Source organism: Hevea brasiliensis, chromosome 10 (genome assembly GCF_030052815.1).
Source record: "Hevea brasiliensis isolate MT/VB/25A 57/8 chromosome 10, ASM3005281v1, whole genome shotgun sequence".
Lineage (NCBI taxonomy): Eukaryota > Viridiplantae > Streptophyta > Magnoliopsida > Malpighiales > Euphorbiaceae > Hevea > Hevea brasiliensis.
In genome coordinates, this window is record NC_079502.1 from 1391771 (window position 1) to 1494415 (window position 102645).

At 34.1% G+C, this 102645-nt stretch overlaps 10 protein-coding genes and 1 long non-coding RNA gene across 30 annotated transcripts; 6 read left to right on the forward strand and 5 right to left on the reverse strand.

Annotated features, from left to right (window-relative positions):
* Positions 1–2465: 2465 nt before the first annotated feature.
* Positions 2466–8222, reverse strand: LOC110639129 (disease resistance protein RUN1-like). The gene is made up of 5 exons (XM_058128832.1): positions 7556–8222; positions 4898–5999; positions 4537–4815; positions 3465–4460; positions 2466–3377 (listed from the first exon to the last, which is right to left on the reverse strand). The coding sequence occupies exons 1-5, from the start codon at positions 8023–8025 to the stop codon at positions 2766–2768; spliced, it is 3459 nt and encodes a 1152-aa protein (XP_057984815.1). The 5' UTR covers positions 8026–8222; the 3' UTR covers positions 2466–2765.
* A 3583-nt stretch (positions 8223–11805) lies between these two features.
* Positions 11806–14797, reverse strand: LOC110639085 (60S ribosomal protein L38). Its single transcript, XM_021789905.2, has 3 exons — positions 14734–14797; positions 13082–13265; positions 11806–12581 (listed from the first exon to the last, which is right to left on the reverse strand). Exons 1-3 carry the CDS (start codon positions 14734–14736, stop codon positions 12559–12561), a joined length of 210 nt encoding a protein of 69 aa, XP_021645597.1. The 5' UTR covers positions 14737–14797; the 3' UTR covers positions 11806–12558.
* A 951-nt stretch (positions 14798–15748) lies between these two features.
* Positions 15749–16503, reverse strand: LOC131169637 (agamous-like MADS-box protein AGL103). Its single transcript, XM_058128843.1, has one exon. It carries the CDS (start codon positions 16378–16380, stop codon positions 15832–15834), a length of 549 nt encoding a protein of 182 aa, XP_057984826.1. The 5' UTR covers positions 16381–16503; the 3' UTR covers positions 15749–15831.
* A 1198-nt stretch (positions 16504–17701) lies between these two features.
* LOC110639084 (endoribonuclease Dicer homolog 2) lies at positions 17702–32434 on the forward strand. 11 transcript variants are annotated; one of them, XM_058128833.1, is made up of 23 exons: positions 17702–17868; positions 18105–18180; positions 18382–18559; positions 19248–19361; positions 20298–20432; positions 21513–21597; positions 21700–21764; positions 23360–23500; positions 23592–23720; positions 23814–23943; positions 24046–24145; positions 24995–25190; positions 25285–25445; positions 25614–25832; positions 25965–26191; positions 26341–26612; positions 26731–27158; positions 27269–27372; positions 28244–28440; positions 29638–29847; positions 30638–31048; positions 31259–31537; positions 31838–32434. In XM_058128833.1, exons 2-23 carry the CDS (start codon positions 18110–18112, stop codon positions 32183–32185), a joined length of 4200 nt encoding a protein of 1399 aa, XP_057984816.1. In that variant the 5' UTR covers positions 17702–17868; positions 18105–18109; the 3' UTR covers positions 32186–32434. The 11 variants fall into 11 exon arrangements, with proteins under 11 accessions (XP_057984816.1, XP_057984818.1, XP_057984820.1 ...); XM_058128835.1 differs by having other exon boundaries at positions 24094–24145; XM_058128834.1 differs by having other exon boundaries at positions 17804–17960.
* Positions 32435–41068: 8634 nt separating this feature from the next.
* On the forward strand, positions 41069–44316 carry LOC131169638 (uncharacterized). Of its 2 annotated transcripts, none has more exons than XR_009140524.1 (2): positions 41069–42116; positions 43792–44316. It is a non-coding gene; the product is annotated as an uncharacterized LOC131169638 (long non-coding RNA). The 2 variants fall into 2 exon arrangements; XR_009140522.1 differs by having other exon boundaries at positions 41069–42112.
* Positions 44317–45304: 988 nt separating this feature from the next.
* LOC110639133 (uncharacterized) lies at positions 45305–51213 on the reverse strand. 5 transcript variants are annotated; one of them, XM_021789958.2, is made up of 12 exons: positions 51029–51212; positions 50884–50939; positions 50766–50799; positions 49418–49516; positions 49183–49331; positions 48161–48199; positions 47844–47936; positions 47524–47622; positions 46664–46771; positions 46321–46404; positions 45702–45767; positions 45305–45534 (listed from the first exon to the last, which is right to left on the reverse strand). In XM_021789958.2, exons 1-12 carry the CDS (start codon positions 51105–51107, stop codon positions 45451–45453), a joined length of 990 nt encoding a protein of 329 aa, XP_021645650.2. In that variant the 5' UTR covers positions 51108–51212; the 3' UTR covers positions 45305–45450. The 5 variants fall into 5 exon arrangements, with proteins under 5 accessions (XP_021645650.2, XP_021645652.2, XP_057984827.1 ...); XM_021789960.2 differs by having other exon boundaries at positions 46673–46771; positions 51029–51209; XM_058128844.1 differs by lacking the exon at positions 50884–50939 and having other exon boundaries at positions 51029–51149.
* Positions 51214–51755: 542 nt separating this feature from the next.
* LOC110639118 (uncharacterized) lies at positions 51756–56278 on the forward strand. 3 transcript variants are annotated; one of them, XM_058128846.1, is made up of 6 exons: positions 51756–52149; positions 52970–53164; positions 53673–53789; positions 53954–54103; positions 54965–55019; positions 55954–56278. In XM_058128846.1, the coding sequence occupies exons 1-6, from the start codon at positions 51973–51975 to the stop codon at positions 56067–56069; spliced, it is 810 nt and encodes a 269-aa protein (XP_057984829.1). In that variant the 5' UTR covers positions 51756–51972; the 3' UTR covers positions 56070–56278. The 3 variants fall into 3 exon arrangements, with proteins under 3 accessions (XP_057984829.1, XP_021645637.2, XP_057984830.1); XM_021789945.2 differs by having other exon boundaries at positions 51773–52149; positions 54965–55023; XM_058128847.1 differs by having other exon boundaries at positions 52013–52149; positions 52942–53164; positions 54965–55023.
* Positions 56279–56817: 539 nt separating this feature from the next.
* LOC110639145 (acyl carrier protein 2, mitochondrial) lies at positions 56818–59715 on the forward strand. The gene is made up of 2 exons (XM_021789974.2): positions 56818–57134; positions 59235–59715. Exons 1-2 carry the CDS (start codon positions 56919–56921, stop codon positions 59409–59411), a joined length of 393 nt encoding a protein of 130 aa, XP_021645666.1. The 5' UTR covers positions 56818–56918; the 3' UTR covers positions 59412–59715.
* Positions 59716–61736: 2021 nt separating this feature from the next.
* Positions 61737–66349, forward strand: LOC110639135 (calreticulin-3). Its single transcript, XM_021789963.2, has 14 exons — positions 61737–62048; positions 62597–62704; positions 63024–63216; positions 63639–63897; positions 64011–64067; positions 64161–64208; positions 64425–64511; positions 64590–64647; positions 64783–64850; positions 64957–65049; positions 65186–65242; positions 65329–65424; positions 65557–65586; positions 66160–66349. The coding sequence occupies exons 1-14, from the start codon at positions 61937–61939 to the stop codon at positions 66169–66171; spliced, it is 1278 nt and encodes a 425-aa protein (XP_021645655.2). The 5' UTR covers positions 61737–61936; the 3' UTR covers positions 66172–66349.
* Positions 66350–66775: 426 nt separating this feature from the next.
* On the reverse strand, positions 66776–71367 carry LOC110639134 (uncharacterized). Its single transcript, XM_021789962.2, has 8 exons — positions 70960–71367; positions 70765–70827; positions 70582–70677; positions 70141–70188; positions 68960–69031; positions 68293–68351; positions 67236–67323; positions 66776–67149 (listed from the first exon to the last, which is right to left on the reverse strand). Exons 1-8 carry the CDS (start codon positions 71278–71280, stop codon positions 67000–67002), a joined length of 897 nt encoding a protein of 298 aa, XP_021645654.2. The 5' UTR covers positions 71281–71367; the 3' UTR covers positions 66776–66999.
* A 1272-nt stretch (positions 71368–72639) lies between these two features.
* On the forward strand, positions 72640–79632 carry LOC110639112 (uncharacterized). 3 transcript variants are annotated; one of them, XR_002491843.2, is made up of 13 exons: positions 72640–72959; positions 73674–73726; positions 73934–74102; positions 74191–74254; positions 74748–74827; positions 74968–75121; positions 75553–75614; positions 75786–75848; positions 76520–76578; positions 76893–76974; positions 77354–77408; positions 78320–78366; positions 78476–78573. XR_002491843.2 is itself a non-coding variant. In XM_021789937.2 (13 exons), the coding sequence occupies exons 1-13, from the start codon at positions 72813–72815 to the stop codon at positions 79338–79340; spliced, it is 1245 nt and encodes a 414-aa protein (XP_021645629.2). In that variant the 5' UTR covers positions 72642–72812; the 3' UTR covers positions 79341–79632. The 3 variants fall into 3 exon arrangements, 2 of the variants coding, with proteins under 2 accessions (XP_021645629.2, XP_021645628.2); XM_021789937.2 differs by lacking the exon at positions 77354–77408 and adding an exon at positions 79322–79632 and having other exon boundaries at positions 72642–72959; positions 78476–78721; XM_021789936.2 differs by lacking the exon at positions 77354–77408 and adding an exon at positions 79319–79632 and having other exon boundaries at positions 72643–72959; positions 78476–78721.
* Positions 79633–102645: the final 23013 nt, after the last annotated feature.

Here is a 102645-nt window from a genome sequence, read left to right on the forward strand (position 1 = left end):
CTCCTGAACTTCTCTAATATTTGCAAGAAAGCAACTACCTTCAAATTGAGAAGAGAGGTGTGCATAGATAGCTCTAGCAATTGTTGTCTTCCCTATACCACCCATACCACAAATCCCCACAAAATAAGCATCATCCAACTGCCCTTCAACTAAATTCAAATTCATTTCCTTGAGAGTGAACTCATTCCAACAAAATTCTTAGCTTCAATTGAGAATCTTTAACTTGATTTTCTCCAATTTTTCAGTACTTCTAACAATTTCTTCAATAAGTTCTGACTCATGCGTGTAAAGTAACAAATACTTCCATGGTTCACACAAAGACATGACAATATACAATTTGGTACAACAGAAATAGCACTTTAGATGTAATTATAGTTTCTGGATGACAAATTGACTATTCCATATTTTAATTAGCATTTAGCACATCAAGTTGAATTACCATATATTGCCACCAATTAATTTTCACTCCATTTTTTTCACCTACCCTTTAGGTCTAGGAAAAATAAATCCAAGAAAATTGACATGAATGGTGAGAGAAAATAATGGCATCCAAGCAGATTTAAGTAATTTTAAATCTATTTAACTGAATTTACAAGAACAATTAGTCATTATTAAAATAAACAAAAAATTCATGTAAAAAATGGAAGTTTTCTGACCTGTCTTGCAAAGCCCATCCACTGAGATTGGCCAGTTAGGTGGCTGCAATTCTCCACTGTCGCGCCTTCCTAGCGTTTCGTTTGAAAAATTGTTAATGCTTAGCAAATGATTCTCCAAATCTCCCACTCTGTTTTCACACCTCAGGAGGATCCACGCCTTACCCTATGTTTGGGAGATTTTGAAGGTAAGGAATGGATTTTTAAAGTATTGAGCGCGTTTGGAGGAAAGTTTTTTTTAAAGGAGGTAAGGTTGTTAGAGAAAACCTCCAAAAATTTCACCTTTTTAATTCACTAAATTGATGGGTTAGGGAGGTTAGAGAACTGGCAACACTAATTGTCCCTCGGTTTTCATGGATTGAAAGATCTCCACGAGTTGATGCAAGAAGATAATTTCCTGAGAAAATATCAATTGAAATTTTCGATTCTTGTATGACATTAATGAGTTCTTCAGAAAGGGTTTTCCCTTTCTCAAGTTCTTGATCATCCTTGAAGGTGGTAACTCCTTTCTGAGATAATGCAGCAAAAAGACAGATGGTAAAATTCTTGCAGGTGTCTTCCACTCTGAAGTGATTGTGTTGTTTTAAATATTAGCCTATATAAGTTTCAGCTCATATATTTTTACTTTCATTTTATATTTTTCTGATGTGTGATAGTCTATGAGATAAAAAAGTGTCCGTTGCTTTTCCTCTCTCTACCCTTGTACAGAGAGCTTTTCCCATGTTTTTGAGGGTTTTGTTTGGGAGCTTCGTCGTCCAAGCGTCTCCTTTGCCTTCCCTCCTTTCTTGACAGTGGGTTAGCGCTCTTCAGTGTTGGATGGGCTTTATATAGATCTTTTGGGTAGGTTTTTAGCAATCGTAGCTTAAAGTGAAGAGCTTTCTTCTTCGTACTGCTTAGTTGTCGCTTTGCATGATAATTTTATTTTGATACGCTGATTTTGTTTTGATGTGTTTGAAGAGGAAGGTTCTTGAGGTCGGTTCATAATTGTTCAGTGAGCTGATGACCTATTGGCCAAATCGGCCAACAAATCTACTTTTTCCCTCCTTCCTTGGCTGCTTGGCTTCTAAGTTTGTGCTTCATCTGCATTTTTTATTAAAGAAGATGAATCTTGAGGGTTAATACTAGTCAATCTCTATGGCTACCCCTCCGATTATATGAAAATGAGAAGCCATGTATGCTCTCTTTCTTCTTCTGCTATTATCCCCTTAAGCCTCTGTGTGCTTAGCTTCCATGGTCTCAGTGCTTGATGGTGCTGGTTTGAATTTAAGTTTTGCTACCTGGTTTCTTAGGGTGTTTTTGTGCCTTTGGTTTCTATGGGAAGGCTTTGTAACCGTGTGTGGCCCTGGCGATGAGCTTCACTTTGCTGCGATCTCCCTACCAGTATCTCTCCTCGTCTTGCCTCGTTGGTTCTGTCGGGTTTTAGATTTGGGCACCTAACCCGCCCCGGCTAGAGTTTATGTTAATGGGTTTGGAATTAGTTTTCTTAGACTCTCTCGTTAAATCATGGGTTTGGTCCAGTAGAAGTTTTTAATCGTATTGTGGCCACGGTTCTAATTATATCAGTTTATTAACGACTAAAATTCATAATTCAAATCAGATTCTAATAAAGTACTAAGCACATAATATATTAATACGAATTTATATAATTGATCGAGTTGATTATCTATCAAAGTTATTAAATAATTTAATTTTATAACTCAACTATTTATATTTTGAATTTTTATTTTATATTTACTCAATGTGAATAAGGATTCCCAACAAAGAGCAATGCAAAAAGCCATTACAACAAGAAAACATGGAAGACAAGAGGAAGAAACGAGAAATTCTTAATTAAAGAATTAAAAAAGGAAAAGAAAGAAATTAAAAAAAAAAAAGGAAAGTCTAGGTTGGTGATGGAGGGAGAGAGACATCAGTTACAGAGGCCAATTAAACTACACTTCAAAAGCTCAAGACTGAAATCACAAGTACAGTTCACGTTTGTCATTGCACAGTATTTCCAAGAAACAAATATGCAATAAACTAAACAACTCACAATTACAGAATGAAACAATAAACATCAAAACAGAAAAGAACTTGGAAGTCCCTTTTTGGCCATGAGTTTCAGTTCATGACTTAGTAGTCAGGATCCATAGGCATTCTCTGTCTCTTGGCAGTGAGATTGCCACTTTCATTGGGTTCCCCTCCACTGCCACAACCATAGTCGTCACGGCTTCTCTTACTCTTCTCAATTTTATCATTACAGGGGAGCCCTAAATTCTGAAAAGGATTGCTGCAGGTTACTAAATCATCAAGATCTCGACCATATATTGCGCGGAACCCGCAATACTTCACCCTCAGTTGGTCTGAGGAAAATGTAACCTTAAGGTGATTACAGGCTTCCCATAAATCTAGACAAGTCAAGGAGCTTCGTGGCATGTAATTGAACCAAAGTTGATTTGATGTAACAATCATATCCTCAGAGATTTCAACAGTAGAGTGACCCAGAAACAAATCTTGATTTGGAGCAATGCGTGCGTGCAAATCACAGAAAATGGTAGAAGAATCTGGCAGAGGCTCATGGAATCCGAACTCTATACAAAATGCAAATCCCATCCATTTGGTAGCCCACCAATATGGAGGCAAATGCATTTCTAATGAAGAACTTGGGGACTGATAGTTGAACCAACCTGGAATTTCAGTTCCAGCTAAACACATGGATATGTGAGAGCTTGGACTAAAGAGTCCCTGCATTGGAAAAAGTATTTATCACGTCTCTATAGAGAAAACAATAATATCTATGGTGAACATATGTGCAAAGAGATAGAGATAGACCTGAGAGCTGTGCCTTAACAAGTAGTGCAGATAACTTGTCAGCCTTGCAAATGCTGTCAAGTTTTTACTTTGAACCTCGAACAATCTCAAGCAATTTACCAGAGTCAATGATGAAGGTTTGGTAGTGTTTGCTCCAAATGGATTTGGGATGGTTTCTTGTGCTGTTAATCCATCCACACTTAGATATAAAATGCTTGATGAAAGATCTGGCAATAACCGAAGCCTCTTGCAATCCACAGCAGCACAAAGATTTTCAAGTTCAAATTGTTTGCTGATGCTTCTGGGTAGCAAACTTTCCAAGGCAGTGCAACCATCCATACTGAGATATAAAATGCTTGATGGAATATTTGGAAATGCTTGAAGCTTCTTGCAATTAGCAAACCGAAAATCTTCGAGTTTCGAAAGTCTACTAATGCTTGAAGGGATGCTAACAAAATCATTTCCGCTTAGATTGAGTGTTCTCAATGATGGGAAGCAGCTCAGATCACTAGGAAGTACTCCTTCTACTAGATTGCAGTAACTTAAATCTAATGACCTCAATAATCGTAACACTGACAAAGAAGGCAATATCGTGACCAATGGATTTGGATTTGGATTTTGATTCTTCCATGGCAACAACCTTGAAGGGAGAAAAAAATCCCACAATTTAGTTGATGGACCTTGACTTGTACTAATCCCACCTGCATAAAGCTTCTCCAAGCTTGTCATATCACCCAACCTTTCTGGCAGCTTCTCAAGTTTTGAGCATCCATGCAAATTAAGAAACTTAAGGGACTTCAAATCACATACGCTATTCGGAAGCCTTGCAAGGCTTTTGCAACCCTTCAAGTTCAATAAAACAAGCCTTTTTAGACCTCCAATGGACTGGTGAACCTCCAATAATCTTGTGCAACCTTCAAGATTCAACTTTTCAAGGTTTGGAGCCTCCTTGAAGTCTATAGTCTTGATTAAGTTAATAGAGTAACTTAGATCAATGAACTTCAACATCTTTAATGGCTGCAAAAATGTATAAAATAAAATCAAAATGGTTGAAGCTCTGAAAAGTAACACCATTAAAGACCAAGTTACTTACTTTGATAATTCCCTTCCACAATTGTTCCATGTTACTACAGCGCATATGGAGCTCAACAAGATCATCAGGCTGGAAAGTAGATGGAAGATATTTGAAAGGATATCCATCCCATTCAAGGTATCTTAATTTATTTGAAAGATACTCAAGGCCGTGGGAAAGGTGCAAATTTCGAAGTTTGAGCAATCTTAGCCTTTTCATCTTTGTGAAGGCTTTAGCACTCAATTGCTCATCTTCTTGATTGCATGAGTCTAGGACTATGCCTTCAATCTGTTCTGTTCCCTGAAAATTGAAGTTAACAATGTGAATACTAAGAAACTACATATGAAAATTGCATTGTAGGCCATAAGAATTAAGTCATTACCTTATCCTTTGATAGAACACGTTTAACATCCTTATAAAACCATAATCTACTTCTTTTTCCTGGTTCTTCAGGCGATTGTTGACGAACAATTTCTCGACCCATTGCTTTAAGTAAATCATGCATCCATATTCTCTCTTTTGAAATGGTTATGAGAGATTTGTTGATGAGATCTCTTATTCCAATATCCGGATAGAATCCACAACTTTCTAATACTTTCATCACATGATCTTTATCCTCTCCATTGAAAAAGCAAGCAATATCTAGGAATATTTTCTTCTCAATCTCCTCTAACCCATCAAAGCTTATACGAAGCTTACCCAAGATTTCTTGATTAGGAACTTCTTTCAATCTACCCAATGCACTTCTCCACTCGTTTACAGATTTACAAAACAAAAAAGAACCAAGAACATCAAGAGCTAATGGAAGGCCATTACAATAATTTACAAAGTGATTAGATAGCTCCACATAATCACCTGCAGGATTATCATTTTTAAAGGCTTTCAAACAAAAGAGATGAAGAGCTTCATCATCATTTAATTCCTCAACCCTATAGATTTTATCTACTCCATGGCATTTCAATAAATGCTCATCTCTACTTGTTATAATTATCCTACTTCCCTTCCCAAACCAATCGTGCATACCAGCTAATAATTTTAACTGCTCCAATTGACTGACATCATCAAGAACTATAAGAACCTTTTTCCTGTGTAACCTATTTCTGACCTCATTGGTTCCGCTGTAAGCATCCCAAATATTAATGCTTCTATCCATTAGAATTTCACTAAGAAGTTGTTTTTGTAAAGGAATTAAACCATGCTTCTCGTCAACTTCTCTAACATTTGCAAGGAAGCTACTACCTTCAAATTGAGAAGATAGTTCCTCATAGACAACCCAAGCAATGGTTGTTTTTCCAATACCACCCATCCCACATATCCCTATAAAATAAACATCTTCCATTTGCCCCATGTCTAAATACATGCTCATATCCACCAAACGTGAACTCATCCCTACAAAATTCTTGGCTGCACTTGCTACCAAACTCGATTTTCTCAATTTGCCTAGCACATCTTTAACTATTTCTTCAATAAGCTCTGACTCATGCCTGTAAAGCAAAAGTTATTGGAAATAAATATCACACAATTACCGGACTGATGACATGTCAAATAGTAATATTTTTCTTTTGATACATCTAATATATGTTCAACTTTATATAAGAACGAGTCTAGCTAATAGCCCTTATATAAAGTATTTATATCAAAATTTATGTAAAATAAATTAAAGTATGCACATAATTGAAATAGTGAGTGCACAAATCTTGGTATAAATATTTGATTTAAAGGTTACTAAACTTATTCTTATGTAAGATTGAGTTTATAATTGATGCACCATTTTCAAGTGTATCTAATATAAGCTCAACTATTTACGAATGTGATCTATTTATATAGTTTTTTCACCAGAATTTAGATTTAAATTTGATATTCCAATCCTAAAGATGACTAAAATATCATTGAACTAAATTACTAAAACTCATCATACAATATTTTATTATGATTCATACCATCAAAGTAAATTTTGAATAATTTTAACGATCCTAATATATTATTATATTTAGATATAGAGACATATTCAGTAAGCATCCCAAAGTCATCGTAATATTAGACAATTGCCTAAAAGGATATCACTTGAGTAGTTAATTACTAATTCAATATGACACGTTCTTTGAAAATATGATTTAAGTTATAGCCAACTTTTATTGAAACTTGCAAATGATAATAATAAAAATAAAACTCAGTACAATCTTCCCAAGATTGCATTTTTTTTTTTTCAATTGTAGTTTAAAATTAGTAACTTAGTATATGTTGACAATTTGGATTGAAGCAGTTTTGCCTTGGCTTGAGCTCAATCTAGCTTAGCTTCAAAAATCAAACCCTATTTCTCTAATTAATCAATAAATTAAGTCCAAATATCTAAGTAAATAAAAATGTTCGTACATTATCAACTAGGTGAGCCTTCAGGATATATTAATCAAAGTCTAAACATCAAGAGATTAAGAATTTCAAGCTATGTTTAATCTTGTGTAACAAATTAAAGGGTCTTAGTCAAATTGAGAAAATTGAACAAATTTTCACTCATTTTTTTTTTTTTTTCATTAGGTGAAATAGGTAGATGGTGATTGGATGATATCTCTAAATCCGTTAATTGAGAAAAGTCTAGTTGTAATAATACATAGCTTTTGGTTCTGGTGGTACTGAAAATGATGGGCAGTTGACAATGAGAAAAGGTAGCAATGTGTTGAGTCTTATCGTAATAACGATGGAAGAAAATAGTGATGGTGGTGTTGGTGGTAGTAAGGTAATTATTGTGATTATGACGGTGGTGTAAAAGGTGATAGGGAGCTAGCCAAAAGGAAAAAGGCTATTTAGGCGAGTGATAGGCCCAATTTAGGCGAAAGTTGAAGACGTCTATCTTTTCAACCAAACCCAATATAGAATAATTTTGAAGGCACAAAATAATCTGAAAGAGACTGGTTGCTGATCAACCCAAAGCAACTAGAAGCCTTTACAGCTTCTTCTATAAATCAAAGATTATATATCCAAATTTAAAAAGAAAAAAAAAATTTAAGTTATGCAAGAAAAATCAAGAGTTTCATATTTATACCTGTCCTGTAAATCCCAACCAGAGAGATTGGCCATTTCAGTCATTGCAATTCTCCATTTTTGAAGCTTCTGCAAGTTGTTGAAATTTTGTTCATGTTGAGCAAATGATTTTCCATATTCTCCTGTTTGTTTTCTCACTTCAGTTGGATTCACATGGTAGAAAACAGGCATAACCATTTGTCCCTTGGTTTTCATGCACTCGAAAATCTGTGCAAGCTCATCCAAGCACCACGAGGAAGAAGCATATCTTCTTGAAAAAATAACGATAGAAATTTTAGAATCTTGAATTGCTTTAAGGAGTTCTTGAGAAATGATTTTCCCTCTCTCAAGTTCTGGATCATCCTTGAAGGTGATAATCCCTTTCTGACATAAACCAGCATAGAGATGGCTAGTAAAATTTTTTCGAGTATCTTCCCCTCTGAAACTGAGGAAGACATCATATTTGCAGGAAGAGGCAGCAACGGAAGCCATAAATGATCGAGAGGAGCAGCTAGTAGCTATCAGGATGTAAATATTTAATCTCTGACGCTCTATGTAAGACAGACACTGATCGACTACCGACTAATGAACAAAGCAAAGGAAGTGAAGCAGTAGTAGTAGTGTATTAATGAGTGGTTGTAATGATGGTGTGCATGAGATTTATATATACAAGTTGAGATATCCTAACGAACGCGTCTAGCAAGAAAATGTAATGGGCACGCAGAGAAATACTATGTACTTGGTCTCAGATGAACAGTGTTGTCCTGGCGGTCCAAGTCTGATTTTCTGGAGGACTTCTATTTTAGCATCCGTCTCTCTTTTGTACTTGAGACAAGACTCTCATACTATTCTAAAATTAGATAACTTGAAAGCAAAAAATATATATTATTTTTATATGTAAAGCTATGTTTTTCCAATTTCGTTTGGAAATTACATAGCTATGTTTTCCAATTTCAAGTGTTGTCTAACTTCACATTTGAATGGTTTTAGCCTTCACATTTGAACAATAGACTAGACAGACTTTCTATGTTCAAAGAGTAAAGATTGTGGCAACTAAGGTTAATTAATAATTATAATCGTACTCTAGTTGGCATTGATTCTATCCTGTTTAGAAATGCAAGGCAACATCATAATGAATTGCCTTACCCTCACATTGAATTTGTTACTTTCAATGAGATTTTGGATTTACTAGTTTTTGGTCCCTTGGTTTTAGTTTTAGTTTTTGAAGAGAAACCAACAAAATCAATAGTAAAATGTTGTTATTGATGAAATTAAAATTATTTTTTTTTTTTCATAATGAATAATTATATATTATTTTTTAAAAAAAAATTATATAATATAGTATAACCTGATTTGATCCGGTAACTAAAAATATATCATTCATTTAAGGTACTTATACTTGAATTTTTACCCTTCTGCTTTTCGATCCCATTTAAAATATAAACATATTATACTATATAAAATAATAAAAAAATAAAAAGAATTAATATTTGACATATTATGATGAAATAAAAGAAATAGGTGACATGAGTATACGATATAGTAGTGGCGTGATCCATCAAGCAACGAGTCTTGGTCTCCAATTAACCTTACCCTAGTCTACATGGGTAGTGATCACGTGATATAGTGTATAGGTATTTGATTTATTGTGGTTGGCCATATTAATCCAAATAATTAGGTTAAACCACTCTATTATTTAATTACTACTCTTAATTAATTAAATACACATTAAGTTAGTTTTTGTTTTTGCCTATGGCCTTATTAGCTCCATGTGAACATACATTTTGAGGATTCGAATTAAATCAAGATGGATGGTTGGAAATTAATATTGATAAGGTAGTTGTTCCTAGTTAATTGAGAAACTTAATTAGGTTTTAATAAAAACAAAATAATAATAATGATAATTTTAGTTATTGCTAGCTAGTTGCAGTTAATTAATTATATATAGGCTTGTTAGGGTGGGTCAGAAAGTGGAAAGCTTGAAAAATGGAGGCATTTAGTCGTATTTTGAGGAGACCCATTTGATAAATCAATTAACGCGTTAGGAAAAATATTCTTTTGAAGATTTCATAGGTTTTCAGATTCAATTATTTGGTTCTGGGCCACGGCTGCTGTACGTCACCTACCCACTCAATCATATATATATATATTAAATAAATTTCATTATATAATTTATACTTTAGATTTCCTCCATCTTTTATTTTCATATAGTTTTGGCATCTGAAAAATTATTTTATCAATCGAAATAATTATATTGAATTATTTTTCATATAATTTAAAACGCATAATTCATATTATACTGACTTTATTATTATCTATTTTTTATATCCTTTTCTTATTTTATGAAAAATTATTGTGTTTATCTTTTTTTTTTTTTTTAAGCAATGTTTAGTTTTGGTTGCCTTCAAATATAAGAAAATTACTTTTTTTTTTTTTTTTTCAAACTTTGTGAGAGTGGGCGTGCATTTTGAGACATTTTAGACCCATGCAAGAAAAATATCAAACCATGCAAGAAACTCTCCCCTCTAAGTAGTGGTAGCTTCTAGACCTTGCCTTCAAACAGACCCAAACGGAGCTTGACCATACCCAGCTCGCCTAGATACTTGAGTTTCTGCATGTCTCCCTCACCAAGAAACTCCACCAAAATCAGCAAAAAAAGACCAAGCCAATACTATTTACACACCAAATCCGAATGGGAGGGACATGGTCCTTATTGGCGCAAAATAAAGAGCCCTCCCAGCCCAAAGGGCAAAGGAAGCAATCAAAAACTGCTCGGCTTACATGGGAAAAATCAAACCCATCAAAACTTTGAGAGAAACTTCTCTCTCTAGAAACCTCTCAATAATTTTTTTTTATATCATGTATCTTTTCTGTTTTTGTATACAACCCAAGGCTCCCAGTTTTTGGTTTTTATGATTTTTTTTTTCTCAAAGATCAAGGATAGTTCATTAAAAAAGACCTAATCCAGTTCATAGGTCGGCCTAACAGAGGATATAATACAAATTGAGACTCAAAAATTTAGCCCAACAACCAGTAGCCTATTCTACCCATCCCAAAACAGAGCCCAATCCCACGTAAAACCTTAGGCAGCAAAAGCAAATTATGCATCCAACACATCTACAACCTCCACCTCTCCTCATGAAAAATAAACACTAATAAAAAAATAGGATTTTCTTAGGAGAAAAACAAAGCAAGCATAGCCTGGTGCAAGCAAAGGGAGTAAGATCTCGCAAGGGTAAGCTGCTAGAACCCCTTCGAAAAAACTAAGGGACCATCGAATTAGCGCTAAAGATGGTAAAGGACAACGATGGTAGGGTCTTTTGAGTCGGCCATTTAGTTAGATCCCACAAGCTACCACCACCAAAAGAGATTAAACATCACGCCATAGAAGAAAAGAAGCTCACACTGACTCCAATTGCCCCCCATAGTCATCATGCAAGACATGCAACCGAAAAAAGGATGAAAAAACAAAGAAAATAGGCAGCCCAAACCCACAACACCAAAATGCCCAACCCACAAAAAAATCCATTTACACGTACCCAATAATGCAGAGAGTGAACCCAATATCGAACAGCAAGAAAGTCAACCTTCCCCTGTTCAGAGAGGCAGGCCAATGAAGTGACAGACACTATGGGCTAAACCCTAAAACAGAACCAAGAAAAAATGAAAATCAAAACTTGTACATTGCTTGGAGTTTTTTTTAAATAAATTTGTTTATTCTTAAATTGTTGTTTTTATTTAGATTCAACAGAAACGTTGAAAGTTAATTAATAACTCTAGACGTAGGGTACAACAATTCAAGATTCGAGGACTAAAATGTACTCTTTTAGTTCAATTCTAATCTAGTTTTAGTTTGAATTTTAACTGTTTAGCTCAAGAATAGTTTTAATTAATTTAAATTTCAACGATTTCAATCTCATTTAAGCTATGAATGAGATGAATTTCAAAAAAGGAGTATGGCCTGCTTGGGCACCGTTTGATTTACAAATTTTTATAGATACATAAAATTTATATAATTAACAAACATTTTTCATTTTATTATTATTATTTTTAAATTCTTCTTGCTCTTATATGAAGGACCTTTTTATACACTTTAATAAATAATATAAAAAATATTAATAATCTTAACAAAAGATTTAATGATTAATACCTAAATATTTTAAATGCTATATATGTTTTCGTATCTTAATAAAGGGTTCAGATGTGTCATATGCTAATGAAATCAAGCATCCATGTCCATATATTTAGGTAACTGGCTGGAATACGGAGTCATATCAAGGAATCACATACCCTACAGAAAGAGGCTACCAATAATTTCTACGAAAAAAAGAAGAACAATAATTTCCCACAATCTTTGAATTCTCCAACACCACAAATCTAAAAGCTCATGATCATAAGTTACTTAGGTAAAGGTCTCAAGTCTCCACAAGTATACAAATATATGACTGACAAAATCAAAACAATGCAACTCAACTCAACTAAGCCTTTATCCCAAAAATTTATTGGGGTCGACCACATAGATTCTCTTTCTCCACTGTAAACGATTTGGGTTAAATCCTCGGAAATGTGTAATGCTTCTAAGTCATGTTGTAATACTCTCCCCTAAGTCAGTTTAAGTCTACCATTTCTTTTCTTTTATCCTCTAACCCAATGTGCTCTACTTATTTAACTGGAGCCTCCGTATGTCTATACTTCACATGACCAAACCACCTCAATATCCCTTTTCTCAACTTATCCTCAATTGGCACTACTCATACATTTTTTCTAATACTCTAATTACAGACTTTATCTAGTCTAGTATGGCCACTAATCCAACTTAACATTCTTATCTCCGCAACTCTCATCTTAGACATATATGACTCTTTCATTGCCCAACACTCACTACCATATAATATGACCGGTCATATGGCTGTACGGTAAAATCAAAACAATGTTTTTCAAAAATCATAAGAAAAAAAAACCCAACCTAGAAAGGCGTAAAATTAGATCCTTAATTCTCATAAGGCCAAAACTCTGTTTCCTTCTTCACAGGTCTTGCACACTCAAACCTACAAGCAAAAGATATGAACGGATGATTAGACATAACCTAAAACATGTTTTAGGGACCAAAAATTCAACCCTTCCTATTGTCCAGAGATCTCAGAAAGTGAGAGAAAAGCAAAAGGAGAGCAAAGTTCTAAGCCCAAACAATCTATTGCATTGAACAAAGAGAAAATAAAATTTAAGCAAATCTATTTTTTGAGCATGTGGATTAAACTCATACATGTACAAGAAGTCTATTTGCACGGAACAAACTTGATCACAAAATAATGATATCAAGATCACAGTACATTATACAACTAGCTAGTAGCTACTGAACTACCAACTCAACTCAACTAAACCTTTATTCCAAAAATTTGAGGTTGGCTATATGGATTCTCTTTCTCCATTCTAAAAGATTTTGGATTAAATCCTCGAAATGTGTAATGCTTCTAGGTCATGTTGTACTACTGAACTACCAAAAGAAGAAAAAAAAAAAGAAAAGAATAGAAGGGGTAAACGTTCATACCAAGGGGAAGAGATTGTTTCAACTTGTCAGCCTTCTCAGAGTCAAACACACAAAGTGTATAAAGGTACTTGGAGCAGCAAACCTTGAACTTCACCACATCTTTGCTTCGCTTGATCTTGACAGAACGGGCATCCTTCCTTCTTGCTGTAAGAAGGAAATCCTTGATTTCATGGATTTGCTTCGGCTGTTGATGAGAAAGCAAGGCATAATCACAAACTACTAGGGAATTTTGATTATTGGGTACTACAAAAGTTTGATAAGATGTTGGATAAAAGAAAATGCATATGATTACAAAAAGAAACTATCAATATATGGTAAAAAAGAAAAGCATTTATTTAGCAAGTAGCAACCACTCAGAGATATCATGGTATATTACATAACCAAGACAAGCCATGTTTCCCCAAACAAAATGTAGGCTCTATTTGAAGGCTATCCAATTTCCTTAAAAATAAAATAAAGTCCAGCATTTGGCTTACTCAGTTACTACAAGCAACTGCATTTAGGCCTCATCAGCTTTCTAACTATAATTATAAAATTAACAGCTTGTTTAGATGAACAGATTCCAAATGCTGAAGCAACTGAAATGTAGCTCTCCAACAAGAAAGATGATTTGGCTGAATAAAAAAAACTAAGCTCAGCAGACCATATCCTGAAGCACATTGTTAAAGTCATTTTGTTCTAACCCTAGTCACAACAAAGTAACTTGATTACATGTCAACTACTTGCATTGAGAAAACGTCAAAGTATCCAAACTCCACAACATCAAAATGTATCAAGCTGTCCACTGAGTCAAATTTCCAAAATTACTTAAAATGACATTTACAAATTCCCCTTCCAGAAATTTTAATAAAGTTTTCATATTCCCATCAACTTTTCAAGTTAAAAAGAATCGAAAACACACCAAATGCTGAAAACTCCTAATGGGTGTAAATTATTCATATTGTGTTTGAATTATGCTCAACTATGTTAAATTTTGAGAGAGTGTTAGTCAAGTAACGATTAATTCATTATTAATATGGGTTTACATAAATTATTAAGTTGCTTTACACATTTGATTAGTTGCAACCCAACAACTTATATTTACCCATTCAATCTTATATTTCAATCTTATATTTTTCCAATGTGGGATAACATTCCTAACAAACCATGACTTCCATCACCAATTGCTGTCATTAAAACTATAAAGTCTAGCTTAACTAAAAACAACCACAAGAGATAGCTCTACCAATGGTAGCCATTGAAATTCACAATTCAAGTTCACCAACAGAAAGACCAAATTAAAAATTAAAAAAAAAAAAAAAAACCTACCCACCAATACACATTCCAAATACCAGCAAATGAAAGTAAAAGCAAAGTAATCAAACGCGATTAGATGACAAGTTCATCACTGTTTTGTATTCAATAAAGAGAAAAATTAGCATAAAGCTCCTGTCAATGCAGCCTTATCTACTTCAAACACCTAAACTAAGAAAATATGAAGATCTCTGCGTATTTTTGCACCAAGGAAGCAAACAGATCCTATTATGAACATAAAATGGAAAAATCCTCCGATTTTTTAATTCCTTTTTCAAGTTATCAAATTTCTTCCCAAGCAAAAAGAGAAATCAGATAAAACAGAGATGAAATGAAGCACAGAGGCCAATGGAAATTACCATTTTCTTCCTTCCTCTCGTCTAAAGGAGCTCAGTTTGTGAAGCGGCAACCAGAATCGTTCCTTTGAGCTGCTACGTGCATAAAGCGTTTATATGCACGTGATTAAAAGTTCCAATCCCTATTTTTCATCTCATATTTCCGAAAATGCCCCCTCTTTTTTTGAAAAAAAAAAATTGTTGGTTTGGGTCGTTGCCCTTGGCACAGCTGATTATGGAGTAATGTCTCGTCTCCTTCCTACTCTCAAAAGGCTACATTTGAAAGGCCCAAAAGACTGCCACGCTTTGATTTTAGTCCGATTTTTAAATTGAACTAACATCTTCGATTCATGAAATTAACGGTTTAAAATTGTATAATAGAGGATACTGATTTAATTTTGGTTCGGTTGGAATCAACTCAACTATAATTTTTTTTTAAATTTTTTTAAAAATAAAAAATGTCAAGTTGATTTATAATCGATCAATTCGACTGGATAAAAGAGAAATAATTTTAATTCGGTTTATTTCTATAAAATTCATTCCATTTAAATATTAAATTAAGTCAAGTTAATTTTAATTTGACTCTAAATCAAATCAAATTGCATCATAATCTATTATTATAAGATAAATCTTAATTATAATTTTTTTTATTGTAATTAAATTGATCAAGATTATGGTACATTTGCAAATTGCAAATCAAAGGTTACATTTAATCTTTAAAACATTATGTATTCAATGAAAAATAACTTATATATGAAAATATTTTTTAATATTAAATTAATAATATGTATTTATTATATATGTATAAATATTTTCACGTTTTAATAAAATTATTAAAGACTATAAAATCCTCTCTTTAAAATAAAGTAAAATTTTTAATTATTTTAATAAAAAATATTTTCTGTTAAATTATTTATTCAGTTTTTCATATGCTAGAAAATACAAACATGCATATATATTATGAAACTTTAATTCTCAATTTCTTGAGGAACTTTAATTATCTACGTGCCAAAATATAAGACATAATTAAAAGAAAAAATTACAAGAATGATAATAAAAATTAAAGAAAAAGAAAAGGTTTAAGGAAACAACTTGATCAATTTGTTGTTCTTGTCAACATATCTAAAGTTGCAAAAACTCTAAGGTTTCTTGGTTGGATTTTCTTGCTAAAATCCTAAAATCATCGTTATCATCTTCTGTATTACTATTAGAATCAGGATAGGAATTAGACTTATCTACCTGCAATATTCTTTCCTCCAAAATCTCTTCCTTCTCCTCCAACACCGTCAAAATATCCATTAAAGATTCCTCAGGTAAGTTATCAAGCCTTGTGTCCCATGTTTCAAACACTTTCTTCTTCTTCTTCTCCTTCTTTTCTTTCCTGTTCTCGTTCTTGATCACCACAGAAGCTTGATTGTTGTTCTCTGCGTCCAAAAACCCTACTGCAGGCTGCAGGTTTATGTTTTCTTCACGTGTATATTTCATGAGAATATCATCAACCTCCTTCTTATCTTCGGGCCATGTATCGATCTTCCCATCTGGTTGATAACAGATTAGGCAAACTGGAACACCGCACAGGGAGGAGAGCTCTTCTGCTTTCTTCTTCAATGTTTCCTTTCTCTTCCTGAAGATGGCTTTGCGAGGAGTCAACGGCCCGTTGTTCCGATTCATGGTGTATTTTCTTTTCTTGTTAGTTTTTTCAGAAAGAGAAATTTGTTTATTTATTCTATGATGGAAGAGGCTTTCCTTATAGTGGTAGGATTAGGAAATCTTTCCCCTTAGTCGATTTATATTATAGGTGTTTTCATGGTTATTTAATCCTATACAAAGTATAATTCTTTTTATTACAAAAAATAAAGTAATTTTGCATAAATTTATAACTTATTTATAGAATTTTTATAAATATTTATAAAAAAATAATTCAATTTAATTTCCATATAATTATATTATTTTTAGTATATTTTTCTTTTTAAAATAAACTTATTTTAAATTAAAAATAATTGAATTCATTCCCTTATTAAGTTTTTAAATATAATATTTGGTAAAAAAATTAATTAAATTAAATTATTATAAAATTATAATTTTCAAAATATGAGAGAAAAAACATATATTGTGGAAGCACCAGATAATTTCTTATCTTTTAGGAGAATTTATAAGAGCAATGGAATTTTTTTTTATTTGGGAAATATCAAGTATTAAAATTTCAATAAAATTAGTAAATCATATCCATCTGGGATGTTTCAATATTTTAATTATAAATAAAGAAATATATCATTGCCGGAAGTGGACATTTTTATAGAAAAAAAAAAGAGAAAATTTATGAGAGTATTTAATAATTAGAAGTATTTTTTTTTCCTAAAATTTAATAAATTCTGATTAATTATATTACGTTGGAACTTTAATTTCTGAATAAATATTTACAAATTTTTGAGATTTGTGAAGTTTTAATATAATAGAACGTCTCCTATCCACTCACGTTTACTACACTTATTTTATATAGAATGAACATTGTAAATTTCTCTGGCTTAGTTCCAAATCTTGGGTTCCTTTCTTGCTATTTTTAGCGGAAAATGGAAATTCAAAATATTAATAACATTATGCAGCATATATATATATATATATATAATATTTTTTGAAAAATAAAATTTAATTTTATTGTTGAAATTATGATTGAAAAAATTATTTTTTAAATATATTAATTAAAAATATTAAAAAATAATTTAATATTAAATTTAATAAATTTTAATTATAAAATTAAAATAATAAAATAAAATTTTAAATTATTTATTAATAATATTTAAAATACAATTTTTATTAAAAAAATAATTAAAACTTTTTAAATTCAATGCTTTTTTTTTTTTTTTTCCCTTAGGGGGCTGCAGAGATAGCAAACACGCTATCAGCCTGCAACTTTTCCAATTTCCTATAAACATTTATTTTTTATTTTTTAAATACATTCCACAAATGAAATATTTTCAAATTCAATGCTTTTCACACTCTTTCTATGTCATTTCCTCTCCCTTCTCATCAAAGCTCCTTCCTTGCAAAGTTTAATACTCATCCAACTTTTTCACTGTTGCTTCCTTGCTAAGTTGAACATCCTATGTACCTTTTCTCTTTTTATCCCTCATTAAATGAACTCATCACAATCATAAACAAGTAAGGACATCACTTTCTTCGCTGATCACTGATCACTAAAATTTGAAGTTTCAAGCTCTCTGTTCATCCCTTTTTTTTTTTTTGAATACTTGGTGGGTTTATGTTTTGCAATTCTTGATTCTTTTTCTGCTTGTGAATATCAATTTGTGTTTTCCTGGATGGAGAGAGACTGGTTTTACTTTTCCTACAGTAGGTTGTTTAAGTTTTCACTAATGCCGAGTCCATTGATCATTCAGCTTCTATGGAACCTGTCTACATGGACACAGATGATACCCAGAAACTTGCTGCTGAACCTCTACCATTTGCTAGGAGGTAAATTCTTTTTTTTTGGCTTACTTTTTTTCTCCATTGTTAGCAAGCAAAGGAGAAAAAGAAAGGATTTTTTCCACTCTCTGACTACCTACTGTTAGTGTTTGCAGGTTGTTCATTCATTAATTTCCTATCTTTTTATTCGATCATAATTTTATATATTGTTTTGCGCTTTAAATATTTTGGGTTGTGGTTTATTTGCAGCTATCAACTAGAGGCACTGGAGAAGGCATTAAAGCAGAACACAGTACTGCTCTTGGAGACTGGTTCTGGCAAGACTCTGGTTGCTATCATGCTTCTGCGCAGTTATGCCCATCTTCTTCGCAAACCTTCACCTTTCATTGCTGTCTTCTTGGTTCCTCAAGTTGTTCTGGTCCATCAAGTATGGCGAATCTCACTCTTCTCCTCTCTCTCTCTCTTCCACATGCATAATTGTCTGTGTTTATGAAAAATCTATACACCATTTATGCTTAACAATAAAATTGTGTTTCAGAAGGGTAGATGTGGGTGTTGGAAATGAACATGATTTCACGTCCGTTGTATTCAAATTTAATAATTTGTAACATTAGAATGATGGTTCGAAGATGTGAGGTTGGTAGATCAGGTGTTGAAGATGAGAATTTTCCAACTTCTTGGGGCTCTATACAACTTGATCGATCTAATATTAAGTTTTGAAAATGTTAGATATTGGTGCTCAGGTTAATTTTGGAAAAAGCTGTTTATTTTTAACAATTTGTCGAGATTTGTGAAATTCTCTGACATGAAAGTACAATACATGGTCTACAGTTTTTTTTTTTTGGTTACCGAAGGAGAACTTGTACAAATATTTTATATTGGTATGTAATATGGAAGTAAAAAAAAAGAGTTAAAAGTTACGAAATTTTACGCCAATAATTAAAAATATAACTAGCAAGTTAAAAAAAAAAAAGAACTTTTTCCTGTGTGAATACTATGCCAATGTTGGAAGTTGGAGTTGTTAGACAAGATTATTGATTATTGAAACTAAATTTTAAACAAGAATTTATTTTCGGTTTAATCAATTTTCTTCTTCTGTGTTTCATAATTACTAGCAAGCTGAAGCTGTGGAATCGCACACTGACTTGATTGTGGGTAAGTATTGCGGAGAAATGGGAGTTGACTTCAGGGATGCTGCTTCTTGGAAGCAACGTTTACAAAAACATGAGGTAGTGTTTTTCTAGATTATATTAAACCAAATAATTTAGGGACCAATGTGAGCATTTGACTCAGGAACTTGAACCATTGATTCTGTCCATTTGCATTGGAATTTCTATTTTCGTTTTTTAATGATTTGCATCGGATATTTCCCATAGATGTCCAGTCTAGCAAATTTCACACTCTAGATTACAGTGCTAGACATGCGAGGGTGTGTTGTCTCACATCGGCTAGGTAGTATTTGGGTTTTGAGAGAAAATGTTTCATATTTGACTTGGGCAATCGTCCTCCCACAAATTTTCTTTTGATGGAGTTACGCCTAGTCTATTTTGCAATAGATCTCTTTCAATGTCTTGGTACTAAAGTCTCATATTCCATCCAAAATTTTTGTCAATTTAGGCTACTGTTTGTGTACATCTGAAATCATAATTGTCAAAACCAGTTTTAAGAAAACAGAGTAGCCAAAATATTCTCCAGTTTTCTTAGTTATTGATTGGTTTTCTGATGATTCTTATTGATGATGGGAGGTAGTTCTGGGCGTGGGTTATGCATAATCTTGATGCAGTTTCTTTTCCTGCTTCTACATGGATATTATATTTCAATTCCTTCTATGTGACTATGCTCCAATTATTTCTCATGTGTACTTTGGGCCATTAAAACATGGAAAAATATTCATTATTCATTCAGCAAAGCAAGACTTATAGGCTATATTAAGACTAAGAGTTCTAGACGTCTAGTCCTACTTTTATGGTATCTAGTTACACCTCTACTTCAAGAAATTGTGATGGTTGCTGTATCAGATCGCTATGTGTCCATTTCTATTTGGGCAAGTTTTTCGTGCTTGAATGATGGTACTTCTTGTCTTGACTGCAACTTGTGTAATTTGTAATGTTGCCTTTGAGTGGTGTATGCCAGGAGCAACAATATTTTATTCAATACATTTTCAGGTGCTTGTGATGACACCACAAATTTTGCTTGATGGCTTGAGGCATTCCTTTATCAAACTAGACTTGATAAAGGTTTTGATATTTGATGAATGCCATCACGCAAGTGGAAAACACCCTTATGCTTGTATTTTGACAGTGAGCTCTCTCTCGCACTCTCTCTCTCTCTCTCTCTCTCTCTCTGTATGTTTGTGCGTGCATGCACGTGCACATGTGTTTTTAATTTGTTATCAATCGATGATTTGTGATTAACTGATAAATTCTTCATGATATGAAATTTTTTCCCACAATCTCCCCTGTGGAGACATTCATTACTGTTCTTGACAACTCACCTACTTCAGTAGGGATTTGAGCTTGAATTTTCTTTCCGTTACATTATATAAAATAAGATTGTTCTTTAACATGATTCTTCTGCATTTTTAATTCAAGTTGGAACAAAGTGAAGTGCTTGTTGCATAGCTTTAATGTATCCAAGATAAGGAAACTTGTAGCAGCATATGATCTTGTTAGCTGTTGTCATTTGTATGATTAGAGTATCAAACCGGGATACATTAACCTAATTATGAGCAGTTATGTTGGATATATGGTGTAGTCAAGCTTTGTAGGCATTGATCTGTTCATTTTATTTTCCCTGGCTGATCTGGGAGCTGCTTCTTTTTGTCCCTTTTCCTTTTTCTATTATGACAAGGTTGTCATTTTGATGTGGATTAACAATCAAGGACCTTGTAATGATATATATGTATATTTTAATCAAACATTGTTAAAATCTTATGAAAAGGTTTTACAAAGGAAAGAAAAATGAATAGAGGTATCAGGGTTTGTTAACGTTATGCAAATTTATTCATTGTTATGAGTATCTGAATTCATGCTCTTTACGGTTTCTTATAAGCAAAATCAAAGTCGATTTTTAGCGTGAAAGTAAAGAAATTTAAAAGAAATTCTGACTATGCATGTATAAATGTCACACTAGGGTATAGTAGGAATTGATATATTTCTGGTTTCACAATATCATCTAAATAGATTTGTATTTGTGAAATGCCATTACATGGTTGCCCGTTAAAAAGTGGAACTTTTTAATCAACCAAAGTCACCAATGCTTTTTACTTTGAGCCATCATTTGTGTGGTTGAAGATTGATGTTTCCTTCTTAGATAGAAACAACTTTGTTGTTGCTTGTTTGTGAAACTTATATCTAGCTACATTTGATTTGCATTTACAGGAATTCTATCACCGTCAGTTAAGCTTTGGCAATTGTAATCTTCCAAGGATATTTGGAATGACAGCTTCTCCGATTAAATCGAAGGGTTTGCTTTTGCTACATATAACATTTTGATGTTGTTCACATTTTGCACCGCCTATCAATGTATGTCAGTTGTTAATTTTGACCTCTTTGTTTCTTCATCAAGGTGCAAAATCAGAACCAACGTATTGGCCAAAGATTACAGAGCTTGAGAATATGATGCACTCAAAGGTTTATCTTTCTTTCTCTTGGATTCCCCCCAATAAATACATTTGTATTGCCTCAATACTATTGATTTCTTTGTGTTAATGATTTATATATGGACTGATACTAATGGATTCATTGTCAATAAGATGGTCTATTCAAGAGGAATCTGTATGCTCCTCTTGTCAATAACATGTCCCTTCCCTGTTTTTCTTTCTAACTATAATACATCCTGCATTAAATTTTGAGCATTTAGTAAATTTATGGTGATGAAAATTTCAAGGTCTAAGTGAATAGTTATATTTTGCTTTGCAATCCTTTTCATAAGAAAATTATCCTGAGCATGGTCATCAAAACAATTTATTAGCTTGTTGGGGATCCACATGTAAATTTTAATATATATGCAATGATTTACTCTTCTCAGTATTTTTGATATTCTGTGTCCCTTTTTTCATGTTTTATATCTAGTTGGCCTCGATTCTCGCATCAGATAAATGATGAAAACTTTTAATAGTGTTTCCTATCACAGGAAATGGGAAGATTTTCTAGGGGTTAAAAATCTGAGAAATGATCTGCTTCTCCATGAGTTGTCCATTATTGTTATTTTTAATTTATTTTGGTGCTGAAAATATTTGTTTTAATTTCTAGATAATTATTTGGATTCTCAGCTCTGTAAAGTCTAATTCCTATTCCAATGGATTGATTACATGGTTCTTTTTAATATTACTCAGTGTCCATTCTGGGCACAACTATATTATTATTGGTTCTTAAGCAAGCCTTCATTACTTGGGCCTTTGCTTTTTATTTTTCTCATATTTAGTAATTAGCATATATTATTATAACACTTTTTTCCAATGCATCTGTGTATTGTATGAATGACCAAACTATATAAGCTGATGTTTTGCCATATACTCAATTACTAGAAACACCAACCTATTATACTTGTATTTCTTTGTTATTTTATTCCCCTTGTGTTGCCTTATCTGTCTTTCCATTTTCTCTTGTTGTTTTGGTTTGACCTCTACAGTTTTAGATGACACCATATGGCACATTTCGATATGCATTTAACCATTGCCAAACTTCCTTTCTTTCACTTGAAATTATGAGAATGTGTATCCTGGGTACTTCTTGTTCTCTGTATCATCTTATTCATACAGTACTCATAGCTTTCTAAACCGGCTGATTTCAAGTAGTTTGATGATGCTTTCTCAAATGTAAAGGCACTGTCTGAAAATTTTAAAGTCTCTGCTATAATGGTTGTGAGCTAGGTTAGTGAAAGCAGCATCTTGAACTTGGAAAATCTTGTTTACAGTATCATTTGGTTGCGTTTGGAGGGAAAGTTTGCAGCTAACCCTGTGGCCTAATTATTGGACCCAAGAAATAGAAACAGTTTTGCCTTTATTTTTATGGTATTTTTGAGGTGCATTAAATTTGAAGAAAATTAATTCCCTCCCCTTGATTTCAATACTGAAAAATTTTATAAACCAGTTCTTTACATAGCCAAAAATCCTTGTCTTGACCATTATGTTCCATATGACACTGTAACACATGGACATTTTTTTAATGATTTGTTTTGGGTTAATCAATAAATAATTTTTTCTGTTATTTATTATGTATTGAAGGTGTATACCTGTGTTAGTGAATCTGTGCTCGCCAAGTTTATACCATTTTCAACTCCAAAGTTTAAATTTTATGAGCACACGGGCGTCCCAAATGCTGTACATGTGAGTTTAGCTGAAAAATTGAAGATTTTGAAAGCAAAGGTGTGCTTCTTTTTGTTATTCAGATGCAATGACATATTATTATATTGGTTGATTCATCAAATGGATTGACAATAGGTGTATTACTTTCTAGTATGAGTGCCACTTGAAGCAATCGGATCTCATTGATTCGGCGGTGGAATCTACAAGCAAGAAAATATCAAAAATGCATTCTACGTTGATGTATTGTTTGGATGAACTTGGTGTTTGGCCGGCTTTTAAGGTTTTGTTTAGTGTGTAGAGTACAATTCTCAATTGTCATGACTGCAATTTTATCAGGATAATTGGCATAATTTAATTTATATTTCTCTAACAGGCTGCAGAGGTCTTATCGTGCCCTAAAAGCAACTTTCTTTCACGGGGTAAATCGGATGCATTTGGCGAGAATATTGTTAAAGAGTTCAATTTGGAAGCCTCACAGACATTTGATAATTGCATTAGAACTGGTATTTCTATTTTAACTTAGTGACAGAATTAGTGGAGATCCGGAGAGTCAAATTAGTGATTATTCTTACAGATTTCATTTCCTTCTGCTATTGAACATCTAGGTCCAAAATGGTCTATTGGTGTTAATGCTAAGGATGATGTAGATGCAGGGCTTTTAACTACAAAAATCTTTTGCCTCGTTGATTCACTTCTTGAATACAGGTTGGTGTGTATGCACATTCATTTACCTTTGTCAAATATATTTAATGTTTTTTTTTTTTTTTGGATATCTCTTACTTGTGCAGATCAATGAAGTTTTTCATTGTCAGTTCTTTGAAGTCCATAGATATGTTCTAATATGTGTCAAAATTTTATCTAGTAGACTAATACTGTCAAATTTTATAGCTTATATGAGTTCAAATAAACCACTTAGAAGAAGATGAAAAACAAATGGAAAATAAGAATTGATTCATGCCGAAAAGCAGTGGGATATGCTCAACAATTTCTTGTCTTGTCTCAAGTTGGGATCAATTCTGATAGCTTGTCAGTTTCTCTAGATCCCTTTTCTATAGTAATCTCAAGGAAATTTTTGTAAAGATTAAGTTAATGGCATTTATTTATGTGCTTCATTAAATTCATTCTGAAATTCATTTGAACTAAACAAACTATGAAAGAGAAGTCAAAATTTTTAGCAGCTGCTTTTTTAAATTTTTCTTAGTGATGTGTCAATCAGTCCACCTTAAGCATATGGCATGGTAAAGGAGTGCCATCTATGTTTTATTTATCACAAATCAAAGATGCAAGTTTAATTCTTATTCTTTTACCATGAGCTTATATGATGGTGTGCCTTTTTCTATTGATGTAATTGGTCTCAAGTCTTCCAAACTTCATTTTTGTGAGACAAGTTTACCTGAAAAATGAGCATTTTGTATTTATATGGTTCATTGCAAATAGTTGCCACTGGTGGTCCAAAATGTTGCAAATAATTGAAATTCCAATTCAGATTTTTTTGTTTTTGTTCCAATTATAAATCATTTTGTCCCAATGGGTTACGTATATATTTAAACACAGAGATTTAAACGACATACGATGTATAGTGTTTGTGGAAAGGGTCATCACAGCCATTGTACTTCAATCTCTTCTGAGTGAGCTGCTTCCAAGATATAATGGCTGGAAGAGTAAATATATTGCAGGAAATGGCTCAGGGTTGCAAACCCAGACACAGAAAGTACATAAAGAAACTGTGGAAGAATTTCGTAAAGGCAAGGTATATCATATGTCCTTTAACATCCGCAATAGATGTTCATTAAATTTCTTGTGTTTGTGGGAAGAAAAAGACAGTACTGTCTGTGTTGGAACAGGTGAATATAATTGTTGCGACATCAATTCTGGAGGAAGGTTTAGATGTTCAAAGCTGCAACTTGGTAGTTAGATTTGATCCTTCAGCTACCATTAGCAGTTTCATACAGTCACGAGGTCGTGCTAGGATGCATAATTCAGACTATTTGTTAATGGTGAAGAGGTTAATATCTATTGGCATTCTTTTCAAATACTATCTTAGTCAAGCACTGCAAATTATAAAGCTCTAGATTCTTCATTTTTCTTGTTAAGTACATTTACTTGATATCACTTAAAAAATTGTTGCTGTGATCTATATTTAATCCTTTAATCTTTTCTGATTAATTTTTAGAGGGGATCTTTCTACATGTTCTCGTCTAGAGAACTATCTTTCTAGTGGAGATATAATGAGAAAGGAGTCCTTACGCCATGCTTTTGTTCCTTGTTCACCTCCTAAGAGTGAATTATACGATGATGATTTTTATTGTGTTGAAAGCACTGAAGCAATTGTGACTCTGGCCTCTAGTGTCAGTTTGATAAACATCTATTGCTTTTGTCTCCCTTCTGATCGGTTAGTCATTGGTGCTCTTACTGTTACTGCTGCTAAGCTCTTCATTAATAATTAAATTTAGCTGTAGTCTTAACTTTATTTTCTACATTTGTTTAACCTACTCAATTACAAATGTATTCATGTTTACTGTAGGTATTTTAAACCTGCACCAAGGTGTGTTATAGATGAGGAGAGGGAGATTTGCACATTGCTTCTACCAAAGAGCTGTCCCATAGAGACTATCTGTGTACAAGGAAACATTAAAACTTTGAAGCAGAAGGCTTGCCTTGAAGCATGCAAGCAACTTCACAAGATTGGTGCATTAACTGATAATCTTGTTCCTGATTGTGTGGAGGAAGAAGCTGTTGTTAAAGAAGTTGGTAATTGTTTTATTTAGCATTTGTTTTGTCCCTTATAATTTCAAAATATATTTATATTGCACCTGTGTTCCCTTAGTTCTCTTGCGATTGATTGTTATCGTACGAGGAATTGCTATATGTTAATATGTTTATGATTGTTAATTGTGCAGGGAATGTTCCTTATGATGATGAACAACCTATGTACTACCCACCTGAGCTAGTCAGCCAAGGTTCAAAGGAGTCAAAAGGAACGTACTACTTCTACTTAATTGAATTAAACCAGAATTTTGATTCTGACATTCCTGTACATAATATTATACTTCTCATGCGGAGTGAGCTGGAATCAAATATCTTAAGTCTGGATTTTGACTTTGAACTTGATAGAGGACGATTAACTGTGAAATTAAAGTATATTGGAGAAATTGATCTTACTCCAGAGATGGTATGCTAGTTTTCTTCTTTTTGGTCAGAGGGGTATAATATCTAATTGTAAAATAAAGTAATTAGTTCTTTTTTCTGGCTTGATTATTATTATTTTTTTTTTTGGTTTATGTTGCCAGGTCCTTATATGTAGGAAGTTTTTGATTGCTCTTTTCAAAGTTCTTGTGGATCGTAATTTAAATGAATTAGAGGAGATTTTAAATGGATTGCAGCTGAGTAATGATCCCGAGATTGATTATTTACTTCTTCCATCCATGGGCTCATGTCAGAAACCTTCCATTGACTGGAATTCCATTATCTCTATACTGTTCTCACATGAAAATGCATGGAAGTATCATGTGAATTCTCCTCTGAAGGACTGTACACGTACTATGTGGACAAAAAATGGTCAGGTATGCAAATGCATGCTACAGAATTCTTTGGTCTACACACCACATAATGGAGAAGTCTATTGCATTGAAGGCATATCTGATCATTTGGATGGAAGGTCACTTTTGAAGTTGAAGAATGGAGATTACACAAGTTATAAGGAGTATTACAAAGATAAGTAAGTATTATTTATTTACCTTTGACATTTTCCCCCCTTTTCTGGGTTTTTGTTTCAATATTAATTAAATTCTATTATATTTGTTTGCCCAATCTAACATGAAATTTCAGGTATGACATCGAACTGCTATTTGATCAAGAATTACTTCTTAGAGGACGGCATATTTTTCCCTTGCATTATTACCTTCTTAGATGCAGACAACACAAGGGAAAAGGTCATATAATTTCATTTTCTCACTTACCTCATTAATGCAAAACAAACCTCTATCTGAAATTAAAATTATCTACAATTGAGCACATCTCATTCACTTCCATGGGCTCAAGATTTTCTCATTTATCTGCAATCATGCGCTTCTTAGTTCTCATTCACTTGTCATTCATTTTAAGTTGGTAGAGTGTCATTCTTTTTTGTAAACTTCAGTGTTTTCTTCTTAGAAAAATCAGGAGAACAAGTAAATTCCTTCTCTTTTCTTTATTATCTATTTTTCTCTTGTTATTGGTTTTCCTTGATGTTTTTGAGCTAACTATTGCCTTTCCTGAAATAGTAGCTGGATGACCTGCAACATTATTGCACTGCCTTAGATCTGTTAGTTGTTGGTCTTGCTATTGATTTTTTCTTGGAAACAAACCTGTGGTTACTGCTGGTTATATTCTGTTTGGTATTCTACTTGTGGAGCTGCAAGCAGGCCCTTAAATTTGCTTTTTGGTAGGAAATTTAAAATTTAAGGATTTGAACTTGACTTTCAAATCTATTCAAAATAAGAAAAGTTTTAGTTGAAAATTGCATAAATGAATTTTTTGACTGATAAAGAATATGAACAGAAACATTTGTAGTCTCTAGTCCAAATTTCAGTGTTTGAAATAAACCTTGTTTTTAAGTATTTCAAATTCTCCCTGAAACAAGGTTTTATCTGCATTTGTTGGTCTAAAGAAATAAAAATCAATGCCCTGTAAACTTTGCTCAAGCAATTTACCCAAAAGCAACCACAATTCAAGTCCTATTTTATTAGCTGTGCTGAATAACTAAATTGTTTTTATTAATTGTATTTTAATTTTTGGTTTTTTTTTTGTTTTCTGTTCCTGCAGATTCACAAAATGCATATGTTGAGTTGCCCCCTGAACTTTGTTGCATTAAAATGTCACCTATATCCATAAGTACTTTCTATTCTTTTACATTTGTTCCATCAATCATGCATCGAATTGAGTCTTTGCTCATTGCTGTCAACTTGAAGAAGATGCATTTGGATCACTGCACACAAAATGTCGTTATTCCAACCATCAAGGTACTCATTCTGCTTCACCAGATTTGATTTAAGCCTTAATCCCTACCCATTAAGTCCTTCAGTGCTGTTATACTCTATAGCAATACTATGAACCTATTTTTATTATTTAGGCTGAATGCATTAATTAAACTCCTGACATTTATCAAAAAAGCTGTGTGGCACCCTCCCTCAACTTTAAAAATGTATTGTTTCACACCTGAATTTTCGTAATTTAATAAATTTAAGAAGATTTAAATTGAATACGTAAATTAACCTTTAACCTTTACCAAAAAAGCCTAATGGTACCCTCAACTAGTCCAATTTCTCCTTAAATTTTGATGGTGACTAGGATTGCAAGGTTCACTAAATTCCACTTTATAAAGTTAAAGTGCGAGATAAGACATTTTCAAAGGGCAGGGTGCCACAATGCTTTTTAGATAAAGGTTAGGGTTAAAACATACTTTCGGCCTATTATTTATGGAAAGAGACGCACATTGAGAATTTCATTTTTGTGCTATATTTCCACATTCCATAATCTTTTAATTGGAAACTCATCAATGAATGAGAAGTTTTTGTGATATGCAAACAAGTATGAAAGTTATCCTATTACTGGACTAATGATGCCAGTGTGGTCAAGGTGGATTATTGTGTTCTCTTAGTTGGCTATGTGTGTGGCACTTTCATTAAAGATAGTCACTGAAGATTTCTATTCCAGTGATAATCAGGCATCCTGTTTAAGTAGAGACTGATCAACAGCACATAAGAGTTGCTTACAGCCCGCATCAGAAGTTTAAAGTGCCATTTGTATGCAGACACTTATAGCTTTGAATAATTGGTTTCAATTCTATCATTTAGTCGTGAATGTTATATCCTGTTTTTTATTTTATTCTAGTGTATATAATAGTTGCAAGCAAATATGTGGATGTGTTGTTCTGGCCAGAACCGTAATTCTTTAACATTCACTTAAATCATCGTGTATTTTTTTGTATATTAAGTTATTCCCTAAATGTATTGGTTCTTTTTTTTTTCTTTTGTCCTCTAATATTCAAATGATAATCTGCCGCTTAGTTTTTATTTTTGATTTGATCAGATGTTAGACAATCAGGTCTGGTAGATTTCAACACTTGTTTTCCTCTCTTTTTTTTTTTTTCCATCTCTAATGTGTGTCTTGTTTGAAATATTTGTTTTGACTTATGATAACCCAATTTTATATGGTAGGTTTTGGAAGCAATTACCACAAAAAAGTGCCAAGAGAAATTTCATTTGGAATCACTAGAGACTCTTGGGGATTCTTTTCTTAAATATGCTGCTAGTCAGCTGCTATTCAAAACATACCAAAAACATCATGAGGGCTTCCTCAGCATTAAGAAGGACAAACTTATTAGTAATGACACACTTTGCAAATTAGGATGTGACTGCAAACTGCCGGTAATCTTTTCTTTTAAATATTCATTAAAAGATTTTTATATTTCCATCCTTATTAATTTAATATTATTCTTATGATTCCTGTATGCTTAATTATGTTCATCATTGGCCTTTACATGTATTCTTCTTCTTTCAAAATAGTTTGCATTGTTTTTATTTTTTTTTATTTTCTTATTTTTAGTTTGTTGTTGACTAGATTGATTACTTTCATTTTACATTTTTTTCTTTGTGATTGGTACCATTATTTCTTGTGAAGAAAATTATTAATTGCATGGAACAGGGGTTTTGCATGATTCCATGGGTTGTGCTTCTTTCTTTGAATGGGCTAGTTTTCTATCTTTGAGGCTCTCTCCCATATGTTTTCTCTTTTATTTTCTTTATTTATTTTTCAGCCATTAAATGTTGATTTTGAAAATGGCTAATAGCTTCAACTTGCATAATCCATGTGTAAATTGTACATTTTTGGAATGCTTAAATGATCAACAAACTGGAAAAAATACACAAAAATATTGAATTTTCTTATTCCTATAAATAACTAGAAAATACTATTCAATAAGAAAAAAAAAAGGTTCATTCAATCTATCATTCTCATTTGAATCTTCTGAGAATTCACTTGAGCTATTATTTGAACTTTCGTTTTTAGCCGAGTGTTTTCTTTATGGTGCTAGCAGCCTAACGTAACTATCAAAACTTAATGAATTTATTGAAATGCCTTTAATAGACATAATCTAGCATTATTTTGCAATATATAAGCAATTCAAAACTCTGCATTGCTTATCCTTCTCAATTGCAGGGATTCATCCGCAATGAGTCTTTTGATCCAAAAAACTGGATGGTTCCTGGTGATGCTTCTGGAAATTATTCATTACGGGAGGATTTTATCTCCAATGCAAGGAGTCTATACATAACAAGAAGAAGAAAATTAAAGAAAAAGAAAGTTGCTGATGTTGTTGAGGCACTTGTTGGTGCTTACCTCAGTGCAGGTGGTGAAATTGCTGCCTTATTATTTCTGAATTGGATTGGTATAAAGGTAGATTTTTTTAATACACCGTATGAGCCACAATTCCAAGTGAAACCAGAGGACCACATTGAGATCCGCCACTTAGAGTCTCTATTGAACTACTCTTTTAGGGATCCTTCTCTGTTATTGGAAGCACTTACTCATGGTTCTTACATGCTTCCTGAGATTCCAAGATGTTATCAGGTATTTTTATTGCAATTATGTTCACATTTCTGCTATTTATATTGTGTATAGAATCTAATATTATATCTTTTCTCATTGTATAAACTGATGATATAAATGGTAATTGTAGCAATTTCTCTTTCCATTTATGCATTTAATTTTGTAGATGTTAGTGAGTTCTTAATGAAGTTGATCTTAACTTCAATTACAATGTCTTTAATGGCTACCTAGCGGCTGGAATTTCTTGGAGATGCAGTGTTAGATTACCTTATCACAGAGTATTTGTATGGCAAGTATCCTGAGATATCGCCAGGACTATTAACTGAAATGAGATCTGCTTCAGTGAACAATGACTGCTATGCAAGATCTGCAGTTAGGGAAGGACTGCATAAGCATATTCTCTACACATCTCAAAAGCTTGACAAGGATATTGGCTTTGCAGTCAAATGTTGTGAGAATTATTCTTCAGAATCAACTTTTGGATGGGAATCTGAGATATCTTTTCCCAAGGTCAGTTGATAGTGTTACTGCTTTTAGTATAATAGTGGTTGCTTCAAGCTAGTTTAGCTATATTTGTCTTCTTGGAATTGCACTATGCTCTGTCAGTGTTTTTAATTCTCCTTTATGTTTAGGGTTCTGCTTATCAAGGTCATAAATTTTATTTCGTTCTAAATTTTGCATCATATTCTTGAATTATTGTTTCCATTAGTTTTTCTAGAATTAGTTGGATTTCATCATATGACTCCATTCTTTTCGTTAATAAACTTTGTTAAGGGTAGCTTATAAATGGTTATTCCTATGTTGTGACAGGTTCTTGGAGATGTGATGGAGTCTTTGGCAGGAGCTATTTTTGTTGATTCTGGATACAACAAAGATGTGGTCTTTAGGAGCATAAGGCCACTTTTGGAGCCTTTGGTTACTTTGGAGACACTTAGATTAAATCCTACGAAAGAGCTTAACGAATTATGTCAAATAAAACATTTTAAAAAGAAAAACCCCTTTGTTCCTCTCAACAATGGCATGTCTTCTGTCACTGTTGAGGTTAAAGCTAATGGGGTAAAATTTAAACACACATCTACAGCTGCAAACAAGAAGACAGCTGAAAAATTAGCTTCTAAAGAGGTTTTGAGGGTCTTGAAGGAAAAATTTAACATCTAGAGAAAATCAGATTGGTGTGCAATTAAAAGCTAGTATCAACTTTCTGATGTTAGCAGAGTCGCTTATCAGCTTAAGCAGCAGCCATTGGTGTTGCTGTCAAGACTGGGGCTATAAGAGTTAAAATTCTGCCATAATGTACTGTATTAGATGCTGCATCTTGGTTCCTTAAAAAATTCAAAATGTAATGTGACCTTTTCTTTTTCTTATTTACCATTAATGGTATTAATGTTAATATGAATCCATTTATCCCCTTTCTTTTTAGCTGAAAATTTCATTTATCATTAATGTCTTTGATAATTTCTCTTTCAATAATGGAAAAGGAAAAAAAAGCATGTTAGAAATAAATTAAATCGTTATAGATTACATAATTAAATAATATGTGTATCTAGAAATACGCTTGTATCCATGATTTCCTATGAACAATGAAGAATGAAAGTGAAAGGGTAGGTTCACAACTTTTAATATCCACAGCATTCAAATTCTATATGAATTATATCTAATGTTAAATGGGGTTATCAGAATATATATAAGGCTAAGAGTTGGGGCATCTTCCTTAGTGGGCTTATGGACAATCTGATTCATTATAGGCTTGTCCAATCACATGACCCAATTCATTTAGATATTGCCAATTGCTAAACTTATTATTTGATATTATTATTTAATCTGTCAATGAGTTTAACAATTGATTAATATTAATTCATATCCAGATACAATTAGAGAATCTAATAATCTCCCATTTGGATAGCAGTAATCAATTTATTAAACTAAAAGTATAGATTAATAAAATACAAAACAATATCCAATAACAAGCAATTTAACCTATAAAATTCAGTTAATGTAATGGTAAACAATATAACATTGAATACGATAAGGAAAACAATATTAATCTAATAATAAGTAAACAATTTAACCTATAAAATCCAGTTAATGTAATGGCAAACAAAATAACATTGAATCCGATAAGGAAAATAATATTATATATATGTGCCAATAAAATCTTAAAAATAAAAACTGAATTTAAATGGAATATGTGACAAGATATGTTCAAAAAACAATGGTCTAAGTATTCCATACAAACGCTAACTCAAATGTAACATAAAACAGACTCTCACTAAACCAAAGCATCATCAAAAGTTTTCATTACACCCACATGCGCAACATGCTTCTGAAAAACACTAATGGGCAAAGCTTTGGTTAACGGATTCGCAATCATTCGGTCCATAGTAATATGTTCAATCCGAGTCTGTGATTTACGAATCTTCTATCGAACAAACAGGAATTTGACATCAAAATGTTTAGTTCGACTAGAATTCCTGTGATTTTGAGAGAAGCAAACAGTAAGAGCCTTGTCGCAATAAATGGTCAAGGGCCTTGAGATGCTTTCAACAACAAGCACACCAGAAATCAATTTCTTTAACCAAACAGCTTGACAAGTGGCCTCATAACAAGCAACATACTCTGCTTCCACAGTGGAGGTAGCGGTAAGTGTTTATTTGGCACTTTTCCAAGAAATAGCTCCTCCAGACATCATGAAGATGTAAACAGAGGTAGATTTTTTATCATCTACACAGCCTGCAAAGTCAGAATCAGAGTACCCAATGACTTCCAGATTGCTAGATCTTTTATAAGTCAACATATAATTCTTAGTACCCTACAAATATTTCATAACTTTCTTTGCAGCTTTCTAGTGACTCCATCTAGGATTACTTAAGCATCTACCAAGGACACTAATAGCAAATGCTATATCAGAACGAGTGCATGCTTGAGCATACATCAAGCTCCCAATTGCAGAACTATATGGAATCTTTTCCATTTCAGTCCTTTCCTTGTCATCCTGAGGACACTGAGCTTTAGAGAGTTTCTCACCTGAAAGAACAGGTGCAATAGAAGATGAGCAAGTGTGCATGTTAAATCTTTTAAGAACTCGATCAATATAAGTTCCTTGAGACAAACCTAATATGCCTCGAGACCTATTATGGTGAATCTGAATACCCATAACATATGTGGCCTCACCAAGATCTTTCATGTCAAAGTGACTATAAAGCATGTATTTTGTCTCGTTTAAGCGATTGATGCTATTACTGGCAAGAAGAATGTTATCAACATACAATACTAGAATAATGAAATGGCTCCCACTCACCTTCTGAAAGATGCATTGATCTGAAGCATTCTCCTCAAAACTAAGAGAAGTCAAAACTTGATCAAACTTCAGATACCATTGTCTAGAAGCCTGTTTTAACCTGTAAATGGATCTTTTCAACTTGCACACTAAGTGTTTTTTACCAGCTTCTATGAAACCGTTAGGTTGAACCATGTACACATCTTCATACAAGTCTCCATTTAAGAAAGCTGTTTTAACATCCATCTGATGGAGTTCTAAGTCATAATGAGTAGTTAAAGCCATAACCACACAAAAGGCATCTTTAGTGGACACTCGGAAAAATGTTTCTGTATAATCTGTACCTTCCCTCTAATTATAACCTTTTGCTACTAGTCTGGCCTTGTACCTTTCTACTTCACCTTTGACTCCACGTTTGGTCTTAAAGACCCATTTACAACCTACAGCTTTACAACCATCTGGTAATTCAACAAAATCCCAGACTTGATTGTGATACATAGAAGATAGTTCATTCTGCATGGCTCTCATCCATTCTGAAGAATTAGGTCCACATATAGCCTCCTAATAAGAAATAGGATCAGAAATATCAGCGCCTTCAAACTCGTGTTCCTGTAAATAGACCATATAATCATTTGATATTGCAGGTCTATGAATCCTTTGAGATTTTCTCAAAGGTGCAACTTCACTAACTGTATCAGGCCCCTCAACATCTACAATTGGTGGTTCTAAATTGACATCAACAGGATTTTGAACTTCATCATTACTCTCAGGAGAATTAAAATCTACTGAGGAAGGCAGCAAAGGAACAAGAAAAATAATAGTCTCATCTCTAAGATTGACAACACGAGGTATTTGACTCCCACTATCCATTTCATCCTCAAAATAAATAGCACAATCTGATTCAATCACTTTAGTAGAATGAGTTGGACAGTAAAATCTACTACCTCTAGAACTTGTACAACATCTAATAAAGAAACCACTAACAGATTTAGCATCTAGCTTTCTGATCTGAGGGTTATATGGCCTCACCTAGGGGTGGCCACAGTCCGATTTGGAACCAGAACCAAACCGGTTAGGTCAAAACTAGACCGAAACCGGTCAAAACTGAAACTGGCTTCGAACCGGACCGAAACTATCTTTCTATGGTTTGGTTCAGGTTCATATTTTTTAGAAACCGTGAACTGGTGGTTCCAAACCAGATTGAACCTACGGTTTCAAACCAGACCAAACTAGCGATTTAAATACAAAAAAATTCAATAAATACATCACTCCACTCCTAATTCATATATATATATGTGTGTGTGTGTGTGTGTGTGTGGTTCTGAACCGGATTGAACCTACGGTTTCGAACCAAACGAAACTAGCGATTTAAATATAAAAAAATTCAATAAATACATCACTCCACTTCTAATTATATATATATATATATATATATATATATATATATATATATATATATATATATATATATATATATATAATTCTCTATATAATTATTCTTTACACTCTCTTTAATTCTAAATACTCTTTCAATTTCTCTCAAATTTTCTAAATAATTATTTTCTACACTCCTTTTAATTCTCAGTACTTTCACAATTTTCCTACTTTATTATTTTATATGATCACTAAAATTTTTAATACTATCTCAATTACTCTGTTATTATTTTATGTCTTCAATAAAATTTTCAATACCCTCTATTTTGATTTTTTTTTTCTTTTATATTTTTTTAATTATCAATTATCATATAATTTTTTTAAAAAAGGCAAGTAATACTCAACTCAACTAAACTTTTGTTCCAAAAATTTATTGGGATCGGCTATATGGATTCTCTTTCTCCACTCTAAACGATTTTGGGTTAAATCTTCGGAAATGTGTAATGCTTCTAGGTCATGTTGTACTATTCTCCTCCAAGTCTACCTTTTTTTTTCTATCCTCTAACCCAATGTGCTCTACTTGTCTAACTGGAACTTTCCTATATCTACGGTTCACATGACCAAACCACCTCAATCTCCCTTCTCTCAGCTTATAAATAAAAATTTTGATTCCTCTAAATTCTAAAGGGATACATAGGTAAAATTAAGTTCATGCACCTTTTTCTATTTTTTTTTTAAATTAAGTTTATCTCTACTTTTTTAATAAGTTCAACTCTTTGCTTATTAAATTTTTCTTAAAAATAAGTTATGTTTATTCTTTTTTTTTTCTTATTTTATTTTGATTGAAAGATTTCTAAGAAAAATTAAAATATTTTTATAAATATAACTTAAATTCTAAATCAATAAAAGTTTTCTCTAATTTTTTCCTTTAAGTCACTCTTAAACCGCCCCTAAACCGCTTCCAAACCGTCCTTCAAACCGTCTTGAATCACTATTTTTGAATCGCTCTTTAAACCGGGGCTCGGGTGAACCGGCGGTTCAGGAACCGTCTTCCAAACCATCCCATGATGGTTTGGTTTAGGTTCATGATTTCATTGAATCTGAACTAGCAGTTCAGGAATCGTAACCGACGGTTCCTGAACCATGGTCACCCCTAGCCTCACCTCTGCCTTACAACCCCATATATGAAAATATTTCAAACTGGGCTTCTTACCAAATATTAACTCATAGGGAGTCTTAGGCATTGATTTACTAGGAACTTGATTAAGAATGTACACAATAGTTTTCAAAGCATCACACCATAAAAATTATGGTAAAGAAGAATGACTAAGCATACATCTCACCATGTCCATCAAAGTACGATTTCGCCTCTCTGTAACTCCGTTTTGTTATGGAGTCCTAGGCATGGTGTACTATACCTCAATCCCATATTCTTGTAAATACAAAGCAAAAGTACCAGGATTTCTACCTGTCTCAGTATACCTGCCATAATACTCACCACCCCTATTTGACGTCACACATTTAATCTTTTTCCCAGTTTTCAGTTCAACTGCAGCCTTAAATGCTTTAAAGGCATCCAAGGAACTAGACTTCTCATAATGAAGATCAATCCAACCATATCTAGAATAGTCATCAATAAAAGTGATGTAGTATTTAAAACCTCCCATAGCAACAGGAGAAATGGGCCCACAGATATCTATATGAATCAAATTCAACATATCTTCACTCCTAATTGCCCCTTTGTTTCTAGCTCTAGCAGGAAATTTTCCCTTAATGCAATCGACACATGTATTAAAGTAAGAGAAATCCAGACTATGCAAAGCATCTTGTTTAACCATCCTTACTAATCTTTCCCTAGAAATGTGACCCAAACGTCTGTGCCATAACATTAAAGAGTTCTCATTAACTCTTTGACATTTGTGCCCAATAACAACATTAATAGGAACATCAATAGATTAAAAAGGAACTAAATTTAAATCCAACATGTATAAACCATTGCATAAAACAGCGAAACTAACAATATCATATTTAAAATAAATAACAATTTTCCCATTGCCCTGAAGAAACACATGACCACACTTATCTAAAATAGAACTGGAAATTAAATTTCTCCTTGACGAAGGAACATAAACAGTACCATTTAATTCCAACACATGTCCAGAAGATAAATTCAAAGAAACAGTCCCTATGAGTTCTACTACTGCAACTCCATTTACTCCTAAAACAGTCTTCTTCTTTTCACTTGGCTTCTTCGCAACCCCTGCAAGGAATTTAAAACATGAATGGTAGCACCAGAATCCAACCACCAAGAATTTGAAGGAACATTAACAACATTTGATTCAAAGCATACTAGAACTAGAGGGGCAAGTTCTAGACTATTACCTTCCTTCTCATGCTTCTTCTTAAGCTTAAAATAGTCCTCTAACTTATGGCCAAGCTTCTTGCAATAGTTGCACTTGCCTTTGTAGGGCTTCTTCTTAACTATTAAATTATGATCATGCTTACCACCACTCTTGTTCTCAAATTTAGCTTTAGGTTTCTTGTCCTTCTGAAATTTCTCATTAGTCTTGCTACTAGACCCTTTAAAAATATAATTAACAAAAGGAGTATTCCCTTTCCTCATGGATGCACACAATGGCTATCAACTGATCAACTGTCCACTCTCCTTGTTTGGAGTTGTAAGAAGTCTTGAGAATTTTGAATTGGGGTGGAAGAGATTCAAGAATGCACCAGACCAGAAGACTTTCTCCCAAATCAAGATCAAAAGACTTGAGCTTGTTGAAATAACTTGTAAGTGTCATGATGTGTTCCTATACACCACTGACACCATCATATTGGGTGTGCTCCAGCAAAGAAAGATAATGACTCTTTTGAGCCTTATCAAACTTTTTAAACTTTTTAGCAACAGCCTACTGAAATTCCTTAGTAGTGTCCTTATCAGGAGTACCTTGTCTTATGGACTTATCTATAGTATACTTCATCACCATTAAGCAAACCTTATTAGAATTTTGCCACTTTTCATGATAAGACTTTTTAGCAATAGTGGATTCATCAGTAAGTTCAGCATATGCATCAACCCTTAAGGCTAAATCTAGTTGGGCTATTACTAGGTACATGCTCAGAGACTCTTTCCAGTCATGAAAATTGGAGCCATTCAAAGTTTTCACAGCAGATAATTACATAAAAACAGCAGCTGGAATTAAAACAATAGAGGGAACATGAATAATATATATAACATAATCACAAAACTAAAGTTTCCTTTCAGATCCAGTTAAGTAAGCAATTATGAACAAAACTGTTATTTATTATAATCCCGCCTAAGAGTCCCGAATTACAATAAAATCAAGAAAACTCATTGAACTCATCAAATATATATATATAAACTAACATCTTTAATACTTTTTATACCGATAGGGTATTAAAAAAATATTAAAGACAATTAACAAATAACATTACAACCAAAATAATTTTTTATAGTAATAGTGTTATACCGATGGATATATCTACTATTAATATAATCCAAATAACTCTTGAAATCCATGGAACAAATTTTTAAATAAATTAACAAAATAATTTATGACTAGTCTCACGATAGGTGAGCTTATAATCATAAAAGTGTTTACATAATCAGAATTTTCACGAACACTATATTATAAGCATAGTAATAATGTTACTACTCATGAATATATTCTCAATATGCCTGAATATAATTAGTTTAAAAAAACCAATAACTATTAATAAACATATAATATTACCACAATTAATAAACACATAACCGAACAGAATTGTAAATATTTTGTACTCTTAACTTTTTTTAAATTAATTACATGTGACAGTATATAGATTTCATATGGGCTACGAAATTCAATCATATTCAATAATAATCACTATACGAATATATTATATACTATTTCGAAAACCAACCTATAGCTATGTGGATTTTGAAATTCAATATATATATATATATATATATATATATATATATATATATATATATATATATAACATGAAATTGATTTCGGCATATACACCCATGAAATTGATTTTGGTATATATATATATACACACACAACAATATATATACCATGAAATTAAATTTAATATTTATTTGTCAATACTAATATTCAAATATATAACAACGAAATTAACTAAAAAAATATATATAATCCCTAATAATATTCTGATACCAATTATTAAAAATAAATTAAATCTTTATAGATTACATGATTACAGAATATATATATATGAAAATATGTTTGTATCCATGCTTTTCTATGAACAATGAAGAACAGAAACGAAAGATAGATTCACAATTCTCAAAGCATACTTAAATGAATTAATCTAATGAGTTACATTACTTTGGAAATAAATCATGTTATATTATTATTAGATATTTTAAGTGATAAATCAATGAAAAAAAAAATGAGCAACTTATTTAATAAAATTTGGGAGCTTATTCATGTATTTTAATTTTAATTAGTATAGATAGAACATTAATCAATTATCTATTAATCAATTAACAAAAGAGTATGAATTCTTAACTCAATTAGCCCTTCTTTCTGGGTCGGTCCAGACTTAACCTAGTGGCCAAGATATTGTCCACCCAGCCTTTTTAAAGAGAGAGAGGTGACTAATGCCACAAAAGTTATTTTTTTTTTTTTTGGTCAGAGGTCACGGCTTCGAGCCTCCCACCCCCACAACAAACACGGCTTTGAGCCTCCCACCTCCACAACAGAATGTACCTCTGACAAAAAAAAAAAAACTAATTTCTGTGGCATTAGTCACTTCTCTCTCTCTCTTTAATAAGCCTGAGGTCTGACACGGCTTCAAGCCTCCCACCCCCACAACACCTCCACAACAAAATGTACCTCTGACAAAAAAAAAAAAAAAAACTAACTTTTGTGGAATTAGTCACCTCTCTCTCTTTAATAAAGCTGAGGCCTGAGGCTTTATATGACATGGCGTTTTGGCATATATACAGGTAATACAGCCTAATGAGGCAGTGACTCCCAATGGAAAGCTGCAAAATAGAAAGAACAGAGAAAGCAAGCTCCTGTAGAGCCATGAAGGGCCCAGTGTACCTTTTGTTCGCATAGCATTAAACCATTGTTTTTTCTCCTCCAAACTCCATCGTACTCACCTTTAAATTTATTTCCACCTCTTCTCTCTTCTCTCTTACCTTCTTCTGGTAGATAAATTTCATGCCAGTTTCATCTTACTCTCTCTTTAAAGTTTTGTATGAGTTTATCTACTGCGCGCTGAATATTAATGGGATTTTGCTTAATGTAGTGTTGGTGCTCTGTGTGCGAAAGTGAGAGAGAGAGAGAGAGAGAGAGAGAGAAGAAGAAGAGGAGAGGGGGTGGTGGAGGGGGTGTTGATTTTTCAAATTTTTTGCATTTTATGTAGTTATGCTAAATAGTGATAGGTTTCCTATGATTTGTTCATATTGTTGAATAATTTTTGCTGTGGTTTTACTCACGACCAATTCATTTATTGGCATTATGTTCTGGATTTGATGCAGTTGTTTATGCGGCACCTGAGAGCCTGTTGAATGTTGGGGTTGACATGGGGACAAGGGAATGGGTAATGCAAGGTGTGTCCTCAGCCCTGACCATTTTAATCCGATCTCATTTTAGCTTGAGCTTGGAGTTTGAGGTAATCCTTAATGTTTTGGTCTGGGGATAATTTTGGCGGTTTTGAAAGCAAAAGGCTTCATTCAACAAGCCAAAATAAAAAAAGGCTAATTTTTTTTATGAAATAACGTTAGTTCTTTTATTTTACTTTTCTCATATGAATGAAACCCATATATAACCAAGTATGCTTTATCATTACTGTCCTTTCTTAATCATTAGGAGCAAACATTTTATCAAACGGAGCCTGAATTTGTAATATGTGCTTATAAAATATATTTGCATAGATACTGCTTAGCACCGCAGAGCAGCTGAGTTAATAAACTGGTGTGCTTCTGGTGTTGCTGTCTTGGTTTGGAATCCCTGGATTGACCTGTTACCTACAATATATATGTGCCTTGAAATTGTGGATGTTTCTTATGATTGTTATTCATTGTTGTCCCGACTATCTGGAACAAACCGACTCTTCGCAAGGGCAAGCCAGCAAGGCTTTGTGTTGCGCACACTTGACACTTTCTGATACAATTTCAGCATCCACCCTGGAATGCCATTGGGACTTTTATCTAATAAAACTTGCTAGTTGCCCCTTCTGTAATTTGTATTCAATGTCTGTTTTACTGGCAGATTTCTATAGCTTAAGGAGGGTTGTTGAAGCAGCCTCAGAGCGTGTTGAAGAGATTAGAACTTCGGCTGGCATCAGCAATTAGAACAAGAACTTGCAGATTTAGAATTGAAAGCAGCTAAGAGCTCCTTTTGGGATGACCGTGGTAGAGCTCAAGACTCTCAAGTCATATGCATTCATGTGTAAGTATGTACTCTATACATGCTTTCATGATCTAAATTCTAAAGTAAAGCTTGAACATGATTCCTTAAAAAAATGTTTTATTGTGATAATGACATTTTGTTGTTGAAGAAAAGAAGTAAAGATTTTATTTGTTTTATTAAAAAGGATATCTGAACATATAGTATTATTCTACATAAATTAGGTAAGTTAGAAACATGAGTGGACAGCCAAATTTGAGATTCGGGTCCAGTGAACATTTTAGACCTTTTATCACTTGCTGATACTTATGATCAATATGAGAATAGTTTAGCTTTTTCTTTCTTTTAAATACAAACATATATATATTGCAATTCATTCCTTCATTTATTAAATTTTTGTCTGCCCACAAAAGGAAATTATACAAGGCATCAACAAAAATCACTAAACTTTCAATGGAGCCCCTGCTATATACTGGTTCCATATTAACATTATTGCAAACTCCCACATGACACAAACAGAGAGTCCATTTGTTATCGGGAAAGACTTGCCTACTCTTAAGAGTATTACATCAAATTAATCCATATATTTATTTCTTAAATTTATAATGAATTATATCTAAATTTTTTTTATAATGTACAGTGGAAAATTAGTGGGTGAGAGAGTGGAGAGAGAAACAAAAATTAATCTCATACCAAATCTTTCAAACTATATAAATACTTGCCATTATTACAATTTTATCCTATCTATAGAGAAAATCTATAGTTGGCTATAAGTCAAAATCAAATAAGAAGTGGTTAGAAATTTTGTGATAAATCTAACACAACAACAACATTTAAAAATTATCAATTAAAATATCCTCGATTCTTGTTTTTCCTCTCTCTTCTCTCCTCCTCCCTCCTTTCATCCTTTTATTTTCTCTTTGGATTTGAAACAGATCCTGTGTATATCATTATTGATAGATTTGAGTGTGTGTTATATTTCTCTCCTCTTATAAAGTTATTAAGGAGTTTTTGTGTGAATTTATGGGTGATTTATTTTGGTTTTTTTAGATAAAAATGTTCTACGATATGCATTCTTTCTTTTAACAAGAAATCTAAAATCGAAGTTATTCTATAGGGCTTATAAAAAAGACCATTGAATCAAATAGTAGAGTGCGCCCGCTTGTTGGTCAACCAACATACTCTGTCAACAATATTGGATTTTTTAATATTTTTTTATTATTTTTTATATAAGTGGTTAATTTTATTTATACAAAAATATAATATATAATCTATACATATTGAAAGTCCACCTACTCAATAATAATAATAATAATAATAATAATAATAATAATAATAATAATAATAATAATAATAAGAGGTCTACTTATATATTGATTCAATTAATTTCGACTGAAATTTGAAATCAAAATTTAATAATGTTTTAAGTTATTTAATACCACCAAGCTAAAGGCTATTGATTGAAAATACATTTATTATCTCCTTCAGTTTGAAGCTGTATATGCAAGATAGGTGGGCATAGCAAATCTACTAAACCCATTAAACTTGCTGGCAGGAGAGGTTGTATAGGCACCCATGTTATAGAACACCAGCAAATCACCAACTTTTAGCTCAGTCAACGTGCACTTATTCACTACAAGGTCAAATGAATCACAAGTAGGTCCAAATATAGTCGATGAAGTAACCACTGAATCTGCATAATTACTATCTTCATTTTGCAGCAGTAACGGCTTGAAAATCATAGAGGAACGATCATACACTGCAAGGTTAAATGACCCATAAATCCCATCATCAATCCAGTACTGAATTTCCTCCTCTTATCACTCGTTTCCCTATCACATTTGTCACCATGGTGAATGCAGTTTCAGCAAAGTGATAAGAAATAAAAATATGTGGAGGTGGGTATGGTACGACGCTGATGTGCGTGTATATAAGCTGCTAATTGTTTTGGCCCCAGCTTCAACTGCTTGCATGAAGGTATTTGTTTATGAATCAGAGAAAATTGAAGAATTATAAGCTGCTACAGATGAAGCTATTTGTTTAATTACAAGTTGATATATATATTATAAATTATAAATCATAAAGTGAATTATGATTTGGGCTGCTAATCTTGATGAGTTGATATATTACCAAATCAAGAAATATAAAAATGTGTAGACGAGCTGTATATTGGATTTTGCGTTTCAGAATGTGATCAATATGGAATTTCAGAAACTTCCTATGCAATATTATATCCTCTCTCTTTCTATGTGTTTTTATAGAACCAACATAAAATCAACTCATGGCTCGTTATGTGATTCAATGTTGCAAGTTGACGTTATAAAATAATTTTAGGTGCATGCACCAATAACTTTTCAATTATTATATTTTCAAAATCAAGCAATGTATATATTTCTGTCGTTTGGCAAAACCTACAATTTAATCATTTTGTCTAATTTTTTTATTTAATTTATCATTAATTATAGTAAAAATAATCAAATACCATTAAAAATAATCAAAATACCCTTAACTCTGTATATTTTCTAACTTAAATAATTTAGTAATTAAAATCTTATATTATAAAACAAAAGTTTAAATCAAGAGCCTATTTTTTGTTTATAAAATTTAAATTAAGGAACTATTTTGTTTATAATACAAAACTTTTAAGAATTAAATCGTTTAAGTTAAAAATATATATATACATATATATATATATATATATATATATATATATATATATATATATATATATATATATATACATATAATTAAGAGTATTTTGGCAACTTTTGCTATAATTATTAAACGAAAAATTAAATTAAGGGAGTAAGTTATAACTTTTACTAAATCTTAAATACTAAATTATTTGGTTTTGAAAACACATGGATTAAATTGTAGATTTTGCTAAAACTTATGGATTAAATTGTAATTTACCCTTAAACTTATATTCATTAATTGATTTTTTTTTTTTAATTGAATGAATTCAATGTTTTGATTCCTCTATGTTACCCATGATGTTTAAGCCTTTTAAAGATGATATAATAACACGATATCTGAATTATTTCTAAGAAGAAAGATATGAATTAAAAATAAAAATAAAACCTCTGTATAAACATGATTATTTCCCAAGATGAAACCATGTGTCTGTAATAAGAAAATAGTTAGTCATGATTCATGTCCATCCTACTTGTTGAGGTGATTATTAGTGACCCACTTATCTCCAAAACAGAAAAATGATAATAATTAGTAATAAAATAAGGAGAAATATGTTAGCTGATTGATTGAATCGGACTAAAATTAATCCATTTGGGTTCAAAGTTTGAAGGAACCAAAATCAGAACTATAAAAGATTCCTCTCGATTTAGGTTTTCATCCAATTCGATTATAACCTGATGAGAAATTCAGGCCTTTTTGTTTCCAAACAATAAGCTCCATGAGTATGTGTTGCCTTTCTGTGCAGCTACTTCAACTCGCTTTCCTCCAATCTGACTCGGTCAATCATAAATTTGACTCAATTAGACATGCAACTAATTAAAAATGATAAGCACTTAATATCACAAAAATGGATCAAAGTGAGATGCCGCAATTGAAAATTGGAGAAAAATGGGCCACAAGCATACAGAAAATGTTTCATGGATTCGTTAGAGGATACCTTATCCATGAGCCAGTAGCCAATGGTTGGCATGTATTGCACTAGATACATCACAGTAAGTACTGGCTGAAAGAAATATCAAAATATTAAGATTTGCACAAACTAGAATATGCTAGAAAAATAAACTAGATAATATAAAAACTTGCAGCATTTTATGATAAAAGCAAAGAAAAGTTTCCATATGCATGGATTTCAACCAGTGTAATGGCAAAAATATATGAGAACAGTATGCAAAGCCAGATTATGAAGCCAATCCAAAAATTTTTGTTTTCTTTTGAAGAAGTCTGCAATTTAAGGAGAGAATAATTAACACAATAATTTAATTATGATACCAACTTTGGACTCCACATATTGATATGCAACAGGGATGACATTACGGTAAGGGTGATTTAGAAAGTAGATACAAATTGAACATTGCCTTTTCACTGTGGAAAGGAGGAACACTTCATAATGGAGGAAATACAATTCATTAGGAATCTATCACCAAGATGAATTTGCACAATAACATACTGTACCATGTTTAATGATCATAGCATGCCTTCTGTGTAATTGAAGTACGTGAATTAATTATAAAAACAAGTACAAGGAATATAGCAGAAGCTATTCTAATGGCAAATACCTGATGTGATATCCAAGCCTCCTTTAAACCATGGGTGGCTGCAATAATTGTCAATTCTGCACACCTTTCTGACGACACATGATTCTGCAAACACGATACCATTCAGTTAAAAACAAACAGGCAGAACTAAGTAATCAATCATTACTAAAGATGTGAAACTGGATGAAATACGTTCTGAAAGAAAGAAAGATAGTGGCTTCCAATCCGCTTTGTTCTTCATAATTGCACAACACTTCGCAATTATACAACATTTGGTTTGTCCAAAACAGAGTGCAAGAATATAAGTTGCAAGTTAAAGCCAATTTTAATCATATAATTAAAGGTTTTTTAATCATATAATTACACGTTTCACCTCAGAACCCTTCCTTGCTGAGATTGTAGCTCCATAGCCATGTGATGTTTCTATTGGCCCAGGACAAACAATGGTTACCTTAATCCCTTTTTGGCAGAGCTGCGATAATACAAGATTAAAAAGGCTGTAAGAACCAGACACAAAGAACACAATCATGACAAGATTTATCATGGGACGAAGTATTATATTCTTGAGTATTGTCTTCATGCGTAGAATATTAATTCTGTATCAGTGAATACTAACATAACTCAGCAACACAGTCAATACTAAAAAGCGGTAGCCCACAACACAGTCAATCGCACATTAGTCATCATGTAGTTTAGTTAATTAATTTATTTATTTTTCATTTCACTTGAGGTTTGCACGAAAGGATTAGCAATACTCTCAAATAGTTTTGTTTTGACTGTTATAAAAAGGCAGTCTACTTCACTAATGAGACGATCATTAACTGACAAAAGTTAGATAACCAACAGTACTTCTATAACCCATGGATACTACCTAAAAACAACAAAATGCATTAAAGCACAGAAAGGTTAAGATTTGACCACGTAAAAGTTAATGATTTACCAATCTTAGGGCAAATGAGAAACCATCAATTATCATTAGCCTGCCATTCCAGACAAGAACAAATGACAAAGAAAGTCTTTTACCTCAGTGATGTATTAACTAATAGAATTTCAATCTTTGTCATTCTTATAGCATTTTGTCAAGGATCTTTACCCAAAATCCAACCATTCTAAGCTAGCCAAATGGCTATATTTAAGTTGTAAGTTAGATATTGCTACAATGCAAGAAAAGAACAATGCAACACTTCGCGAAACTTTTGCTCAAGATAGAAATTATGAACATACCTCAGAATGCAAGGAATGAAAATACCCATTTAGAGCGAATTTAGAAGCAGAGTATACAGCCTGTCCTGGAGCAGGTACCTTGCCAGCAGCACTGCTCATCTGCCCATAAGATATAACTGATCTCATGTGAATGTCAATAAATAGTAATGCACTAATAGACTGTGTAACAGCCTGGTTATACTTTAAAGGCAAAGATTATCCATGCAATAGATTTTATCTCAAGATCCATCAATAAGTTGCCATAGTTTACACATCCAACTGCACAAAGTTTTGGTGCATACTCAAAGCAGATACTAGTAAAGATATTGTTGATCACATACCACAACAAAATGGCCTGTCCCTTGCTTCAGCATGAAAGGTGCCAGTAGCCGTGTAAGAGATATTGTCCCCAGAACATTAATGTTGAATGTAGCCTATTTCAAAAACAAAAGTACATTTGTAAGTTTAGATCAAAAGAAATAGGACCAGGCAGTACATTGTCAATCCTTGCATAAATATATCCTGTTGACTAGACTTAACTTGTGACTTCTGCAGGCGGTGCACAGCTAAATGATTAATGGGTAAAAGTGCTATTTTAGAAATAATAATTGCAGTATATCTAATCATCAGATGCCTAGGTATTTCAATCATATGGTACCTTGAGACTGTCCTCAGTTACATCCAGAGCTGTTGTTTTCTGCTCAAAAGAAAAAAGGTGGGTCAACAGGAAGTAATTATCTGCTCAAAATATAAACCATAGAATGCTAGCAAGGTACATTTATGCATAAAAGACAAAGCATGAATAATGTCACTGTAACCTGGGAGTAACTGCTGAATATTCAATTTATAGCCAAGAATGCATGCACCACCTTTTTTCATCACTTGACTTTTTGGACAAATATTTGATCATTCATGTCAAGCTATTGATTTGCATTTGCATAAGAATGGACTAGCATGAAAACAATTACATCCAAATATAATATATTTGATCATTTAAAAATCAATTCAACCTCACCAGCAAACATGGAAGTCGAACTTAGAATAACATTTCTAGGAACCTTAAAAGGAATTGTACTTTGTAACATATACTCCATAACCTAGCAACTAATCTACATTTTGTATGCATTAAAAGATAAAATAGAGTCATTGATAATACCATGTTGGCATCAAAATCACATATTTCATTCAATGGTAAATCATTTAAAAAGGAAAAACTTTCTGTTTCCCTTTGCAACATGGAGAACTGCATATTGATTGCCAATGCTAGTGACCAAAGATCCTCACATCTTAACATGAGCACCAAAATAAAAATGTGTGACTTATGCAATCAGGAAAGACATAATGCTACTTCATTCATGGTAAAAGTAGGCTAAAGAACAGAAGGTTCAGATAAAATCCATTTTTCTATCACGGGTTTACCCCATACTGTACAGTCCTTTTCAAATTGATATTTACTTGTCTATAATAGCCAATATCCTCTTTTCTAATCTGTTCTACTACCATGTAATTCACTCACCTTTCCCCAACAAACAAACATACAATTGTATGGCTTCTTTGAGATCTTTCAAGACCTCATGAAACATTATTGGTTTGTTTTACACTTCCACAAATAACATATTTAACGAGTCAAATGCATCAACAGTGATATCTCAAAATCCCAAATTAGAAATATCTGCTTACAGGGCGCTCATAGGCTGCATTATGGATCATATAATCAACACCAGCTCCTGAGAAAAAGGACTCTGCTTTTTCCACTGCCTCTCTAAGAGAATCTTCGCCAGATGCCAAATCCAAAGGTAAAATCTTCACTTCATCAGGTGCATACTTGCCTGTGGATATGCCAACCACATGTCAAGAATAGGAAAGAATCAATAAGGAATGAAGGCTTCCTGCAGCATCAGATGAATGGATACACCTGTAAGTTGCTTCTTAACTCGCTCCAATGCAGCTTCATCCCGAGCAGAAAGAATAAGTTTGGCACCTAAACTTGCCAATTGTTTAGCAAGACTCTCACCTGAAATTTACCATCAAAGGGAAAAAAAAAAAAAAAGAGATTAAAAGAACATAAAGGACTGAATAATGAGCTTCATAAGCATAGCTTGGAACAGATATCCTTAATATGGCCACAATTATCTTCCAGTTATAAAGACAAAAGGAAAAATACACCATTATGCAGTTTAATTGCAATGTTTAAGGTATACTAAATTAGATTCCAAATTCCAATACAATCACCACTTTCAAAAAAAAAAAAAAAAGGTTTCAATACAATCACCTATCAACAATGAAATAAAGTTCATCCAGCATTTCCATTGGACAGCATCCTCTGGACTGATGAATTTGCCACCCCAATATCAAAAGAATAATGCCTATATTGCAGTAAAAAAATTAAATCCCTTCCTCCACTTGAAAGACAACGCTTTCCCGAGAATCAAGAAACAGAATTTTACACTATGTTTGGATAAATTTTGGGAGAGGAAGGAAAATAAAAGAAGGAAAATATTTTTTATTTTCCCTCCTTTATTTTCTCTCCTTGTGTTTGGATGTGTAGAAAATAAAAAAGGAAAAGTAAAAGTTAACACAAAAAATAAAGGGAAGATAGTACAAATCTAACTTTTTTTGCTTTGATTTCTCATTTTCTCTCCAAATCATTTTCTCTCCAATTTGGAGAGAAAATAACTAGAGGAAAATAAAATTTATTTTCCTTCCCTCCCTTATTTTCCCTCTCTTATCCAAACAAGGGAAAGTGTTTTTCAAAGTTATTTTCCTCTAGTTATTTTCTTTCCTCCCCTTTTCAACCTATCCAAACATGGTGTTAAGCGCTGGCATTCCAGCGATAATAAAATTTCTCTGAATTATGAAAGCAATTGAAAGGTCCCAAGCCGATTCATTGTTAACACCAATGGATTTTAGATAGGACAAACTGCATACCCAACTACAACAATGCCATATATTTTAAAGAAAAAGGATAATTATTCGAACCAATAGTCCTTGTCCAGTGATAATAATGACCGCAGTGATGAAATGATGGCAAATGATAATGGCATCTAAAACTAGCTGCAACACAGTCTTGAATTACCAAGCATAAATGCACTTCTAGATACATGTTATACACACTAAAACCCAGAAATTTCTTTCTATACTAATAGCACTTGACCAGGTAAATTGATATCAGGATTTATCATACAAAAAAACAATATTAAACTCAGTAAACATCGATTAAAATTATACGAAAATTCTAAACAAAAATGAAACTAAGTTAGTACCAATTCCACGGCTAGCTCCAGTAATCCAAACAACCTGAAATTAAATTTTTTTTAAAAAAAAATAGAAGTTTAAACATCAATTAAACAATGTTTCACATGTATTGAAAATTCAAGATACTTTATCCTCGATTTCTTCCCGCTTTACATGCCTCTTGGACATCAACGTGAAGTCCCCTAAAATTTACACAAAATTTCATAAAAAGGAAGGAAGATAAAGAAAAAGCAGATACAGAGTAGATAAAAGCTGGGCATTGAAGAAGTACCATCGCCAGTGAGGAGGAAGAAGAAGAAGAGCAAAGGAATAAGGAGGAGAGAGACAGAAATGAGGAGCAGCACCAGCATCGGAGCCTGAGCCTTTAGTTCAGTTACCGTTAGCTACCGGTAAATTTTGCCTTTTATAGCTGTTTCCTGGAGCTGGGAGCTTATGCGCTCTGTGTTCATCCTATGTCCGTTCTTGTGCCACGTCATCGCCAACCAAATTTGGCTATAGGATTTTTTATTTTATGGTTAAATTATAGATGCATTATACATTTGAATTATAAATTTTTCTTATTTTTAATTTAAATAATATAGAATCCCTAATATTTTTTTTCCGATAGAATCCCTAATAGTTAGTAGTCAGCATTTAGATTATTTATATTGATGTATTATTTATTAAATTAATAAAATTATATATTTCATGAATTTTAAATTATTAAGTATTAATATATGTAATTTTTATATGTTGCTTAAATTAAATATTAAAAAATTTTATATTATTAAGCTTGTTATAATAATAAAAAGGGGAAAAGCAACAACAATATCATCCTTGCATTTTGCGAAAGCAACTATCCTTTTTCCTTCTTTTTTGTTTTTATATATATTTTTTTCCCTCGGTGGTTTTGATGGCCAAATCTTGACTTAGGATAAAGAGATTAACCTAATCTTGTGGGTAAAAACAATGTTATAAATTTTTTTTTTTTCAAAGAAATCAAATATATAAAACAATAAATTTTATTTATATTTTATTTTTCACCATCAAATTAGATAAATTATCAAAATAAATTTTAATTTGGAAAACCAAAAGTACTCAAAAACTCCTTTGTTATTGTTCTCTCTAGCTCTCTCTGTTTTTTTAAAGCAAAAGGAGGGTTTGAAAAGGGGGAAAAAAGGCTGTGCAGAAAGGAAATTAGCTTTGGTAGATTGGGCAAGAAAATTTTTCTGAGAAATGGGCACAAACTTTGTTAGTATGAGGGTTTTGTTAACCACTGCATCTGCATCCACTACCTCTCTTTTTTATTCTTCCTCCTTAGATTTTCCCCCCAAATCCCTTAAAATAGGAAATCCAATTCTCAACCATACACGTCCTGCTGCTGGAAAAAGGAGGAACCCATCTCTCTACACGGTAGCTCTCTTTCTCTGCAAATGTTCTCTATCAACTTTATATGTTCTGTAATTGAGTTTGGCTGTTGTGTCTTTGTCGACAAGTGATTTTAGATGCAAAATTGTGTAAATTTTGTTGCTTTGAATTGGATTTTGCTCTTTAGTCAGTGCTTAGTGCCAGCACTGATTTAATTGATGTTTATCAGTGGATAGAGCTAGCGGTGTTGTAATTGATGTTTATTAGGGCTGCCCCTTGTGAAAACAAGTGTTTATATTGTGTAGCAGCCCAATAAGAAATTTAGACCTCTTGTTCATTTTGTTATGTTGTTCCATTTCTACCACTTTTGTCAGATTTCATAAATTTTCCAACTTTTAGGTCATACTGTCATATGAGTTTAGCTTGTTTGTGCTTTTTTTTCTTTTTTGCATTCATTGGATTTGTTTGAAAATAAAGAAACCATCAGGAGAAATATTGTTAGAAGTTCTTGGTCTACTAAATCAGTTACTGTCCTTCTAAACATATATACCTATTGACGCTTTCAATTCTTGTATTCATATTTCAAGCAATTCCAGTTTTTCACATTATTTTTCTGTTGATGCATACAAGTCCTGTGATGTAAGGCTTTTCTGAGTTGTGTTGATGTCTTTGTTCTTCTGTTTCTTTTCTAGCGGGATGAACAAGCCAACACAAGCTTTATAGACACTTGGTAGCTGTTAAAGTGTATAATTTTAAGGGTTAAAAAAAAAAAAATATTAGGACTAGCCTCAAAGCTTATGTGTGTTCAGTTGGTTTTCACTAATGATTTACTACCAGGTCCTCTGTTTTCATGTACTGGCAATAGTGGCTTTGTGGACATATGAGAAGAGATCAAGAAGTAGATTATTTCAAAGCGGAAGATGAGAATATGGTGTCCATGTTTGGCCCCAGTGAAGATACTGGCACCAAAATTCCAACGCAAGCACAATCTATTGTGGAAGGTTCAAACACAGTTGTGGTGTCAGAATATAAGCCTGTTCCTGATGTAGACTATCTACAGGTGCGTAATCTTTCCATTTCAAGCTTGTGTTTCACTTTTTCTATTGTTCATTTTACAAAAGTGAACCCAAATTGATCAACTCTTTTTTTCTGTCAATTCAATCTCTCCATTGCTTTGATATTTTGGTTTTGGCTCTGGAAAAATTTAACCACTAAAAACAATAATGCTGCTTGGATGTTACCACTGGAATGATCATATGACATCAAATGTCTAATGTTAGCATATTATTGGAGATGATAATTTTTTTTCCCTCTTCTTACTTGAGTTTTTAGAAAAAAAAATCAGATTGTTAGTTCATTTTTTTGTGACTTCTTCTAGGGGTGTTGCATCCCAAATAAATAATTTTTTTGAGCTATATTATGTGAGTGGTGATTTGATTGCATATTAAGTCACAACTTTCAAGTTCCAATTACTTCCAACATACTTCTTCTTCCTTTCATTTGTCTAATTCTTTGTCTTTGAATCTGTTTTCAACATTAAGTTTTACATGCGTGCTTACTTTTGGCAGGAGTTATTGGCCATTCAACAACAAGGGCCTAGAAACATTGGCTTTTTTGGAACACGGAATATGGGATTCCTACATCAAGAACTCATTGAGATCCTTAGTTATGCTCTGGTTATAACAGTGAGATGCATTAACTTCAATCCTGTATATTTTAATTTTCCATATGGCCTATGGGTACTTGTTGAGCAACTACTAGTTTACTCAATCTGAGCCTTAACTTATAAATATGTTTGATATTTTTAATTCTCATATTCCTAACATCTCTACCTAAATTATGGTTGCAGAAAAATCACATTTTTACATCAGGTGCATCAGGGACTAATGCTGCCGTTATCAGAGGTGCTTTAAGAGCAGAAAAACCTGAGCTGCTTACAGTAATCTTACCTCAAAGTTTGAAAAAGCAACCACCTGAGAGCCAGGAGTTATTGGCAAAAGTAAGAGTTTAATTATGACGTTCTTTCTTGTCATACTTTGCCAGTTTGCTTGTTCTTATGATTATTTCACCTTTGGAGGCGTTCTACTTTTTTTGTACTATGCTTCTATCTTTTATGGGAAGGAAGTTAAAGTTTATAACCTGGATTTATGTATCACCTAATTCTGCTTGGCTGAAATAAATTCTTGTTGGAGAGGATTCTGAATTGTAGCCTTGAGCTTTACTTTCATTTAAGTATTTTGATGACGTGCTTACAGAAGTTCTGGCTTGTCTCATAAGTTTTTGGGTGAAATCAAATGTCTAAATATTTGTTTTATCTCAGTCTTCTATGATTATGAATTTTTAGTTAGAACTGATATTTGGTTTCTGTTGTGAAAGTCCCAATTTCTTTATGGAGCTAATGCGTGTGGGTGGTATGGCTAGTCAAAAGAAAGATTTCTGTTCCACACAACGGTGATACAACCTTTAATTCATTCTCGCAAACTACAACACGAGCTTATGCAGTGAGAAACTCTTGTAGCCAGCCTGTTTGATATACAACTTTCTAAAATTATTTTCTGTTAAGATGATCATGCAATCATGGGGCTTAGTTGTGGCCAAAGGTTTTATGATGGATGCTTCAAGCAAGCAACTTTTATTTTTGTAATTGGGGATATAAATATGTTTAATATATTATTATGCATACATTTGAACTTGTTGATTATGTGAATTTAATGGAGTCACATGGGAAGATGATATTGAGCATTGAAAGCCAAGGTGCCAAGAAAATTCCAGATCAATATAGCAAAAATCCAGTTCTGAAGGCAACTTGTGGCATTATATAATTTTTTTTTTTTTTTTTTTTGTGATTTTGGATTTGCAGGTACAGAATGTAATAGAGAAGCCTTATAATGATCATCTACCACTCATTGAAGCCAGTAGGTTTGTGCTAACATTTTTATTCTTTCTGGTATGTATATAATCTTCAGTTTTGTTGTCCCTACCGATGTGATTAGCCTGTCGAAATAGAAAATTGTCATAAGTTTTCAGAGCCAGACTGAGCATTTCCTCTTGATCTTGGTAAAATGTTGAAGTTGCTTTTGTAGCATTGAATGACAAAATCTAGCACTTATTTAGTTTCTATATTAGTAGAAGAATAGCCACGTTTTCAGTGAGAAAGTATTTCCACTAACTTCCTCTTTTTCCGTGCACACTATGAGTCTAGACTCTAATTTGTTGTTGTTTTTGTTTTTTTTTTTTTGAAACCATAATTTGTTTTTATTATAAGCCCCTTAAGAATTTAAAGGAAAAAAAAGGCACCTGAGTATGTGACTTCTTGGCTTGAGATTGAAGCCTAGAGTTCTTTGGTGAAAATTATGGCAGTTGCTGTATTAATGTTAATTCACAGATTCAGGGATTTGTCAATCAATACAGTATATTTCTCAAAACTTGATGAAGCTTGCGAGTGAGTCTGATTTTTAATCAATCTCAGTTGGAGCTGTTAATGAGTGTGAGATTAACTTAGTTTACTTTTCTAAATTGGTTTATTCAAAACACATTGCAAATATCTAAGTAAAAAATGCAAGCTGATGCAAGTAGGATATTTTAATTGAAGTGTAAAACAAAATTGATTCAACTGACTTAAAAACTCATTCGAAATGTAAGCTTTAGTTCCACTTGCATACCAGGGAGTGAGATTTGGTATCATGGTTACTAGCTGTAAGTCCATCAATCCAAACTCCCAACAGTTGAATTTTGCATTAGTGGGAATTTATGTAAGCTTTAGTTGCGGTAAAGTTCTTCATCATTCTTCATGTAGTTCAACAAACCTGAACATCCCTGATGGTTTTTTCTTTTTTGACAAATTTGCAGGCTGTGTAATATGGACATCATTTCACATGTACAGCAAGTTATTTGCTTTGCCTTCCATGATAGCAAGTTGCTCATGGAAACTTGTCAAGAAGCGAAAAACCTCCGGAAAATTGTGACTCTCTTTTACCTGGACTGAAGCAATCAGTTTATTTGTGTATATGATGATTAGAGAGAGAGGGACAAACAGATTTTGCTTATTCTTTTGTTTGTAAATTATAAGATGAATTGGGATAAGTTGCTTTGCATAGCAAATTGCAACAGTGGTAAAGGGAGCCAATTTGCTCCACTTCATTGGAGAGATTAACAAATAGGTTCTTATTCACAATTTTTAGCAGAAGATCAGAGAATGTGCAAATCAATTATTCACATTCAATAATGTCTTCATTAATGTGATGCCTTTGGCAATATTCTAGTTTTTTTTTTTTGGAGAAGTTTGAATCTGTGTATTTCAAGAAACACCTGAAATTGTTCTAATGTGGGCAAGTCACTAAGGCCTCTGGGGTCTAGTGTAATATGTACATTTTTGCACTTATTTTTCCTAAAATTTATTGTTTTTGGGTTCATTTGGTTTTGGTTGGATTCAAACTTGAGACACTGGAGGATTCTAGTATCACTGAAACTCATATAAAACTACTATGAATTATACTTTGGCTGCTGAGAATTTAAAATAAAAATAAATTTTAATTTTATAAAATTATATTTTAGCTTCTGATTTTTTATTTATAAAATATTTTAATATTCAAAATTTTTATATTTATCAAAGGAAAATGACAAAATTGTAATGTTAGCAGTTGTAGTTAAGCTTAACTCTTTTTTTTTTAATAGAAACGACGACGTTTTAATGGCCACTAGGATATTTATCTTTTTTTTCTTTTCTCCCACTTCATCGCAAGTGAGAGAGCTCTGGAACTTTCTCCTCTCAACATTCAACAATCGCATACAGAGGCAGCTAGGGAAGCACTGAAATGGCGGCGAGAGGAGCTTTGCTAAAGTACCTGAGAGTGAACGTGCAGACGGTACCTCAAAATCCTAGACCCAATACCGGCCTCTTCTCCCTTTCTTTCAATGCAATACTGCGCCATTTCTCTGAGGAGGTGAGGGGTTCCTTCCTCGATAAATCCGAGGTCACAGATCGTGTCATAAGTGTCGTCAAGAACTTTCAGAAGGTGGATCCTTCCAAGGTAATACATTGCTTAATTATATAAATACTGATCCTTATGGATTTTACCTTGTTTGATAATCGAAAAACAATGGATAAGAACTTTTTTTAATTGCTAAATTAACTTTGTGGAGACAAAATCGTTAAAACCACAAAATTCGAATTTTAATTTGTTTCCCAGAAGAAAGTTTATTTATTTATTTGCAAATATGATTTATTTTTCTTGGATTATTAGTGTGTTCTTTTGCATAGTGTAGGGGAATTTGTTATTTGGTCTGTTTGATCATTGGAATATCAAAGTCAGAATAGGTACTGATAGCTTTCAATTATTAGTGAAATAAAAGGATTTTCAGAGTCTTTTGAGGGGAAAAAGGGCCACTTTGGCTTGTTTGGGTTTTCTGGATTGTTATTTTTAAGTTTGGAAGCTACCTGGGTACATTATGCTCATCGACAATGGCTTGTTTTTTCTTCTTTTTTGCTGCTGCGATTCAATCAATGTGCACCAATTGATTGAGATTTTCCAAGTTAATGTTTTAGCTATCGGTTCATATCTGTTGTTGTTGTTGATGTTTTTCTTCTTACTGTTTTGCTGATGTTTTGAGTTCCTTTCTGTAAGAAATTTATGGCTTATTTCTAGATTGACAATAAGGAACACAATAATGTGTAAGAGAACTGTAATATAGTGGAAATTGAGTAAACTTCATAAAGTTTTGAGAATTTCTGTTTTATTGTTAAGATTAGGAATTCTGCATTAGATGAACATATTATAAAACCAAACTAAAGGTCTTGTATTTGAACTGAGCACAGCTATGCTTTGTATATATAGATTGGTAATTGGTTAAGTGACATTGTGATTCATTAAATGGTAGTATTTGGATGGCAATTTGCTTTCCTTATGGCTTTCTCACGTTACACATTGCTTTATTTAAACATTTTAAGCTAGCGGGACCTATTGTGATGCTGATTGGAAACCATCTTCTTACTGCTGTCAGATTTGGTTTCAAGGAATTTTTTTTCTATTTTTTATGAGATAGTGATGTCTCTAATGGCGTTTTCCTTTAGATTAGCAGCTTACTGAGAAACTGTGTATCCAAAGCAGTTTTTTTGGTAGATGTGGGAATTTAATATCTAGAGAATTTAAGAGCTAATTAAATACATTGGGTAAACCATAAATGAATAGCTTCACTGTGATATTTATGGTTCTCTTACTTGTTTGACTTCCTTCATCCCAAGAGTAGTTGTCTGCATGACCTGCATCTGATATCCTTAGTGTTCCAAAAGATAGGGAATGTCACCTTATAGGATGAGAGTGGAACAGACAAATGAAATGATTATATGTGGACTATTTGTCTGTGTTGTGTAAATTGATTTGTTGAAACAATAGAAGCATTATAATATATCCTCATTCTTTTTGGAGTGTGTATGTGTTTTTGTACTTCAAATAGAAATTTGGGTCATGTGCTGGATATTGATGTAAAAGCTTTATTTTCAGATAATTAATCCTCAATTATGTGATAATAAATTTGATGCGGATTTAAAATTTTCAGTTAGTTGTTAATGAGAAATATTTCAGAAAAAATAAAGGAAGAAATATATATATATATATATCCTGTACCCCACACCTGCCTAAAAAAATAGAAAAGATAAAAAGGGAATGCAAGAGTGAGTCGGATTAGTGGTTGTCCTCTCATTCTCAATTGCATTGGTGACTTAGAATGGAAGCTATGATTCCTTATTGTGGTCACCAGTTTCCCGTTTATGCTTGGAATTCTTTACCAAAATGTCCCTGACGTGGGATTTAGATCAAACTGTATTTTTGACACCATCACTGCTAGATTGTGCAATGATTGCGAGTGACAACTTTGATCGATAAAGATTTGGGTCGAAGAGCAAATTCTTGTAGCGTGCATTCACAATTGAAATGCTGTTTTTAGAATGGAAGTAACATAATCCATTAATGTGTCCAGATTTCAATCCAAAACGTGGTGTAAGCCAGCTATTCTTGCTTTTTACTCTTTGGTGTTTTCCTTGCGAATCTTTTGAAAGTTTGTGTGTTTGTGTCTGTTTGTATGGAATTGCTTTTATTACTGTCTACTGATAGAACTATGCATTTCCTTTTCAGGTCACACCAAATGCCCATTTTCATAATGATCTTGGGTTAGATAGTTTGGACACCGTGGAAGTAGTGATGGCCCTTGAAGAAGAGTTTGGGTTTGAGATCCCAGATAATGAAGCAGATAAGATAAATTCCATCAATCTTGCTGTTGACTTTATAGCTTCACACCCTCAGGCGAAATAGGGAAAACCACAAAGTCCAACGTGTTATTTTGTTCTTTTCAGTGAGGAATTAGAAACATTAGTGAAATTCTCGTACCTTGGTCCCTCTTTTTCTTTTGAACAAAATGTTTTATGATACCTTTGATTTGTCCATTCCTGAATCTGTTTGAAGAGGATTGTTTTCGATATTTATAACTGAAATGCTGCTCTTCCAGTTGAAGGGAATTGTAATGGTGCAATGGGCAGAACTACTGGTTGACACTAGTTGTTCATTGCTTATATAAATTTTCTTTCAATAAAAATTCCGTAGGTCATTTCCTGGGAGATATGATTCGTGTGGAAATCATAATGTGCGTATGAACTGCAACTACAATTAGGCAATATATTACTTTGGAATTAGAGGGAGAATTAACAACGACAAATGACAACTCACTGCAACATAAGGTTTGCTTTTTAGCTAAATTTTGGTTCTTTATAGAAGAAAGTTGCATTAGAAATTATTTTCACCGCTGAATGCTGCTATTCTTTTGCCTTGAGTTTAGATGTTCTTTTTGTCCAGTTTCTTGATCAATTCTTTCTTTAACTAAGTTCAGGAATTTTTTGTTCTTCTGTATTTAGTAATCCAGATTGTATATTTTGTTTTGAATGAACTCATGATTTTCTTCTTTTTGATATGAAATATCAAATTTCATTAAACATGGGAGAACTGCAAGGATCTAAACAAGATAAAGATGGAGTTTTTGCATGAAGTCTTAAAGATTACTATCTAATAGGAGTATATTCCAAGAAATGTAAACTTCAACTCCCATATCTGAAGTTTTCCATCAAATGTTGAATGAAATCATTAAGAACAGAAATTTTCCATCACGTGATGTGGGGGAAGAGCATGAAATGGGATTTTGAATTTGCATTTTTCACGCCATAACAGCCCGAAAAAGTGTGAATACAACTCCGTTGAGAAAATTTGAACCAAAGTCAGCAAAAATCTCAGCAAGAGGTAATAATTTGCGGATGTTAGTAGTTGTTGTGCGAATGAAATCGCTAGATTTTTGGAATAAAATTTTTAAAGAGAACGTAGTGGAGTTTATAGACCTAGCTTGCCAATGGGTTGTTTCAGACACGGCTCAGTTCTGGGTCAAAATCGACTATACAGATAAGAATTTTAAATTGGATAGTAAAGTTTTGGGTTCGACTTGATTTTAGTTAAATCAATCCATTAAATATTTTTGCAAAAAATAAATTCAAGAAAAAATACTGGTTCAAATTAAAATTGGACAGAAATTGTTCAATCTAGTCCATTCGGTTCAAAAAGGGAAAGAAGTGATTTCAATCATATTTGATCTGGCAAATCGTTAATCTGTTTCAATGTTTGATTTAATCAAATTAATTTCGATCCGATTTTAAATCCAATGCCAACCAAGCGGAATCTAGCGGTCATTTAATTATACTATTCCTTTTCATTACAAGGGCTAACTATGTTCTCTGCTTTCTGAAACTTGATTGGCTGATACACGTCAGACAATTTTCATTGGCTAATTGGTGGGTCCCAAAAGCTTCTGATTGGCCAACTTACTCCTTAATACATCACTGGACCTCCCACTTGTGCATTCGTAGCCTTGCCTTGAAGACTTGGAGACGACTTTGACAATGTAAAGGAAAATGAGGGTGGACTCAACCAAGAACTGACCTTAAGTCTCCTTGAGAAACTACCCTTGTTTTTTAACGAAATCACATCAATGCTCATTGCCCTTACAAGGGGTTGGCCTCTGATAAATTCTACTGAGATTGTTGCTTTTTGGAAATGTGCTTCAATTTTCTTGACATTTTTTGAAACACATATTAGCTTTTCCACCATACAGTAAAATGCAAGAAATGTCTTGGAAGGATCCCTCTAATGGTATTATTGTTTTCTTTAAATTATTTTTTAAAAAATTATCAATATATAATTATAATTATGTCACTAAAACTATAATAATTTTAAGTATCATTTATGAATTCTTTTATAACTTATTGCTGGTAACTGATTATCACATCATTGAATTAAATAAGTTTGAATATATATGAATAATAGAATAATAATATTAATAAGAAGAGAATAATTTAAATGATAAAAAAATTTCAATAATTAATAAATTACTAAAATTATAGTCACTAGTCAACAAAAAAATGTTCAAGCCACAAAATGAGTACAATTGGACATTGCAACGTCCAACTGAGTTCTCATTTGCCAAGAGCATAAAAAAAAATGTCTGAAATTTATCATAAAATAACTATAATCTCATCCAAGCAAAACCAATAGCGACCCATGACAATTCCCACTAGCACCAGAAGATCCACCCCGCTTGAAACGGCAAGCAATTGGTCCAAGGTCAATGAAACAAATAATTAATGGCAATGGCAATGGCAATGTGGCACAAAATGTAATTAAACTGCAAAACCCAGGTCAACTATGTATCAAGCTTTCTATATCTACTGTCAGAAGCTTTCTATAACTAGTCAGTAGCTTTAGCTTCAATCTCGCAATTTAGAGAACTGCCATTTCTTGAAATGGCACAACTTGCTTCAGCTAGGCTTCTTACTACACTTGAGCCTTTTTTATTTTTGTTTCTTTTTATTCAGTTTTCGGTTGCTGAAATCATTTTTGAAGAAAAATTTGATGGTAAATTTTCTTCTTCTCTCTCTCTTTGCCTTTGCTCTTGTATATAGTTGTTAGCTTCCTTTCTTGTTTTGGCACTGTACTTCAAATATTTCATGTTTTGTTTGGTTGTTGAGAAAATGAGAGAAAGCGGACAAAAAGAAGAAAAGAGCAGGAATTTGAGATACCCATTTTGTTATAGCGTTGATGCAAGTAATGATTTTCGCTGAAATGCTTCTTTTGCTGTCGGTAATGCTCAAGAAAGGAGGAACATGTTTATGGTTAAGAAATTATCAAAAATGAAAATTAATTTTTTTTTTTTTTTTTTTTTTTTTTTTTTTTTTTTAAGGTGAAAATTCTTGGGTTGACTTCAACTGAAATGATTCTTGCTTTTTTTATTGCTTTATAGGCATCAAGCTCTGATAGAACTAGAACTATGTGTCTGCCATATACTTCTGTAGTATCAATCTTGTAATTGTTTTTTGTGAAAGGCTAGAAATATTGGCTTTTCTAGGATTTAGCTGAAATTTCACTATCCTTTCTGATATATTCTGTTTTCTTGGTGGAAAAAGATGGGTGGCAAAGCCGTTGGGTTAAATCCGATTGGAAAAGAAGTGAAGGCAAGGCTGGCTCCTTCAAACACACAGCTGGGAAATGGTCTGGAGATCCAGATGATAAAGGTATGCTCTCTGTCTAATTTTAGTTGTTGATTGGATTCCAAAGCAAAGATGTTCATTTCTATGAATCGTTTTATAAACTGCATACCTATTGCCAATTTTTGTATGGGTACAACACTATTAGACCAAAAAGAAAGTTAATGGCAATGTGACTCGTGCTCAACTTGGACCTTTCATGAGATTTGTGCTTTATCACAATGTTCAATTGTTCAATCCTCTTACTTTTTGAAAAAAAAAAATAATGTAAACACTGTATTACTGTAGTGGTGACTTCCACTGAGTTACAAGCAGAAGTTTAACTCTTGATTTGGATGTTTTGTAGGTATTCAGACGACTGGTGATGCCAAACACTATGCAATATCTGCTAAGATTCCAGAGTTCAGTAATAAGAACAGAACACTGGTCCTCCAATATTCAATAAGGTTTGAGCAAGATATTGAGTGTGGTGGTGGTTACATAAAGCTTCTCTCTGGGTTTGTAAATCAGAAGAAATTCGGGGGAGACACCCCATATAGGTTTGTCTTTTATACTCACATTTCATATTAGCACGATTATATTTGTGAATGACTAAGTTACAAAGGTTTCAAAACCCAAGTAATTAATGTTCATCAACAATGCCCTATCATAACAAGTTCCATGAAACATTAAAGTTTAAATAATAATAAAAGCACTGCAATTTCAGTTCCTGCAAGATGCTACTTGAGGCGGGTTCCTTCAAGATATGCACATAAGCCTATTGTATATTTGAATGACACATTTTACTTTCCCATATATATTTTGGTCTATATTTCTGAAACAGTCATGATGAGCATATCAATTGCCTTCTGTAGTTGCTTCTTTGGGGATAACTGCTAAAGCACTTATTTTCCAATTTTTTCCCTTGCCTATTTGTTTCACTAGCATAGGCATTGTATTGATATCAATTTTTTTTCTACAGTTTAATGTTCGGACCAGATTTATGTGGCACACAAACAAAGAAGTTGCATGTCATACTCTCATACCAAGGCCAAAATTATCCCTTAAAGAAGGAATTGGAATGTGAAACGGACAAATTGACTCATTTCTACACATTTGTTCTAAGGCCTGATGCAAGTTATAGCATCCTGATTGATGGCCGAGAAAGGGATTCTGGAAGCATGTATGTGGATTGGGATATTCTTCCTCCACGAAAAATTAGAGATGTCAACGCCAAAAAGGTTTCATTTTAAGCTTTGAGCAGCTCAATAAATGTCTGGCTTTAGATTGCCTTAATGACTAGAATCTGGCAATTTTGGGTTGTCCTTATCCATGTTGTTTCCATATTTCGCAGCCTAAGGACTGGGATGATAGGGAGTACATTGATGATCCTAATGCCGTCAAACCTGAGGTATCAAACCATGTATATTCTTCTTATTAATGATCCATTTCATATGTAGCTATAGTGCGTAATAAAGCACACACTCACATTTTAATATTGCAGGGATATGATAAAATTCCAAAAGAAATTCCTGATCCAAGTGCTAAAGAGGTTGGTTGATTTACTTGTAGTTTTTACTTTTTGATGAAAGCCAATTGTCTGAATGCTGCCTGGCTCTTTGATGTTCATGCAAACATTTAGCTGATTTATGAGCCAGTTGTGTCCTCCAGAAGCTGCTTTGCTTACTTTCGTTTTTGCTCTGATGAATATGCAAAACACAATAAAATAAGAAAAGCTAATACACTTCATTTTCTTTACCCTGATTAGCCTGATGATTGGGATGATGAAGAAAATGGTATATGGAAACCACCAATGGTACCAAATCCAGCATATAAAGGACCATGGAGGCCCAAGGTATTTTATTAATTAAACCTTAAACCTTTTTGCTTATTTTAGTTTTTTCATTGGTGTAAATTTTTATGATACTGGCAGAGAATCAAGAACCCGAATTACAAGGGAAAATGGAAGATTCCTTATATTGATAATCCAGGTATTCTTGTGTACATTTGATTTATATTTGTACTGCCATTTCCAAATAGATAGTAATTAAAATTTTTGATCTTAAAATATTAATAATACAGAGCTAATCCCCTTTCTTTTTTCATATTTCCCTTATCACCTGCAGAGTTTGAAGATGATCCTGATCTTTATGTGCTTAAGCCAATAAAATACGTGGGAATTGAAGTTTGGCAGGTAGAAATTATCAAATATGCTGATTTGAACGTGCCCTGATCTATATGTTCAAACCAGTGATTTTATTTCTAATAAGAGCCATGTCTGATCATGTGTTCCAATGCAGGTGAAGTCTGGGTCAGTTTTTGACAATGTTTTGATATGCGATGATCCAGAATATGCAAAAGAAGTGGTCCAGGAAGTATTTGCCAATAGGGAGGTGTGTCCTCCTGTCTGAATTCTAATTTCTTATGCTGGTGGATGCTAGCTTCATAAAATCATATTTTAGTTACTTTACAGATGTGTTTTGTCATATGATGTGGTTGCTAATTCAAATTTATATTTTGAAATTTCAGATTGAAAAAGAAGCATTTGAGGAAGCAGAAAAAATCCGAAAAGCTAGAGAGGAAGAGGTTAGTTTGTGTCATCTGTTATTTTGCTAGTGAGCTTTTGATTTCATCAATGATTTCTAAGTACCTTTGAGTGCTTGCATTTACAGGAAGCTCAAAGGGCTAGAGAAGAAGGTGAAAGGAGGAGAAGAGAAAGAGGATATGATCGTCGCTACCGAGATAGATATAGAGACAAATACAGAAGGGTTTGTAACTCATATGCCTGAATCTTATTCCATTTATGTACTCCATATATTTGGTGTATTTTTCACCTTACTATCCCAATCCCTAGTTCTGAACATGGATACAAATTCTGATTTGGATGTCTTGTTTTGCAGCATCACCGTGATGACATGGACGATTATCATGTAAGATTCAACCTTGCCGTTTCCTATCTCTTTTAAAACCCTTTTAATGGTGGTTGGATTTTTTTAACTTCTGCTGACACTTCTGAGCTTATTTCTTAAAAAATATTTGAAAAGAAGAAATGTTTCTTACTCCTGTTTGGAATGATTCTTGTGTTAAAATTCAATTTAATTCAAATGATTTACTAATAAAATTCATATGTTCGGAGTAAACTTAACTAAATGAATTGAATTCTTGCAAAATTATTCTATTTTTATTATGGATTCAATTTTTTTACAGAAGTAATCTTAAACTTTTCCAAACATTAGAATTGGTTAAATAGAATTCTTTTATTTTTAGACTTTCTAAATACATGTACACCATTTATTTCACGCATATTCTCTCCGGGTTGATCATTCAATTATTTTCACATGCTTCTGAATCTTTCTTCATCAAAATTTCTCTGTTTTTATCTATATTGACCTTAAATCTGTAGGGTGGAGTATAGACATAGAACATATGATCTTTTATTTTATCAGTTACTGTTAAGCACCTATTTAACAAAATACTTTTGTTTTTCATAATCTGGTATTCAGGATGAGCTGTGAAGTGTTTTGCATCTTCATTCTTCTCTCCAGCAGCCGCTACCAGTGCCTGAATATGAGATCAGCCGCAAATGCCTTGCAATGATGCTTTTTGTTTTCTTGTTTGTTGTAGAATTTTCAGCTGTCAGTGTACTAGAAGAACAATATATTCAGGAAATAATATATCTGCTCTTTTTTCAAATATATATATATATATATATATATATAATATATGCGCTCTTATTGTGCATCAACTTGGTGTTTGTTTAACTTTATTTTGTCTATGGATAATCATATAACACTACTGAGGTGTTGGATTTTCTTTGCTGGGATAGACAGGACATTTCTCGGTGTTGTTTTTCTTGGGCTCTCTACCTCCCTTGCATCCAAAAGAAAATATAATACCATTCCTTTCACATATAAAACGGTAAGAAATAAAAGTATTTTTAGTAGAGCATAAAAAAAATTATAAAGATTTTTAATCAAAATCTTTCTAATCCATGATTTGGTGAATTGTGAAATCAAGGGTTTTCAAGATTTTAAGACACCTTCATGTTTACATTTCTTTTGGTTGAAAGGACAAAAATCCACTGCAAACTTGCATTTGCAATTTTGTATGCAAAAGAGGTTCGAATTAACCACAAAATTTGAGAATTCTGCCAATCAAGAAATTTTCAGGGTTGTACCATACTAGTATTTGTTCCTACAGAAATATCCAATCAGTTGCTAGAAAATTTACAACACTTCGTTGCAGTTCAATTGCTCAGCATGATCGAACAAAATAAATCTAAATTCCAATCGTCTATGGTTTGTAGAAGAAACACATTCAGGACATATTCTTAAATAAACCGATTATCTTCTTCTCACAGCAGGACTAGGCCCTCGCTGGACTGCTGCTCCCTGCTGGGCACCTGCCTGGCCTGTGGCTTGCTCCTCGGGCATATTCATCGCTTGGGTTATGGCATTCATCACTATGAGTCCAAGAGGAATCAAGTACATCCACTGTGATGAAAAAAAGTTGAATGAGCATCCAAAGGTAATTTTTATCTCTTCATCATGTATGTGGGTGGGAATAAATGAATACTTACATATTTAGCCCAAAAAGACCTTTCAGGTGGTTTTACAGCTTCACCCTCTCCATTTTCTCCAAGTTGTTCCTCAGCAAATACTGGAGTTCTGCAAAAGGTGTACGTAAATAGATTTAACAAAGTGCGTCTTTATACAACTATAAGCAACAATTTTAGACCAAAACCAAAAGGTAAGGCATTTGCACATTGCAAGTGTGGAGGAACCTCATTAAAGCCTTAAAAGGGTCTTTTTTTTTTTTTTCCACTAGATCTTTGAAATAAAATTATATACTCCCCCCATCCCATAAAGAGAGGCTTACTTCGATTTTCATATGGTTTAAGAAAATATAATTAAAACAATAAATTTTATTTAGTCTTTTCTTAATAGATCCTCTATTCATATTGCTCTATTAAAAATTAAATAATTCATATTGCTAAATTATTCTTGGAATTAATAAATTTTATTTTTTCAATGCATATTTAAATAGAGGCATATTAGTAAATAATAAAATAAATAAATAAATAAGCAACTTGATGCAGATCCGTATCCTAATCCTAGGGATTTTAGGAGACCACAAACTTATTTTGGGAGACCACAAACTTATAAAAATAGGAATTTGTAGGGAATTTTGATTGTGTATTCCTAATTGGATTAGGATTCCTAATTAGATTAGAATTCTTCACTCCTAAATAGATTGGGATCCTTAATTCCCAGTTAGGTATTTAGGGTTATACAAATACTATATATAAGCCTAGTTTTTTTTCATAATTTCTTAGTTTTTGTTAGGACATTTATTTGAGATTAATATAATTTGAGAATGAGTTCTCTTTTCAAGGATTGGTCCTTGATTTATTCTTTATTCTTGTTACTATTCTACATCATTACTATTTTAAAATAGAAAGTGGCCTATAATTTGAGACTGATAAAAAAGGAAAGCAAATCAATCTTTATTGGATGGTGGGAGTAAAATTTATGAGTGAAAAATGTAAAAAATCAAAGGACAGAAAGACATGCGCCAATGTCATGGAAAGAGTTAGAGAAGAATGAATGATGAAAATTGAAAATTAATTAATTTACCTTGGTGCCTGCTCACTGTTCTTCAGAACTGTATGGGAGTTGAATGACCACTTGGCAGGCTAAAACAGAAAAGATAGAAAAATGCCAATAAGAGTTAGCTTACGCAATAATGTCCTTTAGTCCTCTAAAAGTTAGTCCTATAAAAGCCGAGCTTTGTCTGTAAAGTTGTTTAAAGAAGAAGTTTCTTTTCAGGACAAAATAACATCGAAATATGATCCCTTATGATTAGAAGACTTTTCAACCAACAATGCTTAGCACAAAATGAGTCAATCAAGTTTGAGAAGCTAAGAGGGAATAATTAAAGATGTCTCGAACTATGAGGAACGACAAGCTTTAGGTACTTGGATGGGACACTTGTATTTTATGAGCTGAAGTGCAAAATCTCAAACAAGCACCAAGTGTACCAGATATTTAAATAGTTGTAACATAAAAATGGGAATTAGAAACTCTATAGATGATTCAAGGGAGAGAAAAAGAAAGGGGAAAAAAAAAAAAGAAAAAAAGTTCCACTGCAATTTTTTATTCTCCTAGTCCTCAACATATATTTATAGTTTATCTCAATTATCAAAATTCAAAGGCATTCAATATATGTGAGCAATCTAGATCTTATGCTTAGCTTCTTGTCAAAGAATTCCAAGAGAAAAAAGAAAGGAAAATCCCAGCTTACAAGTTTCATTTGCCGAGGGTAGGGGCATGCTCCAGGGGCACCATAGTTGACAGCCAAGATATTAACACCTTCCTGCAAAAATTAAATTAAATTAAATTAAACTAGCCTCATAATTGAAATCTCACTAAAGCAAATATAAGGTGATATGGAGGCAGAGTGCATTCAACTATGCGGTTATGCCACCAAAGGAAATTGCATTTCAGTTGAGAAACAGCAAATAGCAAAACAGAGTAAACACTATATGCATGTAAAAGAAATCATCTCAATAAAAAATTTGTAGAAAAATAAATTTCATAGAACTCCCCTTCTAGTTTCAAATAGTGTCAGTCAGTCTGCCAATGTACAGTAGCATAACCCAAAGCTCCATCTGTCTGTGCATACGTAGCTACTCATCTAATTTATTTATTTTTTCCCCTTCCTTCTAAACTAGATTAAAGGTCCTCTGTAATTTCATCAAGGCATAGAGAATATTAGTCATGGTTAATCATTAACCCCTTTTAGAAGGTTACAGAAGGCATCATACACATATAGCAATTAAGTTCCACAAGGGCACACAAAAATGGGAAAACTGACATATTAGAATAAGCAGTGTGAATAACACATCTAACATGTAAATTTCATTCCCTTTCCTTTTTCTCCCTTTTCCCTCGAATGACTAAGCAACAAAATATATTCAAGCCTTTCACAAAGCCAAAGATCAAGAATTAAATATCTGTTGGTAATAAAATATTTTTTCACATGAATATCAAAGTCCAGAGATACACATACATACTGTGAGTTATAACAATCCACCATGCCATTTCCAGATGTGACTTTTTTTATGAATCACCAAAATCAATAATGCACTTGATATTGTAATATCATCCACTAGGACAATTGCAGCCATTTCCAGCCACATATAACAGATAAAGACACATAAAAAAAAGCACCCCAACAACACCCAAGTTATGCATATAAGAAAATCTATGACTATTGCAAATCAAATAGATCATGAAGATATAACCATCTCCAATGTGGTCACTCTGATTCTTAAGTCATAACACTTTCATGTCGCCTGTGTGAGAATAAACAACATAACTAACGCCCAAAGATGATGCAATTTCCAACAGACTTAGGCCACATTAACAATTAACACAAATAAAACAAGCAAGAATTCACGGATTATAAGAGTTGAAAATTACCATGTGTATAACAAAATGCTCATCCAAACCCTCCCTTGGAAGACATCTCTGCAGTGAAAGAACAAGGATGATTAATACTGAATGAAATTGGAAATTAAATCAAAGAGAATAGTTACAACAATGATGACACTTAGACACATTAACTAGTGTATGTACGGTACAAGTTTGGTAACATATACATAGACAAATATTGTCATGCCACGTCCATGCTCCCCAATTGTCCAAAATAAATCCCATTACCTTGCAGGTAAATTAAGAATGTGATTTTAAATTTGATATGATTGATATGCATTTTAAATAAATTGTGGATTTACTAAACACATTTATTGAGGAAGAGAATTCACAAAGATGGCTCTAATGGTTCAAGATCACAAAAATCTGCCAGAAATAAAAGAATAAAAGCTTTTGAAGATGTAATAATTTGGATGAGAGGCAACTTACAGCTTTCACAGATGAGACAACGTAATCCCTTCCAGGGGGACTCAAAACATTAGATGGCAATCTTATCCTATAGAACTCATCGCCAATAAGCAGTTTCTACAAAAAATAAAAATAAACATTCCAAAGCATTGAAGAACAACTTGCTCAGTACCAAAGCAAGAAACAGAATTTCAAGAAATTTACCTCAAAATTCTCCTTTTCCGCTTGTGTAAACGCATTTCTCGAAAACCTCAGCTTCGTGAGTGTCTGCTACGAATAAATCATCAAGCAGCTTAATTCCAAATCTCAAAAAGAATAAAATGAAGCATCATAAACATTGACAAAACGACGATATTGAACAAAAACGACAACAAAGAAGAGATAGGGAGACAACAATACCTGGCCGCCATGACTCCAAGTTTTGAGGCGAGCAGAGAAGGTGCCGGCGGGAACAAAATCCGAGTCACCGAATGCGTGTTCGAGGGAAAATTGGATCTTAGAATCCGAATCGGAATCCGAAAACTTCCGTCGGGTAGTAGTGGTAGGAGTTGGGGATGATCTGATGTATGCAGGATCAGAGGAGCGTTGGTGAGGCTGAGGAGGCGCTCCTTCGAGGCCGAATTCTCCATCATCTACAAGAAGCTCATCTGATTGGAAAGCGTGAAAAGATGAAGTTAAGAGAAAAACAGAGAACATGAAACTGAGAAATCGCGTCTTCATCTTCACTGTGTGTGGTTTCCGAGTTCAGCGAGAGAGAGCTTTGGAGCTGGTTTTGACTCTTTGCTTGATGATGCTGGGCTGGTGGCGGTGGTGGTGGGTTTTGTGAAGTTGGAATGTTTGAGTTGGGCCTATGAATTTGCGATTTCTCGACAAAATTTACCCAATAATAAAATTCATTTTTCTTAAAATTATTTTAAGATATTTTTTTATTATAAAGAAGAAATTAAAATTTATTTGAGTCTAAGCCTTCAAGAATATCATATTTCAACCCTTGATTTCTTTTTTATTAAATTTAAAATGCGCAAGCTCTAAATTCGGATAATAATTAAATTTATTTATAATAAATTGTATTTATTGTAAACTTGAAGATATATAAAAATAATCTAATAATATTTAAATTAAATATATATAATAAAATTCATATAAAATAAGTAAAATATATTTTGATTCAAACATTTAATATAAAAATTGTTAAATTTATTTATATATATGATCAAACTTTTAATAACTATACCCTTTGTGATAGAAAAATAAAAATTTCTCATTTTTCATTACATTTGCTAGCAATTTATTAATTATTTTGAGAATAATAAATTAACAAAAATACTCATAATTATAAATAAATTTTGTTTATTTTCTTTTGATAAAATAATTAATTTAAATTATTATTATAATTTATTTTGAATAAAATGCAAATTATTATAAAATTAATTTCATTATACATATTCCAATTAATTTTTTATAAAATTTAATATAAATATTTAATTTAATAATTATTAAATTTCATATATATATATATATAATAAAAAGGTATTTCTATAGGAAAATATAGTGTGACATTCTTTTTTATAATTAATAAAAAATTTAAAATATTATATTATTTTATATATTAAAATTAAAAAAATTACAAATTAAAATTATAATTTTCATATAATATGTTTTTTTTATAATAATTATTATGTAATTAATAAATATTAAACTATATAACATTTTTTATTATATGTAATTACAAATTAATTAATAATTATCTTATTATTATTATAATAAATAGTCATTATTATAAAATAATTAATAATATATTAACATATATTAATTATATATATTTATGTCGATATTATATATAAATAAATGTTAATTATTTTTATTATAAAATTTTTATTAAAAAATTTAAAAAATAAAAGTAATATAAAATAATTAATTAAAAATTTAAAACATTGAATTAATTTTATATATTAAAATTAAAAAATATAAAAAAAATTATTAATAGTTAGTCCATTAGGGCAGGTAACCAGCAAATTACATAATCATATCATAATATCAACAATACTAAATAAGTATATATAAGCCATATGTTTAATATGAAAGCATATAAACACGGGCTAACAGTGTCATCTAGCTAAGTCACCAAGGGTTTTTTAGTTTTTGTCCCCAAAAAAAACCTTGGAATAAAACCCTTGGTGAAGAGTAGGGGTGTGTGTGTGCTGTTGAAGAGTTAGAGCTCGGGAAGCTAGAGAAATCGGGAGGCAGGAGAGATGGACGCGATGAGGAAACAGCTGGATGTGCTCATGGGAGCGAATCGAAACGGTGACGTCAGGGAAGTGAATCGCAAGTACTACGACCGTGATGTGTGTCGCATGTACTTGGTTGGCCTTTGCCCCCACGAACTCTTCCAATTAACGGTACTTCAGTTTCATCAATTGTCCCAATGATTCTTGTTTATTTACATATATATATTATTTTTATTGAAACCCTAGTGCCACAGTATGATCAATTTGCTGTAGAGAAGGATGGTGGGTGTTTGTTTGATGAGAAAACGGAGCAATGCAATGGGTTATGCTCGGAATTTGTTTGATATTGCTCTTTTTAAGCCCACTTTTCTGGGCAACCAAACAGAGAGCTAGTGAGTTTTTGAAATTCTAGTTAGAGATTCCTGGATGGGATCGAACTAGGTAGAGTTGCATGTCTGCATAATGGCATAAGTATATGCTGAACCAAACTAAACGTCAGTCAGAAAGTAACTCAAGTGTCTCAGTTTGAAAGGATATATTGAATACTGTTGTTAAAAATTTATGTAACTTTCTACACGCGGTTAGTGCAAATTTTCCTTCCGAGACTGCAAATTTTCCCCCCTTGGCATTTGCATGATGAGTTATTATTCAAAATTAAGTTGAGTTTTTTTTTTTTTTTTTTTTTTTTTAAACTTTAGGGAGAGAGTTCAGAAATTTCTAGAGAGAGGACTGTCAGATTTAATTGAAGTGATATTTTGCTCTATGCTTGAAGTACATAAGCGGTGCTGATTGTTGTTATTTTAATAATTACGATGGTTCTGATTTTTTATTCTGAGTATGCTTTTTTTTTTTTTTAATTTTATTTTTGTTGTGTTTTGGTTTCAGAAAATGGATATGGGGCCGTGTCCTAAGGTCCATTCACTACAGCTGAGGAAAGAGTATCCTTTATTAGCTTTGTGTTATTTTTTATACTCTCTCTCTCTCTTTTCACATGTGTGTGTGAGAGCACACATGCATGCTCTGTTTCTCTACGTTCAATTATGATCAATTTAAAAGACCAATGCCCATCTGGAGCAAATTTCATCCAATGGTTTGTTGCGGTAGTTTATACCTTCCTTTTTATGTGGTTCTTTAACTTTACATAGATATGGAGAGGCAAGGGCAAAAGGTATTGATAACTATGACAGAGAGTTGGAGGATGTTATAGATCGGCTCATTGTTGAGTGTGATAAAAAAATCAGCAGAGCTCTTAAGCGACTTGAGGCTGAGGATGCAAAGGCTGCTATTGCAATATCAGTCTCTGAGGTTACGCAGGTGATTTTAGAGCTTTCAGTGTATGTTTGAATTTTTAAATGTTTGATAATTTTATTTAATTGGAAAGAATTCTTTCTTGAAATTGCAGAATCCAGAGATAATTGAGTTATCAAAGCAGATCAAGGAGAAGTTGAAAGAAGCTGATAAATATGGTAAGAAATACAGGAAGTAGTTTATGACTCAGTATTGATGAAATGTTTTTCTGTAATTTTTTAAAATTGTTACTGTGGTCTAAACTGTAAATAAATAATGATTGTAACAATTCTGTAAAACTCGGAATGTAGTCAAGTTTTACATGAAAGAGGTTTGAGTTTGTGGAAATCAGGGTTTTGAACGCATTACTTGTTTGGGAGGCTCATCTTTTTGGGAATTGATTGATGAATGCTGAAATAAACTAAATGATATGAAAGTGGGAAAATATGACCTATTCTTTAGAATATTATGTGCTATCTGATATACAGGCAATTATACAATAATAGTCTTTCTTGTAATATTCTTATACATTTGCATTTGGGTGGTTTCAAGTCATTTGAATGTCTAATGATGCTCAAAGGTTTCTTGCCATTAAGTTACTGTGATTCTAGTAAATCTAAGTGGTTTGTAAGGTGCTTGTATTAGTAGATAAATGCTGGTATAATTTTGCAGATCTTGAAGGCAAGACAGATTTTAAGATTCAAGCTATGGAAGAGGTGGAAAAACTTAGAAGTGAAAGAGCAGAGAAGCAGGTATGAAGGGGCTTCATTAGGCTTGGAATTTGTGGCAAATTACTGAATTTTTTTTCTTTTTGGTGTTGTTTGTATATTTACATTTTTTACCTTTCACAAAAATTCTGTGATATTAAATAATGTGCAATTATTTCTGACAGTCTGCACTACTTTTGGAAGCCTTCAACAAAGATAGGGCGTCTTTGCCTCAACCCTTGCCAAACCCACCTCCATTGGCACCCTTGCCTATGCCTGCTCCAGATCCTCGTACCCAAGAAATGATAAATGAGAAGCTGAAGAAGGCGGAGGATCTTGGTAAGGGACTGCTTGCACATACTTGTTAGATTAAGATGTTAAACTAGAACTTTCTTGTGCGCTCTGTACAATTGTACTATACGCTTAGTTTTCTCTTGGCACAGTTGTAATATACTGTTAGTTTTCTGTTGGCCAGTTATATGTTTATGCAGAAAGAATTGATTTGTGAATTATATTTGTCCATGTTATTAGAGATACATGGCCAGGGATATGGATTGCAAAAGGTTACATAATATTTGTGATAGATTGATTTGTGTCAATTATGGAATCTTTATTGGACTTCAGGACATTAAGCTTTTAATATTTTTCGTTCTTCTGTATCTTGTAGATTTGCATGATCTATGCTTTATGTTTTACCTAGTTCTACTTCTACAATTTTTGTTTCTAGTATTTGTTTTTGTGTAGTTCTCAAGGCCCTGTGCATGCTTCAGGTGAGCAAGGAATGGTAGATGAGGCTCAAAAAGCTTTGGAAGAGGCTGAGGCACTTAAGAAGGTTTCTGATTCTTAAGATCTTGTCTTACAATGATTTTGATTTCGTTCTTTGTTTTTCTGCTTTTATTTTCTTCCTCTGTTTGCTTTTTGTTGCCCAACCCCTTCCCTTTCTATTTCCCCCAAAGTTGGTTTATTTACAACTTATTTAATAGTTCTACTTAATTTTCTTCAGCTTCCTGCGAGGCAAGAACCTGCACTGGATTCCTCCAAGTACACTGCTGCTGATGTCCGCATTGTGAGTCTATTTTCTTGTTATTTTAGTTGGTTCTTTGTGATATTATTAAAAAACAAAAAATCTCAGATTGAAATTATTTAAAAAGATCAAGTGCTTCCAAGGAATCACATCTTATTGTACATGCATCACACCACAAAGCAATTCTCCCAATTTTTTTTTAATAACCAGTGTGCTATAGGAAAACAAGTACTTTACACATTAAAATATTCTTCACTCAAAATAATCAGACTATTTTAGCCTTCTCAAAATAGTCAAAATAATTTGACTATTTCACTCAAAAGCTATCAGAAGTTTCATGCAAGATACACTTCTGTCACTTCTAAATGGAAATATGCTTCTATTTAGGAGTACCAGCATCATCAATTTGAGCATTAATATGATCTTAGACATTTTTTATTTCTTCTTCTCAATCATTTACATGTTGATTCTATAGATGAGAGGATCACATTTGTAGATCTATGGTAGCATTCTAGGGCTGAATTTAAAGGAAATTAAGAATACGTAATTATAATTCTTGAGTCATAATTAAATATTTATGTGCTTCAAGTTCAACATTCTATTGTGTGGTTGAAATAGAGATGGCCAGTCACAGTCACTCATTTCCAGTCTTTCCTCCTATATGCTTAATTTATATGGACTACCCATCCTTATTGTTGTTAATGCTTTTTCAGACTGATCAGAAATTGCGTGTTTGTGACATTTGTGGAGCTTTTTTGAGCGTTTACGACAGGTATAATTTGATCTTCTCTCTCCAAATATGTACAGTCTTTTAAGCTTACCCGAGGGAAACAAATGAATTTGTATTTAGGGTTTCAAGGTTCGGCTTTTGACCCTACTATTATACCTCCTTGTTACCAGCAGGCTTTTGGGCCCAGTTTTACGAGGATAACTTTTGCAGCTAAAGAATGTGCGTCTTTTTCTGTTTTATATGCTTGCAGATCATAATATAGTTAGAAAATTATGGGGCAACTTACCATACACATACTTATCTGTAATATTTTTTGGAGTCCACCAAAGCATTTTGATTTTTATTTCTATTTTCAGTGATCGGCGTTTAGCAGACCATTTTGGAGGGAAGCTCCATCTAGGCTATATGCAAATCCGTGAGAAACTTACAGAGCTTCAGGTATGGAAGCACATCAAGTTGCTTTATCATATATTTTTAGCTGATTCATTTTCTAACTTAGGCTGGTGTCAGAAAATGTTTTAGTCTGGATTGCAGAAACAAGCAACATAGTACATTCTAAACATGCTCAAAATTCATCATATCTTTGTTTGATTCCACATTGTCCATCAGTTAATAAATGATTTTATATATATATATATATATATATATATATATATATATATATATATATATATATATATATATATATATATATATATATTTTTTTTTAAGGAAATAACTCAAATTGATGGATTATGCTAAGTGGGATAATTCTATTGTTTTACCTATCCTGTCTTTGGGATGTCCTTAAGTTGGTCTTCTGGATATGTTGGTTCAGGTGCTGGTATAATGTTTCACATTCTTCTATAGAGATTCTGAGTTAGTATGCATCTGTGAGTTTTTCTTACCCCGGAGAAGAATAATTTATTAATTTCCCCCCTTTTAGATGTGATAGATGTTAGACTTTGAAACACCAATAAATCTTTGTAATGTCTTCTGCATATTGGTGACACTAACCATGCATCGTATCTAGTCTGATAACTGTCAATTATTGTAATACTAAAAAGGACTTCTGCTTCCAGTTGTGCTTGGGTTGGGGAGGATCATCTAGTATATGCAGTCTAATTTGTGTGGGATTAGAAATAATTAAGGGTCTGTCCAAATCATACTGTTAAAATACAAGTTGCCTTACTTTAAGGTTGAGTTGGTTTCCTTTAAGGTTGTGTTGTAGTCAAAAGAATGCCATGAATATATTTTGTTGAATTAATTCTAGACCTTGGCTGGCAATATCGATCTGTTATTGGCATTTGAAATTTCTTCTAGATGTCTGATTCTTCTAGATGTCTGATTCTACAAGTCTTGCACAATTTAGTGGCTAAGTTGGAAAAATATAGCAAATTGAGAATGTATAGAAGACTACTGAAAGTCCTATTTAACTTAACTCCTCTTGGTGTATTTTAAGGGAAATTGCTTTTTAAAGCACCAGTAAGTTTCCATTTGTCAAGATTTATAATTGTTGCGCATGCATGTGTATAATTGTTGCATGCACGTCTTATTGTTGAGAAAGGGGGTGTGTTTGGGTGCTGTATAGAGGTATTTGCAGTGGTGTTGAGCTGCTTTGCTTTTAAACAAGGCGGTAAATTCTATTAGGTTAAATGAAGTGGAGCTTGCTAATGATGCATCTTTTGTAAAACTTATTCTGATTGCCTTTTATGAATTCTACTGTTCATCTCAACTGGAGTGATACTTCATATCATTTGAAGAATGGCCTTCAGTATTTCTTTCTTTATAATAAATTTGTCAGGAAGAGAGAAACAAGCTCCGCAGAGGTGATCGATATGATGATCGAAGGTATTATTATTTGAGTTTATTCTCTTTTAACCATCCAGTACATGAGGGCTTGGATTTGTACCTTTCTTATATTTTCTATACCCACCCTCACTATTTAGTATTATTATAGATCAAAAGAGGGAAGTAGAGACCGTGACAGAGAATCAAGCAAGGATAGAGATCGAGTAGATAGCCGTGACCGGGAGAGGGATTATGATCGTAGGAGCAGAGATCACGACAGGCATTATGATCGAGATCGTGGATATGAACGGGAGCGTGATAGAGATTCAGATCGCTCCCGTAGTTATGATTCAAGAAGTCGCCATAGGTCACGCTCTCGGTCTAGAGAACAGTCCAGGGATAATGATCGTCACAGGTATTATTTCACCCTTGTACTTACTGCTCATTAGTCTTTCAACTATTTTTAGCACTGGCCTTACTTTATTTTAATTTCTAACTTTTGTCTGCGTATGACCAAGGATGTTTTTATGTTTATAAATATGTGAATAATCACATTGAAGTTTTAGACTTTTAGCCAATTGTGACGCATGAAATTGTTATGCATTTGTGTTGTGAAGTTAGAACATGACATTTATTTATTTATTTGGTTTTTTGGACAATGTTAATTAAATATACATTTGTCTCCTATAAAATAGATGAGTGGCATTTTATCAAGTGAAGCTCAAGTTTGTTCCTAAAGCCCTTTTATTTCCCTGCATCTCAGAAGTCAGAACCTTTCTTATGCTGTTGTTTCTACTAAATTTGTTAGCATTTTTTAAATCATGATGGTAATTAAGAATATTATACACTACAAATGAACAGGTTTTAATCATCCAATTAAAAATGGTAGTTTGTCGTAACATTATTGATATAATTTATTCTGCGGTCTATGTTGCTTAGTTTTCAAGTGTAGTTTTGAAGAATTGTTCATTTTTCTAACGCATTACTAACCTTTATATTATTTATTCATCAGCAGGCGCTATGATCGGTACTAGGACCTTGGTCCGTTGATGAGTATTTTGGTATGAAAGTTTGGGTTTTTTAATGTAGGTGAATGAAATGAACTTGTGGAGTAAATTGATGACTTCATGTATTTCTCTTCTAATATCTGTAGTGGAGTTTGATAGTGTGTGCTGTTTTGCTGGGCTTACTGACTGCTGCATGGATTTTCTCGACTTGTATGTTGAAGGGGTAGCTTTACAGTATTTTGTCTAATTTTCGCTTTCAGTTAATCCTCAAACTCAGCTCAATTTTACATTTAATCTAAATTGATTTCCTTATTCAGAATGGTTGTGTTGGTGGGTTTGCAGCTCAGTAATTAATTTGAATGGATGACCGGACTGCAGTTGAGTACGTTTTATTTTTTGCATTTTGCTTTCCAAAAGAAGATGAAAGATGAGGTTTAAATTACAATTAGATCCCTATACTTTGTCATGATAACAACCGAATCCTTATATTTTGAAACCGAATTAAAATGCCTTTATATTTTAATTCAGTCAATAATTTTTATTTTATTTTTTCACTTCATGGTTGATAATGTATTTAAGAGTAATTAAAATAAATTAATTTTTAAATAATCGTAGAAAGATGAACTCGTATTTGCCTTTTTTTCTGTATGGGATAAGATTGAAAAAGAAAAAAAAAAGGTGTTTTGGCAAATTAAATTAACTGTGGTATTTAAAGATTTTAGTAGACGTCCAAGAATTTTATCTAATAATTATTGCCCACAAATAGTACTAAAATTGTAATATTATTATTATTAAGTATATCACTGGTGTAATTGAAATGGTGTTCTGAAATTGAAAAGTAATGAAATTAAAGGATTCATACCTGTACGTGACGATGAAGAGTCAATTTCGCCTCATCATCATCTACATATATTTCCATAGGTTGACACGATAAAACTTAATAAACAAAATAATATTTACTTTCGTTAATTTCTTTATTTCTTTTTTTTTTTTTAATTTGTGATTGAATAATTGATGTCTTTCTTATTTGGTTTAATGACTAATTAAATCATAATTTAAAAAAAAAAAACATATGATTACATCTCACAATAATAGAAGAGTTTTAACTGATTAATTAGCATATCAATGTTTACATACCTATTCAACTTGGCCTCTATCATCTGCATAAATTTTCATAGGCTGGAAGAATGAAACATCATAAAGAAAAATAATATTTATTAAATAAAGTAAATAATCTTTCACAGTTTTTATTTCAAATATTAATTATATTTAATATTAAATTATAACTTATATTTAAAATTAACATTTACACAAATATATTTATTAGTGAAATATTTTATATTATGATACAACCTACACTCTTTATATAGTTAATGCAATTTATTCTTAGAAAGTTGAGAATTATCTTTCCTAATTCTTTACTGACAAGGGTTTATTCTTTTTCTCCATTTCTTTTTTTTTTTTTAATTTGACTACAAATAAAAATGATTGAAAACTATATGTTTGAATTTCAAGATTATGGTATGTGTTTTTCAGAAACAATGGAGATTTTATGAGTGCCCTAGATGGAGATCTAAAATGAAGAAGAAGAAGAAGAAGAAGAAGAAGGGGTGGGCAATTATGCTCCTTCTTCATAATTGCTTTCGTTATTGTTTAAGGTAGATATTTTTCTGTGAAAATTAATATTTACAGAAGCAACAGAGTAACAAAACTTCATTTATACCAGAAAAGTGAACCAGCTGGCCCCAATCTTGAAAAGCTCCATTGGCATGAAAAATCTTTGGCTTTTTAATTAATTCAAAGACAATAAAGGAATATTATTAATCAGAGTAGTTCTTCACATATGGATTCGAATTAAAACCTGGACAAGCAATAAAAATTACAGCACCAGAACTCTGGACAAGCAACAAATATGGATTCTTGACTTCTATTTTTGCAATATGTATGCATCAAGCCCATATTTAGTCTTTATTACATATTATTAAAATTATTTATTAAAAAATTTTAAATATAATATAATTAATTAATTATTATAATTTTAAAATAATGAAATATTTTCTAAATATCTTTTCAATCACATCAAAATAAATATATATTTTTTTTAAATTAATTTAACTTTCTTATTACAATCTCAAATAAAATTTCATTCATTAACTGCAATATTATATATGCCTATACACATAGTGTCGTATATTATTTTACAACTATGATCATTGGGATATTTATGTAACTCTCATTTAAATAATATTTATTAAATAAATAAATAATATTCATTGAGATATCTCTCATATTTTGCTCTCAAATCTTTTTATTTGATTTGCTCTCTTTTTACTATTTTTATTTAAGATTTATTAGTATTTAAAAAAATTCGTTGAATCCTAAAGAATAGTGGCTTATGTTAGAATTATATCATCATTCTTTGAACTAATATTTTGATTAATATTTTAATTATCGATCATTTTATTATCATTAGTTTTTAATAAAATTATTTTTCAATTTTAGTTAAATCTCTATATTTTTTTTGCAGAAATTGTCTTTCAACTACATTTTTTTGTAGCAAAAAAATGTCAAACATAAATCACAAATATAATTATATTAAAAATTTAACAACTCATAAACATGATTAAAATATTAAAGTTATGGTATCAAAATTATAGAAATTGTCTTTCAAAAAATAGTGTGTATTTTTTAAATTTATTAAATAAATAAAGAATGATATTTATTATGTATGCATATATTGTATATTTATTTAAACTTTAAAAATTTAATTTTTATGAAATTTATGTATTTTATATTATAAATTAATAAAAAAATTAAACACACACTGTCACGACCCAACCTATGGGCCGGACCGGCACTAGGACCTGGGCCAGCCTAAAGCCCCCGAGGCCCGTAGTAAGCCTTAACTATTCATTAACCCAACTCTAAGGCCCATTTGGGCCCAATTTCAAGAAAACAAACGGACAGAGTCCGGCCATAAAATGGACTTTCCAACGGGAAGTTTTTGACTCACGACTGTAAACACAATAAATACTCAATTGGGGAGCTCAGCTCACCCTCCACATACTCATCAACATAAAATAAATGGGAGCTCAGCTCCCTCATCCAATCCATCAACATGCATAACATATTTAAGTTTACAGGTCCAACATGATAAAAATATTACAGACCAAATTCAAATAAATACTGCTAACACATGCGGAAATTCTAGGAGTAATTAAAATTACACAATATTGATAAACAACCTGCGAGGTAGAAAAGCGAGTTAACCTGAACAAAATATCCTCCGTGGCTGTAAAAATTTTTGAGCAGGAGTGGCGTTCGACTCGGAGAGTAAAATATCAATCTTAACAATAATCTCTATAACTGTCTAGTACTAATGCAACCTGTGGAGTGAAATGCAACATACACAATATTTTCACATCATAACATCAAAAAGGTAATTTGGAGCACTCACGCACCCTGTAACATCATTCATAATATATGGGAGCTGATCCCCTATACAGCTCTCTTAAATCCAACCTGGTGCCAGCGAAGAACTCATTTCGGACTTACTCTTAAAGACCAAATCGGGGTCCGAGCGAAGAACTCAAGCCGTGTCTACCCCGTAGGACCGGGTCCCAGCGAAGAACTCAATCCGTGTCTACCCGTCCTATCCATAGTCCACACCACATCACTCGCACGCCAACGCACGCTGCTGCTCCAAATTACCACAACAACACTCATGGCACATTATGATTATCAATGCAACATAATTCGTGCCTAGTGTTTAACTACATAAATATATGCATATAAGTGATGCATGGGCATCTTTGAACATATAATAATATCGAAATTACAGTTAAAATTAATATTTTACTCACGGACTTGACGACAAATTCTTGTGGCGGTGGGCGGAGGAAGAAGGTCATCGCTCACGACAATTACATTACATCTATTTAATAAATTTGACTCAATACAACAAATAAAAATATCAAGTACGTCTAAGTCGTAGAAAATCCAGTGAGTCTCCCCTATACCTAGGACCTACCCGACCTGCAAAAGGGCTAAAAACGCACTTCTATATTCACAATCCATATATCAACAGTTCAATCATATCACACAGCCCCTCCTGGGCCCATCAAATCAGTCATCAATCACAATACGCAAAATTTCAATTTAGTCCTTATTATTGATCATTTTTGCAAAAACTGCCCAAACAAGCTCTAAAAATTATAAAACTTTGCCCCGCGGTCCTTAGCAATATTACTAAGCTATTGCAAAAAGAATCGTAATTTTCTAAGCTACCACGAATATTTTATGGATTTTTAATCCTATTTAAGCACTAGAAAATTACGTAAAAACAAGGTTCGGGTTTACCTTTGCCGATTCCGACTTCGGGAACGCGCTCGGGACGTCTGACAATGGGGGGCTAGCCAAAACCTCGGCCCAATTCGGAGACTTTTCCGGTAACGGGTCTGTCTGGCCCGAAATTTGCAGACCCGGTCAACTGTCGAATTTCCGCGAATCGAGGATACCTACACGAAGCCCATAACACGGGGGTTAGTACATAAATTTTTCAGAATTTTCTAAGCTCATTTAGTGCTCGAAAATACACTGCAAAGTTCCGTGGGACCCACCGAAAAACGGTGTCGGAAAAATTCGAAATTTATGTCGTTGCGAAGCTCTCGACGAATGGAGCGTGCTGGTGGCCTCGGTTTTCTCGTGGGATTCACGGTTTTCGAGAAATCTAGCCCAAAAGTCGAAATGGGCTAAAATCTTCCCGAGCTAAAATCGGACAATCCGCTCGATGGATTTCGGCGTTCTTGGTGTCTATGGAAAGCTCTCGCCGAGTAGATGGTTTTGGACACAAGACCCGGTCCAATCGGTGACCGGATCGGCCGGATTTGGCCGAGGAAGCTGAAGCGGCGCGGCGCGCGCAGGGGACTTTCGCGCGGCGTTTTCCGGCCGGATTGCAGGCGGCCTGGGGCAGTGGGAGGCGGCGCCGGAGGAGGGCAGGGAGGAGGCTGGCCGCAGGGAGGAGGAGAGAGAAAGAGAGAGAGAAGGGGAGAGGCGTCGCGCGGAGGAAGAGGAAGAAAAAGAAGAGACCGGTCCGATTCGGCCGGTCCGATCCGTCCGATTCGATTCGGCGGTTCGATTCGAATACAAAATTTTGAATTTTTACTCTACCTCGGGACCAACGAGGTCCAAAATTCCTAAAAAATTTCAAAACTCGAGAAAAATACGTAGACTCCAAATATATTTTTAGTTTTGCCACGTGGTCTTTAAATTAATTTTTAAAAATCATCAAAGTTTATATTTTCGGAAAATCGAACCCGATTTTTAAAATCCGAAAAATCTCAAAAAAATTCCTAAAATTCAAATAAAATTAAAATACCAAAAATACTCATAAATAATAAAATTTGGGGTGTTACATTCTTCCCCCCTTACAGAAAATTCGTCCTCGAATTTTTACACAAGGCAGAATAAAGTACATGATTATACATTGAACAAGTAAGGGTACTTGCTACGCATGTCCCGCTCTGACTCCCAGGTGCACTCTTCCACTGACTGACTCCTCCACAAAACCTTAACCATAGGGATCTGTTTGGATCTTAGCTGTCTTACTTGGTAGTCCACTATGGCTACAGGTTGCTCCTCAAATGTCAAATTCTCCTTTAGCTCTATCACATCCGGCTGCAGTACATGAGAAGGATCGGGAATGTATTTCCTGAGCATGGAGATGTGAAACACGGGATGAACGTGAGAAAGGTTGGGTGGTAGCTCCAACCGGTAGGCAACGGCTCCAACTCTATCAGTAACCTCAAAAGGTCCGATATACCGAGGTGCCAACTTGCCCTTCTTTCCGAATCTCATGACTCCCTTCATTGGAGATACCTTCAGGAATACATAGTCGCCCACTGCAAACTCCACATCCCTCCGTCTGGGGTCTGCATAACTCTTCTGTCTACTGAAAGCTGTCCTCAGTCGTTCCCTGATTAAAGGAACTACCTCTGAAGTGTACTGCACTAGGTCTACATCATGCACCTTCGCTTCCCCCATTTCCGTCCAACACAGAGGAGACCTACACTTTCTTCCATATAGTGCCTCATAGGGTGCCATCCCTATCTTTGGAGTGATAAGCTGTTGTTATAGGAAAACTCCACCAAAGCTAGTCTCATCCCATTGACCTCCAAAATCCAAGACACTCATGCGAAGCATGTCTTCGATGTTTGGATTGTCCTTTCACCATCCATGCATGCGAGGGTGGAAAGGCATCTTGAAGTTCAATTGTGTGCCAAGTGCCTCCTGCAACTTTCTCCAAAACCGAGAAGTGAACTGGGGCCCTCTGTCAGATATTATGGAAGCCGGAACTCCATGCAATCTGACTATTTCTCGAATGTAGAGCCGGGCATACTGTGCCACAGAGTATGTAGTCTTCACAGGTAAGAAGTGAGCTGATTTGGTCAAGCGGTCTACAATTACCCATATCGAATCATATCCTCGCGTGGTACGAGGCAACCCAGTCACAAAATCCATAGTGATCATTTCCCACTTCCATTCTGGGATAGGGAGCTCTTGCAGCTTCCCTGACGGTCTCTGGTGTTCAAACTTCACCTTCTGACAAGTCAAGCACTTGGACACAAAGTCTGCGATGTCTCTCTTCATGCCATTCCACCAATAGCTATCTTTCACATCATGGTACATCTTGGTGGAACCTGGATGGACACTGTAAAGTGTGTAGTGTGCCTCTTGCATGATTTCATTTCTGAGATTGTCCACATCGGGCACACATATCCTAGAACCTTGCACTAGGGCGCCATCATTGGCAAACCCAAACTCACCACCTTCACCTTGCTGTACTCTTTCTATGATCTTCATCAATTGTTGGTCTCTGTGCTGGGAAACTCTAACTCTATCCCTCAAGTCTGGCCTCACTGAAAAGTGAGCCAACAATACCCCCTCATCTGAAAGATCTAGGATTAAACCTTGATCCATCAACTCATGTACCTCCTGAATCAATGGTCTATTCTCTACTGAAATGTGCGCCAAACTGCCAGAAGATTTTCTGCTCAAGGCATCTGCTACAACATTGGCCTTCCCAGGGTGGTACTGGATGGTGCAATCATAGTCTTTCAGAAGCTCCATCCATCTCCTCTGTCTCAAGTTTAAGTCCCTCTGTTGGAAGATGTACTTTAAACTCTTGTGGTCGGTGTATATCTCGCACACTTCGCCATACAGGTAGTGTCTCCAGATTTTTAGTGCAAAGATTACAGTAGCCATTTCCAAATCATGGGTGGGGTAGTTACGCTCATGCCTCTTCACCGCCTTGAAGCATAAGCCACTACCTTTCCATTCTGCATCAAGACACACCCTAGGCCAACTCGAGGCGTCACAATACACGGTGTATCCTTCACCACTCACGGGTAGTGTCAACACGAGGCAGTGGTTAGACACTCCTTAAGCTTTTGGAAACTCTCCTCACAGTCATCTGTCCAAATGAATGGAACATTCTTCCTGGTCAACTTAGTTAGGGGAGCCGCTATCCTGGAGAAATCTTGTACAAAACGCCTATAGTAACCAGCTAAACCCAGAAAACTTCGCACCTCAGTGACTGTTGTAGGCCTAAGCCAATCAGTTACAGCTTCAATTTTCTTGGGATCCACTTGAATGCCATCACTAGAAACCACGTGTCCCAAGAATGAGATGCTTTCTAGCCAAAATTCACATTTCGAAAATTTGGCGTATAGCTGGTGCTCCCTCAAAGTCTGCAACACCATCCTCAAGTGCCACACGTGTTCTTCCTCGGTCCGAGAGTATACCAGAATGTCATCTATGAATACGATGACAAAACGGTCCAAAAATGGCTTGAACACCCTGTTCATCAAGTCCATGAAGGCTGCTGGTGCATTAGTGAGTCCAAAAGACATCACCAAGAACTCATAATGACCATATCTTGTCCTGAAAGCCGTTTTGGACACGTCCTCATTCCTGATTCTCAATTGATGGTAGCCTGACCGCAGGTCTATCTTGGAAAAGAATCTAGCTCCTTGGAGCTGATCAAACAAATCATCGATCCGAGGAAGTGGATACTTGTTCTTCACAGTCACCCTGTTCAGCTGTCTGTAGTCGATACACAACCTCAATGACCCATCCTTCTTTCTTACAAATAGAACAGGAGCACCCCAGGGTGATGTGCTCGGACGTATGAAACCTTTGTCCAAAAGCTCCTGTAGTTGCTCCTTCAGCTCTTTCAATTCTGCTGGTGCCATCCTGTAAGGTGGCATGGATATGGGGTTTGTACCCGGAATAACATCAATGCAGAACTCTATTCCCCTTTCTGGTGGCAACCCTGGGAGCTCTTCAGGGAAGACATCCATAAATTCTCTAACAACAGGAACATTTTCCATGCTGACACCTTCTACAGATGTATCTCTCACCAATGCCAAATACCCTTGGCATCCATGCCTCAACATTTTTCTAGCACTAATTGCTGACACCAAATTATATGGAGCCACGCTCCTGTCACCATCAAAGCTAAACTCTTCCACACCAGGTATGTGGAAGTATACCTTTTTGTTCCTGCAGTCTAAGGTGGCATAATGAGTTGCCAACCAGTCCATCCCCAGGATTACATGAAATCCATTCTTGGTAGGAACCAAGTCTGCTGGGAGGATCTTTCCATCCACTACCACTGGGCTACCCGGAAAAACCATATCTACATCTATGTTGTCACTAAGTGGGGTAGCTACTGACAAAGGGCACTCTAAAGTTGTGGGGTTTCTACCCAACCTCATGGCAAACACAGGGGAGACAAATGAGTGCGTAGCACCCGGATCTATCAAAACACGAGCCTCATAAGAACAGACCAGAAGAATACCTGCCACAACTGCATTGGAAGCCTGAGCATCCTGGTGGGTCAGGGTGAAAACCCGAGCTTGTCCCCTACCCTGAGTGGCGTAACCACGTCGACTTCTACCTCCTGATCTGCCTCCAAATCCACGTCCCCCTTGTCCTCGGCCCTGTTGGCCACTGAACTGACTGCCTGCCATGTTGGAAGCACCCGGATACAATTGTCGAGGAACATTTGCAACAGAACCCTGTGACCCCATCTGTGGCTCACTGAAAACGGGGCAGTCTCTAGCAAAGTGGCCCGGTTGGCCACACCTGAAGCATACTCCTGACCCCATCAAACAAGGTCCTGAATGTCCTCTTCCACACTGTGCACACGGTGCCAAAGAGGATCCTGAACCAGAGCAGGCGCCTTGCCACTGAGCTGTTACCACTGCTTTGGATCCGTGCCACAGTGCAGAACCCTCGGGATTTGTGTCTAAAACCACTCCTCTTATTTACCTTCTTCCTCTCTGTAAGTAGTTTGGCCACCACTATCCATAGTACCCGTGTGGGGAACACAGAAGAACCCTCTGCTCTGTTTTCTTTGCTCTTCATTTGTCATCCACAGGATAGCTAATCTCAATCATGCAGCTCGATCCACCACCACATCAAAAGCGATCGGACATCATGGCAGTTCGCATACCTCTGTCAAGCCCCTTTAGGAATCTTTTCACAATCATCTTTTCTGTAGCTATTGCTGTAGGGGCATATCTGCTCAATTCCGAAGTGCAGAGCATATTCATCTCTGGACACGCCATTCGTCTTAAGGCCTCAAAGGCCCACTGCTTCTGATCTCTGAAGCTTTCTGGCACAAACCGATTGATAAAAAGTTCCACAAACTGAGCCCATGTCAAACCCTCCATCCGGGGTAACACGTAGTCATTCATCCATTGTCTAGGCATGGGCCCCATGACGTGCTGCATACACTCTATCAATCTTCTATCGATCCAATCAGTGCATTCTGCTGCACATGCAGGAATCCAAAAACTGATATGCATCGTCTGACACATCATAGGTACCAGGCACCAACTTCTTGAAATTTATGATCTGTTTGTAAGATTCCTCTCTTGGTGCGGTGGACTGCTGCTGCTGTGGAGGATGGACCATATACTGAGCCATCATGTCGATGGTTCTCTGCAGACCAGCTAGAGTAGCTGCCATGGGGTCCATGGGACCCTGTGCCATAAAGGACTGTTCCTGTACTGGGGTTGGCTGCTCCTCTACTTGAGCAGCTCTAGGCCTCCTACCCCGCCTCCTCGGGGCAGGCGCCTCATCCTATGCAGACACCTCGTCGGGCACATTTGGTTACAGTGCGATGGCGGCTCTCCACCTTCTCGCATTTTCTGAAATTCAGCACATTAGCCCACAAAATTCAAAAGCGCACATTATACGCTCTATAGACTCATATTTATACATAACATATGGAGCGAGAACTAGAAGCAAAGATGACAATGCAAGGCGAATGTGGACCCTATATTTCCGCATGTGACTCCTATTAGACTCTTCCCAACACTTTAGACAACATTCCCTAAGAATGGAGCCTAAGCTCGATACCACATTTGTCACGACCCAACCTATGGGACCGCCACTAGGACACAGGCGGCCTAAAGCCCCGAGGCCCGTAGTAAGCCTTAACTATTCATTAACCCAACTCTAAGGCCCATTTGGGCCCAATTTCAAGAAAACAAGCGGACAGTCCGGCCATAAAATGGACTTTCCAACGGGAGTTTTGACTCACCCGACCTGTAAACACAATAAATACTCAATTGGGGAGCTCAGCTCACCCTCCACATACTCATCAACATAAAATAAATGGGAGCTCAGCTCCCTCATCCAATCCATCAACATGCATAACATATTTAAGTTTACAGGTCCAACATGATAAAAATATTACGGACCAAATTCAAATAAATCACGCTAACACATGCGGAAATTCTAGGAGTAATTAAAATTACACAATATTGATAAACAACTGCGAGGTAAAAAGCGAGTTAACCCGAACAAAATATCCTCCTGTGGCTGTAAAAATTTTTGAGCAGAGTGGCGTTCGACTCGGAGAGTAAAATATCAATCTTAACTATAATCTCTATAACTGTCTAGTACTAATGCAACTTTGTGGAGTGAAATGCAACATACACAATATTTTCACATCATAACATCCAATAGGTTATTTGGAGCACTCACGCCCCTTGTACCATCATTCATAATATATGGGAGTGATCCCTATCTGACTCTCTTAAATCCAACACAGTGCGTGAAGAACTCATTTCGGACTTCCACTTAAATACCAAATCGGGGTCCCAGAAGAACTCAAGCCGTGTCTACCCCGAAGGACCGGGTCCCAATGAAGAACTCAAGCGTGTCTACCCGTCCTATCCATAGTCCACACCACATCACACGCACGCCAACGCACGCTGCTGCTCCAAATTACCACAACAACACTCATGGCACATTAACGATTATCAATGCAACATAATTCGTGCCTAGAGTTTAACTACATAAATATATGCATATAAGTGATGCATGGGCATCTTTGAACATATAATAATATCGAAATTACGATTAAAATTAATATTTTACTCACGGACTTGACGACAAATTACTTGTGGCGGTTGGGCGGAGGAAGAAAGGCATCGGCTCACACGACAATTACATTACATCTATTTAATAAATTTGACTCAATACAACAAAGAAAAATATCAAATCGTCCTAAGTCGTGCGAAAATCGCGAGTCTCCCTATACCTAGGACCTACCCGACCTGCAAAAGGGCTAAAAGCACTTCTATATTCACAATCCATATATCAACAGTTCAATCATATCACACAGCCCCTCTGGGCCCATCAAATCGATCATCAATCACAATGTCATAAAATTTCAATTTAGTCCTTATTATTGATCATTTTTGCAAAAAGCGCCCAAACAAGCTCTAAAAATTATAAAACTTTGCCCATGATCCTTAGCAATATTACTAAGCTATTGCAAAAGAATCGTAATTTTCTAAGCTACCACGAATATTTTATGAATTTTTAATCCTATTTAAGCACTAGAAAATTACGTAAAAACAAGGTTCGGGTTTACCTTTGCGATTCCGACTTGAGGCAGCGCTGGGGACGTCGACAATGGGGCTAGCCAAAACCTCGGCCCAATTCGGAGACTTTTCCGATGCAGGTCTATCTCGGCCCGAAATTTGCAGACCGGTCAATCGCCGAATTTCGCGAATCGAGGATACCTACGAAGCCCATAACACGGGGTTAGTACATAAATTTTCAGAATTTTCTAAGCTCATTTAGTGCTCGAAAATACCGCAAAGTTCCATGAGACCCAGAAAGGCGGTGTCGGAAAAATTCGAAATTTATGTCGTTGCGAAGCTCTCGGCGAATGGAGCGTCTTTGGTGGCCTCGGTTTTCGTGGGATTCACGGTTTTGAAATCTAGCCCAAAAGTCGAAATGGGCTAAAATCTTCCCGAGCTAAAATCGGACAATCCGCTCGATGGATTTGGCGTTCTTGGTGTCTATGGAAAGCTCTCGCCGAGTAGATGGTTTTGGACACAAGACCGGTCCAATCGGTGGCCGGATCGGCGGTTGGCCGAGGAAGCTGAAGCGCCTTGGCGGCGCGAGGACTTTCGCGTGGCATTTCCGGCCGTTCAGGCGGGTGCCAGTGGCCGGGGCAGTGGGGCCAGCCGGCGAGGAGGAGGAGAGAAACGAGAGAGAGAAGGGGAGAGCGTCGCGCGCGGGAGGAAGAGGAAGAAAAAGAGAAGAGACCGGTCCGATTCGACCGGTCCGATCCGGTCCGGTTCGATTCGAAATACAAAATTTTGAATTTTTACTCTGCCTCGGGACCGAAAACGAGGTCCAAAAATTCCGAAAAAAATTCTCGAAAACTCAGAAAAATACGTAGACTCCAAATATATTTTTAGTTTTGCCACGTGGTCTTTAAATTAATTTTTAAAAATCATCAAAGTTTATATTTTCGGAAAATCGAACCCGATTTTTAAAATCCGAAAAATCTCAAAAAAATTCCTAAAATTCAAATAAAATTAAAATACCAAAAATACTCATAAATAATAAAATTTGGGGTGTTACACACACTTTCACTAATTTATTTTTTTTAATCTATAATCCATATCGATAATCTATTTATAATTTATAATGTATATAAATATACGAATGACGAGGCAAATTTTGAAAAAGACAAAAATACACTTAATTTTTATATTATTTACAATTGTATTAATTTTTTAATATTTAAATTAATTTTAGAGTTTATTTAAATTTAAAATTCTTAATCTTATTTATACTTAACTTTTACTTAATTTATTTTTTTTACTATAATTGTCACGACCCAACCTATGGGCCGGACCGGCACTAGGACCTGGGCCAGCCTAAAGCCCCCGAGGCCCGTAGTAAGCCTAACTGTTCATTTACCCAATTCTAAGGCCCATTTGGGCCCAATTTCAAGAAACCAAACGGACAGAGTCCGGCCATAAAATGGACTTTCCAACGGGGAGTTTTCGACTCACCCGACCTGTAAATACAATAAATACTCAATTGGGGAGCTCAGCTCACCCTGCACATACTCATCAGCATAAAAATAAATGGGAGCTCAGCTCCCTCATCCAATCCATCAAACACGCATAGAATATTAAGTTTACAGGTCCAAAATAATAATTTAGTTTACAGACCCAAATCAAATAAACATTTCTAACACATGCGGAAATTCTAAGATTTAACAAGTTTATACAAACATTAGTAATCGACCTGCGAGGGAGAAAGCAGGTTAACCTCAAAAATATCCTCCTGTGGCCTAGAAAAATTTTTGAACAGGAGTGAGCGTTCGACTCAGAGAGTAAAATATCAATTTTAACCATAATCTCTATAACTATCTAAAACTAATGCACCCTGTAGAGTGAAATGCAACATCAATAATATTTTCACATCATAACATCAAAAAGGTAATTTGGAGCACTCACGCACCCTGTAGCATCAATCATAATATATGGGAGCTAATCCCCTATACAGCTCTCTTAAATCCAACCTGATGCCAGCAAAGAACTCAAGCCGGACTTTCGCTTAATAAACCAAATCGAGGGTCCCAGCGAAGAAGTCAAGCCGTGACTACCCCTCGAAGGATCGGGTCCCAGCGAAGAACTCAAGCCGTGACTACCCGTCCTATCCATAGTCCACACCACATCACATGCACGCCAACGCACGCACACTGCTCCAAATTACCACAATAACATCCATGGCACTTTAATAGTTATCAATGCAACATAAAATCGTGCCTAGAGTTTAACTACATAAATATATGCATATAAGTGATGCATGGGCATGCTTGAACATATAATAATAGTGAAATTACAATTAAAATTAATATTTTACTCACAGACTTGACGATGGTCACTGAGGCGGCTGGGCGGAGGAAGAAGGCTGTCCCGGCTCACCTGACAATTTTATTACAATCATTTAATAAATTTGACTCAATACAAACAAAGAAAAAGACCAATACGTCCTAAGTCGTGCCGAAAATCCGGCAGAGTCTCCCCTATACCTAGGACCTACCCAACCTGCAAAAGGGCTCAAAACACACTTCTATATTCACAATCCATATGTCCACAACTCAATCACATCACACAGCCCCTCCTGGGCCCACCAAATCAATCATCCATCACAACATGTAAATTTTCAATTTAGTCCCTATAATTGACCATTTTTGCAAAAATAACCCAAATAAGCTCTAAAAATTCTAAAACTTTTCCCCGCGGTCCTTAGCAATATTACTAGGCTATTGCAAAAAGAATCATAATTTTCTAAGCTACCACGAATATTTTATGGATTTTTAATCCTATTTAAGCACTAGAAAATTACGAAAAAAATAAGGTTCGGGTTTACCTTTGCCGATTCCGACTTTGGGGACGGGCTCAGGACGTCTGACAATGGGGGGATAGCCAAAACCTCGATCCAATTCGGAGACTTTTTCCGTGCAGTGCATGCGTAGGAAATTCACGAACCGGACAAGCGTCAATTTCCGCGAATTGAGGATACCTACACGAAGCTCATAACACGGGGGTTAGTACATAAATTTTTCAGAATTTTCTAAACTCATTTAATACTCGGAAAAACACTGCGAAGTTCCGTGGGACCCACCGAAAAACGGTGTCGAAAAATTTTGAAATTTATATCCCCGCGAAGCTCTCGATGTGTGGAGCGCTCTGGTACTCTCGGTTCTCTCGTGGGATTCACGGTTTTCGAGAAATCTAGCCCAAAAGTCGAAATGGGCTAAAAACTTCCCGAGCAAAAATTGGACAAACCGCTCGATGGATTTCGGCGTTCTTGGTGTCTATGGAAAGCTCTCGCCGAGTAAATGATTTTAGACACAAGACCCGGTCCAATTGGTGGCCGGATTGGCCGGATTTTGACCGGGGAAGCCGAAACGCCACGCATGCGAGGGAGGTACGTTTGGGGCGGCGGCCGTCTGGCTGGGGAGGCTGGGAGGCGCGTACTGGGAGTGTGGGGAGGTGGTTGGCCGTGGCAGGAGGAGAGAGAAAAGAGAGAGAGAAGGAAGAGAGGTCGACGCGCGCGGGGAAGGAAAGAAGAAAAAGGAAAAGGCCGGTCCGATTCGACCGGTCCGATCCGGTCCGGTTCGATTCGGCCGGTCCGATTCAAGATACAAAATTTTAAATTTTTACTCTGCCTCGGGACCGAAAATAAGGTTCAAAAATTCTGAAAAAATTTCAGAAAACTCAGAAAAATACGTAGACTCCAAATATATTTTTAGTTTTGCCACGTGGTCTTTAAATTAATTTTTAAAAATCATCAAAGTTTATATTTTCGGAAAATCGAACCCGATTTTTAAAATTCGAAAAATCTCAAAAAAATTCCTAAAATTTAAATAAAATTAAAATACCAAAAATGCTCATAAAATTTAAAATTTTGGGGTGTTACAATAATTCAAAATAAAATTTTATGAAAAAAAATTAAATAAAATCAATAATTCATATTTTTTTAAAAAATTTTGTAATTTTCATATTTTAAAAAAAATTATTAATTTTTATTAAAAATTAACTAAAAAAATCAGAAAGCTATATTTTTCTAAAAAAAATTATAACTTTTATGTTTTAAAAAAATTATCAGTATTGATTCCAACTCAACGTAATTTTTTTTAATACTTTTTCTTTCAAAGGCCATTTATAATTAATTATTTAAATTAATTACTTTATTACTAATTCCAATTCAAATATAATTATGTAGTTCTAAGGCCATTTTTAATTAATTAATGAAATTAATTATTTCATTGCTAATTTTAATTCAAATATAATTACGTAGTATTTTTAAAACATAAAATATTATTTTATAATTTTGCAATATTAATATTATTTTATAATTCTAATTCAATCGATAGAGATCGATTGTCTTCAAAATTTGAATTGAACAAAGGCTGAATATTAATTATACATATGAAATTAAAAGTTGCAGCAAAAACTTGTAAATGGAAATTAAAAAAAAAAAATCCCAAGTTAAAATAAAAGGAAAAGAAATCCTTTTCACTACAATAATATAATCCTTGACAAATGCAAATAATATAAATATAATATAATTATAATAGTATGTTAAAAATATAATTAAATGTTTCTTTCAAAATGAATTAAAAAACCTGTGAAAACCTATATACATTTATTATTTATTATTATTTTATTTTAATTAGTTAACAATAATTTAATATATTTATAAAAATATATATATTTTTTATTAAATGGTCTGCTTATTTATTTTTAGATATATATATTATTTTTGAAATTAAATATATATCTGCAATCTGAACAACCCAATTCAATAATAACTCTATTTCCATTCTACACCTAATAGAACTCTTGAAATATATATATATACCCTAATCATCTCTTCTGCTAAACTTTGCTCTCAAAAACCTGTTTGTCACCTCCTTTTTCTATCAAATACTCTCAAAAGAGAATCCCTAAATTTTTACTTCTCTATGCATCACGTTCGATTCTGTTTTCAAGGTAAAAATTCTCATTCTTTATTCAATAATGAGTGAATTTGATTTTATTTTCTTTCATTAATTTGTTACAACTATCCTAAAAAATTTATTTATTTTTGATCATTAATACTGAATTGGGTTGATCATAATTTAGATATTATATATATATATATATATATATATATATATATATATATATATATATATATATATATATATATATATATATATATATATATATCTCGGAAACAATTGGAAGCGTCCCTGTTGTCCATGTCCTTGAATCCCTTGTTCGCCCACGTCCGTCCAAGGCTTATATATATATATATATATATATATATATATATATATATATATATATATAAACATTTGTATCCCTTGTTCATATAAACCATTTGTATCCTTGTTCGTATAAACCTTCTATCCGTCCACCCAATATATATATATTTTAAAATTATTTTATTTTATTATTATTTAATATTTTTCTTTTATATTTTGGGTATGTAGGAGATTCAAATATTCATTCTGTCAGCTGAAATTGTCTCTCTTTTATTGAATCTAGCTATTATTTTGGAGGTTCTAGGTGAGTGGTAATTATAGTACATGGCACCATTTTTGTCCCTTTTAAAATTTCTTAGCATTAAGTTTGTTATTAAATGAAATTTTAAATCAATATTTTAACAATGATTTTATATGTGATTTTCTAGAGTTTTATTTTATTATTGAATTTTATCTCGATTTTGATTAAATAATTGATTTTGCCAACTATCTCTGCATTAGACCTATTAGGATTCCGGGAACAGGCCTTTAATGTATTTATATTGATTGATATTTGACTATAAAATTTACTGATGCATTACTGAATTGATTTGAGATTGATTAGATTTTATTGAATTGATTTGAGATTGATTTGATTTTATTGACTCTCTGAAACTATTGAAATATACTATTGGAATTACACTATCGATTATTATTTGCTATCTGAAATTTTTATTGATTTTGATTGATTTGTACAAATTGATTTTTACATTTTGAATTGATACCGTGCCCGATGCTCTGTTTACATTATCCGCCCCGTGTGGACTATCACGGTATTAGGTTGCATTGTCGAGTCATGCATCATTGCAGTTTATGGTTTGCATTAGTATCATATGCATTGATATCTGTGAAGGAGGAGGAAGGTATCGATATCCGTAGCGCTTACCATCTGGCCTTTGGTGATGTGGGGTATCATCACCCTGATGCACTGAACCATAAAATTTTTATTGAATGAATTTATTTTATATATATGTTTTATGAAATTATTTTATTAATGATTTTGACAGCATGAGCATGATTTTATTGAATAGAAAATTTATTGTGAAATTAATCAAGCGTCTGCCTGTTCTTATTCCGTTGTGTGCTATAATTATCATTCACTGAGCATCTATCTCAAACCACGTTTTCTCATGCATTATCTGTTTGAATCGGTAGAATTCTGCGGTGATCCAAATATTCAGTCCATTTTCTGGAGAGGGACAACTTTGATTTGTTCTCATGGTATGCCCGAATTCATGTTTTCTCAGGCTAATAATTAGTTTAGTTTATTGTACAGTTTAAGTTTTTATTGAAATCTGTAGAGACTCCGCAGTTTACTTATGGGATATTTATGATGTTTATTCAGCATTTTTTTAATTGAATTTTGTCTATTTTTGGGATTAGTAAGTGACAATATATTCATTCAAGATACTCTGATAAGGCTTGCATGATTTAAGAATACTTAAATTATGTGCCGGTCATGATTTAGAATTTTGGGTCGTGACAAAGTTTGTATCAGAGCTTGGTTGAGGTCTAGTAAACTTGCGGAGCATAGGATCCTTAACGTCTTTTCAGTTTATCATTGCTTCAGATATCTGCGTTCGTCGTACTTTTTCACCTGTCTTAATTTGGCTCACATTTTCAAATTTAATGCTTGTTTATTAAAATGAATAGGTGCCTGGGTCTATTAGACGTAAGAGGAGAACTAAGGCCAAGGGTCTTAATGGTGCAAACCTTGATCCAACAGGGGAGGTACCACCTCAAACCATTAATCAGACATCTGAACAGACGCCTATGGCTAAGACTGGGGCACAACCATTCCAATTAGCTACTGCAGCTCAAGCACCTAGGGCTGGTCAAGTTACTGTGGCAGATCTGGCAGCGGGATTACATGCAGTAAATCGTGCTATTAATACTATAGCTGAGTACCTTACAACTCAACCACAGCAACCAGTGGTTGGCTCTACTTCAGCACCAGCTCAGGATAGGGCTCGATTCCTTGACTCTACAGACTTTCTCAAGCTAAAACCAAAGGAGTTCACTGGAGAGGATGCATTAGTTGATCCCTTAGATTTTCTAGATGACATGGAGAGGTGTTATGACACTATGGGTTGCAGTAGTGCTAGGATGGTGATGTTGGCAGGAAATTAGCTTAAGGGAGTTGCTCGTGAGTGGTATATCTCTAAGAAGAATGGGCGACCTGAAGGTTCTATCCTCTGGCCTGAATTTCACTCTCTCTTCTTGGAGCGATTTCTCCCTCCTAGTGTTCAAGAGGCTAAGGCTTTGGAGTTTGAAACCTTGAAGCAAGGTAAAATAGCGATTCTGAGTATGAGATGAAGTTTACCAAATTATCCCATTTTGGTAAACACTTGATTCCAAATGAGGAGAAGAAGGCTCACAGGTTTGAAAGGGGCTTACGAGACAGGCTAATTGATCATGTAGCTCCTTTAAGACTACCTAAATATGAGGAGGTGGTTGATCGGGCTAGACAGATGGAGATGTATGATGATGAACGTTGGGCTCGTGAGCAGCGTAAGCGATTTAAGAAAAATAGTCAAGGTAATCAATTTAACAGAGGACAGAGTCATCAGGGTTCTTATCAGGATAATAAGTAGGGTCCTCAATCTACAGTTGGCAATAGGGCACATCAAGCTAGAGTTGGTCAGGGACGTGAGCAGAGGACATATGCAGGGAATGCTCGGTATAACCAGATTAGCACTGAGCCTATTACCACTCTTTGTCAGCATTGTGGTAAGCCACATAAGGGCACTTGTCATTGGGTCACTGGAGCATGCTTTGGTTGTGGACAGCTGGGACACCGTAGACAGGATTGTCCTAATATGTGAGACAACTCAGGGTGCTGGTCAAGCAACACATTCTGCTCCCTCTCAGGTTCAGCCAGTTTCACAGTATAGTGGTAGAAGTCAGGGTTTTGGTGGTCGTGGACAGGGTGGTAGAGGTTCTGGTGGTAGAGGATTTGCTCAAACTCGAGGAGACGGACATCCGTGGTAGAGGTCAAGCTAGAGTTTTGCTTTGACTCACCGGATGCTCGGGCATCTAATGCAAAGATGACAGTACACTTCCTATTTGCTCATTTGATGCTAGAGTCTTTGTTTGATCCACAGTTCTAGTCATTCCTTTGTTTCTCCATACTTTTCCATGAGATTTAGTACACCACCTACTTTGTTAGAGTATCCTTTATCTGTATCAACACCTATGAGGGATGCAATAGACACTGATATGGTGTATAAGGGATGTATAGTTCACATTGGAGATAGGGAATTAGCTGCAGATCTTGTTTCTTTGGATATGTTTGAGTTTGATGTGATTTTAGGCATGGATTGGTTAGCCACTTATCACGTTTCATTGGATTGTCATAGTAAAGTTGTACTCTTTAAAATTCCTAGGGAGGCAGAATTTCAATTTCAGGGAGATCGCAGTATAGCCTCTAGTAATCTTATCTCTGTAGTGAGTGCTAGACGATTATTGCGAAAGAGGTGTAAAGGGTATCTAGCTTATGTTAGAGATGTTCAGGTAGAAGGTGCAGGTTTGGAGAATGTTGCAGTGGTTAAGGAGTTTCCTGATGTGTTTCTAGAAGATTTATCAGGTTTACCCCCGGAGCGAGAGGTAGAGTTTGGCATAGACTTAGTTTAGGCCCAGGCCCATATCTATGCCACCTTATCGTATGGCACTCGCAGAACTTAAGGAGTTGAAGGAGCAACTACAGGACCTACTAGATAAGGGGTTCATTCGCCCTAGTGTTTCTCCATGGGGTGCTCCTATGTTATTTGTACGGAAGAAGGATGGGTCTTTGAGAATGTGCATTGATTATAGGCAATTGAATAAGGTAACTGTGCGTAATAAGTATCCTCTTCCACGCATAGATGACCTGTTTGACCAACTTCAAGGTGCAAAGTATTTTTCCAAGATTGATCTTCGATCTGGGTATCATCAATTGAGGGTCAAGAAAGAAGACATACTCAAGACAACCTTTAGGACTAGGTATGGACACTATGAATTTCTTATAATGTCTTTTGGTCTTACCAATGCTCCGGCCGCTTTTATGGATCTCATGAACAGAGTTTTCAAGCCTTTCTTAGATCAATTTGTTATAGTGTTCATCGATGACATTCTAGTGTACTCAAAGAGTAAGGAGGAGCATGAACAGCATTTGAGAATTGTCCTTCAGACCTTACGAGAACACAAGCTATATGCCAAGTTATCAAAATGTGAGTTTTGGTTAGATAGTGTGGCTTTCCTAGGCCATACAATATCTAAGGATGGGGTGTGCGTTGATAAGAAGAAAGTTGAGGCAGTGCTTCATAGGCCTAGACCCACAACTGTGTCAGAGATTCGTAGTTTCTTGGGTTTAGCAGGGTATTATAGACGGTTTGTTCAAGGCTTCTCTTGTATTGCAACACCTTTAACTAAGTTGACACAGAAGAATGTGAAATTTCAGTGGTCTGAGGCTTGTGAAAAAAGTTTTAAGGAGCTTAAAACTCGTTTAACTACAGCACCAGTGTTAGCCCTTCCATCTGGATCAGGGGGTTATGTAGTATATTGTGATGCTTCTAGGATTGGTTTAGGATGTGTTTTGATGCAGCATGGACGGGTTATTGCATATGCTTCTCGTCAGTTGAAAAGGCACGAGCAGAATTATCCAACTCATGATTTGGAAATGGCTGCAGTAATTTTTGCTTTGAAAATCTGGAGGCACTATCTGTATGGTGAGACTTGTGAAATTTTCACTGACCACAAAAGTCTCAAATACATATTTAACCAACGTGATCTTAATCTTAGGCAAAGGAAATGGGTAGAATTGTTGAAGGATTATGATTGCACCATACAGTATCACCCTGGAAAAGCTAATGTAGTGGCTGATGCTCTAAGCAGGAAGTCTTCTGGTAGTTTAGCCCATATATCTACCAAGATGAGGCCTTTGATTGGTGAATTACATGAGTTGCTAGATCAGGGAGTAGAGTTTGAAATCATAGCTGGATCATTCTTAGCACATTTTCGAGTTAGACCTATCTTGATTGATCGAATTAAGACGGCTCAAAAGAGGGATTCTCAGCTGTGTGAGATTATAGATAATATTCATCAAGGCCAAGCTCAAGGATTCATGTTGAATGATGATGGAGTTCTTCGTTATGGAACTACACTTTGTGTCCCCAATGTTGATGAGTTGAGAAGAGAAATCATGGAGGAGGCACACCATTCTGCTTACACAGTACACCCAGGTTCAACTAAGATGTACCGTGATTTAAGGAAGCATTATTGGTGGGGTGGCATCAAGAGGGATGTTGCAGACTTTGTTGCTAAATGTTTGACTTGTCGTGAGTTAAAGCGAGAACATCAGAGACCATCTGGGTTACTTCAGCCATTGCCTATCCCTGAGTGGAAGTGGGAGCATATTGCCATGGACTTTGTTGTGGGTTTACCTAGTACACGAGGTGGTTACAATGCAATCTGGGTGATAGTGGACAGATTTACAAAATCTACTCATTTCCTTCCTGTGAAGACTACATATGACTTTGCTAAACTTGCACAGTTGTATATTAACAAGATTGTTAGTCTTCATGGAGTTCCAGTTTTCATCGTCTCTGATCGTGGTACTCAGTTTACTTCTCGATTTTGGAAGAAATTCCAAGAAGCTTTAGGAACACGAGTAGACTTTAGTACTGCTTTTCACCCTCAGACGGATGGACAGTCAGAAAGGACCATACAGACATTAGAGGACATGCTTCGTGCATGCGTTATGGATTTTGGTGGCTGTTGGGATCATCATTTGCCTTTAGTGGAGTTTGCTTATAATAACAGTTATCAGGCAAGTATAGAGATGGCTCCATATGAGGCATTATACGGTCGAAAGTGTAGGTCACCGGTTTGTTGGGATGAAGTTGAAGAAAGAAGGCTTACTAGACCAGAGTTGATACAATTAACTTCAGAGAAGGTTCGACTAATTCGTGATCGACTTTTGACTGCTCAAAGTCGACAGAGAAGTTATGCTGACCCCAAGCGTAAAGATGTAGAATTTATGATTGGTGATCATGTATTTCTGAGAGTTTCCCCTATGAAAGGAATCATGTGGTTTGGGAAGAAAGGGAAGCTTAGCCCTCGTTTTGTTGGTCCATTTGAAATTTTGGAGAGAATTGGAATAGTTAC

Coding starts and splice junctions, on each gene's coding strand:
- LOC110639085 (XM_021789905.2), bottom strand. Junction 12,582..13,081: donor GAAACAATCTCTTCCCCTTG/GTATGAACGTTT, acceptor TTTTGCTTGTAG/GTTTGAGTGTGCAAGACCTG.
- LOC110639129 (XM_058128832.1), bottom strand. CDS start 8,025: ATGGCTTCCGTTGCTGCCTCTTCCTGCAAATATGATGTCTTCCTCAGT. Junction 6,000..7,555: donor GGTTGGGATTTACAGGACAG/GTATAAATATGA, acceptor TTTGCTTTACAG/GCATGAGTCAGAGCTTATTG. Junction 3,378..3,464: donor TGTTAAGGCACAGCTCTCAG/GTCTATCTCTAT, acceptor TTTCCAATGCAG/GGACTCTTTAGTCCAAGCTC.
- LOC110639145 (XM_021789974.2), top strand. CDS start 56,919: ATGGCGGCGAGAGGAGCTTTGCTAAAGTACCTGAGAGTGAACGTGCAG. Junction 57,135..59,234: donor AGAAGGTGGATCCTTCCAAG/GTAATACATTGC, acceptor TTTCCTTTTCAG/GTCACACCAAATGCCCATTT.
- LOC110639112 (XM_021789936.2), top strand. CDS start 72,813: ATGGACGCGATGAGGAAACAGCTGGATGTGCTCATGGGAGCGAATCGA. Junction 74,103..74,190: donor CAGTCTCTGAGGTTACGCAG/GTGATTTTAGAG, acceptor TTGAAATTGCAG/AATCCAGAGATAATTGAGTT. Junction 74,255..74,747: donor GAAAGAAGCTGATAAATATG/GTAAGAAATACA, acceptor ATAATTTTGCAG/ATCTTGAAGGCAAGACAGAT.
- LOC131169637 (XM_058128843.1), bottom strand. CDS start 16,380: ATGAATCGGAACAACGGGCCGTTGACTCCTCGCAAAGCCATCTTCAGG.
- LOC110639134 (XM_021789962.2), bottom strand. CDS start 71,280: ATGAAGACGCGATTTCTCAGTTTCATGTTCTCTGTTTTTCTCTTAACT. Junction 70,828..70,959: donor CTTGGAGTCATGGCGGCCAG/GTATTGTTGTCT, acceptor TATTCGTAGCAG/ACACTCACGAAGCTGAGGTT. Junction 68,352..68,959: donor ACCCTCGGCAAATGAAACTT/GTAAGCTGGGAT, acceptor TTTCTGTTTTAG/CCTGCCAAGTGGTCATTCAA.
- LOC110639118 (XM_021789945.2), top strand. CDS start 51,973: ATGGGCACAAACTTTGTTAGTATGAGGGTTTTGTTAACCACTGCATCT. Junction 53,165..53,672: donor CTGATGTAGACTATCTACAG/GTGCGTAATCTT, acceptor TACTTTTGGCAG/GAGTTATTGGCCATTCAACA. Junction 53,790..53,953: donor GTTATGCTCTGGTTATAACA/GTGAGATGCATT, acceptor TTATGGTTGCAG/AAAAATCACATTTTTACATC.
- LOC110639135 (XM_021789963.2), top strand. CDS start 61,937: ATGGCACAACTTGCTTCAGCTAGGCTTCTTACTACACTTGAGCCTTTT. Junction 64,209..64,424: donor CTGATCCAAGTGCTAAAGAG/GTTGGTTGATTT, acceptor TACCCTGATTAG/CCTGATGATTGGGATGATGA. Junction 64,851..64,956: donor TGGGAATTGAAGTTTGGCAG/GTAGAAATTATC, acceptor GTTCCAATGCAG/GTGAAGTCTGGGTCAGTTTT.
- LOC110639133 (XM_021789958.2), bottom strand. CDS start 51,107: ATGCTGGTGCTGCTCCTCATTTCTGTCTCTCTCCTCCTTATTCCTTTG. Junction 46,772..47,523: donor TTCATTCCTTGCATTCTGAG/GTATGTTCATAA, acceptor GTATTATCGCAG/CTCTGCCAAAAAGGGATTAA. Junction 45,768..46,320: donor AGGCTTGGATATCACATCAG/GTATTTGCCATT, acceptor TATTTCTTTCAG/CCAGTACTTACTGTGATGTA.
- LOC110639084 (XM_058128833.1), top strand. CDS start 18,110: ATGGAACCTGTCTACATGGACACAGATGATACCCAGAAACTTGCTGCT. Junction 18,181..18,381: donor CCTCTACCATTTGCTAGGAG/GTAAATTCTTTT, acceptor GTTTATTTGCAG/CTATCAACTAGAGGCACTGG. Junction 26,192..26,340: donor AGCTGTTGTTAAAGAAGTTG/GTAATTGTTTTA, acceptor TTAATTGTGCAG/GGAATGTTCCTTATGATGAT.